This window comes from Equus quagga, chromosome 15 (assembly GCF_021613505.1).
Source record: "Equus quagga isolate Etosha38 chromosome 15, UCLA_HA_Equagga_1.0, whole genome shotgun sequence".
Taxonomy (NCBI): domain Eukaryota; kingdom Metazoa; phylum Chordata; class Mammalia; order Perissodactyla; family Equidae; genus Equus; species Equus quagga.
Genome location: NC_060281.1, coordinates 91,173,266 through 91,314,137, shown reverse-complemented (window position 1 = coordinate 91,314,137; position 140,872 = coordinate 91,173,266). Strand labels below are relative to the sequence as shown.

The window sequence follows — 140,872 nt, the reverse complement described above, 5'->3', positions numbered from 1 at the left end:
GTATTCAAAATACTGAAAGACAAAAACTTTCAGCCAAGAATACTCTATCCAGCGAAGCTTTCCTTCAGATACAATGGAGCAATAGAAGCTTTCTCAGATAAACAAAAGCTGAGGGAGGATATCACCACAGTACTTCCCTACAAGAAATAATTAAAGATGCCCTCATACTGGCAACAAAAAGGGAAAGGTCTACAAAGCTCTGAGCAAGGAGATAAATAAACGGACGTGATGAGAAACCTGCAGCTCTCCACCAGAATAGGGAGGCAAAGGCTCAATTACAACTTAAAGAGAAAGAGAAAGAAAGCATCAAAAGTAATGATGCACACTTCAACTCAGCCACACACTCAGGAAATTTCAAACAGAACAAGGTGTAACAGCAATGACTCAGAGGGGAGAGGAAAGGGAAGGAACCTGGTTAGGCTAATGGAGATAAGAGGCTATAAGAAAATGGACCATCTCATCTGCAATATCTTTCATACAATGCACATTGTAAACACTAAACAAAAAATCAGAGCAGAGCCACAATTCAAAAAAAAGAGAGAGAACTGAGAAACCCCTCTCAGAAAACCAACAAAATGAAATGGCAGTCAGAAATACAAAGGGGGAGCAGCCCCATGTCCATGTGGTTAAATTCACGTGCTCCACTTCTGTGGCCCAGGGTTTCACTCACTCAGATCCTGGGTGCAGACATGGCACCACTCATCAGGCCACGCTGAGGCCTCATCCCACATAGCACAACCAGAATGACCCACAACTAAAATATACAACTATGTGCTGGGGGTATTTGGGGAGCAAAAGCAGAAAAAAAAAAAAAACGATTGACAACAGTTGTTAGCTCAGCTGTCAATATTTTTAAAAAAGGAAATACAAAGGAAGAGAAAGAGTGGAAACATAGAACAACCAGAACACAAGAGATAAAATGGTAGCATTAAGCCCTCATACAACAATAATCTCTTGAAATGTAAGTGGATTGAACTCTCTACTCAAAAGACTGGATTTTGGATTAAAAAACAAGACCCAACAGGGGCTGGCCTGGTGGCACAGTGGTTAAGTTCCCATGTCCTGCTTTGGTGGCCTGGGGTTTGCCACTTCAGATCCTGGGTGCAGACATGGCACTGTTTGGCAAGCTATGCTGTGGTAGGCATCCCACATATAAAGTAGAGGAAGATGGGTCTGGATGTTAGCTCAGGGCCAGTCTTCCTCAGCAAAAAGAGGAGGATTGGTGGCAGATGTTAACTCAGGGCTAATCTTCCTCAAAAAAATAAAAAAAGACCCAACAATATTCTGTCTCCAGGAAATGCATCTCAGCTTCAAAGGCAAACATAGGCTTAGAGTGAAGGGATGGAAGACAATACTTCAAGCTAATGGCCAATGAAAGAAAGTAGATGTTGCCATACTTTTAACAGACAAAGCAGACTTTGTTTTAAAAAAGACAATGAGAAACAAAGAGGGGCAGTATATAATGATACAAAGGACATTCCACCAAGAGGACATAACACTTATTAATATATATGCACCTAATGCTGGGGCACCAAAGTACATAAAGCAATTATTAACAGACCTAAAGGGAGAAATCAACAGCAACACAATAATAGTAGGGGACCTCAACACCCCACTTACTTCAATGGACAGATCATCCAGACAAAAAGTCAACAAGGAAATAGATTTAAATGAAACACTTGACCTGATGGATTTAATAGACATATATAGAGCATTCCATCCAAAAACAGCAGAATAACATTCTTCTCAAGTGCCCATGGCACATTCTCAAAGATAGACCATATGTTGGGTAACAAGGTAAGCCTCAACAAATTCAAGAAGATTGAGATCATCCCAACTGTCTTTTCTGATCACAATACTCTGAAGCTAGAAATCAACCACAAGAATAAAACTGGGAAAGTCAGAAATATATAGAGATTAAACAACTTGCTATTGAGCAACAAATGGAAGAAATCAAAGAGGAAATTTAAAAATACTTGGAGACAAATGAAAATGAAAAAACAACATAACAACTCTTAGGGGATGCTGCAAAAGCGATCATAAGAGGGAAATTCATAGCAACACAGGCCCACCTCAACAAGCAAGAGAAACCTCAAATACGTAATCTTAAAATGCACCTAACACAGCTAGAAAAAGAAGAATAAACAAAGCCCAAAGTCAGCAGAAGGAGGGAAATAATAAAAATCAAAGCAGAAATACATGAAATAGAGACTGAAAAAACGGTAAAAAGGATCAATGAAACTAAGAGCTGGTTCATTGAGAAGATAAACAAAATTGACAAATTCTTAGCCAGACTTACCAAGAAAAAAAAGAGAAGTCTCAAATAAATGAAATTAGAAATGAAAGGGGAGAAATAACAACAGCTACTGCAGAAATACAAAGGATTATAAGAGAATACTATGAAAAGCTAATGCCCACAAATTCAGTAACCTAGAAAAAATGGATGAATTTCTAGACTCGTACAACCTCCCACAACTGAATCAATTAGAAACAGAGAATCTGAACAGACCAATCATGAGGACAGATATTGAAACAGTAATCAAAAACCTCTCAAAAAACAAAAGTCCAGGACCAGATGGCTTCTCTGGGGAATTCTACTAAACATTCAAAGAAGATTTAGTACCTATCCTTCTCAAACTATTCTGAAAAATTGAAGAGGATAGAGCACTTCCTAACACATTCTATGAGGCCAACATCACCCTGATACCAAAACCAGACAAGGAAAACACAAAGCTGGAAAACTACAGGCCAAGATCACTGATGAACTTAGATGCAAAAATCCTCCACAAAATATTGGCAAACTGAATACAGCAATGCTTTAAAAGAATTGTACACCACAATAAAGTGGGATTCATTCCAGGGGTGCAAGGATGATTCAAGATCTGCAAATCAACCAATGTGATACACCACATTAACAAAATGAGGAACAAAAATCACATGATCATCTCAATAGATGCAGAGAAAGCATTTGACAAGATCCAACATCCATTTATGATAAAAACTCTCAATAAAATGGGTATTGAAGGAAAGTGCCTCAACATAATAAAGGCCATATATGACAAAAGCACAGCCAACATCATATTTAATGGCAAAAAACTGAATCCCTCTGAGAACAGGAACAGGACAATTGTGCCCGCTATCGCCCCTCCTATTCAACATAGTACTGGAGGTATTGGCCAGAGCAATAAGGCAAGAAAAAGAAATAGAAGGAATCCAAATTGGAAAGGAAGAAGCAAAACTTTTGCTATTTGCTATTTGATATGATTCTCTATGTAGAAAACCCTGAAGAATCCACCAAAAAACTACTAGAAATAATCAACAACTATAGCAAAGTTGCAGGGTACAAAATCGCTTTTAAAAAATCAGTTGCATTCCTATACACTAACAATGAACTACCAGAAAAAAGAAAGCAAGAATACAATCCCACTTACAATCACAACAGAAAGAATAAAATACCTAGGAATAAATTTAACAAATGCAGTGAAAGACCTGTACACTGAAAACTATATGTCATTATTGAAAGAAATTGAGGAAGACAGAAAGAGATGGAAAGATATTTCATGCTCATGGATTGGAAAAATAAACATAGTCAAAATGTCCATACTACCTAAAACAATATATGGATTCAATGCAATCCCAATCATAAGCCCAATGGTGTTCTTCACAGAACTAGAACAAAGAATCCTAAAATTTACATGGAACAAAAAAAGACCCCAAATAGCCAAAGCAATTCTTAGAAAAAAGAACAAAGCTGGAGGCATCACACTCCTTGACTACAAAGCTATAGTGATCAAAACAGCATGGTTTTGGCACAAAAACAGACAAACAGATCAATGGACCAGAAGTGAAAGGCCAGAAGTAGAACCATACATCTATGGACAGTCTATCTTTGACAAACGAGCCAAGAACATACAACAGAGAAAAGAAAGTCTCTCCAATAAGTGATGTTGGGAAAACTGGACAGACACATGCATAAGAATGAAAGTAGAACACTATCTTGCACCATACACAAAAATTAACTCCAAATGGATTAAAGAGTTGAATGTAAGAACTGAAGCCATAAAACTCCTAGAAGAAAATATAGGCAATATACTCTTTGGCATTGGTCTTAGCCACATCTTTTTGAATACCATGTCTACTTGGGTAAGGGAAACAAAAGAAAAAGTTAACAAAAGGGATTACATCAGACTAAAAACCTTCTACAGAGCAAAGGAAACCATCAACAAAATGGAAATACAACCCACCAATATGGGAGAAGATATTTGCAAATCATTTATCAGACAAGGGGTTGATATCCAAAGTATATAAAGAACCCACACAACTCAGCAACAACAACAACAAAACAAACAGCCCGATTAAAAAATGGGCAAAGGATATGAACAGAAATTTCTCAAAGGAAGATATATGGATGGCCAACAGGCACATGAAAAGATGCTCAACATCACTAATCATTAGGGAAACGCAAATCAAAACTACAATGAGATATCACCCTACACCAGTGAGAATGTCTGTAATTACCAAGACCAAAAACAGCAAATGTTGGAGAGGATGTAGAGAAAAGGGAACCCTCTTACACTACTAGTGGGAATTCAAACTGGTGCAGCCACTATGGAAAACAGTATGGAGATTCCTCAAAAAACTAAAAACAGAATTACCATATGATCCAGCATCAGGCAGTCCATGCAGGGTCCACTGTGGATGTGCCCTGGACCTCCGCTGCAGAGAGTTCATGTCCCCTGGACACAGCCCATCTATGAAATTATAAACCTCTCCTGCCTCCATGGTCAGAAGATCCCACTAAATTTAGAGAGGACTTAGGAAGGTTAGTGGCTATTCATAACCCCACCCACGGAGATCGTGGCTGGCTGCTAAGGGGGTTCTTCCAGCCCAGGATTACACTGTAGTTATCAGACTGACCAGGGGACCCCTGGAGGAAACCCCCTCACAGGGGAAATAGAGGGCCAGACCCGCTCCCAGGCCCTCCTGCAAATGACCAGGAAGTGGCTCTGCTCGAGGATGACACTCAAGGGTTAATAAGAGCAATTTTAGAGGTGTTTCCTCCTAAAGGTAAATGACCAAAAATGGAATTATGCACTCAGAATGAGGGGAACATCCATAAGCCTTTGTTGAACACTTATATAAACTTTTCAAAGGCGCAGTGCATTAAACCCAGAAGCCCCAGAGCAGAAGAATCTCCTAATTCCTGCTTAGTAGGAAATTGTCTTCCTGATATCAAAAGCAAATTCCAAATAGTGTGGTTGGTGGGTCAGGGCAGCCATTAAGTATAATAATGGAGGCTGCTACACAGTTCTTTGAAAATAGTCGGCATGAAAGTAAAAGAATAAAATAATTATGAGCAACTCTTCTTGCTTTTCAACTTGAATCTCTAGAGAAGCGAAACTGTGACTGTGAGAGTCACTGAAGCCACTCAGAGGGCTCCCTATTCGCCTCCAGACACTTGCAGGTCTCGCAGGAAACCAGGGCATTGGAGAGAGAATGTCCTGCTCTGAAGAGAAGGGGAAGCTTAAAAATACCTCCCCGGCCTTGGCCCCAGTTCCCCCAGAAGTCTTGTATTTCTCCTCCTGAGGGGCATTTCTCCCTTAAACGATGGGGTCAGCTGATCCTCAGTCACTGCCCTGAGCCATCACTAAACTTAAAATAGAGGATCGGGAACTAGATTTCTTAAGTGACTCTGGTGTGACTTTCTCTAATCTCCCTTCAGAGGGTTTATCTCTACCCGTCTCCTCTGATTCTGTTCAAGCTGTTACAGTCTCTGGGCAACCTATTTCATGGCCCAGGTCCCAGCCACTCCCACAGCTTGAGCCCCTTAACACTCACCCTGCCTCTCTAGTCTCCCACTGTTCCCACCTTTTTGGCAGAGGTTTGTTACATAAATTTAATGCCACTAGAATTGTAATGACAAAGGCATTTTCACCTCCCTGCCCTGGGACCAAACCCCAAGTCTCCTACTTTCCTTGTTAGAAACTCATCCTGATTTAAATTCTTCTGAAGAGGATGAGTCTTTAAATATGTCCCCAAGAGTCTCTGGGCTACACATGCCAATGAAGTAGGATTGTTACCACGCACGTTACCTGGAAAAATGATGAACCATGTCCGTCAGTTGCCCATTACCCTCTCCATAGATTCAGAGTGAGGAATTGAACCTATAGTACACTCTTTTTCACATCAGGGTGTACTCAACTTACTTCCTCACCCTGTAATACTGATGCCTGCCCTGATATCAGTTCCCCTACATTAAAACCAGCATATATGTGGTTAAACCCAAAGCACTCTTGCCCTGCTCACTCCCTGGCTCCCTGGCTGCAGAATCCACTATCTGCCATGGAGACAAACAGCCAAGGACAGCCACCTGGATTCCATATCATCTCCTCCTCCTTCCTGCAAGCAGTGTCCCAAGGCTGAAGGCAGGCTGGTGGGAAAGCTCTGACCAGCAAGGCCACTGACTCCCCCCTGCCACAAGCAGCCACATTTCTCACAAACCTTTAAAGCCCCTGGCTCCCCATCTTTCAGGGAGATAAGATGAAATGAGACAAATTTGAGAGCTCACTCTCACCTCCCAGCTGATATCATCTGAAATAAAAACCTTTTCCTTGCCTGGTGTTCCAGTGTTTATTTGGCCCATCTTGTGTGGCAGGTAGGGAACCTATGTCTGCAGGAGCAAACAATACTGCAATCTTGACAGTGAAAAAAAGAAGACAAGTTTGACTCACATGGAACCAAATCTATAGATTTTTACAGACCTCAGAGCCATAAAGTCTTCTGTATTCCTTGGCATCCCTGGCCCCTGATCCAGCCGTCATCCTGATTCAGTTCCTGATGGTGCAGCCTGAGTGACAAGAGTTGGACCTTCCCCCACTCTCTTTTCAATCCCACTGCAGCCTCACAAGTTCCTTCTGCATTTACCTTTAAAGGGAGGCCATTCACATGGACTCGCCTACCTCAGGGATATTGAGTCTCCCTCAATATTTTCCCAAATCCTTGCAGTGGACTTGAATTCTGTAGCCTTCACTCAAGGCTCCACTCCTGTTCAGTATGTGGATGACCTTCTACTCTGTACTCAGAGTAAACAGGGAGCCCTTACAGACCCCTCACTCTCCTAAAGGCATGAGCTGCTGGAGGCCATAAAGATCTAAACCTCAGGGGGCGCAGACGACTGGGACCTACTCGGGACAGGAGCCATGTCAAGGCATTCAACAGCTCGCCCCAAATGCCTTGAGTCCGTTTTGTCCACCCCTCTCCCCCAAATGAAGAAACAGCTCCATAAACATCTAGGGACAACTGGTTACTGCCCCAGTGGATTCCTGATGCTGCAGCCCTTGTGTGCTCTTCTCCCAGACATCACCCCACAGCCTATTTCCTGCCCTTCAGACCCATTAAACTCCTGTGAAGCCTTAAAATTACCTTTTCCCCCGCCCCTGGTTCTCTGCTTACCTAATTTTGACAAAGCTTTCATCTATACTGTCATGAAAATAATGGAACTGCTGCACGCATTCTAGGACAGATAAGTCCTATGGCATGTTTCTCATGCCAACTAGACCCCGTGACATCAGGTATGCTCCCACGCTTATGTGCAGTGGCTGCAGCTGCCACCCTGACTGACAAAGCCAGTACTCTAACATTAGGCTCTGCCAGTCATCTCTATGTTCCCCAGGCTGTGTCTGCTCTTTTGTAAGTTCACAGGACACAACACCTCTCTACAAGGCCAGACAGAGCAGGCTCTTCTAAATAACCCTTCAATCATCTTACATCCTTGTAACACTGTGAATCCAGTGGCCTCATCGCCCTCCCTGAAGCTGTAGAGCCCCACTGCATTCCACAGTCTTCCCTTACATCCATAGAAATGGTCTCAAAGCCACGAGAGGGTCTCTTGGACATCCCTTTAGAAATCCCAGACTTACTTCTGTTTTGTGATGGCTCCTGTACATAGAGTTTCTGGGGAAACATAATAACTGGTTATGCCACAGTTTCCCCACATAAAATGCTCGAAGCTTGTTCCTTGCCCACTGTAAAATCACCCAAGCTGCTGGATCATAGCTCTCACTAGAGCCTGCACATGAGCACAAGGGAAAACTGCCACTCTGTACACAGACTTCAGATATGCTTTTGGAGTCTGCCATGCTGTGGGCACAGTTTGGAAATCCCGTGGAGTCTTAACTTCTGTAGGAACTCCCATTGCTAACGGACACTTAATTCTTGCCCTATTATAAGCTGTTCACCTCCCTTCTCAACATGCCATTGTTCCCTGTTCAGCGCACACTCAGGAGACTGATGTCAAATCTTCAGGAAACAACAGGCTGACAGAGCTGCTAAATGTGCAGCTCACCATGGACCCCCTTGTGCCTTCTCCACCCAATTTTTATACCTACCTGTAATCCCTGACTCATGTTATTAACTATCAGGCTAAAAAGACAATTGGATACAAAAGGGTGCCAAACAATGATCAGATGGAGTAGACACTGGGCCAAAGGCACGTCCTGTATCTTTTTTTCTTTGACTTTTTGGCTAGAACTTATTTTCCTCCAAGTGGGACATATGTGTAGATGGGGGATAGTTAAGGAACTAAAAGACAATTGGTTTTGCCCTGGCATCCACAACATCTCTGACCCAATTGTTTCCCATTGCACCACTTGCCAATCTCACCAAGTTTCTAGAGAAATCCATGTACCCCAGGAAGTCCTCCCAGGCCCACACTGCCCTGTGCGGCGCTCCAAATGTACTTTACAGACTTGCCCCAGCTTTAGGCTGTTCTCACTGTTTGGTGATCGTCTGCGTGGTTAGTGGATGCACTGAGTGCTATCCGACTAGACGTGCAGATGTCACAACAGTGGGACAGAAATTAACAACTGCAGTTGTCCCTTGTTCCGGCTTTCTTTACGGATTGAATCAGAATGAGGAGCTCATTTTACAGAAGAGATAAGCCACTTGCCTGCAGAAACTCTGGGGCACTCATTCAAATTTCATACCCCACATCATCCTCAATCATCAGGGCAAGTGGAACATAAAAATCCAGACATCAAAAGGACTTAGGAAAGGTCCGTCAAGGAATTGGGCTTAAATGGCCAGAACCTCTGCCCTTGGCCCTTAGAAAGATATGGAATACTCCAAATAGGAGACACAAAGTGACTCCTTTTGAAATAGTTTTTGAATGCCTGATGGCTGCTGGCACCTCTAAACTTTCCATTCTTGGGTTAAGAGAATATTATGGGTACTTAAGTGAACAATTTGATGCTATGACTAGCTATAGACAAAAATTAACTAGTCTACTTGAAGCATATGGTCAACAGGTAAAAGAGGCATGGCCTCCACCTGCTGACAAGCCTTGCCCTCCCTTTGGACAAGGAGACCGGGTGTAGATCCAGCCTTTAGAATAAAAAATTTGCTATCACATCACTGGGAAAGACATTATGAAGTCCTGCTGACCACCTACACTGCCTTCAAAATAAAGGAAAAATCTTCCAGGATCCTTGCATGCCACACCAAGATAGACCAAAAACATCACTCTCAGGACAGCTGGGAGATAGTCCCCACAAGTGACCTTAAACTAAGGATTTCCAGGGCCAATATCAGGTCCCAGAAGCAGCTGGCCTCACCAGGTAGACAGCTTTTCCCAAGATCATGGATCAAAGAACCTCACTTTTACCTATTTTCCCACCTTGCTTTTAAAACTCCCTAAATACACACACACATGCACACACACAACAACCATTTTCCTGTTAATGAGTATATATATTTCTTTTAATCACTTATCAGAAACCTGTCTGGAGAGCATTAGTCTCTATCTGTCCACTCCCCCTCTCTAAGTTTCCACTCTGAGTATTTTTCAATCTGTGTCTTGCTCTCACTAACCCTCTCTTTCTCACCAGGTCGAGCACAGACCAAACACCCCCATATGCCAGTTTACCAAACCCTGGCCATGCTAACTATCAACCTGACTGTTGGCTATGTCAACAGCTAGAGAGCACAGAAGAACCTGAACTGGCCTTTTCCTGCTGATGTGAACATCTGGTGGTGGACTAAGTATGGAAGATGGATGAACGACAGGGCATGGTGTCCATGACAAGGAAGACATCACTCTGCCTCTTCTCCTGGTGAGTCATGTGGACCCCAGAAAACCTCTATAGAAGCTCCAGGACTGTCCCTTGCCCAGATAAAGACAATAAGTGAAAATTGCTCTCTTTGCATCAAAAGTACACTGGACACTGTACCCTTCCTGGGTGACATAGGAAGTTAATATTGCAATCAAACTCTGCGGTTTGAGTCCACAGGTGGCATCCTCAAACCTCTCAAGGAAACTGTAATTGACTCTAACACCACTCCTTTTGGCACAAACATTTGCCAAATCACCAAATGTTCTGGATGGTTTATCAGTTATCCTTGTTCAACATGGGGTATTGCAGCTGCCCGCATGGTTAGCTGCCAATACCACAAAATATATGTGGGTGGATCCAAACTCTGGACTCACTTGGTCAGGTGACAGGACCAAGCTTTACAGCTGCCCGAATCAGGCTGCAGGCCTCCTGTACCAGCTATTCTGCATCCGTTCTGCTCTCCCAGATTGACAGGAGGGCATGGAAAATGGAGATGTTTACGCACCAACAGTACCAGTGGCAAAGGTCATGGAACACTCTGGACCCTGGAAACTACAGGTTCAGCTCTAACCTTGTCTGTAAACCACACTGGTCTTTTTATTTTATGTGACAACAAAGTATAGAAAGGGCTCCCAGCTAATTGGTCAGGACGATGTGGACTTGGACACCTGGCCCCTTCTGTCTCCAGATACTCCACCCTAAATGCCAGCCACATTGCAAACTTGGGCTCCTTTGTTCATAAGATTGTACCACGTGAATGTGCCAGTTGAGAAATCACAGAGAATCTGCTTATGTGTCACAACTCCAAGTTCTTTTCAGCATCGAGAGTCTTATTCCTCAGCTTTGGAAATTATCAGTTGGAAAAGGCGAACTTAAATCTCTCCATGGTGATGGAACAAGTGTTCAACCCCATCATGCAAACATTGGAAATACTCCAGTCAGCGATTAACAGCCTAGCCTCCAAAATCACCCTGTTCTGGACACAGTGACTACCCAGCAAAGAGGCGCTTGTGCAATCATTGGTGAAAAACGTTGCTTTTATGTGAACCAAACAGGGCAAGCAGTATCTAACTTCCATCTATAAAGAGAAGATTCACTCTTTCCATCAGATGAATGAAGCTCACCCATTCATTGGACTGACTCATTCCCAGGATTGAGAACTGGTTTAATGGCGTGTGAGGAGATGGGCTCCCATCCCTTCCTATCTGCTTGTTCATCCTCATTCTAATCCATGTTCTTTTCTCCCTTTGCTGATTTCTTACCACTCAGCTACTAACTCATTTTCTCTCTCCACAGTCACCAGCTGAGCTTTCAATATGTGAAACTTCCAGGGATGTTTCAGAGAGGGGAACTGATGGGGTTCAGGCCAGGCCACTCCAAGATGTGCCACTCTGCTATGTAGGTTATTTCAAGCTGAAGACAATCAAGACTCAGAAGACTCTGGAAGAACACTTGACGTTCCCCTAAATTGCCTAAAAGAATTTAAACTGGAAGGGCCGGTCCCAGGAGGAGCTCTTACACAGATACTCCTAGGTGTGGGGGACAGGAAGGCATCTGGCAAGGGCCATTTTTATATAATATCTCTTTCAGGTCCCCTTTTCAAAACATGGCCCAGCAAACATTTGTTTACCAAATTTACCAAATATGAACTCTTTTCATCTTTCTGTAAATGGCCTTCTGCCCCTTTGAAGACTCAGACCTTTATCTCCCTCTCCTTAGTCCAGAAAGACATGTATACTTAATTTTTCTGACTTTCCTTGGAGTTCTTCATGCTTACATGAATTCCCCATGTATGTGAAGTAAACTTTGATTTTCTCCAACTAACCTGTCTTATGTCATTTTAATTCTTTGACCTGCCTTAAGAACCAGAAGGGGAAAAAGGGGGAGAATTCTCCCTCTTCCTCCCTCTCCAATTTGTAAAAAATGCAATATCTGCAAAGTAAAATAAAATAAGGTATGCCTGTAATATGTGTTGCGACTTTGTCAAATGAACATTTGTTAAGTAGAGCCCGGGGGTATTGGATGGCAGCCTTGGTCCAATAAAAGACCACAAAGGAATTTAAAGAGAGGAGTTTCTCACTCACAGGTTCTGGAGAAGGTCCATGGGATACCTTGAGGGGCCACACCAGGAGGTTAAGGCAGAGGGCAGGCAGAGAGCAGGGTGGAACCTGGGGCATATGCCTTTATTGGGGTTCGCATTCAGAGGATTTGGGGTTCCCGGGCTAAGTCAATATTGGTCAATTCAAACCAAATGAGGTTTTGGTAAGCTTCACAGAGGTCTTACCTAAGGAGTGCACACAGGGGGAACGTCCTGGGAGAGGGGAGAATGCCTTTCACAAGGGCAGTGGCAGGAGTCAGATCAGGAACTGACATTTACTTTGACTCTCCCTATGGTTATCTAGGACGTACACTCTCAGGAGGGGCTAGTGTCACTTCAAGGCTGCTGCAGGCCACTTGGCCACACAAAATGGATGCCAAGGCAGCAATGCTATGGAGAAGTTTAGCTAAACTCCCAAAAAACTCTTAGAAGAAAACAGGATGAAATCTTCATGACCGTGGATTAGGCAATGGTTTCTTTCTTTTATTTCTTATTTTTATTGAGGTAACATTGGTTTATAACATGGTATAGGGTTCAGGTGTACATTATAATTCAGCATCTCTATACACTACAGTGTGCTCACCACCAAAAGTGTAGCTTCCAGCCATCACCATATAATTGACCCCTTTTACCCACTTGCCCTTCCCCCAATGGTTTCTTTAAATATGACACCGAAAGTTCAAGCAATCTAAGAAAAATATAAATTGGGCTTCATCAAAATTAAAAACTTGTGTGCTTCCGGGGATACCATCAGGGAAGAGAAAAGAAAATAATCCACAGAATGGGAAAAAATATTTGCAAATCATATATCTGATAAGGAGATTGTATCCAGAATATATAAAGAACTCTTACAACTCAACAATGAAAAGATATATAGCCCAATTTAAAAAAGGGCAAAGGATCTGAATAGACATTTCTCCAAAGAAAACACACAAATGTTCAATAAACATGTAAGTGGGCAAAAGTGAAGCCATCTTGTTTTGCTAAATGGCCCCAGCCCCTCCTCTGTGTGGCTACTCGCTGCTCTGCACACGCTTTAAAAAATTCACATGCTCTCCTGATTTATGGCCTCCACTTATGTATGTCCTCCCTGATATCTTGATAAATTAAAGCTTTGTTCTATGAGTTTCTCTCAAGGAACAGGCTGACCACAGTTGGGAAACACACCTGCAAGGTATCCATCACAGCCGACAGAAGAATAGAACAATGTGATGCCTGGAGCCCATCATAGCTGGAGACCAACATCCCTGGATCCCCTCCTCACCACCCATTTTCCCTGTATAATTGCCTCAAGATTCTATAATCCTTGAAGGTGGGTTTTTGAGACATTAGACACCCATCTTCCAATTATCCAGCTAATCTAATTAAACTTCCTTTCTTGATCTCTTAACTCATTGTGATTAATTGGCTCAGATGACGGTGAGCACAGTGAGCCCATTGCTCAGTATCAAGCATATGGAAAGATTCTTTTTTTTTAAATTTTTTTTGAAAAAGAAGATTAGCCCTGAGCTAACATCTGCCGCCAATCCCCCTCTTTTTGCTGAAGATGACTGGCCCTGAGCTAACATCCGTGCCCATCTTCCTCTACTTTATATGTGGGACGCCTACCACAGCATGGCTTGCCAAGCAGTGCCATGTCCACACCCAGGATCTGAACCGGCGAACCCCAGGCTGCCGAGAAGTGGAATGTGCAAACTTAACCACTGTGCCACTGGGCCGGCCCCCACATGGAAAGGCTCTTGACATCATTGATGCAGGGTCGGTGAGCCGAGGAGTCAAAAGAAAGATTTCTTAGACTCTCAAGATCTGGCAGTAGTGCTCTTTTATTTAGAGAATAGTATAGAATAGCATGGGGACAGGACCCATGGGCAGGCAGAGCTGGTGCGTGGGGACAAGACCCACGGGCAGTCAGAGCTCCTGCTGCTGCCCTGAGTTGAGGGTTAGGGCTAAATTTAAGGCATGGGTATGTGAGTCATCTCTTTACAAGACAAAGGGAAAAAAAAAGTTAAAATGGTACCAGTGCCGGTAGGGTCCGGCCATTGGGCGGTCCCACAACTTTTAGATAAGAATCAAACCGGATTGAGTAAATGGCAGAAGTCACCGGTCAAATATTATCTTCAACTAAAGACAAATGAGGATTTTGGGGTGGGGGGGTCAGTTACATGAGGTTGCCAGACAGTAAACAACTTAAGTTCTTGCCTTCCCCATTAAGAGTTTCCAGAAATAAGGCCATCCCCCCTTCCTCCTGGCGCAGAGAGGGAGGCATGGAGATTTCCGTCACAAATGCAATTGTCTCTGATCAAAGGGCAAGCAAATTCCACTCCTCAGAGCCTGGTTCTTATCTGCAGTTTTAAAAGTAACCAGCCTAAAAATCCTCGTCATAAACTGTTTTAAAATTAAGCAGCCTAAAAATCCTCATCAATCATTACTCATTAGGGAAATGCAAATCAAAACCGCAGTGTGATGCACCCCCAGGATGGCTACAGTCAAGTCAAAGAAGAGCAAGTGGTGAGGATGATGTGGAGTGACTGGAACCCTCAGACACTGCTGGTGGGAATGCAAGATGAAGCAGCTGATTTGGAAAACTATGGGACAGTTCCTAAATGCTAAATATGAAGTTACCATATGACCCAGCCATTCTGCCCCCAGGTATATACCACAGACATGAGAACAGGTGTCCATACAAAAACTTGTACTTGAATTTCATAGCTACTCATAGGAGCAATCCCAATGTCCACCCACTCCTGATACATAAATAAAAGGTGAAATATCCAGACAATGGAATATTATTCATCCATAAGAACAAATAAAGTGGTGACACAACATGGATGAATCTTGAGATCATTATGCTAAGTGAAAGAAGCCAGTTACAAAGACCATATATTGTGTGATTTCATTGATATGCAATGTCCAGAACAGGCAAATCCATAGAGGCAGGGAGTAGATCAGTGGTGGCCAGGGGATGGGGGAGAGGCGAATGGGAAGTGACTGCTAATGGGGACAGAGTTTCCTTTTGGGGCAATGAAAACATTCTGAAATTAGATAGAGGCGATGGCTGCACAATTCTGTGGCTATGCTACAACCCACTGAAGTGTAGGTTTTCAGTTGGTGAGTATTATGTATGTGAATAAAGTTGTTATCACAATAAAAGATAAAGGACAAAACTGTTTCCAAGAAAGAACTCCAGGGGCAGGAAGGGCAGGATGTCAGAGAGAGATGGAGCCTGGTAAACAGAGGAGCAGAGTAAGAAGTGGAGAGACCAGAGCTTCCCCCCAAGCTGGCCCCTTGTGTGTTACCTGATTGAGGTTGTGGAATGTTAAACAGTCACTCGTGTCTAAGGGCTTTAAAATGGAGCTGGGAAGCCATGAAGGAAATGGGTCTCACACACGTTGTTGACGAAAATAATCCATAACCAATCTATAAATGAAAATTTGGGTCAGTTCATTCTGAGCTAAAATGTGAGGACCACAGCCTGGGGCCTTTCTTTCTGAAGGAAGGAAGAGCACCAAAGAAGTGGGGTGTACAGAGTGGTTATATACCCCCAAAGAGGATGTTTTGCATATGTTTGAAATCTCCCTTTTACAATAGTCGCGAGACTGCTCTCTCAGCACAGTGATTGATGGACACAGCAGGAAGCAGGTCTGTTGTCTCGAGCTGGGTGGTCACAGGTGAGCTGGGTGGTCACAGGTGAGCACAGCAATCAGTTCCTAGCCTAAGGAGAGATGCTTATCCTTAAGGAAATGCCAATGTGGGGGGAAGTTGCCCCTTTATCTTAAGGCCATTTGTTCTTGCCATAGGAAATGTTTAAAGCAGATAAACAATGCGTGCTTGATGGCCACGTCAGGCCCTTTTGGAAAAAACAAAGTCAGACCGAATTGGGTTTACACCAAATGGCTTCCTCATAGACTCCAATATATCCTATTGCTTGCCATTTCAATTTGTCAACATCCTCGTCCACCAGGACATGAACATTTGGACTGAGTAATGCTGCAAGAAGCCTGCAGCCCCTCAATGTGGACTTTTGCTCCTCTCTAGCTGGACTTAGCAATCAATTAACTTTCACCAAGATCAGTTTTCTGCCCCCAACACCAATGAACATTCTTTGTAATGTAAACCCCCCTTCTGTGCCTTTAAAAGCCTCTGACTTTTCTCTCTAGTGGGACACTATTTGGGTTTCGACCTGAACCTGTGCTCCCAGAATTGCAGTGTCCTATCCCCAAGTAAACCCCTCTCTGCCTCTCATTATAGCTCTTTGGTTTTAGGCTAACTGTCATGGGGTCAGAAAGCAGGGCCTGAAGTGACCTTACTTGCATGGACCGGCCTCCCCTGGAAGCGGGCGTGGTTCCTATGATACCGAACCTCTTAATCGGAAGGTGTGCCTGATGTGTGCAATAAGCCTGTCACTGAGCCATTGGTGCTTGGACATGGACAAAGCTTTTTTTGAGTCACCAAAGATGGGTGACTAGAAGAAACTAGCAGGCAGGAGGAGAGTTTCTCTCAAATCCACCTTAACAAAAGAAGAAAGCAGGGGGTTTCAGAGAGCTAAGAGACTTGGGAGGAGGAGTTTCAGAGAAACAAAGGGAAATTCGGGTTTCTTCCAGTCCAGGTAAGTCCTTGGGCAGTCAGACTTCTGGGCATCAACTGCAGCCCAGGGCTGGTTATCCTGTCATCCAACTTCCTTGAAGGGGTTCTTTTTCTTCTCCAAAACCAGCTCATAAATCCAGTGACCCTTGAATCACCCTTCAAATTAAACAAGAAAACAGTAAATTCACAAGATTAACCTCTTTTGATTTGTGTCTGTGATAGGAACAGGGTGGAAGGGAAGCATGTTCTTCTTGAATGTTTACAGTAACCCTCAGGTGCCCGGCTTCACCTATGGGGGCCTCCTTGTGCTCTCCATTTCCATGGATCACTGACTCTCCTGATTGTGGGTCCTCTCAGGTTCTGACCTCCCTCCATTGGTCGAGGTCAGTGCCTTTTTTTGGGATCAGGGTGACTGCCCTGGAGATGACTGTCTGTGCCAGTGTGATGGCCATTGCCACAGGTGGGGATTCTCTCAGCAGGGTTTTCTCTGGTTAGTGAGAACTCTCACTGAATTGAGGGCTTTCTCTACTGTCATTCCCGTCTGTTAGCTTTTTTTTCACATGAGACTTTCATTTTGCAAAATTTCCCAAGAACTTTCTCCCTCAGGCACTCCAGCTGGTTTTCTGTTTAAGAACTAAGGTCCTTTGTCTTGTAAATTTCTATCTCAATGAACCAAAATTACTAAGGATGATTTAAAACCAGAGTGGCCAGGAAAGGGGACATTCTAATGAGATAAGATCATTTAAAAGGTGCACTTAAAATGAAAGGCTTCAAAATTCTAAAATGGCTTCATTGGAAGTTTTCATGCAAAAAGCTAATGAAAAATTAAATCTGTAAGAGATACCTAAAAGGAAAGACCACACAGCCATACACAGGAGGCCTTACTGACGCCCTCACATCCACTCTCGTAGCAGAACCCTGACAGGCTCCTCCAGAGTTGACCAGACTCTGAGGGTTTTCCTGGTAAACTGCTACATCATTCCCTTAAACAGCCCAGGAGTAATGGGGTTGTTTAACACTGGCAGAAATATTTACTCTTTCTCCCAGCTGAAAACTGATAAGATATTGAGAAGGATTTTTTTAAAAATAGGCTTTCTTGTGTAAGTTAAAATAAAACCATGTACCCAGAGAGAAAGAAGCAAATTAGGGATACTGTAATTGGATGGGTAAACCCACCTCTGTTGTCACTTAAGTTACAACCCAGTTTCTGAGGCACTGAGAGCAACTGTCCTCATCTCACAAATCTTTGCAAAACTGAAAATGCAGCTCCACAGGCAGCTCAGGTTCCACCATCCCCATCACTGATCCTGACACCTCCCCATCTGACTCAAAGCCTGGACCCTCGCCAGGAGCATCCTTATTTAGACTGTCCCCAATTCCTGAGACTGAGGGAAAAGTTTAAACCCCAATTACCCTGAAAGTCCTTGGAAAAAACTTGCATTTTTTTCCTCAGTGTCCTTTGAAGTTGTAAATGTTTCCCTGTCTTTAGCATGTAAACAGCCCAGGATATAACAGCCCACAGTCACCTGAGACTCAACCTGGCTCCTCAATCAGTGAAGCCTGAGGTTAGAGAAAAAAAGGGGAAAAGTTTCCTTTTAAATGCAGGCTGCTAGAGGGGCTCTCTCCCCAAATCTACTTCATAGCCTCCTTATCTAGAGCACAGATAAATCTTCAAAGGCTTCTCCACAAATACTAACAATAAAAAAAAAGACCTCTTAAGCAGGTGACCTTAACTTGTTCCATCTGCAGAGTTATTTATAAACTAGTGAGTTTTGTATTCTACCTGTTTCATAGCTAAAATTTTTAAAATAAATGCTGTAAGATCTCTGTGTTTTTACATTTACACATATATGTACATTATGTATGTGTGATATTTTTCTCCTTCCAGATAGTATTAACAAAGTTGATTTCTAAAAATGGTTCCATTTAATGAACTTAAAGTAAGAGCTTACATGAATTATTTCCAAATGTAACAGGAACTAACCCAAATGTTCTTCAAGCTACTATATTATAAAATAATCTTTGGTCAATAAAAGCTTGCTTAAGTTTGTTGGTTTAATTAAAATAGGCACATCTTCAGAGTTATCAGCATTGTACATAATGGACACATACAACTTTTTTTCTAACTGGGTTACTAATCAAGTAAGTTCCTGTTATCACTTATTTCTCAGCAAGAAAAATTAACTTAAAATGATAGGTAACTGCTTTGTCTCATGAAGTTTTCATGAACAATCTAAGTATGTGGTTAAGAACAAGCGAATTACATAGATGTTAATGAAGTAAGGATTTTTAAGTGCAATAACTATGTTTCATTGTCTATGTACTTTATAATAGCTTCCCCAAATCTTTTGGTCATTTGAAACCTCAGAGTTTTGCTAATTGAAAGTAAGTGATGGAAAAGTCACTGAATATCTAGATAGAATAAAACATCTCCAGATAAGATACAACAGAGAAATGTTAATTATTGTACAGGTGTTATCTATTTTGGCTTCTTATTGCAGAAAACCTAAAAGACGTTTGGGTCTATCAGCAAACACATCTTGTGCCACATTTAATAGATTATGCTACAAGGAAATGTATGTTTTCAGTAAAAGAAGATGTATGAAATGGAGATATTTTTGTTCAGGAACTAAATTTGTCCAAAGGAAAGTTGGTTATGGGAAGGAAGGTGAAATTCTGAATGTAAACAAGAAAGTTTTTAGAAGAGGAGCCCTGAGAAAAGACTCTTGCTCCTGGTCGAGCTGGCTAAGATCAGAATGAATTTAATTAAGTAAATGAGTTTTAATATCAAAAATAAGCTGGTGCAAAAGTAGAATTTGGTTTTCTTTCTGTGTTTGTTATAAGGACAAGGTTTCTCAGGCTTTTAATCTACTCCTGATAAAGAGATTATGCAAAGATTGTCTTTATGTTTGAGTAATCTTCATAAAAGGCAGAGATTTTATGTTTTATCAAAATAATTTCCTGTGCTTTATGTTAAAAGCTGAGTCTTTCCTATTACAAAGAGCTAAGGTTTTGCAGCTCTGTAACCTTTTATATTTGTCTTTGAAATCTTTTTGTCACCTTATTTAAATAGATAGTTAAATATTAAGTTTCATGATGACCTGTGATCCTATGTAGGCAAGTATTTTAAGACTTTCTTTGATATTTTTGACAAAGTTACCAAAATCTGATTCTAAATGATGTCTTTTTTTGACCTCTAGCCAACATTGGGATTTTTCAGAGGATCCTTGAAATATGTCAAGAGATTTTATTCTCCTTATAAAAAGAGAGATATTAAACTAATTAGGCTTATCTGATATGTTAAATAACATGGGAAGCCTTGTCAAATAAAAAATAACATTATGCCTTCTTTATGTTATGTCTTTATATGTATATGTTATGAGAGTTCCAGAAATTATGCGAAAATCCTGGGAGTCTAACATGTCCTGGAACAACAGGAAAGCTCCTTAAGTGATTTTCATGTGAAGACAGCAACCACAGAATCTACAGAGATGGTCATATGTGGATGAAGTCCATTCTGCCTCTGAAAAGAACAGTCCCTCACTGCCAGAGTTCTGCCATCCTGATGTCCTTATCACAGGGCAACAGTCTGCTCCTGAAGCAGGGAAATTAAGGTGGGTGAACAATGGCTGTAAATTCACCAAACAGTCAGGGCTATGGAAACCCCAAGATGGTCACTGGGCTCTTCCCAGCTCTCTGGCAAATCCCAATCCTCAGGTTTTTCTTTTTGGTGTGTTTTTTTTTTTTTTGGTGAAGAAGATTGACCCTGAGCTAACACTTGTTGCCAATTGTTCTCCTTTTGCTTGAGGAAGATTTGCCCTGAGATAAATCTGTGCCAATCCTCCTCTCTTTTGCATGTGGGTCCCTGCCACAACATGGCTTGATGAGTGGTGTAGGTCCATGCCAGGGACCTGAACCCATGAATCCCGGGCCCCCAAAGCAGAGTGTGCTGAACTTAACCACTATACCACTGTCTGGCCTCTATTTTTCAGTTGTTACATTCCTTTATCCACTATAGGCAAGACTATTCTGTCCCAGAGGCCTCAGAACTCCTCCCTTGGGGTCCTTTGAGCACCTGCAGCTGGACTTCATTCAGCTGCCACTTCCTATGGCTCATCAATATGTTCTTGTTGCTGTCTGTGTTTCCTGGATGCGTTAAAGCCTTTCCCTTGCCACAAAGCTGATGCCCTCACAATAGCAGAGAAACTGCTAGAACACGTGCTCCCACTTGGGATGTACCTTCCACAATCTCCAGTGATCGAGGCACCAACTTCACTGGGCAAATCATAGGAACCTTAATGAAAACTTCCAAACTTCTTAAGGGATTATCGCTGTCTGTATCACCATCAATCATCAGGCAAAATCAGGAAAACTAATGGAAAAATTGGATTCAAGCAGAACGAGTATTAATTTCCTGGGACTATGTGAACTGAGGAGGATGTTCTGATGATTTGTTTTTCCGAATTTAAAGAAAACTTTTCTCTTAAACTATCAACAATTTGGTAAGACATAACGTTGTGAACAAAGATGAAAGACTAACTTTTTCTCCCTACCTGATCCCTCCAGAATTGAGAAACTCTCAATGAGTATTCTTATTTTCACTTGTATAAATAATCAGGCCAAGTTTTTAATTTAAACAAATTAGTTTTACCATGATTATTTTTGGCAAAAGAAAAAAAAAGAAGGTAATTGTAGAGAGAAAAATTCTGTTTGCACCTTCTAGACATTAGATTCTAATCCTGCTAATTGCCTATGAGGTTCGTTACATACTGTGGACTGGACTCCCCTGGCCTAAGGTATTGCCTTTGGCCTTGCTGACTGTTGGCAGTGCCCTCTTTGGAGAACACGGACTAACTCCTCATGGACAGTCACCAGCAGATCAGTGTCTGTTGGTCCACAACCTTCTGCGGCTCCCCTGTTGTCTTACCTGAGTGTGACCAGCTGCTGTGAGTTTCCACTGTCTTATCCCCAGCCCACCACCAACAGGTTAAAGACACTTTCCTGGATCCCAATTTAAAGGATCCTGTTGGTCACAGTCTAGAGCCTGGTGACTGGGTGTTCTGGAAGCATCATCAGAAGACAGCCCTCGAGTTTCATGGAAAGGACCTTATCAAGTGCGCCTGACCACTGACACTGCTACAGAACTAGAAGGTACTGCAGACTATGTGCCCCTTCTGGGTACACCTTCCACCTAAGGGAACCGTGGGCTGATGGATGTCTAGACAGCTGGCATACAGCAGGACAATGCCTTCACAGTATTCCATTTCAAGTCCTTGTTAAAGGAGAAAGCCAACCACCATCTCAGAAGTCGATGCGAAGCTTGATGACCCCTTTTTACACCCCATCTACTCTCCATTGATCACCATTGCCAAAGATTCTGTCCTCGCATTGACGTTGTCCGTGATGAGCTGACTCCCTCCCTCCTCGAGCTTCCCAGCCACTTTCTCCCGGGACCCAGCACTGGTCCGCCCCGCATGCGCTTGCAGGAGTCCGGTGACACGTCTGCCCCTGACAGGCCCAGGCTTGAAGCTCCGTCCCAGCCCAGGACGCCGCCTCGGCGGTGAGAGGGCACGCTGACAGCCCTCCGCAGTGGCTGCGCTGCCGGCTGCAGAGCCTCTCACAGGCCCGGCCCTGTCCCTCCCTCGCGGGGAGCCCGCCTTTCACGGACGGACGGGACTCGGGCACCGAGAGCTGGCAGAGCGGCCTCCCCATCAGGGCTCCCCACGCCCCGCGGCCGCCAGCCCCACAGCTTCCCGCCCAAAGGGAAGACCAATCAAAAGAGCGATTTGGCCCGTTGGGAAAATGGCCGATGGCCATTGGGGGCCCGTCTAGGGCCTGCCCCCCGAAGCAATTGGAACCAATGGCCGTTGCGCGGGCGGCGAGCCAATCAGGACGCGGTGGGCTGCAGTCGGGGACGTGGCGTTGGATGGGAGCTGGTGGGAGCGCGCGTGCGGCCGGCGAGGGTCGCCCTGGCTCGGGGACCGCTGGGCTCCAGGGCCTTGTCCCTGACCGGCAGCGCCGGGACCGGGCGCCATCCAGGGCCGTGTCCCCACAGCTTGTGGGTCGGGGGTGGGCACCGGGCACACTGCGCGGGTGCGGTAGCCCTCTGCCCTCGCTCTTCCAGACTCTTCCTTCGGAAGCAGCACCGAGTGTTGCGCTCGAGCTCTCTCCTGCGCGTCTCTGCTGTGCTGGGAGCTCGCGAGGGCGCTTAAACGATGGGCAGTGTTTACAAGGTCTTGTAATAAGAACGATAGAAACCGACATATGCAGAAAAATCTTGCTTCCTCCATTAGATGGTTTTTCTTGGTTGTTTATACTGATAATTTTTTAAAGCAAACCAAGCAAACAGGAATAGATGTGCCGACATCCCCTCTTTCTTGTATCAAAGGTAGCACCCAGTATGCGCTCTGGCGCCTGTGGTTTCATTGTATGGAAAGTCTAGCTCCCTCCATCTCAGCTACAAGGATCTGCACGTCGTTTGTCCCGCACAGTGTCCAGAGCGTGGCTGTGGGTCAGTCGGCCTGTTCTGTGTCACGGAGACTCGGGTGTTTCCAGCCTTGACCCAGAACGCTGCCGCAAGCGTCCTCGTGTGCCGCTTCCTGCCGTGTGGGTGTGCAGGGGCTGCCAGGGGCGGAGGGCTGAGAGTCTGTAGACGTGGGCAGATGCCCTTCCGTCGGCGACATGTGAGGATTCCTGTTTTCCCACACACGGTGGGCTTCTGCCTTTAACTTGCTCATTTTTGTATCCTCAGCTAATAGGTGTCTCCCGGGTAGTTGTTGGATTAATATGTTAATAGTTTACATGTCGTTGGAACCCAACCATCACCTCTGTCATCCTGCGCTTCTAGAACAAGCAGTGCCCAGAGACAGCCTGATGTGGAGAGAGGCCGGAATGACCCTGGGACCGGACGTCACATGGTCCAGGTCAGGTTTAACTTGTTCCCAGGGAGCTGAGGCTGACGGCTAATCATCTCAGCCTCAGTTTCCCCTCCTGACCACTGTGGTAGATTCCAAACTTTATGAAAAGCATGTAATTATACAATAACTCACACCAACCTCTGTGTTCTCCTTTTGTAGAAGTTGGCGTTGAGGCTTCTGTTATTGGTCACTGCACAGCATGAAATCAAGCTGCTCACAAAAATATTTTATAGAGGTGAAGTATTCCAAGCATAAAGGAAAAGTGTCTTCTGTTACCTGACAGGTGAAATGAAGCTTCTGGATTAGAAGAAATTCTTGTATTTCATCATTTTTAGGAGCTGTTATTTTTAGCAAAACCTTTGTCTTAAAAAAGAAAAATACTGGGCCAGTCAGGTGGTGTAGCAGTTAAGTGTGGGTGCTCGGCTTCGGTGGCCTGGGGTTCGGCAGTTCAGATCCTGGGTGCAGATCTACACACTGCTTGTCAAGCCATGCTGTGGCAGGTGTCTCACATATAAAATAGAGGAAGATGGGCATAGATATTAGGTTATGGTCAATCTTCCTCAGCAAAAAAACAGAGGAGGATTGGCAGCTGATGTTAGCTCAGGGCTAATCTTCCTCAAAAAGAAAGAAAGAGAGAAAGAGAAAGAAAGAAAGGAAAGAAAAAGAAAGAAGAAAAATACTGTAATTAATACTTTCAGGAGAGCTATCCAGCCTTTTTTGGTATAATAGGGTCTTCTCAAGTTGAAATGCCTAAGTATGATTTTGAGAGTTCATAGTACTGACTTGAACCAACTAAATTGAGAAACTTCAGGTGAGGGGGAGGTGGTGATGAGTTAGTGTGAATTTAACCTAAAAGAACTTACACTGACCTTCTCTGAGACAGTGTTGCCCATTCCAGGTACTTTCCCTTTGTCTTAGAAGGGTTTTTGTCTCAAGATGAATTGAATGGAAATCCCAGCTGCAGAAATTTTGGTTAAAATCCTGCATTATGCATCCCAGAGCCTCCTCACAAAGTTGAGAACCTTCTGGAGAATTTGTCCCGCCTCTAAGGGCGATTTTTCTTCTGGCTCAGTATTGCAGTTTGATTGGAACCAGAATTAGCCTATTGGCTGTGAATTAGCCCCCTGTCTTTCACTGACTAAGGAGGAGGCCAGAAGCAGAATTTCTAGGCTTTCAGACCATCACTCTCACGAGCTAGGAGATTACAATGCTGGGTTAGGGAACCAGAAAGAACTTGAAGTGGTTTGAGGTTTCTGAATTGTAATGTTGGTACCAGCCCTAATATCAGTTCCCTGCATTGAACCCATCATATATTGGTTAAAACCACAGCACTCATCCCCTGTTTACTCCCTGGCTTCCTGGCTCCAGAATCCACTATCCAGCATGGAGACAAATGGCCAAGGACACCCTCCTGCAAATTCCCTTATGATCCTCCTTCCTGTAAGCAGCCTCCCAAGGCCAAATGCAGGCTGGTGGGAAAGCTCCGACCAGTAAGGTTACAGACTGTCCCCACCCCAAGCAGACACATTTCTTACAACCTTTACAACCCCTCACCTCCCAACTTTCAGGGAGACAAGACAAAATGACATGAATTTGAGGGCTCACTCTCATCTGCCAGCTGATGTCACTCAAAATAAAAACCCTTTCCTTGCCATAAGCCTGGTGTTCCAGTTTTCATTTGGCCCCTCTTGGGTGGCGGGTAAGGAACCTATGTTTGTAGCAGGTAACAATGTGATCATAATTGAATGATGGGGCAATAATACCCATGCTTAAAATGATCTGGGTCCTGATGTGACCATTTTGACTGCCTGTTTCATTTTTATTCTGGTTCTCTCTCCTTGAGCAAGCTCCAGTGGTAGGTGTAAGGAATTTGTCCGTTTCATCTGTGTTGTTTAATTTCTTAGTGCAGAGTCATTCATAATGTTCCTTTACTCTGTCAATATCTTAGTATCAGTAGTGCCATCCTCTTTTTCATCCTGAGATTGGTGATGTGAATCAGTTTGGCTAGTGGTTTATCAATGTGATTCTTCAGCTCCAAGAACCAGGTTTTTATGGAGCTGACCTGCTGGTGTAATGGTTAAGTTCGTATACTCCACATTGGAGGCCCAGGGTTCACAGGTTCTGATCCTGGGTGTGGACCTAGCACCAGTCATCAAGCCATGAGGTGGAGGCATCCCACATGAGATAGGGAAGATTGGCACAGATGTTAGCTCGGCAACAGTCTTCCTCAAAGAAAAAGAGGAAGATTGGCAACAGAAGTTAGTTCAGGGCCAATCTTCCTCACCAAACAAACAAACCAACCAACCAGATTTTGGTTTCATTGATTTTTCTTTTTTTTCCTTCTCTCTGTGTTGTGTTTATTTCTGCTCTTTAGTATTTCCTTTTTTCATGCATGATTTTGATATTTGCTCTTTTTCCAGTTTCTTAAGGTGAAAGCTTAGGTCATCGATTTTGAAACTTTTGCGTGACTTTCTGTGTCTGTGTTCATGAGGGTTACTGGTCTGTGTTTCCTTACACTGTGGTTGGTTTTGGTACCAGGGTGGTGCTGGCCTCATAGGGTGAGTTGGGAAGTGTTCCTTTATCTTCTGTTTTCTGGAAGAGGTTTATAGGTCATTGACTTGAGATCTTTCTAGCTTTTCCTGATATGAATGTTTTGTATATAAATTTCCCGCTAAGCACTGTTTCAACTGTATCCCACAAATGTTGGTATGTCATATTTTCCTTTCATTCCAGTCAAAATACCTTCTGTCCTCCCTTGTTATTAGTTTCCAACCACTTGGGGGATTTTTCAGATGGCTTTGTGTTACTGATTTCTAATTTACTCCCAACATTCAGAAAACATATTTTGTATTATTTGAATTTTTTATTAAGATCTTTATTAACAGGTACTTGCAGTTTGTTGAGTTTTTTGAAAATATCAAGTTGTAAACTTTCATCACAAATTAAAAATGAGGTTCTTAAAAATTTAACTTGACCTGGGGCTGGCCCCATGGCCGAGTGGTTAAGTTCGCGCGCTCCGCTGCAGGCGGCCCAGTGTTTCATTGGTTCGAATCCTGGGCGCGGACATGGCACTGCTCTTCAGACCACGCTGAGGCAGCGTCCCACATGCCACAACTAGAAGAACCCACAACGAAGAATACACAACTATGTACCGGGGGGCTTTGGGGAGAAAAAGGAAAAAATAAAATCTTAAAAAAAAAAAAAAATTTAACTTGACCAGATATGAAAGAATTTTCAAACCTTTAAGAGTATATTGAGAAAAATTAGTCTTCATACCAAAAAAAATACCTTAGTCATTGCCAAAAAGAGACATCTGTAGATAAAATAATGAATGTCCCATGCTGCGTAGATAATGCAGATGGTTCCAGTTATCTGGTCAAGAGGAAAAAGCAAGCCCTTAAGGTCTTCCGCTCCAATCTTCTGTTCATTTATCTGTGCTGGAATGTCGTCTTCATCTCTTCGTGTTGGATGACCATAGACGGTGGTGGAGGTGGGAAGCCTGCGTCTACTCACCCGCCCTGCTCAGCCCCGGGAGGGGGGTTCTCAGTTGGGGGGCAGCTGCTTTCGTCTCCTGGCCATCTTGTGGTCTAGGGATTTCTTGGCCTCTGTGTTGGTTGTTGAAGGTGCGGCGGTGCTGACGTTGAGGTGGCTGCTTACAGTAGGTCTCCTGTCCCTGATCTTCCTGATCTGCGTGGCCATCCTCTCTGGCTGTCTTTGGCGAGGAGGGCCCCTGCGGCACTGTGGTCTATACCCCGATACAGCTTCTGTCTACTGGTCTGCCTTGTTCTCCTGCACCTGGGTGTCAGTCCCCTCCATCACTTCTCCCTGCACAGGAGGGCTGGAGCACTGTGGTTGTCACTCAGGGGTCTCCGCAGGTAGTGAGGTGGGGACCGTGGCCTGTGTGCAGTTGGGCCGGCACTCTGGGGCCTGACCTTCGGGAGCTCTCTCTGATCTGCATTCTTTCCTGCTTGCACTATTCTGGTGGATCTGCTGGGGGTGTGTGGAGGCCTCTGCTACGTGAACAGCGGCTGTGCTGACCCCGGGCTGCTGTACGTTTACTGTGTGCACTGCAGCTCTGCCAGCCCTGTCACATTTGCTCCTCTGCCCGCTTCTCCCTCAGCAGCATCAGACTGCACAGTCTCCCCATCTCCTGCACCGTGAAGGTCTTCGCTGGGCTTCCTCCTCTGTGGCGGTCTGGGTACCAGTACATCTTCCCTGGTCCTTCCTGTGGATGAAACCATATCCACTTGTTACACTGAACCATATTACTGTTCCCAAGCCTGTGTCAAAATTACCCTCTTGTGCCTGCACTCCGCCCGTGGTGCTGGGCTTGGTGTCGGCACCATAGGGGGCAGGGGCAGCTGAGGGTTTTGGCCTTGCTGTTCAGGGTGTGGTGACAGTGGCTGGGCCAGCTCAACCCTCAAGGGTGCAGTGAAAGAGACTGGAGCTGGAGGCAGGGCTGCTCAGGGTGTGGTGACAGTGGCTAGGCCAGCTCAACCCTCAAGGGTGCAGTGACGGAGACTGGAACTGGAGGCTGGGCTGCTCAGGGTTCTCTGGGCTCCGCTCTTCCTCCCGCTACTGAGCAAACTCTTCTTTGGATTATTTGGGTTTATTGAGACTTGTCTCTGGTTGGTGGGGAATGTGGTCTCTTGGCAAATGTCCCCTGTGCACGTGAGAAGAGTGTGTCCTCTGCTGTGTTGGGGGCGTGTTCTGTAACGTCAGTTTATGCAGAGTGGTGACGGTGCCGTCCAGGGCTTCTGCATCCGTCCTCGTCTCTGTCTAGCTGCTCCATCAGTGATCGAACGAGTGTTGAAATCTCGGACTGTGGGCCGTCTGTTTCTCCTTTCAGTTCTGTGGGTTTTCTTTGTATATTTGAAGCTCTGGGTCTAGAAGCTATGAGTCTCCTGATACACAGCCATCGAGGACTGTGATGCCTTCCTGGTGAATGGCTCCTCTATTATTAGGAAATGACCCTCTTTCTCTGGGAAATTCTTTGCTTTGAAAGCAGCACTGTTGGTCCTGGCCTGTGCTCTCCCCGCTGGACCCCACGTGAGTGTGCTGCTCCCTGGGAGCTCCCTGTGGGCCAGGTGCTTTCTGGCGGGGCCTGTCCCCCACACCTGACCCAAGGCCATTGGGGGCATCAGAGAACTGAGAGACCCTGAGTTCCTGCTAGTCAGCCCACCCAGCTGCAGGTTCGAGCCCACTGTGGTGCTGTTGGAGAAGCATGAGATGAGTGGTGGAGTGGGAGGCCACAGCGTCACCACCTGGTCCCCGTGTGCTGGAGCAATGTCCTTGCTGCCCTTCTGTGTGCCCGTGCACCCCCCTGCCCCCTGCTGTCCCACCACAACCAGAGCGGAGTGTCCTCTACCCTTGCTTGGAGCATGCCTGGTGGGGCAGTCCATCCATGCCAACCTCTCCTCTCCCAGACCAAGACCCATCTGTGCTCAGCATGTGCTGCTGTCAGGAGAAAGCAGACGGCACAGAATGCACACCGAGCTGCCCCTGCAGCCACCCTCCTTTCCTGTGGTGGAGGCTCAGCCTGCCAGGTCTCTCTCCTCTCTCCTTTTCCCTGTCTCTAGGCTTCCTGCACTTAGTACAGAGTCAGGTCTGCTTTTTTCTCCCTCTGACAACCCGCCTTTATTAGGTAATTACATGGAATTTGTAAGGATGCTGATGTGACTATGGGCGCGGCTGGGTTTAGATCCACCAGGTTGCTGTTTGTTTGCTATTTATCCTGTTTTTTTTGGTCCCCACTTCCCTCTTTTTCTACCTTCTTTTTGGTTAATTATTGCTATGATTCCATCTTATCTCCTGTTTAGCTTCCTGGCTCAGCCCCTTCATTTCATGTTTTGTGGTTGCTTTGAGGATTCCTGCCTCCATCTCCTGTTTGTGCCAGTCTGCCTTCAGGTGACGCTGTCCACTTCACGACAGTCCACTTCCATGTCCCCTTCTTGGCCGTCTGCTATTGATTGTCATATTTTACTTTTATGTGAGTTATTAACCCCACAATCAATCATTATTTTTGCTTTAACATTCAACTGTGTTTCTAAAATATGGTGAAAGTCTTTGATATTTGCGCCATATGTAGCAGTCGTGGTGTCTGTGTTCCTTGCGTGGTCCCAGCTGTCCATCTAGGATTGTTCCCCTCTGCTGGAGGGGTTCCTTTCACATCACTTGTATCGTGCTCTGCTGATGATTAATTCTCTCAGTGTTTCAAAGTCTGAAAATGCTTTATCCTGCCTTTTTTTTTTTACAGTTTTATTGAGGTATAATTGACATAAAAATAGAGTACTCATTTAAAATGCATAATTTAACAAGGGTTAACAGTGATTAACATATTGATAACCCATGAAGCCATCACCTCCATTGAGATAATCAACATGTCCATCACCCCCAAGTACCCTCGTGCCCTTTTGTGAGCCCCCCTGTGCCCCTTGGCCCTCCCACCAATCTGCTTTCTGTATTTCCTATAGTTTTATGTCAATGGGATCACTGAGTTCAATTTTGTTGTGGTTTGGATTCTTTCACTATGACTGAGATTCATCCGTGTGGTTGCCCGTGTCGACGTGGCTCCTTTTATTGCTGAGAATCACCTTTTTTTGTGACAAAATACATGACACGAAATTTACCATTTAACCATTTTTCAGTGTACAATTCAGTAGCATTAAGTACATTCACGTGTTGTATAACCAGCACTACTGTCTATTTCCAGACATTTTCATCATCGTCAAATCTTGTCTTCTGTGGTATATAATCTGCTGTTAATACCTCCAGCGTGTTTTTCATTTCAAGCATTATCTTTTTTTATCATTAGCCATTTCATTTAGGTTTTTTAAATATCAAACATGTTCCCCTTATTATGCTAATCATTCCTCTACCTTCCTGAACATGTGGATATATAACAGTTATGTTAATGTCCTTGTCTACTAATTCTATCATCTGTGTCATCTCTGGCTCTGTTTTTATTGATTGCTTTTTCTCTTCATAGGGTCATATTTTTTGGACTTTTTTCATATACCTGGTAAGTTTAGATTGGACACCAGACATTATGAATTTCGCATTCTTGGGTGCTAGATTTTCTTGGTGTTCCTTTAGCTATTTGTAGGCTTTTTGGGGGGATGCTATCAATACATCTGGGAACAGTGTGACCCTTTGAAGCTTGCTTTTCAGCTTTCTTAGGTGGGTTCCGAACAGCCTGGAGTGTAGGCCTCACTGGGCCCCGCTTCTGAGGACCCCATGCAGTGTCTGTGAGGGAGAGGTCTTTCCAGCATGGCGGCTGTGAGCTCAGGAGTCCCCCACACATGTATGCTGAGATGGCTGCAGCTGTGGGCTCCGTGGGATCCCACGCTGGTCTGCAGAGAGCTCTTCCCTGCAGCTCTTTACCCCCCGTCTCGGCACCATGGTTTCCAGCTGCCTTGGCCTCCCTGAACCCCAAATCCTCTCTTCACAACTTGGGGGATCCCTGGGCTTCGGGTCTCCCTCCCTCTGCTGCAGCCGGGAAACTGCCCAGCAGGCTTCTGGGGCACGAACACGCTGACTTTGTTGCTCTGCTCTGAGCCATCACTGCCTCTGCTGCCTGTTGTCCAGTGACCCAAAACTGTTATTTCATATAATTTGTCTGATATTTTAAGCCATTGCTTAAAACAGGGTAGGAAATCCACCCTTAGGTGGAAGCAAAATTGCTTGACTGCTTATTCTATATTAATTTTTATATTACTTACTGATTGCTTGGAAGATGAGTTCATAATGGTAGTATTCCTGTTCATAGTTCAAGTGTGTGTCTATCCATGTTGTATGGCAGGTGTTCAGATATGAAATGATCATGGCAGGTCATGGGATGTGATGTCTGAGGAAACCTCCAGACACCAAAATGTTTTACAAACATTAATTTATGATGTCAGGTCCCATTTGCATGTCATAGAGGGATGACTGCCATGAAGATGAGGGTCTTACCTTTACATTCTGGTTGGAAGTGAGGGCATCTCTATCCACGTGGGGCAGGTGGGGATCCAGATGGGCTATGCCTGCTGGGAATGGTGCTGCCTTAAATGTGGAATTCACCTGATGGTCAGGTGCCAAGTGACAAAACCATTGGCCATGGGGATGACTCGTTCAACACATTCTTCAGCGAGAATGGGGCTGGCAAGCGTGTGCCCAGAGCAGTGTTTGTGGACCTGGAGCCCACCGTGTTGGTAGGTACATGGACACTCAGGGTGGCTGTCCTGGGAGGGTGGGAGACCCTTGCTAAAGCCCCCCACAGGCTCCTTGGATCCCCTTGCAGAAGGGATGGACGTACAAGTATATGCCCGTGGTCACGTTAGGTGACACACTGGAAGGTTAGTGCCTGAAATGTCTATGGGACTCAGGCTCCTAATTGAGAAAAACCTGCTGTGAGGTTGGCCGGCACTGAGATGGGCTGGGGGTGGAGTCACTTGTGGCCTCCTCGGCCTGGTCAGGTTGTTGTGTAGACCCTGTCTGCAGGGCATCCGGGCACTGGTCCCTCCTTAGTGCTGTGTGCTCCCTCAGGCTGGGGCAAGAGTCTTGACCTGCATCTTAGACACAGAAAGCTCACTATAGAATATTCATTGGGTTCCTCCAGATTAGAAGTCTGAGGTAGTTTCTGAGGAGAGCTGCAAAGAGAGCACCTTTCAGTGGCCACCAGGAGATGACAGAATGTCACCCTGAAGCCTGTGAGACCCAGGCCACATAGGGTGCCCTGATGGGACTGCCCAGCAACAGTCATGCTGGGGACTGTCTAACCTGTAAGGGATCTTTAAATTCCACCCTTGGCTGTAGCTACGGGGATGGAAGAAACACGCACGTGTAGAGTTGCCTGTGTGCGGGTGTGAGAGCTCTCCTCCCTTCTTGGGGAACTGGTCACACTGGCATTTGTCCCGCGAGTTGACTCCTCTCTCCTAGAGCCATTGGATGCAGTTGTGGTCTGTGTATTACACAGAGACGTTTCCTGTGAGACACTGATGATGCTGACCTACAAGGAACAGTGTGTTCTTGGTAGAAGGGGATGGTCCTGATCTGTCCACCCTGGTGAGTTAACAACAGGCCTTAGAGACTCGTGGCCCCTGTGTCCTCTTTGTAGATGAAGTGCATAGGGACCCACAGGCAGCCCTTCCACCCGGAGCAGCTGATCACTGGGAAGGAAGACGCAGCCAGTAATTACGCCAGAGGCCATTACACCATCAGCAAGGAGATCGTCGACCTGTCCTGGACCAGAAACTGGTGAGGAGAGAACTGAGAAGGCTTCATGTGGACACTGTCCTGGACAGAAGGGGAGGGCTTGGATTGCGACCCAGGTGATGTTTTGGCAAAACTGAGGCCTTAATCATGAGTCCACAGTCTTACCCTCCAACATGGCTGTGGTGCATCCATACGTCTTTACCATCTGTCTGCTTTGCCTCTCAGTGCCATGCATGTTCACTGTGGAGGGTGTGAATCTCGTGATCTTGCAGAGGAAGAGAAGTGACCGGGGCTGGTTGGAGGTTGCACTGTGCCTTCTGCCCGTGTTGCCTCCCGTCCTCTGCTTTCTCTCAGGCGGGTCTGTGCGTGGGGCTGCAGGGCTTCCTCATCTTCCACAGCTCCAGGGGTGGCCCCAGCTCTGGGTTTGCATCTCTGCTCACGAAGCGCCTCTCTGTGGACTATGGCAAGAGGTCCAAGCTCGAACCTGCCATTTCCCCAGTCCCCCAGGTTTCCACGGTCGTGGTGGAGGCCTTCAACTCCATCCTGACCACCCACATGACCCCAGAACATGCTGACTGTGCCTTCATGGTGGACTATGAAGCCATCTATGACATATGTCAGCACAACCTGGATATCGAGCTGCCCACATGCACCAACCTCAGTCATCTCATCAGGCAGATTGTGTCCTCCGTCACGGCCTCCCTCCAACTGTAAGGAAGAAAGCCCAGCATTTATTGAGCACCGACTGTGTGCAGCACGTTCTGGATGCTGGAGACACAGCAGCCAACAGAGACGCTGTCCCTCATGGTGGAGCCGAGGAGACAGGCAGTCAGAGGCCTGTGCTAACATGAGAGCTGGTGTAGACAGGACTGTGTGCTGATGGAATTAACAGCCATGTTGGGGTGCAGGATCTGGTAGTGGGCCCCATGCTAGATGGGCTGATCTGGGAAGACTCTGTGAAGAGGTGATGCTCAACTGCCCCTTTTATAAGATCCCTGTGGCTGCTGTGAGGATAGTAGGCAGCCAAAGGATCAGTGGGCAGGGGAGGCTGTGGCCTGCAGTGGCGGGCGTGTGACAGAGAGGGAGCGAATGGTCAGGAGACGGAAGGCACAGGCCTTAGTTCTGAGACCTGGGGAGGGCCGGGTTTGAGGGGGAGCCCACCTGTTGCTTTGAGACAAGTCGAGTTTGGGGTGCAGTGGGGATATGACCGCCTCAGGGAAGCCCTCCTTTGTTCCCCCAGCTCGGCCCTCCATGCTCCTTGTCCTCTGTGGCTCTGGTCCCACCCAGAGAAGGGCTGCCCCAGGCTCTCTCTGTCCCTGGGATATGCTGTGAGCTGGGCATGGGCAGGCCTTGGACCTGAACTCCGGGGCTGGCTTTGCCACCTCAGGGCTGGCAGTGGACCTGGCCCCTCCCCGACCCCTCCTGCTGGACCTCAGTGTCCCTGTCTGTGGGATGGGCCAGCCAGAAGTGTCTACCTGTAGGGTCTCCTCCAGCTTGAAGGCTGCACTCTGTTCTGTGAGGATGTCAGAGCTTCGGGGCAGGGGCCCCATCCTGTGATGGCCGTGGCTGACCCCCCTCCAAGGCCAGTCTCTGTTGAGTGAGTGCATGCCCAGGAGTGAGAATGTGCTCAGGAAGGACTCTCTCCCAGGCCTGTGTTTCCACCCAGTTCCTCCTGACCTGGGTTCTCAGGTGCCTGTGTCAGGAAGATCCATGGAGGCCTGAAGGGCATGGGAGGGAGGCAGTAGGGCCATCCCTGTACTACAGGAGCTCGTCCTCTGGCCACAGGAGACTGGGACACCCATGCTAAGTAGGGAGGGAAGCTTGACTGCTCAGTGGTCCAGGGACAAAGAGCCATGGGCCCTCTGAGGAGGGGCCACCAAGCAGGAGGACTCTTGACAAAGACAGTGGTGGGATGGAGAGGGGAGGGCACGCTAGGTGGGGAGAATGGCTTGAGCAAAGGTGCGGAGGTGGAAGGGACTCACGTCTCAGGAGGGAGGAAGACGCTGTGGATGGGGGCTCAGAGCCCAGGCTGGAGCTGGTTGCTCCACCAGCACCCCATCCTGGGAGGCCTTGTACAGCTCCACCTGAGCCCTCCCCTCCAGGGACTCCGGCCCTCCCTCAGCTGTTCCGTGCCACCCCTGTGCAGCTGCTACCTGCCATCCTCTGGATTCTGTCTTTTCTGGAATCCCATGTCTGGCCATGGAGCTATCAGGGACAGCCTTAGGCAGGGGCTGGAAGATAGGATCCCTCACCCCACCTCCTTCCCAGGTCACTGTGAACTAGTGGCACCAACAGGGAAATGAGGAAGGCAGCCACCTCCTGTAGGAGATTGAATGGGGACCCCCAAAAGATATGTCCCCGCAGCATGTCCCACAGGTCGTAGGTCTGGGGTCCAGTCTGGGTCCACCCAGGCCATGTTCCCCGTGGCGACACTTCTCACAGAAGGTCCTGTACTGGGCTGGGTGTCTGTAGTGCTGGGGGCCATGGAAGGTGACACAGAGGATGACAGGCCTGCTCAGTGAGCAGGGGCTGGAGTGCTGAAGTCAGCTGACTCACATACCACCTGCGTTTCGACCCTGGGGAGCCCCAGTCCCCAGGAAGGAACAGCCCTCTGGGCTTGGCCTCCTTCCCCAGAACTGAAAGTCTCCCGTGACCCCACTGCCTCAGTTTCCCTGGGTCCCCTCTTCCTCTGACCAGATTAAGAGAATCTGGAACCTTCTCCCCCACACCCACCCCATCATCTGGGGACTCCAAGAATCCCAACTAAAGACTCTGGGCAGCGTGTCCCGTGTTAACTGTCCAGAAGTCCGTCTGTGTGAGGGAGGGGAGGAGACGCACCACTCATCACCCTGTCATCCCGAGTCTGCAGGAGTTCCTGAACAGCAGCTTAATTCCAGTGAGTCCGCCCCACCTGGAGGACAGAGCCGTCATCCTGACGCCAAGTCCATTGGGGACGCTCTCTCCTGCCCCACGTGCTTCCTCCTGGGGATGCTTGGAGGTGGGAGACGGGCCTGTGTAGAGCTCCTGACATCTCCCACTGCCCTTGGCTCCCTTCTCCATTACCCAAGCCCTGCATCTGGCTGTGGCTTCTGCGAGGGCAGCCCAGGCCCTTGTCCTCATGGACCCATGGCCCAGCCAGGAGGCCCAGGGCCTGGGGATGAGTGCTCAGAGCAGGTGGCATGGGGCTGAGGTTGGCTCCGGACAAGGCCTTGTCCCTCTGGGGCAGGGAGGGAAGGTGCCAGTCTGTCCCCATGGTGGCACGAAGCCCCCACTGTGGGACCACCGGCCCGGCCGAAACGCAGCAGCAGGCTCTGCACCTGCCCGAGGAGGAGAGGTGCTGGAGCTCCTGGTGCCGGCCCTCCGCTCCGCTCTGATGCCTCAGGCAGGGAGGTAGGAAGGCGGGCCCCCGGCAGACAGCTGGGGGTGCTCATCTGGGCCCTGGTGTCGACCTCAGGTGGCCGGAACCCACGGAGATATGCCCTGCTTCTCCCTCCTCGCCCCACAGGCCCACAGGTTCCTCCCGTGGGACATCGGCAGGAAACACAGTAGACTGGGAGGACGCACACCGACTCTGGGGGCTTTTGTTTTCTTCTTTCTGCTTCTCCGCTCTTCTCAACATTTCTGTAAGGAGCACACATCGCAGGCTGAAAGCGACAGCAGCAGCCTCCTTTCTTTTACCAGTTCTTCTCTAGTGTGTGAGGGATCGTGGCACATGTCACACACTCAGACAGACCAGAAAGATGTCAGGTGAGAAGGAAAAGCCCTTCTGTGTCCTTGCAGCCCCGCCCAGACAGAAGCGCATCCACAACTGCCTGATGGACCTTTCAGGAAGCATCTGTGCACAGGCCTCAGTCCCCTCTGCACATAGGCCTCCTACCCGGCCTCGGTCTCTCAGATGGGGACACAGCACCTGCTCACCATAAGGTGATGTTGTGAGAGAACACATCACTGGAAGGGCCTGGGTACATCCAGGTTCATGGCAGCATGAGTCCAGCAGCCAAGAGGTGGATGCATCCCAGTGTCCACTGATGGATGAAAGGATAAGCAAATGTGATGTATGCACACGCTGGAGTACCATTCAGCCCGAGAAAGAATGGAGTACTGTCACGGGCTACAACATGGATGAACTGTGAGGACATTATGCTGAGTGAAATCACAGTCACAAAGGGACAAATACTGTATGATTCTGCTTCTGCGAGGGACCTAGAGTAGTGAGACTCACACACAGAAAGAATGGAGGGTCCGGGGTGCTGGGGAGGGGGCACGTGCGTTAGTGTCTAATGGGGACAGAGCTTCACTCTTGCATGATGAGCACGTTCTGGAGATGGATGGTGGTGATGGCTGCACAACAAGGTGAATGTACCTAATGCCACTGAACCATACTCTTAAAAATGCTTAAAATACCCAGAAATAAACCCACACATCTCTGGACAGCTAACCTTCAACAAAGGAACCAAGAACACACAATGGAGAAAGGAAAGCCTCCTCAATAGATTGTGTGGGAAAACTGGACAGATGCATGCAGAAGAATGAAAGTGGACCATTATCTTACACCAGACACAAAAATTAACTCTAAATGGATTAAAGACTTGAATGTAAGACGTGAAATCATGAAACTTCTAGAAGAAAACATGGGCAGTACTCTTTGACATCAGTCTTAGGATATTTTAAAGTACCATGTCCGGCCAGGCAAGGGCAACAATAGAAAAAATAAGCAAATAGGACTTCATCAAACTAAAAAGCTTCTGCACAGCAAAGGAAATCATCAACTAAATGAAAAGATGACCTAACAATTGGGAGAAGATATTTGCAAACCATATATCAGATAAGGGGTTAATATCCAAAATATACAAAGAACTCATACATCTCAATAACAATAAACCTAACAACCCAATTAAAAAATGGGCAAAAGATCTGAACAGATGTTTCTCCAAAAGAAGATAGACAGATGGCCAATAGGCACATGGAAGGATGCTCAACATCATTAACTATCAGGGAAATGCAAATCAAAACTCTAGTGAGGCATCACCTCCCTCTGGTCAGAATGGCTATAATTAAGAAGACAGGAAACAAGTGTTGGAGAGGATGTGGAGAGAAGGGCACCTTCATACACTGCTGGCGGGAGTGCAAACTGGCGCAGCCACCATGGAAAGCAGTATGGAGTATCCTCAAAAAATTAAGAATATATCTACCATATGATCCAGCTATTCCACTGCTGGGTATTTATCCAAAGAACTTAAAAACGCAAATGCATAAAGATACATGCACCCCTATGTTCATTGCAGCATTATTCACAATAGCCAAGACTTGGTAGCAACCTAGGTGCCCATCAAGGGACGAATGGATAAAGATGTGGTATATGTACACACTGCAATACTACCCAGCCATAAGAAAGGATGAAATCCGGCCATTTGTGACAACGTGGATGGACCTTGAGGGTACTATACTAAGTGAAATTAGTCAGAGGGAGAAAGTGAAATACTGTATGATCTCACTCATAAGTAGAAAATAAAAACAATAAACACATAGAAACAGAGATTGGATTGCTGGTTCTCAGAGGGGAAGGGGGAGGGAGGAGGGTGAAAGGGGTGATTACGCACATGTGTGGTGACAGATAGTAATTAGTCTTTGGGTGGTGAACATGATGTAATCTACACAGAAATCGAAATATAATGATGTACACCTGAAATTTATATAATGCTATAAACCAATGTCACATCAATAAATAAGTAAATAAATAAGTAAATGCTTAAAATGGTACATTTTACGTTATATATCTCTTAGCACAATAAAACCAGAGTAAGTGCCTTCAATGGCAGCTCTTATGGTGACTCGAGCTCCTGGGACATCATAACAGGAGTTAACAGAGGGAGGGCAAGTTCCAGGCACCCTGCTGTGTGCCATATGTAGAGAGCATTAACTTGGCTAATTCCGTGACAATCCCACGATGAGGTATTACTGTGACCCCATGTGACAGAGGAGGAGACCGTGGCGCACAGAGGTAAGTGACCTGCTCTCTGTCACACAAAGCGGTGGAGCAGGGCTCATGGGTGGATGGGCAGAGCCCCAGCCCACACTTGGACCACTTGGGTGGGGGTGGGGGGAGGTGGGGGCACCCCCGGGGAGACCAGGGAGGGGTCCCCTGCAGCAGAGGCATTGGGGCTCTCCCTCTCCCATGCCCTCCTCTGGCCTCCTGGACTGGGTGGATGAGCTGCTGGGAATAACCAGGGTCACCGGGGCATGGTGGACTTGAGGGGCAGTGTGGGATCCGAGGGTGCAGGCATCTCCGTTGGGGACCCCCATTCCACACCCACTGCATCCCCACTTGGGTGCCCACTGCCCTCAGCCTTGTTGGCCCAGCAGGCCATGGACCATTAACTGGTGTGGGGTCCCCACCCTTTGACCCCAGGGTTCAGAGCAAGAAGCTTCGGAGCTGGGGGCTGTTTTCTGCCTGGAGCAGGCTCCAGGGGCCCGGGTGAGGGGTGGTCTGGGGCCGGCTCTACATCCTGGATCCTAGAGGATGCTGTGCACCCTGAATTGATGCAGGAGAATCTGGCCTTCTCCCAGAAACGACTAGAATCCTTGGGGCCTCTTTAGGGTTGCGATGTCACAGGTGGGAGTTGGGTAAGACGTGGCCTCAGCATGGGAGACCCCCCTCCCATGCTGCCGTCCCCCTCAGTGGGTGGACTGGTGCGCACTTGGGAAGTCTCCAGGCCTCAGGGAGACAGTGCCCCACCCACTCCCCACCAGCCAGGTGAGGGTGCCCCCTGGACCCTGCTTGTCTCTGTGCTGCTCCCCGTTAAATTCCCTGGGGAGGAAAAAAAAGGAAACAAATTCTCTGGAGGAGAAACCCTGAGTCTAATGAACGTTTCAACTTCTCACTGAGAAAAACTTTACTGCATTCTTCCAGGCCAGCGCTGATGGAGGGAGAGAAGGCACCCAGGGTTTCGGCAGGGGGATTCGGGGAAAGCAGTGAGCAGGGTAGGGGACGGCCCACCTTGGTGGAGGCCCCTCTGCTTGTTGGCTTCCTTCAGACCAGCAAGGGGGCATTTAACCCATCTGGGTCAGACACCCTGGAGGGGAGACAGATTGTGCCTCTGCTGATGCCCTGGACCCCTGCCCTATTGCTGGGTTCTCTGAAGCTGGGACCCTGACTGCTGCTCTGTGTTGCCTCTTGCCCAGCGTGCCCTCTTCTGTGAAGGTGCTGGCTCAGGCCAGGCCCTCAGGAGCCTGTATAACCCGACCATCCCTCTGCTTCCCCCCTGTGGCCGTGCAGAAGAGGCTGCGCATCCTGGCCTGGCTGTCCCAGGACTCTGTGCTGTGGCTGAAGATGGACTTAATGGCCAGGTTCTAGGTGGGGGTCAAGGTCACTCCCCAGTCACCCACCTGTGCTGAGGGGCCTGACTCCTGCCCCAGATGACATGTCTGCCCTTGCTGCACACTGCATGCCACGCCCACAGCCTGACGCCACTCCAGGTCTCAACGCCCACCCAGAAGCTGAGGAGAAATGCACAGTATCCCCTCCAGACAGTGGGGCACCCAGGGCTCCAACCCCATGGGACCCAAGAATCCTTGGTTTACAATCTAGAGCATGTGACTGCCTTTGGGCAGACACATGTCCCTGTACCTGCTCCTGTCACCCTTGTCACACACAGGCACCGAGCTACTTCTAGATTGTGTGATGGGGCCAGCGGGATGGCTCACCGTGGCCTTAAGAATGCTTTCTCAGACTCACACACTCACACAGAGGCACACAGGCCTTTGTGCTCCCGCAGGTGGCACCCAGGTGGTACCAGATTGGTACGGGGAGAAAAGAGGTCCCCTGGTCACTGCAGGTCACACTCGTGGGTGATAGAGGGTGAGCGTTTACCCTGCCTGTGTGCGCTGGTGTGCCCAACATACCCAATGGATACACAGACCCCTGACTACACCAGGGACGCTGTGGGCGGGCCACCTGCCTCCTGGGGGCTCATCACTTTCTCTCCCCAACAGTCTGGCCTCTACTCTGCCTTCATGGGTGCTTCCTGTAGGTCTTCCTGGCACTTCCTGGGATGTGACTCTGGGCCCCATGGCCATCATGTCCCTCCTGGTCTCCTTCTATGCCTTCCATGAGCCCGCCAGTGCTGTGCTGCTGGCCTTCCCATGGGGCTCCTGGCCTTGGCTAAGACCCTCGGGCCTTCCTGTCATGGTGGGGGCTGTGGTTCTGCTCTTCCTGGGGCCCTGAGGCCCCTGCCTCCTGGGGCTGCCCTTGCCCTCAGCATGTCCTTCTTTGCATTCTGAGGTCTGTCCCTGTGTGTGTGTGTGTGTGTGTGTGTGTGTGGCGGTGGTGGGGTGGACGAGGGGGTGGAGGTGCCCTGGGCCCTCAGCCCTCCCCCATTCTGGTGAGAGGTCAGGACACTTGGAGATGTGCCCAGAGCCTCAGACCCCAGCCTCCCTCTCCTGCTCTCCAAACCAGCCCAAACAGGGTGTGTCACCACTGGCCCTTAGCCCCAGTCCCACCCATACCCCAACTCCCAGCCCGTGTCTGCCCATGTCCTCTGAGACCAGGCAGACCTGTGACCACTCAGTATTTCCTCCTGGCTGGCTGGGGTTCCTGCTGGAGGTCATCTCCTGCCCCATCACTCATTAAAGTTTTCACCTCCGCTGCTACCGTCACCATCGGCTTCGGGCAGATCAGGGTGGGCTCGCTGTTGGCACCAGGGCACCTGCTGGGTAGAGGACCAAGGCCGCCTGGTATGTGAGGGCCAATTGATGTCCTGCCGTTCCAGAGCTCGAAGCACACGGTGCTCATGTGGGTCTCCGTGAATAAAATGATCCCTTGGGGGAGACTTTGGGGGAGGGTCAGATTCTACCACAGGTCACTTGGGGACCGGTGATGACAGCCCCGCTCCGGGTGGAGTCTCCCCCCAGTGTGCTTGGCTCCCTCGCTGAGTGGTTCTGTTCTGCTGCCTCTGCTGCACACTCAGCCAGCAGCCGTCACACGTCCTGAACATCCTGTCAAACTTCCTCAAGCAATTTCCCCACACTCATTTAGCTAGATGGTTCATTTTATGTTTTGTTTTCCAGTTTCTGTTGACTGTGTGTCAAATGCCTTGCTTCTCTATGTTTCTATGTAAATCTCTACAAGAAGCACTAGGTCAGTGACCACTGGTTACCCGAGGCCGTCATTGGTCCTCACGTGGGTCTGGCGTTCCTGGGGGGCAGGAGCTGTCTTGCTCCCGACCGTGGCCACCCAGCGCTGTGCTTGGTACAAAGCAGGTCAGGACGCAGGTGGGTGTGCAGAGTGGACCTGAGCTGCTTGTACTAATGACGCCATGGGGCCCCTGCATCATGACCTGGTGTCCCCACCTGGGCCTCTCCAAGTCTTGGTCCCCACAGCCAGGCTTTGCCCCAGGCTGGCCCGGGACAGTCTTCCCTGATGGAGGGCAGTGAGCAGATCAAGGCCAGGAGGAGACGTGTGTGTGAGAATCAAGCAGCTGACACGTCTTCCCTCTTGCTCTGTGCTGGGGCTGGATTCACACTTTCCCTGTGCTCATTTCTCACCACACCCCTGGGGGCAGGTTTCTCATATCTCCACTTAGGGAGGAGGGAACCCCTTAGAAAGGTGGGGTGATTGCGATTTGTATATTATGTGCACACACATGTCAGGGGAAGCTTGGCAACTGCTGTTTCCTGGGATGGTCTGTCCTTTATTCTGGAAATGACATCCTTCCTTTTCAGTGTCAAGAACACTCCTTGATGTGATCATTGTGCACATAAAAGGCAGCTTCTTTACACATTCGTGCTTGGTGACCCCAGGCCTCCAAAGTCATTAAACCTTGACTGTGTCATGACAGTCATTAGAGAGCCCCTGGGCTGGGGTGGGTGGGGGGGTCCTCCTGACCTGCCAGGACACAACGGGGGAGGTGGAGGTTGGAGGTGTCATTGGCTAAGTAGCCGGGACTTCTGTGGCATCAGCACCTCAGGCACCTTGGCCCTGGTGAGTGGTGTGCATCCAGGGGAGTGTATTATGGCTGGTGATGGTCACATGAACTGAGGGGGGACAAAGATCGGCATCAAGAACAGGTGCACAGCTTTGTGACACATCCAGAACCACTTTGTGTTTGCTCACTCGTGGAAGGTACATTAAACCCTGATAGATTTTAAGAGACACGCGCCCTGCACCATCACTGCAAAGTACTGAATTTCCCATGATCCTCGTTTCTCTGCCTGCTGGCCGTGCTGACCCGCATTTGTGTCTGTTGTCTGATAGAGCATTTAGGGTTGGATTCAGGGTCAACAAAGAGCCCTTTGCAAACACTATGGATTCTTTTCAGTTGTATCCTGAGGCATCTGTCACGTCTGGAATCCACTCCAAGCATGAGGAGGAGAGTCCCTTCAGTGCCTGTGAAATGGACTCTTCACAAGTTTATAGTTTTAAAACTGGGAATCTGGAAGACTCAATTCTTCATGAGTCTAAAATGTTTATTTCTTAATATGTTGTTTTTTCACAAACTGATGCTTTCGAAAGAGATAGTTAATTGTCCTCTTTGACTTCTGAGGTCATCTCTGGGGGCGGAGCAGTGATGGGTGTGGGTCCACCTTCACATTCAGGGTGCAGATCTGTGTGACCCAAATACTGACACTTCTTTCCATTTGACGACTGCCCCGTGTCCCCTCCCCCTGAGTGATGATGATTCTTTCCAGACATTTATGAATATGAGTTTTTAAACCTTTGATGCCTTTTTCTGAAAATTAAAACATGGAAATCATCGTGAATATTTCAGGATTTCCTGCTACCCAGATCGTTAGCTAATAGAATTCCTCTGGGTTTCGTTGCCCTAGTTCATATCCTTTAAAGTGAGTGAACGAGATTCCGTACTCCCTTCTGGGGGTTAGGTTCTGTGTTGACGATGCACAATTCTGTCTTTTAATCACGGGAACAGCTTTAGTGAGATATGGTTCACATACAAGTCACACTTGAAGGCGTGCAATTCATGTTTTTTTAGTATATTCACAGAACTTTGCAACATCAGCACAGTCGATTCTGGAAGCTTTCCGTCATCCCTCTAAAGAAACACCTTCCTCGTTAGGAGACAGTCCCATTGCCCCCAGCCCCTAGGGCCTAGGCAAACACAAATCCACTTTCTGCTTCTACGGATCGGCCCGTTTTGAACATTCTGTATAAATGGAATCACACAGTGTGTGACCTTCTGTGTCCGGCTTCTTTCCCTCAGCGTAGTGGTTTCAGGGTCCATCCGTGTCGTGGCGTGTGTGACCCCTCATTGCTTTGACTGCTGAATAATATCCATTGTGTGGCTGTAGCACGATGTATTTCTCCTTTCCTCAGGTGATGGACATTTGGGTTGTGCCCACTTTGTGTCTCTTATGACTATGGTTGCAGTGAACATTCCGGCACAAGTTTCTGCATGGACATCTGCTTTCATTTCTTTTGGGCGCACACCTGGGAGCGGAACTGCTGGGTCAGATGATCACTCTCTGTGTCCCTGTTTGGATGACCGGAGGACCTTCTCCAAAGCGCCTGCACCGTTTCCCGTTCCTGCAGCAGCGTGTGAGGGTCCCAGTTCCTCCACATCCTCACCCACACTCACCGTCTGTCTTTGATTCTAGCCATGCTGTGGGTGTGAAACGGCTTCTCACTGTGGGCTTGATCGGTATTTCTCTGACGGCTGATGATATTGGGCATCTCTTCATGTGCTCAAGGGCCATTTGTGTGTCTTTGGAGAAACGTCTGTTCAGCTCATTGACCCATTTTAAAATTGGGTTATTTGTCTTTTTATAACTGAGTTGCTACTGTCCTTTATATATTCTAGGTATGTTTGTTATCAGATATAGGATTTGCAAAATTTTCTCTATATTGTGGATTGTCTTTCTCATTCTAAATGTTGTCCTTTGAATCCCACAACTTTTGCATTTTGCTGATGTCTAATTTATGCACGATAGAGTCTTACTAGATGGAAATGATTCAGACATTAACTCACATCCTCATCAATATTTTGGTTATCTAAGTTAGAAGCCAGCTGTCAAAGGGTCCGGGAGAGATTTGAATTAGTTCATTTCAAGATTCGCTATAGATCCAAAAGAACTCGTTGGGGAACATATCAAATGTCAAACATTCTTTATTATCCTTTTACTGCTCATGGGATCAGTAATCATAGCCCCTCTCTCATTTCTGAGATTAGGAATTTGTATTTCTCTGTGTTTTTCTGAGCTAGCCTGGCTTGAGGTTTATCCATTTTTTAAATCTTTTATAAGAGCTAGTTTTGGTTTTATTGATTTCTCTATTGATTTCCCTGTTCCAGTGTCATTAATTTCTTTCTTCTTTTTGAGGAAGATTACCCTGCGCTAACATCGGCTGCCAATCCTCCTCTTTGCCGAGGAAGACTGGCCCTGAGCTAACATCCGTGCCCATCTCCCTCTACTTTATATGTGGGATGCCTACCACAGCATGGCTTGATGAGTGGTGCCATGTCCACACCAGGGATCTGAACTGGTGACCCCCTGCCGAAGCAGAATGTGGAAACTTCACCACTAGGTCACTGGGCTGGCCCCTAAGTGTCATTAATTTCTGTTGTAATTTTTATTATTTCCTTTCTTCTGTTTGCTTTAGGCTTCCTTTGTTCTTCTTTCTCCCGCTTATTGTGTCAGATCTTTTTTTTTTTTTAAAGATTGACACCTTGAGCTAACATCTATTGCCGATCTTCTTCTTTTTCGATTTTTCCTTCTTCTCTCCAAAGCCCTCCAGTTCATAGTTGTAGATCCTAGTTGTGAGTGTTTTCACTTGTGGCATGTGGGTCAGCACCTCAGCATGGCCTGATGAGTGGTGCCATGTCCGCGCCCAGGATCCGAATCAGTGAAATTCTGGGCTGCCGAAGTGGAGTTTGTGAACTTACCCACTCGGCCACCAGGCTGGCCCCTTTTTTCCTAATATGTGCATTTACTGCCATAAATTCCCCTGCAGGTTCTGCTTTCACTGCATTCCACACATTTTGATTAGTTGTATATTCATTTTCATTTAGTGGAAACTATTTGCGTTTTCTCTTGAGACGTCTTTTTTTCATCCATGTGTTGTTTAATCTGCAAATATTTTGGGATTTTCCAGCTACCTTTCTGTTTTTGTTTCCTACTTTAACGTACTTTTTGGTCTGAGAACATACTTTATTTGCTTTCTATTGTTCATAGTGACATCTTTCATTAATTGAGCCCCACACTGAATCGCTTGCTGGGCTGGAGGGTAACTGTGTGGCCTCTGTGCCCTGAGTCCTTGTCGTTGGTCCCACCACAGTGGCTGGGGTGCCACATGTTCCAGTTGGTCTGTCCACAACAAGGTGAGGCACGTGCACAGAGCATGTGCTGACTTTCAGAAACACACATGACGTCCTTCCCTTTCTAAATGCTCAGAGACATGTAGTTGATGTTTGGTTTGTAGACTGTCCTGAAATTGTGCTGGGGTCACGGGTCTGCGTTTTCTGGAATCCGTGTGATCCTCTTTGTCCATGTCTTGGCTTCTGGCCCTTTCCTCGAAACTGCCAGGGCTGGGTAATCCATCAGATCCCACAAGCCGGCTTCCTGAGAATAGCGGAGTTCCTGCCAGCTCCTCTCAGGGGCCTGGTCATCTGGTCCCTCCCAGCACATACACTGTGTCCTTGTGGTGTCACAGCCTCCAGCGAACACATGCCGAGCCTGCCCTAGACCGGGCTTGCAAAACTCCACCGTCCCCACCTCACGGAGCTCCTGCACAGACAGCACAGCCAAGGTGACTGGTCCCACGATGGGGGCAGAAGCTACAGCTGGGAGACCCAGAGGCACGTCAGCCAACCCGGGGCCTCGGGAGGGGTTCCTGCAGGGTGTGAGGCTGGAGGGGGATCTTGAGGATGTCCAGGCAGAGGGGGCTGTGTGGGCAGAGGCCCTGAGCTGTGTGAATTGGGACCCTTCCAGGGCTCCCTGCACTGAGTGGGGTTGTCCCTAGTTTTGGACTGGGCCAGGAACGGGTCGCCCTGGATCACAGGGCCTGTGAGCCCGTCTCAGGAGCTGAAGTGGATCCAGCAGCAGCAGAGCCAGAGAGAGGCTCAGGGAAGGGGCGTGACCATCTGTGCATTGGGATGGGCCACGTGGGCTGCTGGAGGGAGGTGGATGAGGGCAGAGGCGGGGCCCATGCTGATCACCTTGGGGTCTGGTCAGAGGAGATGGTGGCCCAGTCCAGGTGGAGAGGAGGGGCAGACTCAGGACATAGGTAGGGACAGTGAGGCAGAGCAGGTGACCCCACTCTGTCCCATGCCACTTCTCACAGTTCCACCCCCACAAAGTCTGACCATTTCATTTGGCTTCTCCGAGTCCCCAACCCTTCCTGCCACCCTGGTGCTGTGTTCCTCCTGCTGCCCCTGAGCCAGGGGCCCTGGACAGCAGCATCCACCCTCCACCTGGCAGAGCCATGTCTGTCTCAGTGCCCGATGCTTGAGGCTGCTTCCTCTCTGGGGTCTGGGACTCCCAGAGACCTCGCCCCTGCTCCCTCCTGGCTGATGCCCAGAACTCTGTGACCCTGTGCAGGCACTGATGTCCCTGTTTGCAGCAGAACAGGCGAGAAGGGACTGGACTGTGGTCCCTTGGCCAGTGTGTGGAGTCCCACTTCCCTAGAGGCTCCTCTGAGGAGGGTCCCACCCTTTGAGTGCCACACCCAGCACCTCCACCCTGGCATGAACTCACCCTCCCAGAGTCCCTCCACCTTCCCTATTCTGTCATCTGAATTGGACTAGAGGAGCTGGGCCTTGAGGACTCACTTCTGCTCCCCTGGGGACAGAACTGTCAGGAGGGAAGGTATTGCTCTGTCTTGGGAGACAGCGCTGCACCCCTATCTGGCTGGGGGGCTGTTCACCCTCCCCCTCTGACCACCTCCTTTTATCTGCACCCTCCAGCTTTCCCATGTGCCCCAAACTCAGGGAACCTGGGGGCTAAGCAGCGGAGGGGCGTGTCACTGGGGACTGCAGGGCTGGGTCACGCAGGGGAGACACCTCCTGGGCATGGACAGCTCTGCTCTCTCACCACCTCAGCCCTCTCCATCCACTGGAGACCTGCTGGGCTGACGAGGACTGTCCTGAAGGGGAGACGGGGATGCACAGCCATGGTCACTGTGGGCCCTGTCTTCCAGCGCCTCCACTGGGATGGGGTTCAGGGGGCTGGGCTGGGACCCTGGGTGGCTCCCCCCAGCAGGCCCGGTGGTGGCTCTGTGTCTCTTCTTTCTGCCAGCAGCCCCCTGCTCACTCCCTTCCCAGGCCCTGTGGGGATTGGAGGCCTGGAGTTTGTCTTGTGTTTTCAAGGCATCAAAACGGGCCAATGTGTGATATTCAATGGGACCCACAGGACCTGTGAGATCTGGGACTGGTGCCAGGTGGAGAATGACACTGTGCCTGTGTAAGTGTCCCCGACGCCCAGGGCAGGGTCCCAGGACCAGCACAGCCTGCCCCTTACCTCCCCCCACCTGCAGGAAGCCCGTGCTGGTCCAGGCTGAGAACTTCACCCTGTTCATCAAAATCACTGTCACCTTCAGCAAGTTCAACTCACCAAGTGAGCATAGTGGGTCCTGGCTGGCCCCAGATCCTCCTTGTCCCCTGCTATTCATGATCCTCCCCCATCCCCAACCCAGTGCCTTGGAGACCTGGGATGCCACCTATTTCAAGCACTGCCTCTACGACCCACGCTTCAGCCCCTACTGCCCTGTGTTCCACATCGGGGACCTTGTTGCCATGGCTGGTGGGGTCTTTGAGGACCTGGCATTGCAGTGGGTCCATAGGGGCAGGTTTCTTGGGGGACCGGGGGAGAAGCTCCTGGGTCCATGTGCTGGGGGAGCAGTGATGTGCTGTGTGCAGGGCGGTGCTGTGGCATCCACGTCTGCTGAGATGGTGACCTGGATACGGGGGGCCCCGACTGCCAATCTCACTACTCCTTCCAGCTGCGGGAGTGGAGCTCCAACTTCAGGTGCGGCCCCACTGCCCGCCTGCTGCTCCTCAGCCAGGTCCTCCCAGACCTGTCCTCCTGTGGTGCCCGGGACAGACCACAGCCTGGCCCATCCCTCTGGATGCTCTTCTGTGTGTGTGAGGGGGTCCCAGGGCAGGAGGGGGTCTCTCAGCTCCAGGTCCCCCAGCACAGGCTCTGTCCAGCCTCCCTCCTGAGCCCTTTGGCCACCACCCCATCTGTCCCACACCCTGCTGCAGCTGGGGCCCCTCATCCCAGCCCCTCCTCCACTCCACCCTGCCTCCAGCACCTCCCTCCATGGCACAGGGGCTTTCTTTTTACTTTTCCCTTATGGTTTTATCTGAAAATGTACAAGAATCTCTAGAAAACCTCAAAGATTAGTGCCGTGAAAACTCATATAGCCTTCATCTGGGTTCATCATGATTATTTTTATTTATTTTTTTCACCATTCTGTCCCATTTGTTTTCTCTCTCCCTCTCTAGAGAGAGCTGGATATATTTAGATGGATTTCAAAGAAAACCGTTGGAAAGTAAGTGGCAGATATCTGGACACTCACCCCTCTCAACGCTGTCCTGAGAATGAGGACCTTCCCCAGGTGACCGCTGTCCTCTTGTCACACTCAGGAAATTTAACATTGGCAGATAAATCTAATATTTAAATTTCCCCAGCTGTGCCAATAATCCTAAATCTTTTATTTTCCAACCCGAGGTGCACTCAAGGCTCTTGCATTGCATGAATTGTCGTGTCTTTAAGTCTCCTAAGCAGACCTGTCCCATCCTTCTGACCCCTCATCATCCTCATGCAGACATGCACACAGCCACCAGGCCTGGAGGTGATGCCCATGACACTGCCCTCTGGGCCCTCCTGGCCTGGCTTCACTGGCCTCCCAGCTCTATGCAACCATGTGGGGCTGGACCTGCCCACGCCCTGTTCCCCTCCCTCTGGGCTCTCCCCACCCTTGTATCTCCTTAGAGCTCCTCCCTGAGCCCTGGGAATCCAGCCTGAGGGTCTCCCGGCAGGAAGTCTTCCCTGGCTCCCAGGGGAGAGCACATGCTCCTCTCTGGACCCCACAGCCCCAGGCTTCCCCACCTCCCCCACCCCCACTGCCTGTGTCTGTTTAGGGAGCCTTCTGTCCCCATCCCCTCAGCAGGCAGGGAGCTTCTGGGAGGCAGGTCCCAGCTTCCTTGTCCCCTGTGTCCTCAGCAATGACACAGGGCTGAGACCCAGGACTTGGGCTGGGGTGGATGGAGTCAGTGGATGAGTAAGATGAGGCCTGTGAGGGCCAGGCCTCCCAGGAGTGGGCAGAGCAGCCACTGGACTCTCTCCTGCCCCAGGACAGCCACTCACCAGGGGGAGGCCTCAGGCGTGGAGGCCCGGAGCCTGCTCAGCTCTACGGGATCTGCTCAACATCCTCATCAGTAGACGGGTAGGGGTCAGGCCAGGACAGGTGTGGGCAGGCAGGGGTGAGGGTTGGGAGGGAGTGACAGCCACAGGCAGAGAGGCTCAGCCCAGGTCTCTCTCAGGCAGGGAAGTTCGGGCTCATCCCCACAACCCTCACTCTGGGCACTGGAGCAGCCCGGCTGGGTGTGGTGAGTCTGGCCATTGTGGGTCCCTCTGGCTGCTGGTAAGCATGTGCCCCCCGAAAGCCCCCCAGAGCCCCCTGTGCTGACATTGAGTCTCGGGATGAGGGCTGTGGAGGTGGTGGGATGGTAGGTTGGGGTCAGGCCGTGGGTCTGCCCTGCCTCTCCCAGATCACCTTCTTCTGTGACCTGTTGCTGTTGTACGTGGATGGAGAAGCCCATTTCTACTGCAGGACCAAGCATGAGGAGGGGGCTGCGGGCCTGCCTGACCCTGGGCGACACTTTGGAGGGTGGTGGATGGAGCCCTGCCCTGCTGTCCTCATCTGCAGGCAAAGGCCCCGAAGGGAACTGCCAACCCTGAGCAGACAGGCGGCTTCCCCAACATCCGGCTGCCCAGGTGCCTTAGAGGGGGCCCAGCACCTGTCCCCACTGCTGCTGCTGGGAGCTGGACACAGTCACCGGGGGCCTGGCACCCACTTGCTGGCCCATTCCTGAGGCCTGTAGCCTTTCTCTGCTCGTTGGGTGTTGGGGGCTGGGAAGGGTCAGTGCCCCACCTTGGGGACTCACAGCTGAAGCCCTGGCAGGACCAGGGCAGGGGTGGGGGAGAATTCCACCCTTCAGCTCCCAGGCAGCCTGTCCCTCCCCCAGCTCCAGCCTTGGCAGGGGCCCACAGAAGCCAGTTTCGTGTACAGACTGCAGGGAACAGATGCAGGGCCCTGGTCCAGTGGGGCTCTGGCTGGGGCTGGGGCTGGAGATGCTCTCCCAGGCTCCGTCTCCAGTGTTCCCAGCAGCTCCCCACTCTCCAGCTGTCCACCACACTGGCTGTGGTCGCCTTGGCCCTGCCTGGCTCCCAGCCCTCCTCCCCCTGCTGGCACCCCCCTCACAGGGAGAGGCCCTGCCCTCTCAGCTGCCCCGCAGTGGTGTCTGTGCAGCCAGAGTCCAAGGCCAGGGAGAAGGCAGCCTGGCAGGAGGAGCTGTGGCAGCTGCTTTGTGCTGGGTTCCCAGGGCATGGCCCCTCCCAGCTCTGGGCCTCATCCATGGAGTGAGGAGTGTGGTGGCAGATGCTCTGACCCCCTAGTACCCCAAGCAAAGGTACAGGCACCTCTTGGGCCCATACCTGCTCAGCTGATGAGCACCAGCACCTTCCTGGTGGCAGCCCTTTGGCTGTGGATGGCTGGGATGGGGAGCTGGGTAGAGGGGTTGTTGGTGGGCATGGGGTCCTTTGGGACCCTCTGTCTGTCTCCTTGGTGACACCAGCCCAATGCCCTGGAATCTGCTCACCAGGCTTCCTGGGATTCATAGGGTGGGGAGGCTGTATATCTGCACACATGTCACTGCTGCCCAAGGTCACACCTGAGAATACATCTGAACAGCTGCTACCCCAGCCTGAGGCAACTGCCCGAGGACCATGCTCTGACCAAGTGCCCCAGGTGGAGCCCAGGGGCTGGTGGGAATGTTCTTAACAGAGGACATGGAAACCTCAGCAGGCTGGCCTGGTTCTGGCTCTGGAATCCTCCAGGGGCCTGAGTCCTGCCTGCTGGAGAATTTCCCTATGTCCTGGGCCTATGGTCAGGAGTGGGGAGGGACGGGGCTGCAGGAGCCAAGCCCTCTCAGGGGCCTGGGGACCCCCAAAGATGGGGCTCCATCACCACCAGGTGAGCTGAAGGTCCCTGGAGCAGGTCCAGGTGCTTGTGCACCCACCTCCCCGTGTGTGTCCCATCCCGAGCCTTTGTCACAAAGCCCTGAGGGGGCAGCAGGGAGAGAGGCCGCTGGAAGCTGCGGGCAGCCCTGGGCTGGGAAACAGCTGCTGTCTTAGTCTGCACGCCCATGTAGGGGACTGTGTGCACATGTGGGCCTGTGCCTGAGAGATGCATGTGCCCGGGCAGGGGGTCTCTCCATCCGGGGCAGGGATCAGGACATGCCCTGCTTTCTGGGAGCCCTGGGAAACCGAGGGAGCCCAGAACTGCCCTGCCCTTTCTAAGTGGCCTCCTTGGGGTCCAGGCTCTGCTTTCTATATCTGCCCCCAAGGGACATGTGGGGAGCCTTGGAGGGAGCCTGGTCCCACCCTGTGCCTGGTGTGTGTAGCTCCCCCCTGTGCTGGGCAGAGGGCACTGGCCTGAGGGCGGAATCCCCGGACCCAGGTCTGGCCATGTCCCTGACTCAGGGCTGTCCCAGGGCTGGCACCCTCACCTTACAGAACCTCGGCAAATGTGCTATAGGTTGGAGATAATCATCTACTTCCTGGGGACAGGTAAGGACTCAGGATCACAAAGACCCCCACAGTGGACAAAGCAGCAGGCCACATGGCTGGCCGACCTGTTATTATTGTGGGTCCCTGGGGCTCAGGCCTCTTCCCTGCCCGCCCTACTCCACCTGCCCAGGTAGCTGGACTTGGTCATAAACTGGATGGCGCTGGGCAGAGTCCACCACACCAGCAGTGGCCATGGCCCACTCCCACAGGCTCAAAGCTCAGCACCTGGGCTGATGTTCTGAGGACCCCCCGGCATGGCAAGGTGTGAAAACCCGAGCTGCCCCAGATAGAGGGACTGCCAGTTCTTTTGGCCTCCTGAGAAGGTGGGGGAGGGCAGAGAAGCCCGAGTGGTCCTCATGGACTGGTTGGCTCCTCCATGTGGCCCGGCTTTTGGGCCGGTGCCTGGCTGGGGGGCTGCAGGGCTGGCACCATCTTCAGGCTGCTGTGTGTGGCCATCAACCTGGGCCGCTCCTGCTGGTTCTCCTTGCTGTGCCTGATGCCGTAGCCAAAATATACCACGAGTCCTGCAAGGGTGGCACAAGCATGAGGGGCAAGTCGCAGCCCTGCTCACCTGCTTTCCTTCCTCCTGCGGCCCCCCAGGGTCCCAGCCTGGTCCCCACTCACCGATCAACAACCAGATGGAGAAGCCCAGCCAGGTCACGTAGCTCAGGTGCAGCATGAGGAAGATGTTGAGGAGGATGCTCAGGGCAGGGGTCAGGGGCACCATGGGAACCTGAGGGGACAAGGGCAGGGCTGGGCTGGGCTGCAGGGAAGGGCTGCTGGCACAGGGCCTGATTTCTTGGGAGTCCACAAATCCTTTCTCTGCCTCTGGAGATTCTGGAGACAAGGGCCCACCCGCCATGCAGACAGAGGGGTGTGGGGCACTGGCCTCCCCCGCCCTGTGGCCCTGGTGCATCCTGCCATGGCAGAGGAGGAAGAGGCGAAGGGAGCTGGCTGGGCTGAGTGTGGTGGGCACTGGCTCGAGGAAGTACCTGAAAGGTGTCCTGCCGGCGCTGCTGCTGGTGGGCCCCCAGGATGAGGAGACTGAGCAGAAACGTGGCAGAGCTGAGCAGGAGCAGCAGGGTGTAGCCCCAGGGCGGGAGGTGCAGGGCCGAGTCCCCGAAGACCAGCATGCAGTCCAGGGTGATGGCCGAGGCCACCAGGACACCGAGGGACCAAGCCACGGTGGCTCCAGGTCTGCACCCACCCAGGAAGCGGAGGTAGGGCCTCATGGCTGCTCGCAGCTGCCCAGGCTCAGGGGCTGAGGCCTGCTCAGTGCCCACAGGGCTGCCTGGGCCCTGAGAACTGGATGGAGGGGACTTTCGGAAGCGTAGAATGATAATGCTGGTGGTCAGGACAGTGAGTTCCAGCATTATTCCGATGGACAGGAACTGGACCAGTGCCTCGAGGTCCAGCAGCAGTGCCAGGAAAGCCATGAGGACCCCAAATACCAGGATGCCCACCACAGGCACTTGAGTCCGGGGGTGCACGCGGGCAAAAACCTGGAAGAAGAGCCCATCGGCAGACATGGCACAGACCATGCGTGGCACGAACAAGAGGATGTTGAGCAGGAGAGTGATTATGGCTGTGACAGAGGGTGGGAGACTGGTCAGCATGATGCACAGACCCACAGGGGCTTCTGCTGGGGCCAGGGCATGGGTGGTCCCTTGGGCACATGGGCATGAGTTTCTCTGGGCTCTGAGAACAAGTGTGAATGTATGTGGGGTGCAGGATTGCTCCCCCTCACCACCCAGGAATGGGACATCCCAGTTTAGGTGACAGGCCCACTGGAGAATCTGATGAGGGCTGAGTCCTTCCGCCTGGAAGGATCTGGAAGCACATCCCCAGAACTAACGTGCTGTGTACAACTGGGAGGGGTGGTGAGTAGGTCCCTCCCAACAAGCCCGGGTGGATAGTCTAATCATTAGCACCTTCTGGGCCCAGGATGCAATTGGGAGCACAGGCCCAGATGGGGAGATGTGTCCCCTGGAGGCCCCTCTGCCCTGTTCCCTCCCACCTTGTCCGGATGGGCCCCTTACCACAGATTGCACCAGCCACCACGATGAAGGCTGCCCAGCTATGGCCCTGCTGATGGAAGGCATCAGCGAGTGCTGAGTCAGGGTCCAGGTTGTGCCAGGGCACCATGAGGGTGAGGACTGTGGAGACGAGGATGTAGGCGCCAGCCACTACACCAACTGAGATGGCAAGGGCCATAGGCACTGTTCGCTTTGGGTTCCGGGCCTCAACACTGGAGGCAGCAATGGCACCAAAGCCTGCAAAGGCATAGAAGCAGGTGGCGGCGCCACTCATGATGCCGGAGAAGCCGAAGGGTGCAAAGCCGCCCTCCTCACCACTCCAGTTGTGTGGGTGGGCCAGGACAAACCCCAGGATGATGATGAAGAGGATGACGATGAGACTGATGGCAGAGAAGATGTGGTTGACCCAGGAAGAGACACGACCTCCACAGGAGACGAAAGCCAAGAACAAAAGTATGATGCCAGCAGCCAAGAAGTCTGGGTACCGGGCCAGAAAGGGCACCTGCCAGATGCCCACATGGGCCTCGGTGAAGCTGCGGATGCGGTGGCTAAAGATGACGTCCAGGTAGCTGCTCCAGACGCGGGCCATGGCAGCTACACCAATGAGCCACTGGATGAGCACGATCCAGCCAACGAGGAAGGCCCACAGCTCGCCCGTGAACACATAGGTGAACAGGTAGGAAGAGCCCCTGCAGGGCACACGCACTACAAACTCTGCATAGCATAGGGCTGTGAGCAGGGAGGCCACGGCAGCCACGCTGAAGGACACAAGCACTGCAGGGCCAGCCATCCACTTGGCCACAGTGCCTGTGAGGATGTAGAGGCCTAAGCCAACCATACCACCCACACCTTGAAGGGTCAGGTCCAGTGTAGTAAGGTGGCGCCTCAGTGACGTCTCCGTGGTGGGCTCCTCTAGTGTCTTCACCCGGTTCAGTTTCTGGCAGAAGCGTGCCAGGCTGGCGGTGCTGGGCAGCCCCCGGGCCATGGTGGGCAGCTGAGATGAGCACCAAGTCAGCTGCCGGCACCTATGAGGGTGAGAGAGGAGTGACAGGCTGCCAAGCCAGGTGCTGACCAGCCTTCAGTCCTTGCTCTGACCCTGCCCTGAGGACCCAAGCCTGGAACCACTGGCAGCTGCAGGGCTGGATGAGGCAGGCTCAGGGCCTGGCAGCAGGGTGGGCAGGAGGCCACAGGGAAGCATGGGGATCACTTTGCCCTGCCTAGAGGGTGTGTTTTAGAGGGGCCCTGGGAGTGGGGAATGGGCAGCCCCAGGGAGCCCAGCTAGGAACCCCTCCCGTGGTCTGGGATCCCAGAGCATGCTGGAAATCCAAGGCTTCCCAAGAACTGGGCCAGGCTCCCAGGACCCAGGATTGGAGTGACTCTGTGGCCCTGGGCTTTGCCCAGGTGGCCACCTGACGATGTTCATGCCCCATCCCCTGCCTTGCCAGTTTGGTCTATCATTTCACCCCACTGGGAGTGGGGGGCACCCTGGGCCCTGCACCCAATGACAAGGCCCTGATTCCCTCCCCTGCACCTCAACACACTGCTGCCTCATCAGTGCCAGAGTCATTTTTGCCACACCCCTGTCCCTAGGTACCCTAGGTTTTATGACCTCTCTGGCTGAGTTCAACAACACAGGACTTGCTCTCACTGCCCTGATGTCCCCATTGCTGCCCCTCAGTGCACAGGGCCCACCCCACCCCTGGGCGCCAGATCCAGCACTGGACCCTGCCTCACAATCCTACATGCACTCAGATCACCCTACCCACAACTCACACAGTCAAGGCCAGAGCTGCCCAGGTTCTGGGGAAGCCCTATGACTATGCCCAGTTCACAGATGAGGAAGCTCAGGCCTCCAGGAAACTGACTAGCCCAGGTCACCGGGGTGGCCTCAGGAGGTGGGTGGAGGCTAAGGTCCAGGTCTGGGAGGGATCTGGATCCCACCCAGTTAACACTGCTGCTGACACCCTACATGATTCCTCATCCTAACACACAGACCCCATCAGCTGGGCACCATCCAGGCCCCTGGACCTTGGGAGGTGTGGGGGCTGCAGGAGTCAGGCAAGACGCTGGTAAGATGAGGGTCTGAATGTGGCTGAGAGGCCCTGGGCAGTCCCTGACCTCTGGCACAATGGGATGGCAGTAAGCCACCCTCACCCACTGACGAGGGAGTGCCCGGCTGTGGGGAGTGTTCTGTGAATTGGCAGAGCTCTTGCTGGCTGTTCTGAGCTTCCAGCTACAGACAGTGTCCTGAAAGGAGGCAAGCAGACCCCTGGGGATGACCTCTAGCCCTCCAGCTTGGGGTACCCCTAGGGCCCCTCAGACACCAATGGCAGCCCCTCCTAGCCCAGGAGTAATTGTCAAGCCTGGGGGAACTGAATGATGGCTCCCCACTTGTGGATATCCTTGAGAGGTGTCGTGGACTAAGCATCTGCTCCATGCCAGTCCCTGCATCATGGGGACACATCACGTGTCTCACCACGTGACCAACAAAAACCCCTCAGGCTTATTTATTTCTGGGACTGAGGGGTCTGTGTCCTTCTGCTCTTCCCACTCCTATGAAAGTGGAAAGGTTGGTGTCACAGGGTGTGAACTTGTTTACAGCAAAATGAGGACAATCCATCCAAGGAAAGCAAAACCCAAACAGTCATCCTCTTCCCCCAGAACTCTCTCCATGTTGTCAGGTTTCTATGTGGTTTGTGGAATAGGACGTTAGGGGCACCTGCAGGCTGTATGGCTCAGTGGGCTGGTGACAGGGTGGTGGACTCCCAGGCAAGATGGTGCAACGTGGAGCACTCTGCCTTAGCCAGCCCCTTGCTCCCTGGTATTTGGCTGACGTTGTCTTGAGGAGCTTCTCAGATGGGCTCCCACTTCAATTACAAAACTGCCCAGCCCTCTTGGTTGGAAATGCATTTTTCTGGGTTTCTGTGAAGGCGTTTCAGAACAAGGAATGTCTGCTGTTATGTTTAGGCCACACAGGAGGGAGGTGCAGAAGGAGTCAGCCCTGGAAGCAGATGTTCCTTGTTCTGAAACGCCTTCACAGAAACCCAGAAAAATGCATTTCCAACCAAGAGGCCAGGGCAGTTGTGTAACAGGAGCTCCCCCAAGGCCTGACTGACGGCCACCTGAGAGCTGGTGTGCAGGGTTTCAGAGCACTGACTTTTCATCTCCCCAGAGAGGGGCTCTCACCACACCCCCCTTCACAGGGGCCAACATCCAGTGGATACTCATGGTCAAGCATGGTAGATGCAGTAAATGGTAAGCTTTGAGGGACACAGCTGGGCCAAGTGCTGGACCCCACTGAGCAAGGCAGTTACACAGAGCAACACATGGAGATGCAGTGAAGAGAAAGCACCAAAAATACCAGAAGAAGAGAGAACACTCCCCACCTCATCCTACACAGCCAGGAGCACCCTGACACCAAACCCAACAAAGACATCACAAGGAAATAAAACTAGAGACCAACGTGGATACAGATGCAGAATTGCTCAAGTGAATATTAGCAAATTGAATCCAGCAACATATAAAAAGGACCAAGGGGGGATTTATCCCAGGAATGCAAGATTAACATATGAAAATCAGTCAATGTAGTATGCCAATCTAATACAATAAAGGACAAAAACCTCATGATTGTCTCAAAGGACACCAAAAAAACCAGTGAACAAACCTGGAATAGAAGGGACCACCCTCAAACTGATGAAGACCATCCACGAAAACCCCTTGGCTGCTGTGCTCAGTGGAGAGAGACTGAAGGCTTTCCCTTTGCTCAGGAGCAGCCTCAGGAGGTCCTCTCACCACTTGTACCCAACATTTTACTATGGGCTCTGGTCATGGCCATTAGGTGAGAACATGAAATAAAAGGAATCCAGATTGGAAAAGAAGATGCAAAACTATCTCTAACCTCAGATGACATTTTCTTATGTAGAGAAAAACCTAAGGAATCCACAGAAAAAGTATTAGAACTAATAAACAATTTTAGCAAAGGTGCAGGATACAATATCAATATACAAAAATCATTGCAGGGGCCAGCCTGGTGGCATAGTGGTTAAGTTCCTTTACTCCACTTTGATGGCCCAAGGTTCGCAGGTTCAGATCCTGGGTGTGGACATAGCACCACTCATCAAGCCACACTGTGGTGGCATCCTACAGAAAATAGAGGAAGAGTGACATCAGCAACACGGCAGAGTGAGCAGTTTTCTTTGTCTCTCCCTCTTCGAATCTATAACTAATTGGACGTTCATCAGTCAACAAAGGATATCCACACAGCATCTCAGGACGCCTGAGAGACCCATGCTGCTATACATCGGAAGGTGAATGGACTTCCCCCCAGGAGGAGGTGGAGATAGGTGAAAACTCTCCGACCCCTAACCCCTGGACAGCCTAGTTCCTATAAGTGACTTGCTTCCAGCAGACACACTCATAGCATTGCCAGGCACCAAGGGCAGGTGTGTGCATGCACTGGTGGAGCGATGGTGGAAACAGGTGACTACAGCCCTACCTAAGCCCCCTGAAATTGCCCCTAAGCCCAGTGGGAAAATCCATCGTCCCACAGCAGTTGTGGGGAAAGCCTGTACTTGGCATTAGTGGAGAGGCCCCGCCCAGCATTCAGAATGCTGGGAGGCTCTGGGACAGGAGGATCCTGGGCAGAGCAGCAGCACACCTGCCGCCTCTGACTCACAGACTCTGGCAGTGTCCCGGGGGGGCAAGGGACACCCACTTAGCCTGTGTGAGTGGGCAGGGGCAGGCTGGAGCCCCAGCGGCCCTCCTCCACAGTCCAGGGGGAAAATCCATGGTCCCACAGCAGCCACAGCGAAAGCCTCTGCACATCGTTAGTGGAGAGGCCCCACCCAGCAATCATAAGGCTCGAAGGCCCTGAGGCAAAAGTAGCACAGCTGGGTGAGCTAACCACAGACTGCAGTAGATGCCCATAGCTCTGCTGTGGCCCATAGTGGACAAGTGAGATCTTGCAGGCCCTGACAGTGACAGAGATGCGAATCTAGGTGAACCTGCTCCTGGCCGCTGTGAAAGTCCATAACACCACTGCAGACCCTAGGGAGGGAGCACGTCTAGGTGGTCTGTGAAAGTAGGCAGCAGCAACCTGACGCCCCCTTGGGATTGTCCCCACAACTGATGAGAGACCCCACAGGACCACTGTGACTATGAGGAGGGGCCCAGGTCTGGTCAGCAACAGGTGACAGGGATCCTGGTTGGTACAGATTAAACAGCTGCTCCCCCCCACACACTCCAGTAGAAGCAAGTGGAAGCAGTAACTAAACTCTATCTCTATGCGGAGGCACAAATCCATGCCATCAAGCAGTATTAAAAAATATATTAAATCTCCAGAACAGAAGGAAAATGACAAGTACCCAGAAAACAATCCCAAAGACAATGAAATCTATAACCTGAATGACAATGAATTCAAAACAGCCACCATTAAAAAACTCAATGAGTTAAAAAAGAATACAGATAGACAACTCAACGAGTTCAGGAGCTATGTTACAAAAGAGCTTGATACTATAAAGCAGAACCAATCAGAAATATTGGAGATGAAGAACACAATGGAGGAGATTAAGAAAAATCTGGACTCTCTGAACAGTGGGGTCAATAATATGGAGGACAGAATTAGCTATTTGGAGGATAGAAATACAGAAATGCTGCAGGCAGAGGAGGAGAGAGAACTAAGAATAAAAAGAAATGAAGAAACTCTCCGAGAATTATCCAACTCAATTAGGAAATGCAACATAAAGATTATAGGTATCCCAGAGGGAGAAGAGAAGGAGAAGGGGGCAGAAAGCCTGTTCAAAGAAATAATGGCTTGGAACTTTCCAAACCTGGGGAGAGAGATGGGACTCCATGTGACAGAAGCCAATAGATCTCCAAACTTTATCAACATAAAAGACCAACCCCAAGGCATATAGTAGTGAAGCCTGCAAAAGTCAATGACAAAGAGAAAATACTAAGGGCAGCAAGGCAGAAGAAAACAACCTACAAAGGAGCCCCATAAGGCTGTCAGCAGATTTCTCAGCAAATACCTTACAGGCTAGAAGAGAGTGGAATGATATATTCAAAACTCTGAAGGACAGAACCTTGCAGCCAAGAATACTCCATCCAGCAAAAATATCCTTCAAATATGATGGAGAAATAAAAAAAACTTTCCCAGATAAACAAAAGTTAAGGAACTTTATTGCCACCAGACCTCCCCTACAAGAAATGCTCAGGAAGACTCTCATACCTGAAAAATCAAAAAAAGGAATGGGGTTACAAAACCCAGAGCAAAGGAGATAAGTAGAAAGGCAAAGTGATAAAGTTGCAGCTCTCCATCAGAATAGGTTAGCAAAGCCTAAGTACAACATTAAAGATAAAAGGAAGGGAAACACCAAGAATAAATATAATCTTGTCATTTTAACCACAAACTCACAACAGAAGAAAGAAGAGGAAAAAAAAGTGACAATAACAACCTAGAAGGGGAAGAGAAAAGGGATGGAACGTCTTAATCTAAGGAAATACAAGGCTATCAGAAAATGGACTAACTCATCTATGAGATGTTTTATACAAACCACTTGGTAACCACTAAACAACAAGAATAAAGACACAAATTACAAACAAGAAGAAAGCCAATATAGCAATCTACCTACCTGAATCAGTAGTCCAAAAATCACGGGACAAGAAACAAAGGAAATGCAAGAGAACTGGAAAACAAGTGATAAAATGGCAGTGTTAGGCTGCCACATTTCAATAATCACTCTAAATGTAAATGGATTGAACTCTCCAATCAAAAGACACAGAGTGGCAGGATGGATTAAAGACCCAACAAAATGCTGCCTCCAAAAACACACCTCAGCCCCAAAGACAAACACAGACTCAGAGTGAAGGGATGGAAGACAATACTCCAAGCTAATAATGAACATAAGAAAGCAGGTGTTGCCATACTTATATCAGAAAAAAATAGATTTCAAAGCAAAACAGATAAAGAAAGACAAAGAGGGGCAGTATATAATGATAAAAGGGACACTCCACCAAGATGACATAACACTTATAAATATATACGCACCCAACACAGGAGCACCAAAATTTGTAAAGCAACTATTAACGAAACTAAAATGAGACATCAACAACAATACAATAATAGTAGGGGACCTCAACACCCCATTAATACCGATGGATAGATCATCCAGACAGAAACTCAACAAGGAAATTATAGAATAAAATGAAAAGTTAGACCAGATGGACTTAATAGATATATATAGAACTCTCCATCCAAAAACAGCAGGTTACACATTCTTCTCAAGTGTGCATGGAACATTCTCAAGGATAGACCATATCTTGGGAAAGAAAGCAAGCATCAATAAATTCAAGAGGGGTGAAATAATATCAAGCATCTTTTCTGATCATAATGTGATGAAACTAGAAATCAACTACAAAAATAAAGCTGGGAAAGGGGCAAAAATGTGGAGACTAAACAACACGCTACTGAACAATGGATTATTGAAGAAATTAAAGAAGAAATCAAATATTATCTGGAGACAAATGAAAATGAAAACACACCACGCCAACTCATTTGGGACACAGCAAAAGCAGTCCTAAGAGGAAAATTCATTGCAATACAGGCTCACCTCAATAAACAAGAAAAATCTCAGATAAGCAATCTCAAACGACACCTAACAGAATTAGAAAAAGAAGAACAAACAAAGCCCAAAGTCAGTAGAAGGAGGGAAATAATAAAAATTGGAGCAGAAATAAATGATATTGAAACAAAAAAGACAGTAGAAAGGATCAATGAAACAAAGAGTTGGTTCTTCGAAAAAATTAACACAATTGACAAACCCTTAGCCAGACTCACTAAGAAAAAAAGAGAGAAGACTCAAATAAATAAAATTAGACATGAGAGAGGAGAAATCACAACAGATACCACAGAAATACAAAGGATCATAAGAGAATACTATGAAAAACTATATGCCAACAAATTGGACAACCTAGAAGGAATGGATAAATTCTTAGACTCTTACAACCTCCCTAAACTGAAGCAGGAAGAAATAGAGAATCTGAATAGACCAATCACAAGTAAAGAAATTGAAACAGTAATCAAAAACCTCCCCCAAAATAAAAGTCCAGGACCAGACGGCTTCTCTGGAGAATTCTACCAAACATTCAAAGAAGATTTAATACCTATCCTTCTCAAACTATTCCAGAAAATTGAGGAAGATGGAGCACTCCCTAACACATTCTATGAAGCCAACATCACCCTGATCCCAAAACCTGACAAGGACAACACAAAGAAGGAAAACTACAGGCCAATACCACTGATGAACATAGATGCAAAAATCCTCAACAAAATTTTGGCAAACCGAATACAACAATACATTAAAAAGATTATACACCATGATCAAGTGGGATTTATACCATGGACGCAGGGATGGTTCAATATCTGCAAGTCAATCAACATGATACACTACATTAACAAAATGAGAAAGAAAAACCACATGATCACCTCAATAGATGCAGAGAAAGCATTTGACAAGATCCAACATCCATTTATGATAAAAACTCTCAATAAAATGGGTATAAAAGGGAAGTACCTCAACATAATAAAGGCCATATATGACAAACCCACAGCCAACATCATACTCAATGGGCAAAAATTGAAAGCCATCCCTCTGAGAACAGGAACAAGACAAGGGTGCCCACTCTCACCACTCTTATTCAACATAGTACTGGAGGTGTTGGCCAGAGCAATTCGGCAGGAAAAAGAAATAAAAGGAATCCAAATAGGCAATGAAGAAGTGAAACTCTTGCTGTTTGCAGACGACATGATCTTATATATAGAAAATCCCAAAGAATCCATAGGAAAACTATTAGAATTAATCAACAGCTACAGCAAATTTGCAGGGTATAAAATCAACATACATAAATCAGTAGCATTTCTATACTCTAACAACGGACTAACAGAAAAAGAACTCAAGAACTCAATCCCATTCACAATCTCAACAAAAAGAATAGAATACCTTGGGGTAAATTTAACCAAGGAAGTGAAAGACCTATACAACAAAAACTACAAGGCTTGCCTGAAAGAAATGGATGATGACATAAAGAGATGGAAAGACCTTCCATGCACATGGATTGGAAGAATAAACATAGTTAAAATGTCCATTCTACCTAAAGCAATCTACAGATTCAACGCTATCCCAATCAGAATCCCAATGACATTCTTTACAGAAATTGAACAAAGAATCCTAAAATTCATCTGGGGCAACAAAACCCCCAATTGCCAAAGCAATCCTGAGAAAGAAGAACAAAGCTGTAGGTATCACAATCCCTGACTTCAAAGCATACTACAAAGCTACAGTAATCAAAACAGCATGGTCCTGGTACAAAAACAGGTGCACAGATCAATGGAACAGAATTGAAAGCCCAGAAATAAAACCACACATCTATGGACAGCTTGTCTTCAACAAAGGAGCTGAGGGCATACAATAGAGGAAAGAAAGTCTCTTCAACAAATGGTGCTGGAAAACTGGAAAGCTACATGTAAAAGAATGAAAATTAACCATTCTTTTTCACCACTCACGAAAATAAACTCAAAATGGATCAAAGATGCCGGATGCCATCCTGCAACCACTGCAGCCCAGTGACACAGTCGGGGCACACAAAGCACGGGAGTTACAAAGCAAACCCAGCAGGAATGGCTGAGGGCCCTCCTTGCTCAAACTGCTGTCACTAGTTGCTGTATTGGCTCTCTTCATGACGCTTGTGCTTGCCCAGGGGAATCTGCTGGGAAAGGTGAATCCCACTGTAATAGACAAGAAAGACCCTCTTCTGACTAACACTCCTTCAACATCCCCAGGGCCCTGCTGAGGAAAGAGGGTTAAAGGGTCAGATGTCTCAGTGTGGAAGTCATATAGGAGGATGTGGGGACCTGTATGTGCCTGGTCTAGACGTACCTTGGCTCACCTTTGCCCCAGGGCTTGTTCCGTCCTCCAGCATAACCCGAGTCTCGTCCCCTGCAAAGAATACTGTAGAGATCTATAAATATTAACTGTACTTACCCAGAAAATGAAAAGAACAGCTCTTTCCCAAGACTGAATAAGGGAAGTAACCTTTAGAAATTGCTGATGACCCAAATAAATTAGGGAAGTAAAATGATATCATGGGGAAAAACCAAGCTACTTCAGGAGAGAAAATAGATGTACCCCACACGCTTATATAATCCTCAAAGTATATATAAATGCACGCTTGAAAATAAAGACTTCAGACTTGCTTTCACCAACTTGGTGTGCAGTCTCATTCCCTTTGCCAACGCAATTCATCCCTCAGGAACCTGGACTCTGCTGGAGCTGGACTCCGGCACAAAGATCTAAAGATTAGACCTGAAACAATAAGTCTTCTAGAAGAGAATATAGGTGGTACACTCTTTGACATCAGTATCAAAAGGATCTTTTCGGACACCATAACTCCTCAGACGAGGGAAACAATAGAAAGAATAAACAAATGGGACTTCATCAGACTAAAGAGCTTCTTCAAGGCAAGGGAAAACAGGATTGAAACAAAAAAAAACACATTAGTTGGGAAAAAATATTTACAAATTACTTATCCGACAAAGGGTTAATCTCCATAATATGTAAAGAATTCACACACCTCCACAACAAAAAATCAAATCTGATCAAAAAATGGGCTGGGGACATGAACTCCAAAGAAGATATACGGATGGCCAGTAGACACATGAAGAGATGCTCATCATCACTAATCATCAGGGAAATGCAAATCAAAACTACACTAAGATATCACCTTACACCCATTAGAATGACAAAAATATCCAAAACAAAAAGTGACAAATGTTGGAGAGGTTGTGGAGAAAAAGGAACCCTCATACACTGTTGGTGGGAATGCAAATTGGTGCAGCCACTATGGAAAACAGTATGGAGATTTCTCAAAAAATTAAAACTAGAAATACCTTATGACCCAGCCATCCCACTACTGGGTATCTATCCAAAGAGCTTGAAGTCAGCAATTCCAAAAGTCCCATGCACCCCTATGCTCATTGCAGCATTATTTACAATAGCCAAGACACGGAAGCAACCTAAGTGCCCATTAACAGATGATTGGATAAAGATATGGTATATATATATAGAATGGAATACTACTCAGCCATAAAAAAGGATAAAATCATCCCATTCACAACAACATGGATGGACCTTGAGGGAATTATGTTAAGCGAAATAAGCCAGATAGAGAAAGACGAAATCTGTATGACTCCACTCATATGAGGAATTTAAACATGTGGACAAAGAGAACAGATTAGTGGCTACCAGGGGAAAGGGGGGCGGGGGAGTGAGCACAAAGGGTGAAGGGTTGCACTTACAACACGACTGACAGACACTAATGCACAACTGAAATTTCACAAGATTGTAACCGATCATTAACTCAATAAAAAATTTTAAAAAAAGGCTCATTGCATTGAGTTGCTATTGGAATAAATATACAAATGGAGATCATCCTCATCAATGGTCCGATGATGGATGCTTTGAATTGGAAAAAAGTCTATATTTGAAAACTATTTGAGAGCGCTCTCCTCACAAGCAGCTGACACTGATATTTATGGGAAGATCAAATTGAAAAGAAAACCCACCAAAATATAACGGCTAGCCTTAGGGAATCCCTTAATAAAATGAGAGAACAGAAGTCACACTTAGAACAAAGATTAAAAAGCAAATTTAAGGGAAATTCCCCTTCTCCTCCCTCGTGTGCTCCCCTGTACCCCCAGCTCCCTGTCCCTGAGCCCCTAGAAGATCTGGGGGGTCTCTGGGTCCCTGGTTTCAACTCCCCCTCTCAAGACTTAGCTCCTCAGTCAGTTCCCTTAGATCCTAAAACCCCAACTCCTCCAGACAGCATCCAGCTGCCCATCTTCACTGCCCTCTCTTTAGGAGACTCACAGGGGGCCCTCAGGCCTGACCCCCAAGCTAGGGGCACACAGGTCACTGGTGTAAATGCTGAAGCCAGGAAGTGAATTCAGTGGAAGCAGCCAGGAAAGGCAGGAAGGCTGATTTGCTGCCCCTTCCAAGTCCTCCTGCTTTCCAGGGCTCTGTCATCAGGCTCTGCTGGCATCAGGCAGTCCACGCAGGGTCCCCTGTGGATGTGCCCTGGACCTCCGCTGCAGACAGTTCATGTCCCCTGGACACAGCCCATCTATGAAATTATAAACCTCTCCTGCCTCCATGGTCAGAAGATCCCACTAAATTTAGAGAGGACTTAGAAAGGTCAGTGGCTGTTCATAATCCCACCCACGGAGATCGTGGCTGGCTGCTAAGGGGGTTCTTCCAGCCCAGGATTACACTGTAGTTATCAGACAGGCCAGGGGGCCCACTGGAGGAAACCCCCTCACAGGGGAAATAGAGGGCCAGACCCTCTCCCAGGCCCTCCTGCAAATGACCAGGAAGTGGCTCTGCTCGAGGATGACACTCAAGGGTGAATAGGAGCCATTTTAGAGCTGTTTCCTCCTAAAGTTAATTGGCCAAAAATGGAATCATGCACTCAGAATGAGGAACATCCAAAGGCCTTTGTGGAACATTTCATACAAACTTTTCAAAGCCGCAGTGCATTGAACCCGGAAGCCCCAAACACAGGAATTGCCCAATTTCTGCTTTAGTAGGAAATTTTCTTCCTGATATAAAAAAACAAACTCAATAGTGTGGTTGGTGGGTCAGGGCAGCCATTATGCATAATAATGGAGGCTGCTACACAGTTCTTTGAAAATAGTCAGCAGGAAAGCAGAAGAAAAAAAAGAATTAACAGCAACTCTTCTAGCTTTACAACTCGAATCTTTAGAGAAGGAGAAATGTAACTGTGAGAGGAAACTGAAGCCCACTCAGAGGGCTCCCTATTCACCTCCAGACACTTGCAGGTCTTGCAGGAAACCAGGGCATTGGAGAGAGACTGTCCTGCTCCTTTTTTTTTTTTTTTTTGAGGAAGATTAGCCCTGAGCTAATTGCTGCTAATCCTCCTCTTTTTGCTTAGGAAGACTGGCCCTGAGCTAACATCTGTGCCCATCTTCCTCTACTTTATATATGGGACGCCTACCACAGCATGGCTTGACAAGTGGTGCCATGTCTGCACCCGGGATCTGAACCAGCGAACCCTGGGCCGCTGAGAAGCAGAACGTGCAAACTTAACTGCTGCACCACCCTGCCAGCCCCAGAGAATGAGTCTTTAAATGATGTCCCCGTTAGTCTCTGTGCCACAGATGCAAATGAAGTAGGATTGTTACCATGCACATTACTAAGACAAACAATGAACTGTGTATATCAGTAGTCCAATACGTGCTCTGCAGAGACACAGAGTGAGGAACTGAACCTATAAGAGACCCCTTGTGCAACAGGGTGGACTAGTTCTTACTTCCTTCCCCTGTAACACTCCAATCTTGTGACAAACAAATGACAAACAATAGGATATATGGAGTATATGAGGAAGCCATTTTGGTTAAAACTAACTCAGCCTGGCCTTTTTTTCCTAATAGGGTCTGATGTGGCCTGTTGAGCATGGACTATAAATCTGCTTTAAGTATTTACTACGTCCCAAAGAAAAGAACAATGCCCTTAAAGATAAGGATGTAACTTGCCCATCAGCATTTCCTTAAGTATGAGCATCTCTCCCTACACCTAGGATTGATCGCTGACCTGCTGCGCTCACCGTGTGACCACCCACTTTGCAACCACAGACCTGCTGTGTTCACCGAATTGCTGTGCCAGCAAAGCAATCTCATGGCTATTGGAAAAGGCACGTTCCATTCACGTGTGCTGCACACTCTTTGACAGTATATAACCACTCTGTACACCCCCACTTCTTCGGAGTGTTCCCTTCCTTTGTGAAAGGGCTCTTCTGAGCTATATGGTCCTTAGGGCTGGCTCATAATAAACCCACTCCAATTTTCATATCTAGATTGGTTATGGATTATTTGCGTCGAGAATTGCCAGTGAAAAAAGAAGGCAAGTTTCACTCAGATGGGAACCAAGTCTATAGATTTGTTCTAGGCTTCAGACATAAAGTCTTGTAATTCCTGTCATCCTGACCTCAATTCCTGCTGGTACGGCCTGGGTGACAGGAGTTGACCTCTGCTCAGCATTCTTTTCAATTCCTTTGCACCCCGACTCACAAGTTCTTCTTGCATTTATGCTTAAAGGGAGGGAATTAACATGGACTTGCCTTCCTCAGGGATATTATGAGTCCCCCTCATATTTTCCCCAATCCTACAGCCCACCTGGATTCTGTAGCCTTCACTCAAGGTTCCACTCCTGTTCAGTATGTGGACGACCTTCTACTCTGTAATCAGAGTAAACAGGGAGCCCTTACAGACCCCTCAATCTCCTGAAGTCATGAGCTGCTTGAGGCCATAAAGCCTCCAGATCTGAACCTCAGTGGGTGCAGACGACTGGGACCTACTCGGGACAGGAGCCATGTCAAGGCATTCAACAGCTCACCCCAAATGCCTTGAGTCCATTTTTTCCACCCTTCTCCCCACAATGAAGAAACAGCTATGTAACCATCTAGGGGCAGCTGGTCACTGCCCCAGTGGATTCCTGATTCTGCAGCCTTTGCTAACCCTCCGTGTGCTCTTCTCCCAGATATCACCCCACAGCCTATTTCCTGGCCTTCAGAGCCATGAAACTCCTGTGAAGCCTTAAAATCAGCTTTGTCCACAGCCCCGGCTCTTGGCTTACCAAATTTTGACAAACCTTTTCATCTATACTGCCATGAAAATAATGGAACTGCTGCCCGCATTCTAGGACAGTCTTTTGCCTCTCAGACACGTCCTATAGCATATTTTTATGCCAGCTAGACCCTGTGGCATCATGTATGCCTCATGCTTATGTGTGGTGGCCACAGCTGCTACGCAGATTGACAAAGCCAGTACTCTAACATTAGGCTCTCCCAGTCATCTCTATGTTCCCCAGGCTGTGTCTGCTCTTTTCCAAGTTCACAGGACACAACACCTCTCTACAGATCCATACACCACCTGTAAGTGTGCTCTTCACTAACCCTTCCATCATCTTACATTGTCATGACACTTTGAGTCCAGCTTCGTTATTACCCCTCTCTGATGATGGAGAGCCCCACTCCATCCCACATGATTGCCCTGCAACATAGAAATGGCCTCAAAGCCATGAGAGGATCTCTCAGACACCCTTTTAGACAACCCAGACTGACGTCTGTTTTGTGATGGCTCCTGTAACTGGAATTTCCAGGGAAACATAACTGGTTATGCCTTAGTTTCCCCACATGAAATGCTTGAAGCTTGTTCCTTGCCCACTGTAAAATCACCCAAACTGCTGGATCATGGCTGTCACTAGAGCCTGCACATGAGCAAAAGGGAAAACTGCCACTCTGTACATGGACTCCACATATGCTTTTGGAGTCTGCCATGCTGTGGGCACAGTTTGGAAATCCCCCAGATTCTCAACTTCCGCAGGAACTGCCATTGCTAACGGTCACTTAATTCCTGCCTATTTCAAACAGTGATCACATGGGTTAGACAGTGGGCCCAAGGGACTTCCTGTAGCTCCTTTTCCTTTGAGTTTTTAGGTTGCACTTACCTCCCTCCAAATGGGACATATGTGCAGATAGGGGATAGTTAAGGAACCAAAAGACAATTGGTATTCCCTGGCATCCACAAAATTTCTGACCCAATTATTTCTCAGTGCACCACTTGCCAACCTTATCAAGATTCTAGGAGATGACATGGTGCCCCAGGAAGTCCTCCCAGGCCCGCACTGCCCTGTGTGGCACTCCAAATGGACTTTACAGACTTGCCCCAGCTGTAGGCCGTTCTCACCGTTTGGTTATGTGGGGGACTGGAATTGGCCACCCCAAATACATCTCTTTGGCAGGAGGATTATTTTGAGCTGGTTACTTTTAAAAACTGCAGACATGAAAGAAACTCTGAAAAGCAGGAGTTACCCTTTGTTAAGAGACATTTACATTTGTAAAGGAAATCTCCATCTGTAAAGGTGTCTCCTTCTCTGTACCAGGAAGAAGGGAGGGTGACCTTATCTCTAGAAACTCTTAACAATGTAGAAAGAGAGGGCTTAAATCTGCATAATAACCTTACTCTTGTTTACTGTGCTTTTCTGGTAATCTCCCCTAACTGACTCCCCCACCCCCAACATCCACCTTTGCCTTTAGCTGAGGAGGGTATTTAAGATGAGAACCTCTGCCATTTTGGCGAGTTGCTCAGTTTGCCTGAGTCTTTCCCACATATACACGTTACAAGGCTTTGTTCAATTTTCTCCTGTTATTCTGTCTCACGTGAATTTAATTCGTTGCCTGTCCAGAAGGACCCAGAGTGGGTAGAGGAAGTGTCTTCCTCCCCTACAGTTATCATCTGCATGGTTAGTGGATGTACCGAATGCTATCTGACTAGACGTGCAGAGGCCACTACAGTGGGACAGAAATTAACAACTGCAGTTGTTCCCTGTTCTGGCTTCCTCTACAGATTGAATCAGACCATGGAGCTCATTTACAGCAGAAGTAAACCACTTGCTTGAAGAAACTCTGGGGTACTCATTGAAATTTCATTCCCTGTATCATTCTCAGTCATCAGGGCAAGTGGAATGCAAAATTATAGATGTCAAAAGGACTTTAAGAAAAGTCTGGCAAGAAACCGGGCTTAAATGCAGAGAAGCTCTGCCCTTGGTTCTTATAAAGACCCAGAAAACTCCAAATAGGAGACATGGATTGATTCCTTTTGAAATAATTTTTGTATGCCCAATGACTACTGGCATCTCTAAACCTTCCATTCCTGGGTTAAATGATTATAAGAATTTCAGTAAACAATTTGATGCTATGACTAGCTATAGACAAAAATTCAGTAGTCTACTTGAAGCATATGATCAACAGGTAAAAGAGGTGTGGCCTCCACCTGCTGATAAGCCTTGCCATCCCTTTAGACCAGGAGATCGTGTGTCTATCCAGGACTTTAGAAGAAAAAAATGTGCTGTCACCTTACTGGGAAAAACATTTTGAAGTCCTACTGACCACCTACACTGCCTTCAAAATAAAGGAAAAATCTTCCTGGACCCTTGCAAGCCACGCCAAAATAGACCCAGAACATCACTCTCAAGACAACTGGGAGACAGTCCCCACAGGTGACCTTAAACTAAGGATTTCCAGGGCCAATTCCAGGATCCCAGAAGCAGCTGGCCTCATGGAGTAGACAGCTTTTCCCAAGATCATGGATCAAGAAACCTAGCTTTCAACTACATGTCCTCGTTGCTTTTATTTTTATTTATTTATTTGTGAGGAAGATTGGCCCTGAGCTAACACCTGCTGCCAATCCTCCTCTTTTTGCTTGAGGAAGATTGTTGTTGAGCTAACATATGTGCTAATATTCCTCTATTGTATGTGGGATGCCACCACAGCATGGCTTGACGAGCAGTGCTAGGTCTGTGCCTGGAATCCAAACCTGTGAACCCTGGGTAGCCAAAGCGGAGTGCATGAATTTAACCACTACACCACTAGGCCAGCCCCCGTTTTGCTTTTTAAACTCCCAATGCACACACACCTTTTCCTATTAACAAGTATATATATTCCTTTTAGTCATTTATTTAGAAAGCCGACTGGAGAGCGCTGGTCTCTATCTGTCCACTCCCCCTCTCTAAGTTTCCACTCTGGGCTCTTTCCCAATCTCTGTCTTGCTCTTACTAACTCTCTGTTTCTCACCAGGTTGAGCAGAGACCAAACACCCGCCTATGCCAGTTTGCCAAACCCTGGCCATGCTAACTAATCTGACTGTTGGCTATGTCAACAGCTAGAGAGCACAGAAGAACCTGAAGTGGTCTCTGTTCCTGCTGATGTGAACACCTGGTGGACTAAGCACAGAAGATGGATGAACGACAGGGCATGGTGTCCACGACAAGGAAGACGTCACTCTGCCTCTTCTCCTGGTGAGTGATGTGGGCCCCAGAAAGCCTATACAGGACTGTCCCTTGCCAAGATAAAGATAATTGGTGAAAAGTTCTCTCTTTGCATTTAAAGTAAACATGACAATGGACTCTTCCTTGGTGACATATCAGGACAGTATTACAATTGAATTCTGTGGTTTGAGTCCACAGGTGGCGTCTTCAAACTTCTCAAGGAAACTGTGACACTAACACTATTCCCTTTGGACAAATATTTGCCAAATCACCAAAGGGTCTGGATGGCTTATGAGCCTCCTTTGTATAACTTGGGGTATTGCAGTGGCCCGCATGGTTAAGGTGCCCAATACCACAAACAATATATTGGTGGACCCAAACTCTGGACTCATTTGGTCAGGTGACAGGACCAAGCTTTACAGCTGCCCAAATCAGGCTGCAGGCCTCCTGTACCAGCTATTCTGCATCTGTTCTTCTCTCCCAGATTGACAGGAGGGCATGGAAATGGAGACGTTTATGTACCAACAGTACCAGTGGCAAAGGTCATGGAACACTCTGGACCCTGGAAACTACAGGCTCAGCTCTAACCTTGTCTGTAAAACACACTGGTCTTTTTATTTTATGTGACAACAACGTATTGAAAGGGTTCCCAGCTAATTGGTCAGGACGATGTGGACTTGGATACCTGGCCCCTTCTGTCACCAGATACTCCACCCTAAATGCCAGCCACATTGGAAACTTGGGCTCCTTTGTTCATAAAATTGTGCCACATGAACGTGCCAGTTGAGAAGTCATAGGCAACCTACTTGTCTATCACAACTCTTGAGTTATTTTCAGTAACAAAAATCTTATTCCCCAGCTTTGGAAATTATGAGTTAGAAAAGGCCATCTTCAATCTCTCCATGGTGATGGAGAAAATACTTCAGTCAGAGATTAACAGCCTAGCCTCTGTGGTCTCCCACAATTGACCTGCTCTGGACACACTGATGGCTCAGCAGTGAGGAGCTTGTGCAATCATTGGTGAAAAATGTTGCTTTTATTTGAACCAAATAGGGCAAGTAGTATCTAACTTCCATCTATAAAGAGAAGATTCGCATTTTCCATCAGACAAATGAAGCTCACCCATTTCATTGGACTGACTCATTCCCAGGATCCGGAACTGGTTTAATGGCGTGGAGCAGATGGGCTCCCATCCCTTCCTATCTGCTTGTTCATCCTCATTCTAATCTATGTTCTTTTCTCCCTTTGCAGATTCCTGACCACTCAGCTACTAACTCATTTTCTCTCTTCACAGTCACCAGCTCAGCATTCAATATGTGAAACCAATACCAGCTCAACACAAGGTTGACATAAGGGAAGCCATATTGTACAAAAGAAACCATATTGTAACTCGGAATGACCTTTGATTAGCCCAGAAATGCTCTGTAGATTTTATGGCCCCTTCCAGCTGCTGTAAGTTGATAACTTTGTTTTTCTGAGTTCCTTAGGAATGTGACAACCCTGGAGCAGAGAGCCTATGCTGATAGCCATCATCAATGGCAACTGAAAGATCAGGGTATGGGACATTGCTCCATTTTCTGACCCATATCCAGTAAAATAAAAGACTATGAGAAACCGAGACCAGATGCCTGCCCCACCCACAGATCAGATGAAGGCCCCACCAGAGACCCGCCCCCTGTATAACTGGCCTGTAGTCTTTGTTCTGTAAGACCGTTCTTTGGGACATGAGTTGGCCATCTTCCCTCTTGCTAGCAAACTGTAATAAAAAGTCCTCTCTCTCCTACCTCTTTGCCTCCTGACTATTGGCATGCCTTGCGGGGGGCAGAGGAACCCACCACCCCACCTTGGGTGGTAAGAAAACTTCCAGGGAAGTTTCAGAGAAGGGAACAGATGGGGCTCAGGGCAGGCTGATGAGGATTATTTTAGGCTGGTTACTTTTAAAAACTGCAGATGAGAAGGAGGCTCTGAGGAGTGGAATTTGCTTGCCCTTTGATGAGAGATATTTGCATTTGTGAAGGAAGTCTCCATCTGTGGGGGGTGTCTCCCTCTCTGCACCAGGAGGAAGGGGGGATGGCCTTATCTCTGGAAACTCTTAATGGAGAAGGCAAGGACTTAAGTTGTTTACTGTCTGGTAACCTCATGTGACTGACCGCCCCCCCCCCCCAACATCTTCCTTTGTCTTTAGCTGAAGATAATATTTAAGGTGGTGGTTTTTGCCATTTACTTAATCCAGTGTGATTCTTATCTAAAAGTTCAGGACCACCCAATAACCAGACCCCACCTGCACGGATACCATTTTAACAACTTGTTTTTACCTATTCTTTCCTTTGTCTCGTAAAGAGATAACTCACATGCCTATGCCTTAAATTTAGCCCTACGCTCAACCCATGTTTGCAGCAGTTCCTCCTGCCCATGGGTCCTGTCCCCATGCTATTCCACACTATTCTCTAAATAAAAGAGCACTACTGCCAGACCTTGAGAGTCCAAGAAATCTTTCTTTTGACTCCTCAGCTCACTGAGCCCACATCAAGGACACCCCAAAATGTGCCACTGTGGCATGTGGTGAGGATCAAGGTTGCCCCAGGGAGAAAAGCACAAGGCGTCTGGCCCTACGTGCAGATCTATATCCTCCTCTGGGAAATACAGGACCTCCTGACCTGATTCTATCCGAAGTTATAGCACCACCTGCTAACAGACCCCACCTGCACTGATAACATTTTTTTTGCATGATCTTTCCTTTGTCTTTTAAAGAAATAACTCACATACCTATGCTTTATAAATTTCAATCCATTGCAGCTCTTCACTGCCCATGGGTCCTGTCCCCATGCTATTCTCTGAATAAAGGAGCACTACTACCAGACCCTGAGAGTTCAAGAAATTTCTTTCAACTCCTTGGCTCAGTGAGCCTGCATCGGTATGCAGAGTATTTTGAGCTGAAGACAATCAAGGCTCAGAAGACTCTGGAGGAACATCTGACCTTCCTCCAAACTGCCTAAAAGAATTTAAGCTGGAAGGGCCTGTCCCAGGAGGAGCTCTGACCATGGATAATTCTAGGTGTGGGGGGCAGGAAGGCATCTAGCAAGGGCCATTTTATCAAAAGATCTCTTTCGGGTCCCATTGTCTATAGATGGAACAACACAAACATTTGTTTACCAAATATGAACTCTTTTCATCTTCCTGTAAATTTTCTTCTCCCCCTTTGAAGTCTCAGGTCTCTGTCTCCCTCTCCTTAGTCCAGGAGGATATATATACCTCATTTTGCCTGACTGTCTTGGTAAAAAACACAATATCTGCAAAGCACAATAAAATTAGGTATGCCCGTGACACGTGTTGTGACTTTGTCAAATTAACGTTTGTTGAGTAGAGCCCTGGGGGCATTGGATGGTGAGCCTGGGTTCAACAACAGACTGCAAAAGAATTGAAATAGAGAAGTTTGTGACTCACAGGTCCTGGAGAAGGTCCATAGCACAGCTAGAGGGGACACACCTGGAGGTGCAGGCAGAGGGCAGGGTGGAACCTGGGGCATATGCCTTTATTGGGGTCCACAGGCAGAGTGCTTTGGGGTTCCCAGGCTAGGTATGGATTGGTCAATTCAAACCAAAGGAGGTTTTGGTAAGGTTTGCAGGGATCTTATCCAAGGAGTGCACAGGAGGAAGGCCCTGGGAGACAGGGAGAATGCCTCTCACAGGGAAGTTGCAGGAGTCATATTAGGAACTGATATTTACTGGTGACTCAGTTACCTGGCCCCCCAACTCCATAGGACATTAACCACAACCCTGCTCAGAACAAGCCTAACATATTATGTTGAGCATACAGGAAACCACAGAGAGAGGAAGAAGAAGATGGCTGAGACACATGGTCAAAAACAGTTAAAACCGGTTAAAGGCAACATGACAGTCTGACTTGACCTAACACAGACCCTGCAGCTCATTATATGCTCATTGGAAAACATCATCACGCTACATAACACACATACCTGCAGCCATGGCAGGAAATTCAGGCCAAATAAGGGAAGAAAAGGGGTGGCAGGCCATTCCCCAGAAAACCCTGCCCGTTGCCTGTATTGCTATGAATATTCCTCCCCTTCATTATCTTGACCCCTTATAACAGCTGCTTAATCCTCCCAGAGCTGAGAAGCTGATTTGTCAAATTTGCTCAGGCTTTTCTATTCTTTGGCCATTAAATAAAGTGTGTGCTAGTGAATGCTCAGCTTCAGTCTCGTTTTAACTCTACAAGACTGAACAGGAAAGAACCCTCCAAGGAAGAGCTGGGCACTGTGGGCTCGAGTCCCACCCGTGGATTCTTCCTCGGGTCCCCTCTGATTGTGGGTTCAAGGACCAGCAGAGGGAGGCTAAATTGGTAACAGAATTGGCATCCAGTTGGGAATTCAAGTCCCACAGAAGTGAAACTGGTAACAACTTTGCCAGTGGTTGTCTAGGGCGTGTACTCCCGGGAGGGGCTACTGTCACTTCAAGGCCCCTGCAGGCTGCTTGTCCACACAAAATGGATGCCGAGGCAGCAACGCTATGAAGTAGGGTAGCTAAACTCCCAATAAATTCTTAGAAGAAAACATAGCAGTAAATCTTCATGACTGTGGGTTACCCAACGGCTTCTTTCTTTCTTTTAGTTTTTATTTTTATTGAGGTAACATTGGTTTATAACATGGTATAGGTTTCAGGTGTACAACATTAGAATTGGACATCTGTATACACTACAACATGCTCACCACCAGAGGTGTAGGTTCCACCCATCACCATATAATTGACCCCCTTTACCCATTTTTCCTTCTCCCAATGGTTTCTTTAACCATGACAGCAAAAGTTCAAGCAACCTAAGAAAAAAAAATAAATTGGACTTCATCAAAATTAAAAACCCGTGTGCTTTAAAGGATACGTCAAGAAAGTGATGCCACAGAATGGCAGAAAATATTTGAAATCATCTATCTGATAAGGGGATTATATCCAGCACAGAGAAAGAACTCTTACAACTCAACAATAAAAAGATAAGTAGCCCAATTTAAAAATGGACAAAGGATCTGAATAGACATTTCTCCAAAGGTACACAAATGTCCAATGAGCACATGGAAAGACTCTTGACATCATTAGTCATTAGGGAAATGCAAATCAAAACCACAGTGTGATGCTCCCCCAGGATGGCTACAGTCAAAAGTCAGAGAAGAACAAATGCTGAAGATGATGTGCAGTGAGTGGAACCCTCACACACTGCTGGTGGGAATGCAAGATGGCGCAGGTGATTTGGAAAACCATTGGGCAGTTCCTTAAAAGGCCAAACATGAGGTTACTGTATGATCCAGAAATTCCAGCCCTAGCTATGTACCCAAGACATGAAAACATGTGTTGACACAAAAACTTGTACATGGACTTTCATAGCAGCATTACTCATAGTGGCTGAAAGGCAGAAGGAATCCAATTGTCCATCAACTCATGACAGAAAAATAAAATGTGAAATATCTATACAATGGAATATTTGTCTATAAGAATGAAAAAAGTAGTGATACAACATGGATGAATCTTGAGAACATCATGCTAAGTGAAAGAAGTCAGCTACAAAGACCATATATAGTATGATTTCATTGCTATGAAATGTCCAGAATAGCCAAATTCATAAAGACAGGGAGTAGATTAGTGGTGGCCACGAGATGGGGGAGAGGGGAATGGGAAGTGACTGCCATTGGGACAGAGTTTCCTTTTGGGGTGATGAAACTGTTCTGAAATTAGATAGTGGTCATGGTTGCACAATTCTGTGGATTTACTGAAAACCACCGATGTGTACATTTTCAGTTGGTGAGTATTATGGTATGTGAATAAAATTATCAAAATCAAAGCTAAAACACCAAACTGTTTCCAAGAACTCCAGGGGCAGGAAGGGCTGGGTGCCAGACAGAGATGGAGCCTGGTAAACAGAGGAGCAGAGTAAGAAGTGGGGAGACAGGTGCTTCTCCTAAGCTGGCCCCTTGTGTGTTACCTGATTGAGGTTGTGGAATGTGAAACAGTCACTCATGTCTAAGGGCTTTAAAATGGAGCTGAGAAGCCATGAAGGAAATGTGGTTCCTATACACATCCTCAGGGAGCAGAACATGACCTTCTGAACTGAGTAACCTGCAAGAAACCTGCAGCCCCTCACAGTGATGGGCTTTTGCCTCCCTCTGGCTAGCCTTAGTAATCAATTATTTGTAGCCAAGATTACCTTTCTGCCCCCAAACCAATTAACATTGTTAGTATGCATACTTCCTTTCCGGTGCCTTTAAAAGCCTCTGACTTTTACTCCCTAGGGTACACTATTCGGGTTTGTAACTGAATCTGTGCTCCCTGAATAGCAATTCTCTGATCGCACAATAAATGCCTCTCTGCCTCTCATTTTCGTTCTTCACTTGTAGGTTAATCAGGCCAGTGGTGCGTGTCTGACTCCTGCCCAGCACTTGGGTTTCTGTTTTGACTCGAGCCAGAATATCAGCAAAAGCTGCAAAGCGAATATGCTCCTGATCTTTTCGATTTGTTCTGTCTTCTAGGCTTAGCCTGAAAGCTGACTCTGTAAACGCGCCCTTTTCTCAGCGCTGCCAAGACTTGGTTAAAGTCACTGAGGAGTTTCCTGCAAAGGTACTGCTCTGCTAGCGTCTCTGCGGCGTGTCTCATACACTCCTTGCCAAATGTTTTACTGATCCCCACCTCTGAGCACTGGCCTACGGAGGCCTGACCTGCACCGTAACTATCACATTCACAAACACAGAGAAACACGTGGACATGCAGGCCAGGATCGCGCCAGGCGTCCCCGCGGCCGCTCTGCTCCCGCTCCGGCTCACTGGCGTCCTGTGAGGTGAGCATGGGGGCCCCTCCTACAGATGGGGAAACTGAGGCTCGGAGAACTCGAGCCACGCGGGGAGGAGGGCTCGAGGGCCACACCGCTGGCTGACCCGAGGCTCCACTTTAATCGGAGCTCCCTTCCTCCAGCCCGTTCACCGCGCGGTAACCGAGCACCGCCGGGGCGGGCGCGGGAGGCGGCGGGAAGGTGGCAGGAGGGCGCCGCCGGGCCGGCCCGGGGCTCGCGGAGGAGCGGAGACGGCTCCGGTGGAGGTTCGGGGAGGCCGCTAGGACGGGGACCGTCCCGCGCGCGGCTCCCGCCACTCACCTGTGGGGTCCACAGCGTCGCACGCCTCAGGCACTGAGGCCGCCACTGGGCTTCCGGGCGCCGAGATGTTGCTATCAAGATGCGCCAGGAGCCACGCCCCCTGGCCGAGCTAGAAACGCTCCCCAAGCTTCGCGCGCTAACTCAAAAAGCCCGTGAGCAGAACGATGTCTGCCGGGTGTGTGGATTCCACCTCTGAATACGCGTGCGTAGTCGGGGTAGCTGCGCCTCTTGGGCCTGAGCTCACGCGCTGTATCCACGGCAAGGACTGCGTGTGTGCGATGCGAGGCCATTTATTGCGGCCATGGAGGCTTGTGCCCTAGTGGGGAGCCCGCGGAGAGCAATTACATTGATGGTCCTTTCTCCGACAACTATTTATTGAGCGTCCACTGTATGCCAGACACTGCACTGGGTGCTGCTACCTAAGCGAGAATGACCGAAACAGCCCAGCAGGGAAGGCCTGATCGCCAAGGAGCGGGTCTCTGAGGTCTCCACGTTTCCCCCCGCACCTAACACACCGGCCGGCACGGAGATGTCTGTGGACCGAACCGCCGAGGGGAGACGCGCCGTCGCTGCCCTCCGGGATCGGGCTGCGGGAGACCAGGCGGCAGCGCTGCCGGGAAGGGAACCGACGACGGGGCCGGTAGACCGCGCTCTGGACGCCCCCGGTGGGGCGGGGTCGGCGGCGCCAGGGCTGGGGCCATGGGCTGGGGGCCAGGGGCCAGGGGCCAGGGGCCGGGCGGGGCGCGCACCTTCCCACGGCCGCTCAGATGGTGGCGCCTGGGGGTGGAGGGGACCCTGCAGAAGCTCGCGCTGCGCCGGAAGAAGGCGCTGAACGCCCAGGAGATGGAGCCGGACTGGCTGCGCAGGCGGCTGGGGGCGCCATCGACCCCGCCGTGTTCAAAGATCCGGCGTGGGCGGGGCTGCGAGCTCGATGACCCCAAACACTTTGCTTTCCTCCCCCTGCCCTTGTTGGAGTCCAGGAGGCCCAGGGCAGAGTTAGGTCTTGAGGGAGGCGACCACGCCCGCCCGCTGTCGCTGAGCCGCCTGGCCTGGGCAAGGAGGGCTCCCTGCGCACGGCGTCTGTCTCTGCAGGATCCCAGTGGCCCTGCTGATGCTGCACGTGGCGCCCCTCGCCGGCCTCCAGATGCTCCGTCCGTGTGCCGAGCAGAGGCTGCCGATCGTGCCCCAGGCCCCTGCGGCCGTGTCTGCCCCCATCGAGCCTGCCTGAGTCAAGAGGTCAGAGTTGGGCCCGGTGCTCCCCGCCCGCCCCTGTGGCCGGGGCAGCTAGGTAGCAGGGGTAGGGAGGGGGCAGCGCCGGGCACGGGGTGGCCTTGGCCCTCAGTGGACAGGCCTTTCCGTCCGTCTTGTCCCAGGGCCCGCTGGGCCATCCAAGGGCTGGCCCCTTGGGCTCCAGTTGCCAGCTTCGGCCTGGCTGCGCCCTGGAGAGAGAACCTGCGGATCGGGTGGACGCAGAGCGGGTGCCCCCGGGAGGCCGAGTAGGCTGGGCCTCATCTGGGACATTTGCTGCCCCAGCCTCTCCTCCCATCTGCACTCCTGCCTTCGTTCCACAAACCCGAGAATAAGACTGCTTTGGTGCCTGTGCTCATAGTTTATCTGGCCTCAGGGAGCTGGGCAGGCAGAGGCCTTCCTGCCACCCCCTCACCTGTACTCCACTGGCCCCAAGTCCTGCTCTGGAGTCTGGCCAGATGAGCTTCCCTCCTCGGGTGGTGGGGTGTGGTATGGGAGTGAGCGTGGCAGCCCCTGGCTGCCCTGGACACTCAGGGTTCAGAGGCCGGAGTGGAAGAGCACTGGGCTCAGGTGTGAGGGGCCTCCTCACTCTCGAGGGCCATGACTGGGGCATGAACAGATGCTGGTGACAAGGTGTCATGGTGCAGCTCCAACTGCCTCCTCCCCATGTGTCCCTTCTGCTCCCAGGTGCTATCAGAAACCCTCTGACTTGCAGCCAAACCCCCTGGCTGGCTGCTTGGCCAGAAGCATGGGGCTCTCTCAGACACCCGGAGAAGGGCTGACCTGTGGGTGGAGGACAGGCTGGGCCGCTGTGGGTGGGAGAGCCAGGGCCCTGGGTCCCCACGTCCCCTGTCCTGTGTGGCCCTGGGTACTCGAGTGCAGGCCTCCTCACTGACCCACGCTCTGTCTGCTCTCTCTGTGTCTCTCTGACCTCCAGGGCCTCTTTCTGCCAAGAACTGGAGCCTCCGCAGGCCCCTCCTTTTCCTGGGCCCCAGGCCTGCAGCCTCTGTGGTTCTGCTCCACGGCCCCACTGCCCTGCACTTGCCTCTCTCCTGGGCCCCTGGGTCCCTCCAGTTCTCTTGCTGCCCGTTCTCTCCTTTTACAGGTTGTGTTTATTGGTTTATCTCTGGGGGTTGGTGCCCTCTCTTGTTTCCATGGAAACTGCTGTGGTCCCCAGAAAACCAGAGCAGCTTCGAGCAGCAAGGGCAGGACCCTGTGGGCCATCCCTGCCATCAGCTTAGAGACCGAGGACAGAATTTCAGGGCTCGCTTTATTAGAGACAACCTGCAGTCCTTCTGGAACAGGATCAACACCCGTGCCCCCTGGAGGCTAACTCAGCTGGGTGAGACTCGGCTCTGTAGAGGTGTCCCCAGCCCAGAGGAGGACAGCTGACTGAGGGGCAGGGAAGGGGCAGCATGGTGTGCTGTGCAGAACAAAGCCCTGGGTGTGGGAAACACCTCGGCCTCTGAGATGTTGTTGGCCACGTGGGTGGGCAGCCTGAGCACAAACCGTGACTCTTTTCTGCCTGGTTCCTGAGCTGAGAGTACATTCCAGGTGTTTCCAGGGATGTGTGAGGGAGGGCTGAGATCCCACCTGTGCTCTGGCTTCACCCTCCTTCCCGCCCCTCCCCATGTCGCCCACCTGGAACTTCCAGGTGCCATCTGGAGCTCGGGCCAGGGAGGAGTGGGGCAGGGCCAGGGGGCAGGTCAGGGGAGGGGTGGGTGGACTAGCGGCTGAGCTGAGGAATCGATGGGTGAGTTTCCAGAAGGAAGGAGAAACCGGGAACAGAGCCCTCCTCCCTCGAGGGGTGTTGGCGCTCACTCACTGAGGATTCTGGGTGCCAGGCCAGCTCTAGCACTGGGGGCACAGTGGGACTGTGAGGTGGACATGCTCTTGGTCCAGGGAGGGAGATGGCTAGACAAACCGACAGTAACAGATGGGAGGAGGCCAGTGCAGCTGGCCTTGCTGGAGCAGTAAAGGTTGAGTAGGCTGGGGGGCCCTGGGTGCCAGCTGCAGTGTCCTTGCCCTGCAGCCCTGCAGGCAGGAGGTGGGGAGGTGGCTGCGAGAGGAAGGGCAGGCGGGGAGGCAGGGCAGAGCATGGATCCAGTGGATCCAGACCATTGGTGGCAGTGGGGCCTGAGCTGGGGGTGCGGGAAGAGGGAGAGAGTGGAGAGTCAGGAGGGGTGCCGTGGGAATGGCGCTGGGAGCACTGGCATAGAGGGGTTGGTAGGTCAGAGGGGGCTCTGAGAGAGGTAGGGAGGAAACCCCGATCAGGGGCACAAGAGTGGAGTGCTGGGCTCCACAGGGTCCTTTTCTGCTCAAGTGCTCAGGCCTTGGGTCCTGCTGGGCTGGGTGGCCAGTGGCCAGGATACCAGGACACGGGGGCCCTGGGGAGATGCCTGGTCAGGTAGAGGGCAGCCTGGGGAGGGGTTTGATGGGGAGGAGGGGGAGGGGAGTATCAGATGAGGGGCCATGCCAGGAATGCACTGTGGCCAAGAGGCCGAGGCCAGCAGACAAGACAGATCTCTGAGGCCCCTGTCGCAGCGTCTATGCACAGAGACCTTCCAGCTGTCTCATTGATGGCAGGATCTGAGGTGGAGAAAATAAAGAGTTGTCAGAGTGGCCCAACTGTGGGGACTGTGGTGGCCTAGGAGGACAAGGGGTTTGGGGCTGTGGGCACTCACTGGCCTTAGGTTTCCCACAGAATCAGGGTGTGCACCTGCTCCAGGCCGTGGGCTGGAGCCCACTGAGGAGCTTGGCTCTGGGTTCCTGACCCCTGGCCATCGAGGTGGCCCGTGGGGAATGTCACAGACCAGCTCTCTCTTTTCTGCATTTTCCCGCAGAAAAGGGGGAAGCAGAAGACCCCGGAAGCACCGAGGGGGAATGCTTGTCATGGGGGGACGTGGGTCACTGAGGAAAGAAATTCAGTGGAGTGCTCCCTGTTGAAGTTCAGGAAACTACGTCTTAAAAGATGTCCCTCCAGGACGTGGGGGATGAACGTGGTGCGCGGAAGCCATGGGCTTCTCATGCAGCTTCGCTGTGCGATGCAGGAGCCACAGGCCCCAGGCTGGTATGGTGAGAGGCGCTGGGCATGTGGGCACCCGCCATGTGCCTGGGTGCAGAGGGCTGGGCGCAGAGGGAACATCACACCTCACGCGTGATTCTTATACTGATCCCATGTTGAAGTGATAATATGTTGGATATTTGGGGTTAATTAAAACAGATTATTTAAATTAATTTCCTGTTTCTTGTTACTTTTTGATGTGGCTACTAAAAAATTTAAAATTACGCGTGAGCCCTCCTGTGCTGCTGGCGGCCAGGGCCGGACTGCGTGCGCTCCCCAGGGCAGGAGTCAACAGGCCGAGTTTCCCTTCCCCAAAATTGACCTCCAGAACTTTCCCCATGGCTCCTGGCATGGCCTCTGTCCTCGGAAGGGCTCCTGCACTCAGCCAAGCACTCCTCTTGGAGGTGCTGTCTGTCCAAGAGACAGGCCAGGCTCAGCCTCAGGACTCAGGGCTGCCATAGGGTCCCCACTGAAAGGACCGTGACAGAAATGTACTTGACGTAAATGTTGCTCAGTGAACACAAACACAGCAGGTGCGCGGTGACTGTGCAGCTTGCCCTGGTTCCTGATGACACTGTCCCTTGTCTGCTCAGAGAGAAACAAAGGCAGCAGTGCTCTCGGTGGAGGCCAGGCAGTGGCAGAATGCGGCGGCCGGGAAGGATCCGGCCAGAGGATGTCCTGCCAGCCCATTGCTGCCAGGCTGCTGGTGGGGGGGATGGGGAAGAGCCCCCCTCGGAGGGGCCCCTGAGAGGGGCAGAGATGCCTCCCACCGCCCTGCTGTGGGCTCCCCTGCCCCTCGCAGGGGCTCTGTGTGCCTTCCTCCAGTTGGTAATAAAGGTTTGTGAAAACCTGAGGGTCCGTTCATGATGTTCTCTATCGCCTTCTGAAGATGTTAAGGCACAAAGATTTAGAATTCGTTCTGTGTCCTGGTCCTGGTTATGCTACAGCTGAACTAACCAAGTGACTGAGACCAGTGACCTCCCCCTCGGCGACCTCAGGTTCGGGTCTGAGACAAAATACCCATGTTACTGGGTCTTTTATAAACACTTCAGCACGTTTTGCTTAAAGTGAAACTTATAATGCTTTTACTGAGACTGCGGACAGTGAGGACAAGGATGAATTGTGTTGTCACCTACAGCTTCTGACCTGTGGGTCGTAAATGCTGTGGAGAATCCAATAAAACTCTTTTCCCCCCCAAAAGGTCCTGACCTTACATATTTGACTGACAGTTTCAGGGATTTTTGTGGATACCCCTCCTTCCACAGACCTCAGGTTTTAAAGTTCTAGTTCTAAGCTTTTATGCTTTAGTCCACATGTCCCATCAATGGAGGAGCCTGAAAAATGCAAATTCAATTGAAAAGTGTAACTCAGTTTTCCTAGAATTTAGTAAATCTTTGTTCTTTGAAACCTTGCATTGGAAACACTATTTTGCCCTGGGTCGTGTCACGTGCCAGTGGCTCCTCACAGAAGCGGGTGGCGGTGTGCCCACTCCAGCTGCGCAGCCCTGTGCAGCCCGGACCAGCCTTCCATGTGGCCCATCCAGCTCTGGGGTCCCACCCACTCCTTTGCACAGATGAGTGTGTCCCAGCCGAGCACCACGACAGACAGAGGTTGAACACAGCCACTTTAACAGGGAAGCATGTCCTGTAATGCTACAGTGGGGGGAGGACACAGGGAGGGCTGCCAGCCGCACTCCCACTCAGTGCTCTTCCTCTGCTTTGGCCTCAGCTTCCATGGAGTCCATACCCACCTCTTTGTAGTCTTTCTCCAGAGCTGCCAGGTCCTCCCGGGCCTCAGAGAGCTCTCCTTCCTCCATGCCTTCCCCACGTCCCAGTGCACAAAGGCTCACTGTGCGTACGTGAGACCGAACTTACGGTCCAGGCGGGCCCAGGCCTTGGTGATGGTGGCGGAGTTGCTCCGCATGCACATGGCCTGCTGCACCGTGGCCAGGTCTCCCCTGGGACGACAGTGAGGAGCTGGTAGTTGATGCCCACCTGCCAGAGAAGGGGAAGAAAGTGCTCTGTGAAGCTTCTGTCAAACCCAGAAATGGTGGAAGCATCACGGGAACAGAAGGCATAGGTCCCCTCTGGCGACCCGGGAGAAGACTCGGTTCACCCTGCAGTCCCTGAGACTTCTTGGTACCAGGCAAGGAGCCAGGAGAGCAGGGAGCTGGTCCCCAGACAAGAAAAACAGGGACAGAGGAGCCCCGGAGTCAGCCACCCTGACTGGGTCCCAAGCTGCCTGAAGGGCTGTGTCCCAGCAACTGAGACATGTGACAGGAGCCCAGGTGACAGGACTGTCTTCTTTCTGAAAAGTACACTGCCCCGGATTCTTCATACGCTATTATCTCCACAGGCATCAACAGGATGGCGATTATTTTCTGTGGCTGAAACCTCTTCCACCCTGACAGACTTAGAGAACACAACTGTGGCTATATCACGAGGGAAGATCGTTTCCCACCAACTGCTTTCCCACCAACGAGCCAGGCTGTGCAGAGCAGGACGACAGGACACTGTCAGAGGTCCTAGGACTGCTGCTCCCACTGCACCAGGAGGTGGCCTACGTGTGTTCCAAGTAGGAGGAAGGAGGTGACATTCCAGGGCTGGGACAAAGGGGAGGCATTCCAAGTTTCAGACCAAGGGATAACGTGACCAGAGGTTTTGGCAGCAGCACACGGGGTCAGCTGGGGCCCAGGTCAGCAAACATTGTCTGGAGAGGGCGAGACACTACATGGTCTAGGCTGGGTAGGCCACGTGGTCTCTGTTGCAGCCCCTCAGTTCTGTCCTTGCAGCAAAAGCAGCCACAGCAATCCTCCCATGAGCAGCTGTGCTGTGTCCACAGAAAACGCATTTACAGAACCAGGTGGCTGGGCCACCCACCATGCTGACCCTGAACCAGAGGAGGCCCAGAGGAGGAAGGCCCAGTGCAGAACCCCCGCAGCGGGCCCAGCAGAAGCAGGGAGGGTCTGAGCAGGCAGAGGAGGCATGAAAAGATTCAGGGAGGCACAGTCCCGAGGGAGAGGATCCCCAGGGTTCGGTGACCGAGGGTGGACAAAGCTGGAGAGCGACGGCAGGGTTTCCATCCCGTGTCCAACGGAAGGGGGGAAACTGTGGTCTGAGGCAAACTCGGGCCAGAATTTCTAGGCTTACCAAGATGGAAATAAAGATGTTGCCATTTTCCTCACAGAAAGGTCCATGATAGTTTTTCTTTAAATCCAAGACTGCAGAGAACATTTAAGTTGGATGTAGTTTCTACACAGTTATGGAATGAAGTAAGATTTAGGGACAGTAGTCGGTTTATAGTAATTCCCCCATTTCAGATATCTGCACGAATTACCAAAATGCCGGGAAAACGCCTCCATTTCTCAGTCCAACCTACATTTCCCACACTGATTCTACCAGCCAAAAAAGGAACAAAAATCCTCTAAAATTTTTCTATTCTGTTAACTAAGAATACTCTCCCCACAGATCTCTAGTGTGACGACTCAGGAGGGAAGTTAAAGATGCCCCTGAATAGACGATCACGCTGGGTCCCTAAATAACAGCCAAGAGCCGAGCTGCAAGGAACAGGGGATTCTCTGAAAGGGGCCGCATTCCATGGCAGGGTCTGCTGCTTGCTAACGGGTCGGCCCACTCCCCATCACCCACTCCTACCTTAGCTCCAATTGGGCCTCAATCTACAAACTGGATGGTGCGCTTGGTCTTAATGGTGGCGATGGCCGTGTTGACGCCTTTTGGGACCACGTCCCCCCCTGTAAAACATGCGGCAGGTCATGTACTTGCCATGGTGAGTGTCACACTTGACCCTCTGGCTGGCTGGCTTGAAGCAGGCATTGGTGATCTTGGCCACGGACAGCTGCTCATAGTAGACCCTCTCAGCTGAGATGACCGGGGTGCAGGTGGCCAGGGGAAGTGATGAGGGGGTACAGGAGCAGCTTGGTCTGGAATTCTGTCAAGTCCCTGTTCAGGGCCCTGTCAAATTACAAGGAAGCTGTGATGGAGGACCCGATCTGCCTGATCAGATGACTGAGGCTGGTGTACAGCAGCAGCTTGATATACAGGTTGTGATGACATATGTTGTAGATGACCTCGTTGTCCACCATGAAGGCACAATCAACATCTTCCAGGGTCGTGCAGGTGGCCAGCATGGAGTTGGAGGGCTCCACCACGGCCATGGAAACCCGGGGGGTTGGGGAAATGGCAAGTCTGAGCTTGGACCTCTTGCCATAGTCCACCGAGAGGTGCTCTGTGAGCAGAGATGCAAACCCAGAGCCGGGACTGCCCATGGAGCTGTGGAAGATGAGGAAGCCCTGCAGTCCTGCACAGACCCACCTGAGAGAAAGCAGAGAACAGGGCCAGCGTGGGCAGAAGACACAGTGCAACCTCCAACCAGCCCTGGTCACTTCTCTTCCTCTGCAAGATCACGAGATTCACACCCTCCACAGTGAACATGCATGGCACTTAGAGGCAAAGCAGACAGACGGTAAAGATGTATGGATGCACCGCAGCCACACTGGAGGGTAAGACTGTGGACTTGTGATTCTGGCCTCAGTTTTGCCAAAATATCCTCCTCGTCACAATCTAAGGCCTACACTCCTGTCCAGGACAGCGTCCATAGGAGGCCTTCTTGGCACTCTTACCAGTTTGTAGACCCAGTCCAGGACCAGGTCGATGATCTCCTTGCTGATGGGGCAATGGCCTCAGGGGTAATTATTGGCTGTGTCTTCCTTCCCAGTGATCAGCTGCTCCGGGTGGAAGAGCTGCCTGTGGGTCCCTGTGCACACTTCATCTACAAAGAGGACACAGGTGTCGTGAGTCTTTAAGGCCTGTTGTTAACTCACCAGGGTGGACAGATTCGGGACTGTCCCCTTCTACCAAGCACATGTTGTTCCTTGTAGGTCAGCAGCATCGGTGTCTCACAGGAAACGTCTCTGTGTAATACACAGACCACAACTGCACCCGATGGCTCTAGGAAAGAGGAGTCAACTTGCAGGACAAATGCCAGTGTGACCGGGTCCCCAAGAAGGGAGGAGAGCCTCACACCCACACACAGACAACTCTACACATGCCTGTTTCTTCCATCCCCAAAGCTACAGCCAAGGGTGGAATTTAAAGATCCCTTACACGCTAGACAGTCCCAGGCATGACTGTTGCTGGGCAGTCCCATCAGCCACCCTATGTGGCCTGGGTCTCACAGGCTTCAGGGTGACATTTTGTCATCCCCTGGTGGCCACCGAAAGGTGCTTTCTTTACAGCTTTCCTTGGAAACTACCTCAGACTTCTAATCTGGAGGAACCCAATGAATATTCTACACTGAGCTTTCTATGTCTAAGATTCAGGTCAAGACTAGTGCCCCAGCCTGAGGGAGCGCACAGCACTAAGGAGGGACCGGTGCCCGGGTGCCCTACAGACAGGGTCTACACAACCACCTGACCGGGCCAAGGAGGCCACAAGTGACTCCACCCCCAGCCCATCACAGTGCCGGCCAACCTCACAGCAGGTTTTTCTGAATTAGGTGCCTGAGTCCCACGGACATTTCAGGCACTAACCTTCCAGTGTGTCACCTAACGTGACCATGGGCATACACTTGTACATCCGTCCCTTCTGCAGGGGGATCCAATGGAAAACATGGGGGGCTTCAGCAAGGCTCTCCCACACTCCCATGACAGCCGCCCCGAGTGTCCATGTACCTACCGACACGGTGGGCTCCAGGTCCACAAACACTGCTCTGGGCACACGCTTGCCAGCCCCAGTCTCGCTGAAGAACATGTTGAACGAGTCATCCCCACTGCTGATGGTTTTGTCACTTGGCATCTGACCATCAGATGAATTCCAAGATCAAGGCAGTACCATTCCCAGCAGGCATCTCCGATCTGGACCCCTGCCTGCCCCACGTGGATAGAGATGCACTCACACTTCGAACCAGAACATAAATGTGAGACCCTCGTCTTCAAGGCAGTCGTCCCTCTATGGCATGCAAAACATACATATGTGCTTCAGAATGTCTACGGTTTTCTCAAACCTTATTTCACACAAGGCTTATGTGACCATTGTATGTGAAACTGACATGCTCTAACCCACCCAGCTACTAAGCACCTGAGTCAGCCCAGGACCTAAGTGTTTGCCACTATAGGAAAGTTAGGTTATTTTGTAACTTGGAAGCCATGTCATGTCAACTAAACTTCACATTATGGCTAGTCACATAATTCTCTGAAGACTACAGCAGTTTTGATTGTGTCCTGACCAGGGAACAAGGTAAACGGTGATCGAGTCGGGGAAGGAAAGTGGACTAGGACACAGGTCACTGTGGCCCAGGTGCTGGCGGCCCCTGTGTGTCTGTCTCCCAGCTCCCTCTACGTCTCCCCTCTGTGCTTCTCCATCCAGTCTGGGCCCCCAGGGGCTGCCCCAAGTGGACTGCCTCAAAGGGCTTCCTTGCCCTCCGACGTCCGGGTGCTTTAGCCAGGGGCAGAGAAAATGCGGGCAGGGTGCCCCCTCCCGGGCTGCCTCCCTGCCCACCTGCCATGGGTTGCCGGGGGCCGCTTATCAAGGAGCAACTTTCAGCAGGCAGCGCTCCTCCTAAAGCGACCCTGTCCACTTCCAGTGACCACTCCCTCCCCTCACCCCTTCACGCCTAGGAGGTGATGTCTCCCAGACATCTCAAATGCTGGGATACTGCGCTGCCCTTTGGTGGTTTCCTGAAATTCTGCCCATTCCTTTCTAAATGGTACCTTTTAAAGGTTCTCCTCAATGTACCTATTCTGAATGTACCATCTCTCTCCTCCTGGGAACCTAAGTGTACAGACACGAACCACTTGTTCACTTGTAGACACAGCATCCTTACAAATACAGAGAGGAAAGCAAATGAAACTGGAGGTGTGCCGCCCACCCTAAATTCTAATGCACAGTCCCCAGAACTTGAAGTCCTGTGGTCTGTTATACAAGCAGCAAATCTCAGAGTCATCAGGGCATCAAAGATGGACACAATGCAGCAATCCCCCCACAGCATCCCAGAAGGAAGCATTCAGTTCCAGAAAGAACTTCTCCAATGACAAGGAGCTCACTCCTCCAGAGGAAAAGTTCATCAACACCCTGGGAAGACCTTTGGGATCCAGCCAACCACACATTTTCAAATGCATATTATTCATTTTGCCTTTCTTAAATCCAGACACCCTGTAGTTCACAGAATGTGTTTCCCAGGAGGCCTGATGTGGCCTTCGACTCTGTCACCCCTGTGGGATCAGCGTCAGCTCTGTGACCTGGGAAATCCCCCAATTTCTGCATTTACAAAATGGGGGCCTGGGAGCCAGGTGGTCTGCAAGGCCACTGCCATCTCATGATCTAACCAGGATGCTAACCAGAGATATCGGGAAAATCATTCCTAGCTTTCAACAGAAAGCCTTAATTATAAATTCACCACCAGCCTCACCTGGATCATTCACATTTACATTTCTTTAGTCAGCTGTATCTGCTCTCTGAAAAAATTACTTGAAACTTCCTCTGTTCAACTCCAGACCAACTCCTCTCTTCACATTCTTGGAAGACGACCTTGTTCCCTTCCTACCCGGAAGATTCACCTTCCTGCCCCCAAACCTGCAAGCAGACCGTCGCTCTCCTCCTTCCTTCCTTTACAGTGAAGCTGAGCTCCCTCCTGGGAACGACCCCGTTTCTCCTGAGCCCCTACCCAGCCCCGGTCCTCAGAGTGACCACAGTGGAGTCCCCAGGCGCTGGGGGTCCACAGACCTCTCCAGGGCGCGTGGAGGGACAAGCGTTTCATAGCAGGACTGGGCGGTTCCTAGTCCCTTCACTGCGCTGACGTTCGCACTGACGGTGCACAATCAAAGGTGGACACGACTGCTGGCGCCTGAGCCCAGATCACAGTAGTGGCACCAGACTGTACCTGTGGTCACCGGACTCCTCACCCTCAGCGCTCAGAGTGAACAGAAGAAAGAAACGGCCAGTTTCACTTACGCACGTCCTTGATGAGGCAGGAAAGATCGTCAGCATGTCCCGTCCCTCCCTGGAGACAGAGCTGGACAGACGGAGGCGCAGACGGAGCCCCGTGCGCAGCTGGAAGCTGCTGTCGGGAAGCGCGGGGCGGGTGTGGAGTCGCCGCTGGACCCGCTGCTTTTCCGTGGGACGCGCCTTCACTTGAAGGAACCGCCGGCGGAGGATTCAGACTCCATGCGCTATTTATGTTCACGTGTCGCTTGAAAGTGCGCGTCTGCGAAGCGTCTCAGTCTGAATTTCTACGTGACCAATCCCCTTAGACGTGACCCCACACACAGCTCCCGGAGCTTCGAGAACGTTCCGTCGCGCACCGGGCCTCCCGCGCTCTCCGGCCCCGCTCCCCGCCTACGCCCTGCGGCCCCGGCCCGACACTCCCAGGCCTGTCCCCGCTGCCCCAAGAAGCGGCTCCGTCCCCTCCCGCCTGGGCGTCCCCAGGGAACAGGGCCCTGGGTCCCCATCGCACCGGCCCCACAAGGGCGCGCTCGGAGATATGCGCCTGCTGCCCCGCGGCCATTGGTCCAGAGCGCGGAATCCCGCTTTCCATTGGCTGTTGCTCGACCCGCGGAGTGTGGCGCTTTCTGATTGGATGTGGGTTTGGCGGGAAGGCTGGGGGTCGCACAAGGTGAGGGGGGCCTTGGGCGTTCCGTGCGTTCTGGAAGCTTTGGTTGCAGCGGCCGCAGCGCCCCCTGGGTGGCGCACAGGACGTTACCGAGCACCTAAGCCCCGACCTTGTGCTGCTCTTTCCTGGTGCAGGAGAGCCTTTCCCACCCAGCGCCCGGAACCGGCGCGATCTGATTGCCTTTTGAAGGAGGGCTGGGATTCCAGGGACGGGGAGAGGGTGCCCCGCAGCCGTGCCACCCCCAAGAGCTGGGTGTCCCTGTTGGAGGACTTTGGAACAATCCCCCATGCCTCCGTTCCGTCGAGATGGACTGAAGCTGCCTCAGGATCCAGTGTGTGGATCCTTCCGGAAAAAGCAGGGGAGGGGATCCAGGCGGAGCCCGCTCAGCGCCTGAGCGCAGCGCCCGGTGCTGCGACTCCGCAGTGGGTGTTCACGCGGACCCTTAACTTCTCCTCCGCCCTAAGGACAGTGGGGACCGACCCCTGCACGGGGACACAGCAGGCGGGCCTTGGGGAGCCTCTGGACGGTGCCGCCAGGTCTGCCGTAGAAAGACGGCTTTGGCGGCGGGAAGCAGGGGACGGAGGAGGTCAGCAGAGACCCGGGGACACGGGAGAAACCCTCCCTGCCCGTGTGCAGGGAGAGTGGGTCCTTCCTCTCAGTCAGCTTGGCTGCCATGACGAAATGACACGGACCCGGTGGCCTAAACACCAGAAGTTTATTTTCTCTGTGGACAAAATGGAGTCACATCTGTCAAGGCTGCTAATGTGGAGTTGGGCGGCCATTAAGGAAACGGGGCTCATGCAGGCACGCCACTCTCTACCAGAGGGAATGTCACTTTTTTTTTTTTGGTGAGATAGATTGGCCCTGAGCTAACATCTGTTGCCGATCTTCCTCTATTTTGTTCGTGAGCACCGCCACAGTGTGCCTTGATGAGCCGTGTGTGGGTTCATGTCCAAGATCCGGTGTGGTGAACCTGGGCAGCAGAGCAGAGTGCATGAACTTAACCACTATACCACCTGACCAGCCCCAGGAATATAACTTTTGCACTGTGTTTCACTGTTGTCATCTTGACCTTGTTCCTAGAAATGTGCTGACTCCTATAGATAAGAACTTTCTGCCTTAGAAATGGCCTTGGCAACTGATCACGTATGGCCAGGAAGTAACAGTTGTTGCCAGCTCCAATCACAGATTTTCAAAACGACCTGTGTAATTTTTCTCTTTTTGCCTTTACAAACCCTTGCCTCCTTTGTCTTCCTTGGAACACATTTTGGGTTTCTGCCTGAATCTGTGTCTCCCAAATTGTAATTCTAATTGCCCAAATAAATATCTGCTATTTGAATGTAGTGAATTTTTCCTCAGTTGATATTTTTTGGTGTAGTCGGCAGATCCAGAGCAACTGAGCGTGGACCCTGGTGCTGGCATGGACACGTGGAAGGCACCTCCAAGACAGCCTTGTTCTCTCGTGTTTCCGTTGGTGAGCCTCAGAGCTCCAGCAGTAAGTTCTCCGGGATCCGAAGCTCCTATTTTCGGTTGATGTTCAGAGCAGATTTTATTTGGGAGGACTAACTGGTTCTGTGCTTTGGAGGGAGGATTCCGTCCTCACCTTAACTAGGCGGAGAATTCAGGTGTAAGGACATTTCTTGGTGAGTGTTATTGGAGCTCTAGTAGATTTTCATTTTATTCAAGCAGCCACATTCTCTTACAATTCAAAATTCAGCTGTTCTTCATAACCAACGCAGACCTCGTAGTTTCTCCTCTTGTCCAAATGGGGGTCCTCCTACTCCGAAGGTAAGACACATTGCTCCTTCCGACCCTTTTTGGGTTGTTTCTCAGTAACTGGAAATCCAGCAGAAGTGTTGGGACTCTGTCCATGATGTGCAGTGATCTCACAGGGCCTTGCAATGAAGAACACACCCTGTTTCGGGTCAGAGGAACTTGATAAGCTTATCCTGAAGGCACAGATGAAGGATTGGTCATCCTAGGACCTTGAGCAACCTGCCACCACTTGCTGCTCAGGAATCTCTGAGACACGTAAAAGAGAGACCAACAGCCCATTGGTGACACCCTGGGAAGTGGTCCTCACAGGCAGCACACACCTGACCCAAGACATAGACCCTCCTGCCTTGGTCATCTGAGAATAGCCCCCTCTAAATTATGGGGAACAATTGTTCTAGAACAGCCATAAATAGTCAACTTCCTTTGGGAACCCCAGCTGGATTTATGTTTAAAGAATATGGTCCCTCTTCTTGTAAATTTTTACCTCAATGGACCCATTTTGCCCAAGGATGATTTAAAACTTTCTTTGCCCTAATGGGGCTCATTTGAAATACTTGAATTAGTTCATTTGCATGCACGGTTAGAAAATAAGAGATCTAAAACTAAGCAAGTGGAAATGGGTGAACTTCTGGGATAATTTGGAATGGTAATGGCTGCTCTGGGGAAGCTTTGTTTCAGATCCGTCCACCTTAAGGGTCCCCCTTGAAAGAGAGGATTCCAACCCCTCAGAGAGAATGGAATGTGCACTTTGGTTGCTATGCAGGAGCTTCCAAAAGACAAAAGGACTTCAACACAGCTCTCAAAAGTATCCTCACAACATGCAAAAAAAAGAGAAATCTTTAGTAAAAACCTTTGGCTACCTGGGCAGGTAACCTTAATTTAGTCCCTCTGCCAGAAACACAATTTGGATCCAAGTCTTCTTTTCAGTTTTGTATCTGAGACGTGGCTAACATCTTTAAAGATCTCTGTGTGTCTATGTGTGTGTCTACGTATGTCTGTCTGTCTCTCTCTATATATGAGAGTTTTCTACCTCTGGATGGTATTGCCAAAATTAAACATTTATATAAATTAAGCATTCCTAAAACTCTCAGAAATATAGAAACTAACCCAAATGTTTTTCAAGTTCAAGTGGTCTGAGATAATCCATGATGAAAAATTGTTCAAGTTTGTTGGTTTCGTAGAAACAGACATGTCCTCAGAGTCATCAGTATTGAATATAAAGCAAATGTACAACTTTTCTCCCTGGGTCCACTGGCTGAGTGGGCTCTTGCTGTTTCTGCTGCAGAATTTGTCTGCAGGAGGAATGACTTGGGGTGATGGTTAACTATTTACTGCCTAATCCAAACATATATTAAAAACAAGCATTGAAAGAAATGTAAATAAGAGAAAAGTTTATAGTAAGTTAAATGAAATAGATATTCATTGAGTGTCTAAACCATTTCGGGTAGGACGGTATGCTGAGACTGATTGCCAAACATAAGTTTGTCTAGTTTTGGCTTTCTAACTTTTCTTTAGAGACACAATTGCCTCTCTGTCTATTTGGGTTATCAATAGACATGTTTTGTGCCACATTGAAAAGTTTGCTGTAATGAGACATATGCTCCTGGAAATTATGAAACGTGTCTGTGGGTTTGCTAATCTACTACAGATGCTACTATGTGATAGACAGGTCACAGTTGCCTGCCTCCTAGTTTTTGATGGAAAGCAAAAATTATAAATAGTTTTAAAACAATTTGGAGGAAGAGCTGGGAATACAAATGAACCAGAGAAAAGGCCAGAAAACTTAGAGTAATGAGTGTAAATTAACTCTCTGCACACTGTGCGCATTGATGCTGAGAGAATGCGGGCAGAGCAGCGGGTGCCCCTTAGTCAGATGAGAAGCAGTGGAACTTTCTCCTACTGTGCAAGGATTCACTGTCACTTCTCATCTTTCAAACTGTGGTCACAGACCATTGGTAAATTAACATTTACTTAAAAAATTTGCATGATGTCTACATTTACCAAAATAGATAAATGGATAACGTTTATCTTCAATTTTTATGTATTATACGTATTTTATGTGTTATATATATTTCAATATCAATAATACATAGACCAATGTATTTATTCTATATAAATAAAAGAAAATAGTTTCATAAAATGAAAAATAGAATACATGTATGGTATATACCGAAAATAGGAAATACATGTCAGTTATTAAATTATTTCAGTTACATATATGGCTTTATTTATGTAAGTGTGTGCTGGACCATGATATACACTGATCCTTCTTGCTATGGGATGCTCTGAAAGCCACTGCTCTTAAACCACAGTAAACTGAGCAACAGAAGGGTCCATGTGCCAGATGGAGAGGCCCACACGAGATCACCCACCCTTTCTGTCCTGCACACGCACAGCGATGACTCCTCAATGACAGGCTGGAATCTCTCTCTGACAGCCTCCCACCTTGTTGCCTTGTCTTTTTAGATTGACAGCCAGGCAGCATCTGTATTTAAAAGAACTTCCCCCATTTCTTAGAACTGCATGTGAGACTGAGAATTCGGGTGGTGGCTTCCGAGATATTTATAGCTCTGCCATCAGCTTAGAAGTTGTTCCATCTTTCAAATCTTTCTTCTGCCTGCTCAACCTAGAGCAACACTTTTCAGCAGGAATGTGGGGATCTTGTGGCCTCTGCCTTTTCTGTCATTCCCAGTCTAGCAGAGCAATGTCAGCATGAACCTGTGGCCACGAGTGAGTCTCACCCTGTAATTTCCAGGAAGGGTATGGTTTATATCATGTGGAAGGAGTTTATACTCACTTAATGTGGTGCGTAGGCAATTATGCTATCCTCTAAGAGTAAGATCTGTAATTTTTCTCTAACAACTGCCTTGCATCATTTTTTTTAAGATAAACTTTGTAAGTTTTTGAAATTAAGAAAATTACTATATATGAAGAGTAGACAAGGAAAGTAGGGTATGTGTTTTCAGTAAGAGAAGGTATGAAGAATGAAGATGCATTTTTGTTAAAGGAAAATTAGAAAGTGATTTTTTCCTAAAATAAATGATTGTTCAAAAATAAGAAAGAAAAAGAACAAAACCTGCATAGACATAGAAAGCTGCAGAAGGTTTATGAAAAAGGAATCTTTAAGAAGAAATTGTGTTGTGTGATCAAGCTGGGTAAGATTAAAAAGAATTTATTTAAAAATGAATTTTAATATCAAAAGTACACTGGTACAAAGTTAGAATTTGGTTTTTCTCTTTATTAAGGGACAAAGTCTTCTCAGATTATTGGTCTGCTCTTAATAAGAAATTGTAAACAACGTTTCTTTATCTTTAATGTAATCTACCTAGGTAACAGAAATTCTGTGTTTTATCTTTATCAAGTCTTTCATTACATAGAAAAGCTGGGTTTTGCTCAGAACTATGTAACTTTCTCTGTTGCCCTTTAAAATCTCTTTGTCACTTTGGTTAAATAGATAATGAAGTATTGTTTCATAAAAATCTGTGATTTTTTTGATCAAATGTTTTAAAACGTTTTTGATATTTTTCGACAAAGTTCCCCCAAATCAAATTCTAAATAAAGTCTTTTTTTGACCTGAGAGATAGTAAACTAATTAGACTTATTTGACATGTTAAATTACATGGGAAGCATTGTCAAAAAAGGAATAACAGCCTTTTTTATGTTATGTCTTTATAAGTACAAGTTATAAGTGTTCCAGAAATTATGTGAAATTCCTAGAAGTCTACTGTGTCCTGGAATAAAATGCTGTCTGTCATGAAAATTGAGGCTCACAGTAAATATCAGGAAAGCACCGTAGCTGACTTTCCTGCAAAGGCAGCAACAACAGAGTCTATAAAGGTTGTGACACATGTGGATGAAGTCCATTCTGCTTGTTTTGCAAAAAAAAAATTGGCCTCTCACTGCCAGACTTTTGCCATCCTGATGTCCTTGTAACACAGCAACAGTCTGCTCCTGACTCAGGGAAATTAAGGAGGGTGAACAATGGCTGTAAATTCAACAAACAGTCAGGACAATGGAAAACCCAAGACGGCTGCTGGCTCTTGCCAGTTCTCTGGAAAAACCCATTTTTCAGTGTTTACGTTCCTTCACCAACATTAGGAAAAACTATTCTGTCCCAGAGGCCTCAGAACTTCTTCCTCGGGGTCCTTTGAGCACCTGCAGCTGGACTTCACTCAGCTGCCACTTCCTGTGGCTCATCAATATGTTCTTGTTGCTGTCTGTGGTTTCAGGATGGGTTAAAGCCTTTCCCTTGCCACAAAGCTGATGCCCTCACAATGGCAGACAAACTGCTAGAACACATGCTTCCCACTTTGGAGGTACCTTCCACAATCCCCAGTGATCGCGGCACCTGCTTCACTGGGCAAATCATACGAACCTTAATGCAAACCTTTCAAACTTGGAATTTCACTGTTCTGATCATCCTCAGTCATCAGGCAAAGTCGAGAAAACTAATGGAAAAACTGGATTTAAGCAGAAGAAATAGTAAATTACCTGGGACTACATGAGCTGAGAAAGATGGTCTAATGTTTTATTTTTCCAGATTTAAAGAAATCTTTTCTCTTAAGCCATCGACAGTTTGGTAGGACATGCCTTTGTGAACAAAGATGAAACATTTATCTTTTCTCCCTGTCTGATCCCTCCAGAATTCAGAAACTCTCAGTGAGTATTCTTATTTTCACTAGTATAAATAATCAGGCCAAGTTTTAATATAAACAAGTTAGTTTTACTGTGATTATCTTTGACCAAAAAAAATTTGAGGATATTTGTAGAGAGGAAAATTCTGTTTGCATCCTTGTAAACATTAGATTCTGGTCTTGTTAATTATCTTGAGGTTCAGTATATACTGTGGACTGGACTCCCCTGGCCTAAGGTATTGCCTTCGAGCTTGCTGACTGTTGGCAGTCCCCTCTTTGGAAAACATGGAATAACTCCACATGCGACAGTCACCAGCAGATCAGTGTCTGTTGCTGTACAACCTTCTGCTGCTCCCCTGTTGTCTTATGTGAGTGTGACCAGCTGCTGTGAGTCTCTACTGTCTTATTCTCAGCCCATCACCAACAGGTTAAAGATGCTTTCCTGGATCCCAATTTAAAGGATCCTGTTGGTCACAGTCTAGAGCCTGGTGACTGGGTATTCTGGAAGCATCATCAGAGGACAGCCCTCAGCCCCATTGGAAAGGACCTTACCAAGTGCCCCTGACCACTGACATTGCCACAGAACTAGAAGACATTGTATTCTAGGTGTCCCCTTTTGGGCACACCTTCCACCTACAGAGAACCATGGGCTTTTGAATGTCTAGACAGCTGGCATACGGCAGGATAATTCCTTTAGGATATCATAATATTCCTTTTCAAGTTCTTGTTAAAGGAGAAACCCAACCATAATCTTGTATGTCTAGGTGAGACTTAGAGACCACATTTTACACCCCATCTACTCTCCATTGATTACCATTGCCAAAGGCTTTGTCCCTTGCGTTGATGTTGTCCATGGTGACAAGTTGATAAAAAGTTTATCCCTAAAACCATAGCTACACTGGCAAATTCTACCACTTGAGCCTTAGTTCAACAACAACAATTCCTGATCCCCTAGTCAGGGTCATATTAGGTAATTGAATGGCATTCAGTTATCTCCTTGCAGAACAGAGTGGCATCTGTGTTGTAGCCAACACCCCCTTTTGTACCTGCATCAACTCTTCTGGTGACATTGAGTTAGAACTTGGAAAAATAATAAAAATAGCACAGGGTGTCTCCAGTTCAATGTCTTTTAATGACACCCACTTGTTCCCTGTCGATGTTTTCATCTGGCCTCTTGGTGTAGGTGCTTGGATGAGATAGGGACTTCAGATATTGTTTATGATGATTATTAGAATTGTGCTATGTGTGCTTGTATTTAAGCTTCTTATGCTACTACTGCCTCAGATCTGCTCCAAGTTATACTAATGATTATCGTCCTGATTTGTATGATCTTTGTCACCTTCATGCTATGAATGACTTGCATTTCTCAATGCTGTGTGTCTGTCTCTACCTCCAGAATAATGATTGCTCAGCAATTTGAAATGATCAACCAATCTTCCAACTCCGAAGGACTTGATGCTTTTCCAGATAGAGACCGTGCCTAAGACTCATTCCTCACCACCTCCTTGTTGCTCAGATGTGGCCAGAGCCTCTGACTGTGTTACTCCTATGATGATTGAGCACGTGGCTTCCCCCAACAAGTGACATGACTTCCCAGAAAAGAACATTTCTAGCAATGAGGGCAATATCATTATATCAAACAGTTGGTCTGAGATGCTTTCTGCTGCAAGATCTTGATCAGAAGGGGAAATGTGGACAGTGAGAACAAAATGGAGTAACATACACCAAGGATTCTAAAATGGAGCTGGGAGGCCATTAAGGAAATGGGGCTCAGACAGGCATGCCACATCTCTACCAGAGGGAAGGTAACTTTTGAGCTGTGCTTCTCTGTTGTCATCTTGACCTTCTTTCAAGAAATACGCTCACTCTCAAAGATAAGATCTTCCTGCCTTAGAGATGGCCTTAGCAAGTGATCACATATAGCTAAGATGTAATAGTTGTTGCGAGCGCCAATCACAAATTTTGCAAAATGACCTGTGTAATTTTTCTCTTTTTGCCTTTATAAACCCTTATGTCCTTGTTTTCCTCAGAACACGTTTTGGGTTTCTGCCTGAATCTGTGTCCCCTGAGTTACAATTCTAACTGCTCAGATAAATATCTGCTATTTGAAATGTGGATTTTTCCTCAGTTGATATCTCATACTTCTGGAGGCCAGGAGTCCCAGATCCAGGTCTGGGAAGACTGATTTCTGGTGAGGCCTCTCCTCCTGGCCCACAGAGGGCTGCCTTCTTGCTGTGCTCACATGGGCGAGGGGAAGAGAGCAAGCTTTCTGGTGTTTCTTCTGATAAGGATACTAATCTTCTTGGGTCAGGGCCCACCCTCATGACCTCATTTAAACTTAATTACTTCCTGTATCCAAATAGAGTCACATTGGGGTAGGGCTTCAAGATATGAATTTTCTGGGGATAAAATTCAGTCTGTAGCACCCTCCTTCCTCAGGGCTCCAACCACGCCATACACATGACTGAATTGTAGCCTGTATCACGTTGTGTTGTTAAGTACTATTTATTTTTCTGATTCTAAAATAATACATACTTAGTGTAGAAAGTGTGGAAAATGCAGAAAAATAGGAAGAAAATAAAATATATAAACACAATCTAGAGATAAATATTAATACGCTGGGGGATTTTTGGTCTTTTTTCTGTGGATATACATTCATATACTTTTTTGACTGAATTTGGATAAAAAAATATGGGTTCTTTTTGGTAACAGCTTTAGATATAATTCACATACCATACAATTCACCCATGAGTGAATTCACCAAATGAGAGAGAGCAGAGGATGGCCCAGGTTAGTGCAGGGACCATGGGGGCTGAGGAGGGTACAGGTGTCTGTGTCATCATGAAGGCCAGCTCCCTAGGACTACACCCAGTTGACACGGGGACTCAGTACACACTCAGATGGTAACAAGGCACAGTGAGGTCCAGAACCTTCCATGTGGAAGTTGAAGTGGCCGATGGAAGATGAGGAAGCCACACTCCACAGTCATTTAGGGACAGACGCTGGTGGGGACGGGCTGAAGGCTGGCAGCAACTCTGTTCTGTGATCCACTCTGTGGGCAGCAGTCTTTATGCAAAGCCCTGGAAGAGTGACCTTCACTGAGCTGGCGAGGTCATCAAACTCTCTGCTCACCTGGACATCCTCAGGAGAGACCCAGGACCAGGCGGCACATTGTCACTTTCTGAGAACTTGACTTCTTTTACTAACACAGGGTGTCGAAGAAGCTCCTTAGGACAGCTTCTCTCCTCTGGATGACAATGTCATTACTCCACAAACTATTAAAAGAGAGAAGGGCAGGGGCTCAGGGGGCTTCTGGAGACTGGTTACATAGGTCTGTGCACTTTGTGAAAATTCACCAGGCTCTGCCCTTAATCCATGTGCACTTTGCAGCATAAATGTTGTTCCTCAACAGGAAATGAAAACCACAGAGGTTGGGGAAAGAGAACCAGCACTGAGTCTATCTCTGCACAGGCCCTTTCTGTGGGTCTGTCATCTCATCCTGTCTCACAGTGACCCTGGCTGGAAGGTACTAGCCCCATTTCACACAGACACAAGGCTGAGTCCTGGGAAGGGTTTTACGTGAACCGTACATCGTATTGAACAAGCATGTACTGTTGCAGGACAATTTCACGTATTCCGTTTGTGTTAGACTGATGGAGTCCAGTGCTGAGCGGCCTTCTCAGAGCAGAGGGACGTGGTCAAGGCAAGCTCATCTCTGGCTGTGGAGCCGCAGAGATGAGGCAGGGAGAAGGGAGAAGGAAATGAGGACGTTCGATACCAGGTGTCCCGAGCCTGAGGGTTGGAGCTGTGAAGACAGGTCTCTGGAGAGGCTTTGACTCAGGTCTGGATTGAAGTGAATCAGGGTTGGAATAAGCAGTGATTTGGGACTAGACTTTCTTTTAATAATTCGTATTTGGAGATTCTCTCCTCAGTGTTTAACTGCCTTGGAAAAGAATGACATTTTTCTACATTAAAAAGGCAAAGTTGAGTGACAGGGGTCCTGATCTCCCTCACAGCCACACAGTGACTCTTCCAGGACCAGGATCCCCCTGCAGGCAGTGCGGGTAGAGGAGGGGCGGTCTTGCGAGTGCTGGACCTGCAAATCCAAACATCAGTGAACAGAGAGCATCGTGCCCCTGAGCCAGCTATTCTCTCTCAGCCAGCGAAGAACCCAGGCAGGGGTCCGAGGAGAGGCCAGAGCGGCACCCCAGTCAGAGCAGGAGTGGGGCCAGAGGGGCGTCAGGACCCACATTCAGGCCTGGGCTGGAACGCGGACTCGGCCACACCACACATCTGGGCAGGACACTCTAGGTGTCCAATCCCCACTCCCTCCCTTAAATGATGCCTCACAGGGCTGCTGGGAGGACCGAGGTGGGGTTTAGGAAAAGCTCTCACAGCAGTTCCTGGGCAGACACTGGGTCCCCCTGCACAGACTGGAGGACACCAAAGCAGACACCTGAGAAACACATGCATGATGCTGAGAGCAGCTGAGCCTAGGGAGGCCGGGAGAGCAGCGTGAGAGGGAAGCAGGGATTCCTCATCTCTGCTGACATGGCCGAGGACGGCCCCACCGCCTCCACTCAGAAGTGTCTCCATGGGACAGAATGCCCTGGGTGAGGCTGCAGGGCCAGGAGAGAGGAAGGGGGTGGATGCTGGCTGAGGCCCACCCAATGCCTGGTTCTGTACAGGGAACAGAGACCGAGACACACAAGACACACTCCTGCCCATAAAGGGATCACCCATTGTGGGGAGGAGAGGAAAAGGAACATCACAAAAATGCAGTGTGATGCGTGCAAGGAGAGAGTGTGCACCAGCTCTCCTGGGGGTAAAGGTCACATGGGGATAGAGCCCCTGAGCTGAGCCTCTCAGGTGAGGTGAGCAGAGCTGGGCATTTCAGCAAGAAGAGCAGCAGGAGCAAGGCAGAGGGAGAAACTGCCCCGTGTGCACGGAGACTTCCAGGCAGCTTGGAGGGAGAGGATGGATTTCAGAGCGGGAGGGAAAAGGGAGGCTGGCAGAGCCCAGATCCTGAGGGCGTGCTGTGAATGACACACTGCTAAGCCTGGATTCATCCAGAGGGGCGCTGCTGACGGGTTTAAAGCAGGAGGGACATGGGCACGTTTCTGGGGTAGAAAGATCACCTGGGAGCAGGTGGGCAGGAAGCGCCAGAGAGGAGGAGGTAGCAGGAGCACAGGCCTAGAGGAGGGGAGTGAGAAGGAGGAGCAGGCAGCCTGAGCTCTCTGCAGGAGGTGCGGTGGAGGAGGGAGATGTGGGAAAGAGGGGGACAAGCGCTGGGCCCAGCTTCTGATGGGAAAGAGGCCCCCCTGCCATGAGGCAGCCCTTAGAGGGAGATGATGCCTCCAGGTCAGACTCTCAGAATCCCATGTCCCTGTGGGCCATGTCGGGGGCCGTCTAGCAGGTTGCTAGAAATGGGGATCCAGAGCTTAAGAGAGAGGCCTGGGTTCCAGCGAACGGCAGCAGAGGGGTGAGCCTCAGGCTGGGGACGGGGTGCTGCAGGGGGCGCCTCTGCCTGTTGAGGGACCTGAGAACCAGACAGGGCTGGATCCCCTGGAGCTGGTTGTAGTGTCCTCTGAGCACATGCTGTTGGCACAGTGGTCCTTGTGGACCTGCTCCACCCTCCATTGCACCCTCCCTTCTCTGTCTCCTGCTCAGCCCTGCTAAGCCCCTCCTCCCCCAGTGGAGACCCTGGAGGAAGGAACCCCTGCTCTGCACACAAGGGCTCAGGTAGGTCTGAACCTGGGTCCAGCAGGGCCAGAGGAAGAGCAGGGGAGAAGGTAAAGGGGAAGCGAGGGTGCCCTGGCCATCAAGCAGAGCTTGCAGCCCCTGCCCTGGTTCCCTGCTGAGACCTAGGACCCTGCTTTGGCCTGGAGGAGCAGCCCACACACAGCAGGCCCCCAGCAGCCATGAGCTGAGCAGAGCATGTGAGCACCCGCCCTGCACCAGGTTCTCTGCTTCACACACACGTGTGCAATTCCCAGCCCCCACCTGTGCAGTGGAAATCACGAGCCCCAATGTTCAAATGATGAACTCGAGCGAGAAGGACGGAGCTGGGCGCTCTCAGATTGTGGCTCAGGCCCCATCATAGGTAGACCGAGGTAAGTTTGGGACTTAAAGTAGTGAACAGCAGCAAGATTACAGAGCCCCTGGTCCTGGGGTGGCTATGGTCCCAGAGACTGTGACATGGAGGACACCCCATGCCCCTCACCTCATGCTGAGTTCCTCCAACACGTTGTTGATTTTAAGTGCCTCACTCACCTCGGAGGCTCCAGAATGTCCAAGTCCATTGAAGGAGCTGTCCAGGACTCTCAGGAAGATGTTTGCCTGGAACGCAAAAGAAAGAAGCCATGGGACCACATGTGATGGTGGAGAAAGTCAGGGGCCACAGTCTCAGAACCCAGGAGACCCGAGGTCCAAAGACTATGTACCATGTGTTGAAGGACAGAGTCCAGGTTAGTCTGTGGCTTGGATGGTGGTGACCATAGAGCTGCACCCCTGGAAGCCCAGCAGACAGAGAGGCATAGATGTGAATGACCCTTAGGCCTGGGGGCTGACTCACAGCAGCAGGCCCCAGAGACACAGTGATCAAGCCCCAAACCCACTTTGGGGCCTCTCAAGGGCAGGGACTCTGAGGCATGCAGCAGCCCAGGGGCCCAGGGCGGCTCCAGTGATGGGCTGTGGGAGCTATGATGGGGAGAAGGGTGGAGCTAGGGGATGTTCTGGGAAGACAGAGCCTGACCTGCCACCTTGTGGGCAGGAGCCCAGGTCAGCCCCTGTCACAGGGCAAGGCAGCGGCTGCCCTTCCTTGAGGAGGACCACACAGGGAGCTGGCACCAGGTGCACTTCAGGCATCTCGTGCCACCCTGACAGGGGCTGGAGCCACCCGTTCCCAAGGACTACAAGCCACCACATCCAAGGGAGTAAGTGGGCTGTTTGAGAGTGTGCTGGGACCCAAGGGTGCCAGGGCATCATCTCGGGAAGCATCTGCGTATGCCCAACAGTGAGCATGTGTCACCAGACTGCACCATGTCCCCACCAGCCAAGTGTCTGTGATGTCTGGGGAAGGTGTGTGACAGTCAGCTTTGCACCCCTCAGTAAGTGATGAGAGAGTGGGCACAGGGGGAGAGGACATTGTTGTCATCAAGTGGAGCTGTCATTAAGTGGAACATAAGTCACTTAAAGAAATATTCTTGAAGCTCTGCTTAAAAGATCCAAGGTTCACTTCTGAAGTGCTGCAAAGATGGGGACTGGCACCTGGGAGACCTGCTCCCAAAAGACAGGCCAGAGGGGCTGAGGGGTGGGGCCTCATACCTCCAGTCCCCTGGCAAAGGCCGTGGCTCCTGGGCCTCGAACATGACTCCAGCTCATTTCTAGCTCAGTGAGTCCTGTGTTTTCTGCCAGGGCTGGTCCAAGTGCCCACCCTTCAGAAACACCAAGAGAGACCTTCTTATTCACTGTTTACTCCTTCAGAAAATGATGCTGATGCCCGCTGTGTGCCAGGGTCTCTGCTGGGAATGAGGGTCATGGAGTTGAACCCAACATGGGCCTGCCATGCCCTGAAGGATTTCACATTTAATGGAGGAGATATAAATACAAAGTAGTGGGATGTGAGCTATTCTAGACTTCAAAGAGGGAGGCATGGGAACAGAGTGGGGGCTAACCCTGCCTGGGGGGTCAGGAAAGTGAGGACAGAGGAGATAACCTTGAAGACTGAGAGAGTCCTTATGCATGAGTGCATGTAGAGTGGAGAGAAGGCACAGGAAAGAGCAAGTGTGTGGAGGCCGAGGGAGCACAGGGCACTTGTGGAAATGCAGGTGGCAGGTGGGGGGAAGCCAGTGAAATGAGGGAGGAGCGATGGGAACTTGAAAGATGCTGAGAACATTGAATGCTAGGATAAGGGCCTTGGGCAGCACCCTATCAGTGGTGAGGAGACAGAGAGGGCTTTAAGAAATGACAAGACTGGACTCCTTAGCGGTGGGAGTAGAGGATGGAGTAGGTTGGGCAGGAACAGAAACAAGAGGCCAGGGGACTGTTGGGAGGCTTTTGCTCTAGCCTATAGTCAAGAAGTGACAAGGCCAGTGCAGCTGTGGTGGAGAGGAGGCAGGGGTGGTAGAGAAAGGAAAGTGGGGGCCATGTGAGGTTAAGAAACCCTGGGAGATATCCAGCATGTAAAATGGGCAGAAGCCCCACCCACCCACCCACACTGCTCCCCACTCTGTCAGCACTCAACCAGTCTGCCCTGCATCCAGTTCTCAAAAGTGCCGGAAACAACATGCCCCCAGGTTGTTTCCGTGTGTGGAACTGTTGACCCCTTTCTTCACCTGGCTAACAGCTCCTCATGCTTCTCACCTGGGGTCACAGTGTCAGGAAGCCTTGCCCGCCTGGCTGGTCTGGGCAGCGTCGGGTCCCATGCCCACTGTGCTTCCCTCTTCCCAGTCTCTGGCCATCAGACCTCTCTGCCTGGCCAGTCTCTCCCATCAGCCCAGGGGCCCTCAGGGACCTGAATTTCACCCCCTCCATTCCATGGTTCCCGCACCCAGCACAGGTCTGGGAAGGCTGGTCTGAAGAAACGCACAGAGGAAAAGAGATGCGCTGACTGGGCAGAGCGCTCAGCCAGCCCGCGGGGCCTGACGCGCCTGGGCGGGCACTTTCAGCACCGCGGAGAGCTCCCTGCAGGAGGCGCGGCCTCCCTGAGAACAGCGCGCAGACTCCAGGCCCAGAGCCGGGTCTGAGCCCCAGGCTCCCAGATGCGCGGACTTCCCCTTCCTCAGACCCTTCCAGGCTGGGAGGAGAGGACAGTGGTCTCCCACTGTGTAGGGAAGCCCCTTCCTTGCTGAGCAGCTGGAGGGTGAGAAAGTTCTTCTACAGGCAGGAGTCGGCCTTCTGTGGTTCCCAGGCTTGGTCTTGGTGACCCCTGCAGCCACCTTATGTGGCAGGTGCCACAATCGCCATGGAGTCAGGTGGGGAGACTGGACCCAAGCTGTTTCACCTCCAGGAGTCGGGCCCACCCACAGAGCCCCACCTGGGGAAACAAAATGGCCCTGCGGAGTCTGTCCTTCTCCAGCCTGAAGACTGCCCCTCCCGTATTTGTGCAGGCTTCACAGGCCTCAGCCTCCAGCCCCTCCCTCCTGGCCGCCTCTCTGGTGCCTGCCCTCTGACCACGCAGCCCACAGGGACACCTGGACTTGGTTTGTGGAAAGTCTGAAATGAGCTTCTCTCGTAATTTCACTGACTTCCCACGGCAACTTTCTTAGAAGGTAAACTGGCTCTCTGGCAGTCAGATCCTAGGGCTGATTCCCACAGGCCAAAGCTGGTGCCACCCTACATGCTCTAAGCATTTTGAGACAGAGCAGAGACTCCCAGACTTTCTCAATCAGACAAATCTCCTGGGATACCTGCTAAAATGCGGGTGCATGGGCATCCCCCCGAGTCTATACTCCTAACCCATGGTCCCAGGTGATTTTTATATTTGACTGGAGTTGTTGAGGACAGGCAGGTAGACAGTATGTACCTTGCAAAGCAGACAGCCCATGCAAAGGCCCTGGGGCATGAAACTGGTGAAATCAAGGAATCCTACTGATGTCTTCCACAGACTCAGAATAAAATCTTCATGCCTTTTGCCATGATTTGTGGCCCTGCAGCCCCCTGTGGCCTCTCCACCCCACAGCCTGGCCACTCTCCCCTGGCCCGATAGCCCAGTCACACTGGTGTCCGTCAGTCTGAGAAACAGGCCTGTGTGTTCACTGTTCCTCTGCTTGAAATGCACTCCCTCTGGCCCTCCTATGGCTGATTCCTCCCCAACCTGCACATTTCAGCTTCAATGTCACCTCCTCACAGAGGCCACCCTGGCCACCCCTCTAAGCAGGGATCCCCATTCTTCTCTGGAATCATGTCCTGTTTGTCCCTTGTAGCACCAATAATTATGGAGAATGACCTTGTTAGTGTGTGTTCCCTGAGGCCAGGCCTCTGTTTTGTTCATGCTGGGTGCCTAGTGGCTAAGTCAGCCCCCAGCACAGGCAGCGGTGGGCAATGACACATCCAGGGAGGAGTAAGAGTTCTGTGTGGAAGGAGTGGGCAAGGGGCAGGCTGAGGTGGGACGTGGGGAGAGGGGCCAGAGCACGGATGCTCAGAGTGGTCCTGCCAACCTCCACCCACTCCTGCCCCAGGAAGACGGGCCCCACTGTGGCCCAGGCCAGATGGAACCTGATTGGTCACTCAGCTGGCTGTAGCTCAGGTCCAGGGGTTTCAGGCCCATGTGGGCCAGCAGGAGTTCAGCAAGGTACTGGGCCGCCTGCTCCTCCAGGCCGTTCCCTGCCAGCTGTACCCTCTGCATGGCCGGGGTCACTGTGAGGGCAGCACACACAGCCTGGGCACCCACCACTCCCGGCTGGTTCTCCGACAGGTCCACATCTGGGGGCTGGCACCACTCCCCAGTCAGTGGGACCCAAGTCAGACACTGCCCTCCTCCACCTTCCTCCAGCCCCCAAACTGTAGGCCTGAGGCAGTGGGAGGGGCTTTGCAGGGGGACTGTCCTGGGGTTGCATGGCCATTCTGCTACCCATCGGCTGGATACCTCACCCCACCCCGTGTGTCCACGAGCTTCTTTGTCAAGGGGTTAAGGCCACCTCCTTTGTGGTGCCGTGGAGGATGCTGGGATGGAGGTGCAGCCACCCTGTTGATGGCTCGTGCCTGGCAGCAATATAACCCCCACCGGAGTCCCCACTGCCACATCTCTGGGGACTGGCAGTGACAGCCCAAGGGGCCATGCATGGAGCACGTACACGGGCAGACACTCTGCTGAGCATTTAATGCTCATCACAACCCCAAGGGCTAAGTGGCATTGTTGGGTCCGTTTCACAGATTGGAGACTGAGGCTCGGCAAGGTTGAGCTGCTTGCCCAGGGTCACACTGCTCTTCTGTGGCAGAGATGGCATTTGGATCCAGTCCCACCAACTCCCACCCAGCCCTCCCTCCTCTCACACTGCCAGCCCCATCTCTCTGTGTGGAAGGACCCTCCCACCCTGCATTCAGGCACTGGGAGGCCACCACATGCAGGAGGCACTGGCCAGCAGAGGAGGGGGCTGGAGGGGTGGGGTGGGTGAAGGAGGGAGTGTCATCCAGCATTGGTTGCAGCACAGAGAGTCTAACTCCACCCCCCCATCCTGTGCTGAGGCCCCTCCCTCAGCAACCCCAGCAGGTCCAGGGGGAGAAGGCCTGGCTGTGGGGGTCCCACACCCCGCAGGAAAGGGAGGACTCAAGTCTGCCTACCTGTCCCAGGCTGGGCACCTCCTACAGATGCTGCTGCTTCTGCTCAGGACACATGCTAGGACCTGTGCACCAGCCCCGCACAGCCCAGTGTCCGAAAGCTCCAGCCACTTGACACAGCGATTGGAGGTCAGCATGGAAGCCAGAGCCCGGGCCCCCTTGGACAGAGAGGGGCCTGAGGGCCTGATCCTCCCCAGGGCTGAGGGTCCCGCACATAGCTGCTGACTACCCTGGCTCCTGTTCCCAGGGCTCCGCCCACTTGATGCCCTCCACCTGGAAGGCCCTCCCCTTCCTACAGGCCCAGGGGATGCCTGCTTCTCCATCTAGGCTCCACCAGACCTCCTGGAGCCTTCCCTGACACCCCAGTGCATTAGGGGGGCTCCCCAACCCCTAGAGTGATCTCCGTCACAGCCTGGATCCCATCTGCCACCCAGATGTGAGGGATGGGACATACCCGGCACAGAGCAAGGCTGGGGAATGTGTGGGATGGGCTCAGGGAGGGCCACTCCCATGGCTGCTGCCTCCCAGGTCCTATGCTCCAAGCCTGGCCCAGTGTCCCTCCAGGGGTAGCTGGGGCCCCAGGCCATGGTGCCACAGGTTCAGCTCTGGGGCACTTCCCTGGCACAGAAACCAGGAGGCAGGCATGACGCTGTGGGCCTGGGGAGACCTCAGGGAGAGGGTGTCCTTGAGGAGCACTCCAAGCCTGCGGTGCCTGATAGGAGACAGGGGCTAAGTGTGGCTGCCTCCCCAGGCACCGCCGCCTGCCTCCTCCCCTGCATCTGTCACTCCCCAGCCTGTTTCCCCTCTAGAGGCATTTCTTCCTGTGCCAGTAGCCACTCCTGCCCCATATACAGATGGGGACACCGAGGCTCAGAGAAAGCAAGTCCTTTCCTCAAAGTCACACAGCTAGAAGTAGCTGATCCCAGCAGAGCCAGACTTAGGACCTGCCTGTCTGACAGCAAAGTGCACATTATGTCTTTTCTACTGCATTGCAGACCACGTATGTTTCATGAACATTTTATAGGGCACAACACTGAAATAATTCTAAGTTCTATGCAATCATTAGTTTACTTTCTCCCATGCGTTCTGAAAACCCAGCCGCAATCCTATTTCAGGAAGGGGTGGTGCACCCTTCCTTAGACTGTTTGGCTGGATTTTTGCATTTTAACCTCATTCTGGAAGTGTGTTCTGATGGTGGAACAACTGATGCTGCCAAGAGCATTTCCGGGAGGGCACGGGGCCGGAGTGGCCGCCGGCTGCCCTGCAGGTGTCCCACGGAGGGATGTACTCTCTGCTGGACATGCATCCCCTGCCCCCTCCACAAGTGCCTAGAAGCCCCCAAGGTGAGAGACAGACCTGAACCCCTTGACCGGGCACCTGCTGTCTGAAGGTTGGAGTCCAAACCCGGGTCCAAAGTCTCCTCAGCCACCAGGATCCCTTCTTCCTGAAGCTTTCCTTGGCCCCTCCTCTGGGCTCTGCCATCACCATGGCACCCTCTCAAAGTACCTATAACCCTGTCACCCCTGAGGAAGTGAGGCAAAAGGGCAGGGGAGAGGGGCTGCTCCTGTCTGTGCCCCAGGGCCGAGCAGAGGGAGGTTGGGAAGGAAGGGAGGCCCAGGGCAACTGGGGGTTGAGGCTGAGCCCAGGGCTGGGGTGGGGCTGGATCCTGCCCCCAGTGGAAGTGTCCTTTTAATGGCTGCTGGCCTGGCCTGGGACCCTGCTTTGCCTCCTATTCAGCTGAGGCTGCAGCTGCTGTGCTGACTCCTGCTCCCAGCAGCCAGCAGGAGCTGAGAGCAGGGGCTCCCCACGGACCAGGACAGGCTGGGGTCTTCTGGATTACAAAATTGAGAAGTAAGGAATGACCAGGAAGTGGCAGGTGGATGCCCTGCAGAGGCTGCTGCAGCTCGGGGTCCTGGTCTGCATGGTGGGTGAGAGAATGGCTCCTAGGTGGGTTGGCTGGAGGGACCCTGACTGGTCCTGCTGGGCTGAGGGTTGGGGGTCTGACTCTTCAGGGGCCGGGCTGGTGGTGGTGGAGGGGGCATGTTGGAACAGGGGAGGGGCAGAAGGAAGGCTCTCTGTCTCTCTAGAGGCCAGCAGGGACAAGAGCGAGCCATATGCTTGTGTCCCCCTGTGTGGCCACTTACCTCCTTTCCTGGGCCTTGTCCCCAGCCACGTGTTGGGCTCTGGGTGCAGAGCAGGATGGTCTTGCCCTGCCCAGGAGGCCCCGGAAGGGCAGGAGGTAGTCCCTGACCCCTGTGAGAGCTGCAGCCCTGAGGTCCCTGAGAAAGGCCACCAGCTGTGCCAGGTCAGGGGAGCCTTTGAGGAGGAGATGGTGTGGCTGGGGCAGGGGAGGGGGACGGCTGGTGAGGGAGGAGGTGGGCAGCTCAGTCTGAGCACATGGCTCTCCGATGTGTGGCTGCAATGTCTGGTCTGTGCAGGGTGTTTGGGTGGAAATGAGGCTGGAGAAGAGGCAGGGCCTGAAGGCTGTGCTGGGAGCCTATAGGATGTGTAGGGGCTGAGTGGGTGGGGCCAGCTCTACTGCTGGTCACCCTGTGCAGTGGATGTGCCACACTGCCCATCGCCTCCTCCCAAGGTGGGCCCTCCTTGCCAAAAAAGGCTACCAGAAGCACTCCCTGGATCCTCAGGTTTCTGTCATCATGAAACTCAAAGGGGTTTCTGTGACCCAGAAAAGGAACTGGGACATGATGACTTCGTGAAGCCACCACAAGTGGGTGTGTGGGTGCTGCTGCCAGGCGCTCACACCTCTGACCCCACCCCTGCAGCGAGTGTGTGCAAGAGGGGATGTGATGCCAGAGGGGGTGCTGGCGCTGTCACAGGGCCAGGCTCAGGAAGGGCCTGAACGAGGAGTGGCCCTGGACAGGTTTTCAGGGATGTGTAAGAGGTTTCCAGGTGGACAGGGGGAGGAGTCAGGGAGCCGGGCCAGAGGGACTGCATTTACAAAGGGGAATCTGGAAGAATGGAGGGTCTGAGGGCTCCAGCCTTGAGCTAGAGGGAGGGGTGGGGGCAGGGGGCAGGGCCTGGAGCTCCTGAATGCTCCCTCCCTGCCCTTTGTCCTGTGGGCTGGCTTCCCCTCTGCTCACCCCACGCTGCCTTCCGGGCCTCCTCCCTCCACGCAGATCTTCCACAGCCCCCATTTCCTCTGTTCTGCTGATGCCCACACTGTACCCCAGGGACACCTGCCCCAGCATAGCCACCTCCTGGTGCACACCCGCCTTGTCCAAAGGAACCCTCTCCCTCTCCCCAGGGGGTCCTCTTTTCATCCAGTGAGGCCATGATGTCCCCAGGGCCAACGCTGGACCTGGCTTGACACCTCCCCCTCCCTCCCTCCCATCCATTCCATCTGTGACAGTTTCCCTGCTGCCTCCGTTGTCCCCGTGGTCTTCCTGTGGGTCCCAGGTGAGCTCATGCAGCAGCCAGGCTGAACTTTCACAGGTGACACCATCAGACCTGCCAGCCATTGCTTGCCACCCTTGGAGGCTCCCTTCCGTGATGGTGGCCACCTAGTCCCTGCAGATCCTGACCGTTGCCCCCAGCTGCCCTCTGCCCAGCCCTCCCCTCCCTTCCTGCATGTGCGTCCCCCTACACGTGCAGAGCTGTCATGGGCAGCACATGGTGCCAACCACCCTTCCCCACAGCCCCTGCCTTTTCCCAGGCAGAGCTCACCACCTGCTCCCCTGGCCCCCAGTCATGCATGCAATGAGGGGTCCACCTCCCCACTAGCCTGGGTGGGCACCCGGCCCCATTTAGCTCTGGATCCTCAGTGCCTAGAGCAGTAGGTTCATGGAGAATTCTGGTTGAGCAAATGAGAGTAATAAAGAAAAATACTTGCCCCAAAGAGGCAGACAGGGGCTCAGAAATGGCTGGAAACCCAGCCAGCCTCCTGTCTCAGCCTCAACTTGCCTCACTGGAGGCACAGGGTTGTCCTGGGGCACAGGATCAATGACTCGATGGGACAGGACCCCTTCCCTCCCAAACCCAGATGCCAGCCTCTGGCCTCTCCCATCGAGGAACCAAGCAGGGCCAACCTTGACCCCTGCCTTCCAGGGAGAGAATGTGCTCTTCTTGGTGACCAATTTCCTTGTGACGCCAGAACGAGCTCAGAGCAGATGCCCAGAGGTCAGGCTGCCTGGGAGCCTCTCAGTGGGTCCCTGCTTCCTCCACCAGCCCTGGGTCACAGCCGTGTCCCCCCTTCTCCTTCCCAGGTGCTTGAGGCTCAGCATGTGCTGCTGTAGCCCAGGCTCTGAGCTGAGACCTTTGCTGAGTCATTTCATTTCATCTCACAAGCTCCCTGCCTGGCAGGAATTACTGCAGGCCCCATTTAAGAGGAGAAGACTGAGGCTCAGCTAGGCTGAGTCACTGACCCAAGGCCTCCAGTGTGTGGGGGTCGGGAGTCTGCACCTCAGAGCAGTCTGCTTCCAGATCCTTCCACTGCTATTCTCTGTGTGTTTCCAGGCCCCTCCCACCCTGGCCCCTCCTCTGGGCACTCTCCAGGTTGTCAGTGTAACCCCCAGAACTGGGCACAATGCTTAGGTGGGCTCTGTTAGCAAGAGCCAAGCTGGAAGATCACCTCCCCTTCTCTATGCCTAGCCTCTGTTAATGTGTCCCAGGGCAGCTTCCATTTTTTTTTGGCAAACATAGCACATTCCTTATGCGGAGCACAGGGTCACTTATGATCTCTGGATATTTTTCTCGACAAGTGTGGTCAAGCTAGAGTGGGCCACCCTCTTCTTGCTTGTTCATGTGGAAACGCAGACTCTTCCTCCAAATCCCACGTTTTCCTCTCACCTGGGGACGTCCCAGGTGCCTAGTGACTCTCACAGATCACACTCGCTGTCCTCCCCAGCTGTGGATATTTTTCCCAATATTTTTATTTCCATAAAATATGTGTAATGTAAAATTTACCATCTTAACCACTTTTACATGCCCAGTTGCCCAGTTGTGGATTTTGTGTGAACAGTTGGGACCCAGACCCAGCCCTGGAAGCCTACTTCCACAGCGATATCTTTCTGACCAACACTGAATCACTTGCTGGGCTGGAGGGTAACTGTGTGGCCCCTGTCCCCTGAGGCCTGGTCATTGGTCCCACCACAGTGGCTGGGGTGCCACATGTGACTGGTTGGCCCCGTCCACAATGAGGTGAGGCACGTGCACAGAGCATGTGCTGACGTTCAGAAACACACACGATGTCCTTCCCTTTCTAAATGTTCAGAGACGTCTGGTTAATGTTCGGTTTGTAGACTGTCCTGAAATTGTGCTGGGGCCATGGCTGTGTGTTTTCTGGAATCCGTGTGATCCTCTTTGCTCCTCTCCGGGCTTCTGGCCCTTCCCTCAAAACTGCTGGGGCTGGGTAATCCACCAGATCTGACAAGCCGGCTTCCTGAGAATAGCAGAGTTCCTGCCAGCTCCTCTCAGGGGCCTGGTCGTCTGGTCCCTCCCAGCACATGCACTGTGTCCTTGTAGTGTCACAGCCTCCAGCGAACACCTGTCAAACCTTTCCCAGACCAGGCTTGCAAAACTCCACTGTCCCCACCTCACAGAGCTCCTGCATTGACAGCGCAGCTAAGGCGGCCGGTCCTACGATGGGGACAGAAGCTACAGCTGGGAGACCCAGGGAGGCACGTCAGGTGACCCGGGGCATTGGGAAGGGTTTCCTGCAGGGTGTGAGGCTGGAGGGGGATCTTGAGGATGTCCAGGCAGAGGGGGCTACGTGGACAAAGGCCCTGAGCTGTGTGAGATGAGGCCCCTTGGAGGCTCCCTGCACTGAGTGGGGTTGTCCCTAGGTTTGGACTGGACCAGGAAGGGTGTCCTCCTGGATCACAGGGCCTGTGAACTCATCTCAGGAGCTGAAGTGGATCCAGCAGCAGCGGAGCCACAGACGGGCCCAGGGGAGGGGCGGGCGACCATCTGTGCATTGGGATGGACCACGTGGGCTGCTGGAGGGAGGTGGATGGGGGCAGAGGTGGGGCCCGTGCTGGTCACCATGGGGTCTGATTGGAGGAGATGGTGGCCCAGCCCGGGTGGAGAGGAGGAGCAGACTCAGGACATAGGTAGGGACAGCAAGGCAGAGAAGGTGGCCCCATGCTGTCCCTGCCCACTTCTCACAGTCCCACCCCCACAAAGTCCCAGCATCTCCTTTGGCTTCTCCCCAGCCCTTCCTGCCACCCTGGTGCTGTGTTCCTCCTGCTGCCCCTGAGCCAGGGGCCCTGGACAGCGGCATCCACCCACCGCCTGGCAGAGCCATATCTGTGCCAGTGCCCAATGCTTGAGGGCACTTCCTCTCCGGGGTCTGGGACTCCCAGAGAACTCAGCCCCGCCCCCTTCTGGCTGATGCCCAGAACTCTGTGACCCTGTGCAGGCACTGACGTCCCTATTTACAGTGGAACAAGCCAGGAAGTGACTGGCCTGTGGTCCTTTGGCCAGTGTGTGGGGTCCCACTTCCCTAGAGGCTCTGAGGAGGGTCCCGCCCTTTGTGTGCCACACCCAGCACATCCACCCTGGCCTGGCTCACCCTCCCAGAGTCCCACCACCTTCCCTATTCTGTCGTCTGAATTGGACCAGAGGAGCTGGGCCTGGAGGAGTCACTTCTGCTCCCCCAGGGACAGAGCTGTCAGGAGGGAAAGAGTCTCGCTCTGCCTTGGGAGACAGCGCTGCATCCCTATCTGGCTGGGGGGCTGTTCGCCCTCCCCCTCTGACCACCTCCTTTTATCTGCACCCTCCAGGTTTCCCATGTGCCCCAAACTCAGGGATCTTGGGGGCTAAGCAGGGGAGGGTCGTGTCCCCGTGGACTGCAGGGCTGGGTCACTCAGGGGAGACACCTCCTGGGCATGGACAGCTCTGCTCTCTCACCACCTCAGCCCCTCCATCTCACTGGGGACCTGCTGGGTGACAAGGACTGTCCTGAAGGGGAGACGGGGATGCACAGCCATGGTCACTGTGGGCCTGTCTTCCAGCGCCTCCACTGGGATGGGGGTTCAGGGGGCTGGGCTGGGACCCTGGGTGGCTCCCTCATCCAGGCCTGGCGGTGCCTCTGCATCTCTTCTTTCTGCCAGCAGCCCCCTGTCCACTCCCGTCCCAGGCCCTGTGGGGATTGCAGGCCTGGACTTTGTCTTGCATTTTCAAGGCACAAAAATGTGCCAGTGTGTGATCTTCAATGGGACCCACAGGACGTGAAATCTGGAGCTGGTGCCCCATGGAGAGTGAAACTGAGTCTGTGTAAGTGTCGGACACCCAGGACAGGGTCGCAGGACCAGCAGAGCCTGCCCTTACCTCCCCCACCTGCAGGAAGCCCCTGCTGGTCCAGGCTGAGTCCTTCACGCTGTTCATCAAAAACACTGTCACCTTCAGCAAGTTCAACTTCTCCAAGTGAGCATGGTGGGTCCTGGCTGGCCCCAGATCCTCCTTGTCCCCTCCTGGCCTGACTCCTCAGCCCCACCCCCTCTCAGGTCCACTGCCTTGGAGACCTGGGACACCACCTATTTCAACTGCTACCACTACAACCCACGCTTCAGCCTCTGCTGTCCTGTATTCTGCATCAGGGACCTCGTGGCCACAGGTGGAGGGGTCTTTGAGGACCTGGCATTGCTGGTGGGCTCATGGGGGTCAGGGTTCTCAGAGGGCTCAAGGGCTCGCGTGCTGGCAGAGCAGTGATGCGCTGTGTGCAGGGCGGTGCTGTGGCATCCACGTCCGCTGGGATTGTGACCTGGATGTCGGGGGCTCAGACTCCCAGCCCCATGACTCCTTCCAGCTGCAGGAGAGGAGCTCCAACTTCAGGTGTGGCCCCACTGCCCACCCGCTGCTCCTCAGCCAGGTCCTCCCCAACCTGTCCTCCTGTGGCAGCCGGGACAGACCACAGCCTGACCCATCCCTCTGGACACTCTGCTGTGTGTGTGAGGGGGTCCCAGGGCAGGAGGGGTCTCAGCTCCAGGTCCCCCATCACAGGCTCCATCCAGCCTCCCTCCTGAGCCCTTTGGCCTCCACCCCATCTGTCCCCACACCCTGCTGCAGCTGGGACCCCTCACCCCAGCCCCTCCTCCACTCCGCCCTGCCTCCAGCACCTCCCTCCACGGCACCAGGGCTTTCTTTTTACTTTTCCCTTAAGGTTTTATCCAAAAATCACAAGAATCTCCAGAAAACTTCAAGGATCAGTACCGTGAAAACCCATTATAGCCTTCATCTGGGTTCTCCAGGTTTTTTGTTTTGTTTTTTTGTTTTTTAACATTCTGCCCTGTTTCCTTTCTCTCTCCCTCTGTAAAGAACCGGGTATGTTTAGATGGATTTCACAGCAAACTGTTGGAAAGTAAGTGGCAGATATCTGGACACTCACCCCTCTCAACGCTGTCTTGAGAATGAGGACCTTCCCTGGGTGATCGCTGTCCTCTTGTTACACTCAGGGAATGTAACATTGGCAGATAAATTGAATGTTTAGATTTCCCCAGCTGTGCCAATAATAGTTCTCAGTCTTTTTATTTTCCAATCCAGGATTCACTCAAGGCACTTACATTGTAAGTACTGTCATGTCTTTGTCTCCTAAGCAGACCTGTCTCATCCTTCTGCCACTTTGTGTCACCTTGTCACCCTCATGCATACATGCACACAGCCACCAGGCATGGAGGTGATGTCCTGTGACACTGGCCGCTGGACCCTCCTGGCCTTGCTTCACTGGCCTCCCCAGTCCTTTGCAACCATCTGGGGCTGGACCCGCCCACGCCCTACTCCCCTCACCTCTGCGCTCTCCCCGCCCTCTGTCTCTGCCTAGAGCTCCTTCCTGAGCCCTGGGAATCCAGCCTGAGGGGCTCCCAGCAAGAAGTCTTCCCTGGTTCCTGGGGGAGAGTGAGTGCCCCTCTCTGGACACCACAGGCCTGGGCCTGCCCCACCTCCCCCCCACACTGCCAGTGTCTGTTTAGGGACCCTTCTGTCCCCATCCCCAGCAGGCAGGGAGCTTGTGAGAGGCAAGTCCCAGCTTGCTTGTCCCCTGTGTCCTCAGCACTGATAAAGGGCTGAGACCCAGGACTCAGGCTGGGGTGGATGGAGTCAGTGGATGAGTAAGATGAGGCCTGTGAGGGCCAGGCCACCCAGGTGTGGGCAGAGCAGCCACTGGACTCTCTCCTGCCCCAGGACAGCCGGTCACTGGTGGGAGATTTCAGGGATGGAGGCCCAGAGCCTGCTCAGCTCTACGGGATCCGCTTCAACATCCTCATCACTGGGCAGGTAGGGGTCAGGCTGGGGTAGGTGGGGGCAGGCAGTGGTGAGGGGCAGGAGAGGGGGACAGCCACAGGCAGACAGGCTCAGCCTAGGTCTCTCTCAGGCAGGGAAGTTCGGGCTCATCCCCACAACCCTCACTCTGGGGTCTGGAGAGGCTGGGTTGGGTGTGGTGAGTCTGGCCAACATGGCTCCCTCTGGCTGCAGGCAAGCACGTGCCCCTCGGGTGACCACCAGAGCCCTTTGTGCTGACAGTGAGTCTCTGGGTGAGGGTTGGGGAGGCAGTGGGATGGCAGGTTGGGACCAGGCCATGGGTCTGCCCTGCCTCTCCCAGATCACCCCCTTCTGTGACCTGCTGCTGTTGTACGTGGATGGAGAAGCCCATTTCTACTGGAGGACCAAGCATGAGGAGGGGGCTGCGGGCCTGCCTGACCCTGGGCTACACTTTGGAGAATGGTGGCTGGAGCCCCATCCTGCTGTCCTCATCTGCAGGTAAAATCCTGAAAGGGGACTGCCAGCCCTGAGCAGACAGGTGGCTTCCCCACCCCCACGTGCAGCTGCCCAAGGGCCTTAGAGGGGGCCCAGCACCTGTCCCCACTGCTGCTGCTGGGAGATGGACACCATCACCAGACGGGCCTGGCACCACTCGCTGGCCCATTCCTGAGACCTGTAGCCTTTCTCTGCTGGTTGGTGGTTGAGGGATGGGGATTGGGGGCTAGCAAGAGTGGGGACCCAAACTTGGGGCTTCATGGATGAAGCCATGGTAGGACCAGGGCAGGGGTGGGGGCAGAATTCCACCCTTCAGTTCCCAGGCAGACTGTCCTTCCCCCAGCTCCAGCCTCGGCAGGTGCTACCTGGGGACCACAGAAGCCAGTTTCGTGTACAGACTGAAAGGAACAGATGCAGGGCCCTGGTCCAGTGGGGCTCCGGCTGGGGTTGGAGCTGGAGACGCTCTCCCAGACTCCATCTCCAGCATTCCCAGCAGCTCCCTGCTCTCCAGTTGTCCACCACACTGGCTGTGGTCACCTCCGGCCCTGCCTGGCTACCAGCCCTCCTCCCCCTGCCGGCACCCCCCTCACAGGGAGAGCCCCTGCCCTCTCAGCTGCCCTGCACTGGGGTCTGTGCAGCCAGATTCCAAGGCCAGAGAGAAGGCAGCCTGGCAGGAGGAGCTGTGGCAGCTGCTCTGTGCTGGGTTCCCAGGGCAGGGCCCTTCCCAGCTCTAAGCCTCATCCATGGAGTGAGGAGTGTGGGGGGAAGATGATCTGACCCCCTAGGAACCCAGGCAAGGGCATGGGCATGTCTTGGGCCCCTACCTGCTCAGCTGATGAGCATCAGCCCCTTCCTGGTTGCAGCCCTGGGGCTGTGGAGGGGTGGGATGGGGAAGGGGAGAGGCTGAGCAGGTGGGTATGGGGTCCTTTGGGACCTTCCATCTGTCTCCTTGGTGACACCAGCCCAATGCCCTGGAATATGCCTACCAGGCTTCCTGGGAGCCATGGGGTTGGGTCTGTATATTTGGACACATGTCACGGCTGCCCAAAGTCACAGCTAAGAACATGTCTGGGCAGCTGCCCACTCAGCCTGAGGCAACTGTATGAGGACCATGCTCTGACCTAGACCCCAGGTGGAGTTCAGGGGCTGGAGAGAATGTCCCTAACAGAGGACATGGAGCCCCCAGCAGGCTGGCCTGGTTCAGGCTCTGGAATCCTCCTGGGAGCCTGAGGCCTTCCTGCTGGAGAATTTCCCCGTGTCCCGGTCCCACGGTCAGGAGGGGAGGGATGGGGCTGCAGGAGCCAAGCCCTCTCTGGGTCCCAGGGAGGGGCAGGGTTTGGTGTACCTACCCCAGGGAGACAAGGGGCTGCCTCCTCATGGGTCCCTGGTGAGCTTGGCCATGCTGGCAGCTTGCTGTTGGAGTGACTTGGGCCAGGCTGGGTGGGGGAGGCCTGGGGCTCATGCTGGGCAGCATCTGGAATCATCTGGCACCTGGAGCCTCAGCAAAGCCTTGGGGTCCCTGCTGCCTCTCACCCCCAGGGCAGTGTCCATGGAGGTGGGTTCAGAAGGGCTAGGGTGAGAGATCATGGCCCTGAGGCCTTGTTCTTGGAGTGGGGTCATGTGTCCCTGGTTGTCCTTGGGGCCCAGACAAAGTGATGTTGAGGCTGCAGAGAGTTGATGAGTAAAGCTGCCAAAGCCAGCAGCTTCCTGTGTGGTCCTCACAGACAGGAACCAGGAGGGGGAGGCATCTATGGTAAACAGAGCATGGCCTTGGGGAGACCACGGCGGGTGCAGGGTGGGCCTGGGGACCCCCAAGCCTGGGGCTCCACAGCCACCAGGTGGGCTGGAGGTCCCTGGAGCAGGTCCAGGTGCCTGTGCACCAACTTGCCTGCGTGTGTCCCATCCTAAGCCTTTGTCACAAAGCCCTGAGGGGGCGGCAGGGAGAGAGGCTGCTGGAAGCTGTGGGCAGCCCTGGGCTGGGAAACAGCTGCTGCCTCAGTCTGCACATGGGTGCACACCCAGGGAACCATGTGGGCCATGTGGGCATGTGCCTGAGAGATGCGTGTGCCCGGGCAGGGGGGCCTCTCCATCCCGGGCAGGCAGACATGCCCTGGTCTCTGGGAGCCCTGGGAAACTGAGGGAAACCCGGAACTGCACTGCCCTTTCTAGGCGGCCTCCTTGGAGTCCAGGCTCTGCTCTCTGGACGTGACCCTGAGGGGACATGAGGGGAGCCTGGGAGGGAGCCTGGCCCTGCCCTGTCAGGGACCCCTCTAAGCCTGGTGTGTATAGCTCCCCTCTGAGCTGAGCAGAGGGCACTGGCCTGAGTGCAGGACCCCAGGACCTAGGCCTGGATGTGTCCCTGACTCAGGACTGTCCCAGTGCTGGTGCCTCCCCCTTACACAACCTCAGCCACTTTGCTCTGGATTGGGAAAAATCATCTGGTTCCTGGGGGGCAGGTGAGGACTCTGTGCCAAAAGGAACACCACAGTGGACATGCCAGCAGGCCACTTGGCTGCCTGAGCAGTTATTACTGTGGGTCCCTGGGACTCAAGTCTCCTCCCTGCCCGCCCTACTTCACCTGCCCAGGTAGCTGGAGTTGGTCATAAACCGGAAGGTGCTAAGCAGAGTCTACCACACCAGCGCTGGCCATGGCCCACTCCCGAAGACTCAAAGCTCGGCACCTGGGCTGAGGACCCCCCGGCATGGGCAGGTATGCAAACCCAAGCTGCTCTGGACAAATGGGGCTGCCAGACCCTCTGGCTTCCCGAGGAGGTGTGGGAGGGTGGGCAGGTCCCCAGTCATCCTCATAGACTGGTGGGCTGCTCCGTGTGGCTTGGCTTCTGGGCCGATGCCCGGCTGGGGGGATGCAGGGCTGGCACCGTCTCCTCCAGGCTGCCGCGTGGGACAGTCAACCCCGGCCGTTCCCGCTGGTTCTCCTTGCTGTGCCAGATGCCGTAGCCAAAATACACCGTGAGTCCTGCAAGGGTGGCACAAGCCTGAGGGACAGTTCCCAGCCCTGCTTCCCTGCTTGCCCTCCTCCTGCAGCCCCCCAGGGTCGCAGCCTGGCCCCCACTCACCGATCAGCAGCCAGATGGAAAAGACCAACCAGATCACATAGCTCAGGTGCAGCATGAGGAAGATGTTGAGGAGGATGCTCAGGGCGGGAGTCAGGGGCACCATGGGAACCTGAGGGGACAAGTGCTGGGCTGGGCTGGGCTGCAAGGAAGGTCTGCTGGCCCAGGGCCTGATTTCTCGGGAGTCCACAGAACCTTTCTCTGCCTCTGGAGATTCCGGAGACCAGGGCCCACCCGCCATGCAGAGAGAGGGGTGTGGGGCACTGGCCTCCCCCGCCCTGCAGCCCTGGTGCATCCTGCCATGGCAGAGGAGGAAGGGGCGAAGGGAGCCGGCTGGGCAGAGCACGGTGGGTGCTGGCTGGAGGAAGTACCTGAAAGTGTCCTGCCGGCGCTGCTGCTGGTGGGCCCCCAGGACGAGGAGACTGAGCAGAAAGGTGGCGGAGCTGAGCAGGAGCAGCAGGGTGTAGCCCCAGGGAGGAAGGTGCAGGGCCGAGTCCCCAAAGACCAGCACGCAGTCCAGGGTGATGGCCGAGGCCACCAGGACACCGAGGGACCAAGCCACGGCGGCTCCAGGTCTGCACCCACCCAGGAAGCGGAGATAGGGCCTCAGGGCTGCTCGCAGTTGCCTGGGCTCAGGGGCTGAGTCCTGCTCTGTGCCCACAGGGCTGCCTGGGTGCTGAGAAGTGGATGGAGGGGACTTTCGGAAGCGTAGAATGATGATGCTGGTGGGCACGAAGGTGTAGTCCAGCAGTGCACCAATGGAATGGAACTGGACCAGTGCCTGGAGGTCCAGCAGCAGAGCCAGGAAAGCCATGAGGACCCCGAACACCAGGAGGCTCACCACAGGCACCTGTGTCCGGGGGTGCACGCGGGCAAACCCCTGGAAGAAGAGCCCGTCAGCGGCTATGGCAGAGACCATGCGTGGCAGGAAGAAGATGTACCTGAGCAGGACAGTGGTCATGGCTGTGACAGAGGGTGGGAGACTGGTCAGTGTGGTGGACAGGCCCTGGGGCAACTGCTGGGAGCAAGGGCATGGGTGGCCCCTTGAGAACAGAGGCGTGAGTTTAGGCTCTGAGAGTGAGCCTGAGTGTATGTGGGTGCTGGATTGTTCCCCCTCACCACCCAGGAATTGGGCATCCCAGTTTAGGTGACAGGCCCACCGGAGAATCTGATGAGGGCTGAGTCTCTCTGCCTGGAAGGATCTGGAAGCACATCCCAAGAACTGACATTCTGTGTAGAACTGGGAGGGATGGTGAGTAGGTCCCTTCCCACAAGCCTGGGTGGAGAGTCTAATCATTAGCACCTTCCTGGGCCCAGGATGTGACTGGGAGCACAGGCCCAGATGGAGATGTGTGCCCTGGAGGCTTAGGGCAGGGCCCCACCACTCTGTTCCCTCCCACCTTGCCCAGATGGGCCCCTTACCACAGATTGCACCAGCTGCCACGATGAAGCCCTCCCAGCTATAGCCTCTCTGGTGGAAGGCGTCAGCGAGTGCCCAGTCAGGGTCCAGGCTGTGCCATGGCACCATGAGGGTAAGGACTGTGGAGACGAGGATGTAGGCACCAGCCGCCAGGCCAAGCGAGATGATGATGGCCATAGGCACTGCTCGCTTCGGGTTCCGGGCCTCCTCACTGTAGTTAGCAACGACATGAAAGCCCATGAAGGCATAGAAGCAGGTGGCGGCACCGGCCATGATGCCAGAGAAGCCAAAGGGTGCAAAGCCGCCCTCCTCAGTGCTCCAGTTGTGCGGATGGGCCAGGACAAACCCCAGGATGATGATGAAGAGGATGACAACCATGGTGATAACAGAGAAGGTGCGGGTAAGCCAGGAAGAGACACGGGCTCCACAGAAGATGAATGTAGAAGCCAAAAGAGGGATGACAGCAGCCAAGAAGTCTGGGTACTGGCTGAGGAAGGGCACCTGCCAGATGCCCACATGGGCCTCAGTGAAGCTGCGGATGCGGTGGCTAAAGATGGAGTCCAGGTAGCTGCTCCAGGCACGGGCCACAGCAGCGCCAGTAATGAGGCACCTGAGGAGCACGTTCCAGCCGACGAGGAAGGCCCACAGCTCACCCATGGACACGTAGGTGAACAGGTAGGCAGAACCTCTGCGGGGCACATGCACCCCTAACTCCGTGTAGCATAGGGCTACCAGCAGGGAGGCGACGGCAGCCACGCCAAGGGACACGACCACTGCAGGGCCTGCCATCCCCTTGGCCACGGTGCCCATGAGCATGTACAGCCCCAAGCCCACTGTGCCACCCACACCCAGCAGGATCAGGTCCAGTGTGGTCAGGCGGCGCTGCAGCAATGTCTCCTTGGTGGGCTCCTCCAGTGTCTTCACCCGGTTCAGCTTCTGGCAGATGCACACCAGGCTGGCGGTGCTGGGCAGCCCCCAGGCCATGGTGGATGGTTGAGATGAGCACCAAGCCAGATGTCCACACCTACAAAAGCCAGAGGGAAGTGACAGTCTGCCCTGGGTCCTGACCAGCCTTCAGTCCATGTTCTGACCCTGCCCTGGGGACCCAAGCCTGGAACCACTGGCAGCTGCAGGGCTGGATGAGGCAGGCTCAGGGCCTGGCAGCAGGTGGGCAGGAGGCCACAGGGAAGCATGGGGATCCCTTTGAACTGCCTCCTGGGCAAGGGAGCTCAGGTGAATCAGGACCTGAGCATGTATGGGAGGGGCTCTGAGGTGGGAGGAAGCAGCCCCAGGACCCCTGCACACAGATGTGCTACCACCCAGCCATTACAAGAGCTCATTTCACCACACTCCTCTCCTCAGGTACCCAAGCCTTCACCTCCTCTCCAGCCTGAGTCCATCCCCACAGGACTTGCTGCGACTCACCTGCTTTGCCTCAGTGGCCCTCATAGTTCTGCACCTACACCTACCCATGGGTGTCAGATCCAGCACTGGGCCCTGCCTCGTGGTCACACACACACCCTGCCCACACCTCACATGGTCAAGACCAGAGCTCCCCAGGTTCTGGGGAAGCCCTATGACTGCCCGCTTCACAGATGAGGAAGCCCAGGCCACCAGGCAAGTGACTAGCCCAGGTCACCAGGGTGGCCTTGGGAGGCAGGTGGAGGCTAAGGTCCAGGTCTGGGTGGGGTCTGGAGCCCACCTGCTTTCCACTGCTGCAGATGCCCTCCTTGATCCCTCATCCCAACACACGGACTCCACCAGCTGGGCACCATCCAGGCCCCTCGACCCTGGGAGGTGTGGGGGCTGCGGGTCTCAGGCAAGATGCTGGTAAGATGAGGGTCTGAATGCGGCTGAGAGGCCCTGGGCAGTCCCTGACCTCTGGCACAATGGGATGGCAGTAAGCCACTTCATCCACTGAAGAGGGAGTGCCCGGCTGTGGGGAGTGTTCTGTGAATTGGCAGAGCTCATTGTGGCTGTTCTGAGCTTCTACCTACAGACAGTGTCCTGAAAGGAGGCAAGCAGACCCCTGGGGATGACCTCCAGCCCTCCAGCTTGGGGCACCCGTAGGGAGCCTCAGATACCGATGGCAGCTCCTCCCAGCTCAGGAGCACCTGTCAAGCCTGGAGGACCCTCGGGGACCCTAACAGCAGCTCCCACTTATTGATATCCATGAGAGATGTCATGGACTGAACATCTGCTCCATACCAGTCCCTGCATCACGGGGACACATCACGTGTCTCATCACACGACCATCACACACCCCCTCAGCCTTCTTTATTCCTCGGGCTGAGGGGTCTTTGTCCTTCTGCTCTTCCCACTCCTTTGAAAGTGGAAAGGCTGGTGTGACAGGGTGTGAACTTGTTTACAGCAAAATGAGGACAACCCATCCAAGCAAAGCAAAACCAAATGAGATGTCCTTTTCCCTCAGAACTTTCTCCAGGTTTTTGGGTTTATATTTCATTTGCAGAATAGAGCTTTAGCAGGCTGTCTGGCTCAGCGGGCTGGTGACAGGGTGGTGGACTCCCAGAACAGATGGTGCCACCTGGAGCACTCTACCTTAGCCAGCCCCTTGCTCCCTTCTGGTATTTGGCTGATGTTGTCTTGAGGAGCTTCTCAGATGAGCTCCGACTTCCTGCAGGGGTGACCCCTCCCGCACCTCGCTCCTTGTGGCCTAAACATAACTGAGCAGAGTTCCTTGTTCTGAAACGCCTTCACAGAAACCCAGAAAAATGCATTTCCAACCAAGAGGCCTGGGCAGTTGTGTAACAGGAGCTCCCCCAGGGCCTGACCGACGGCCACCTGAGAGCTGGTGTGCAGGGTTTCAGAGCACTGACTTTTCATCTACCCAGAGAAGGGCTCTCATCACATCCCTTTCACAGGGGCGAACATCCAGTGGATACTCGTGGCCAAGCGTGGTTGACACAGTAAACTGTAAACTTCCAGTGACATGGCTGGGCCAAGTGCTGGACCCCACTGAGCAAGGCAGTTACACTGAGCAACACATGGAGATGCAGTGAAGAGAAAGCACCAAAAATATAAGCAGAAGAAGAGAGAACACTTCCCACCTCATCCTACACAGCCAGGAGCACCCTGACACCAAACCCAACAAAGACATCACAAGGAAAGAAACCACAGGCCAACATCTTTTATGAATATAGATGCAGGATTGCTCAACTGAGTACCAGCAAATCGAATCCAGCAACATATAAAAAGGGCCAAGCGGGATTTATCCCAGGAATGCAAGACTGATTTAACATCTGAAAGTCAATCAATGGAATATGTCATACTAACAGAATAAAGGGCAAAAACCACATGATTGTCTCAACAGACACAGAAAAAAACAGTCAACAAACCTGGACTAGAAGGGACCGCCCTCAAACTGACGAAGACCATCCACAAAAACCCCTCGGCTGCTGTGCTCAGTGGAGAGACACTGAAAGCTTTCCCTTTGCTCAGGAACAACATTGGGAGATCCTCTCTCCACTTGTATTCAACACTTTACTGGGGGCTCTGGCCATGGCAATTAGGTGAGAACATGAGATAAAAGGAATCCAGATTGGAAAGGGAGGAGTAAAACTATCTCTAGCCTCAGATGACATGATCTTATGTTAGAGAAAACCCTAAGGAATGCACACAAAAAAATATTAGAACAGATAAACCAGTTCAGCAAAGGTGCAGGACACAAGATTAATATACAAAAATCAATTGTATTTCTATACATTAGAAATGAAATACCCAGAAACGAAATTATGAAAACAATTCACCCCACATAGCAACAAAAAGAATAAATTTACTTATAAACATACTTAGAATAAATTTAACAAAAAAATGCAAAACGTGTACTCTTAAAACTACTAAACATCACTGAAAAAATTTAAAGAAGACCTAAATAAGTGGAAAGACATCCCACGTACATGAACTGGAAAATTTAATATTGTCAAGATGGCAATACTCCCAAATTGGTCTGCAGATCCAGTGCAACTCCTATCAAAACCCCAACTGCCTAATTTTCAGAAATTATCAAGTTGATCCTAAAATTCATGTGGAGATGCAAGGAACCCAGAAGAGCCAAAACCATTTTGAAAAAGAACAAAGTTGGAGGACTTACATGCTCTGATTTCTAAACTGACTACAAAGCTACAGGAATCAACACTGTGTGTTACTGACATAAGGAGAGACATAGATCAATGGAATAGAGCTGAGAGCCCAAAAATATGGGCAATTGATTTTTAAAAGTTTATTGCCAATTTAAATTCATGACCAATGATTGTTTTAAAAATAGACTTAACTTTTTACAGCAGTTTTGGGTTCACAACAAAACTGAGCAGAAGGTGGAGTTCCCACATACCCCCAGCCCCTACACAGGCATAGCCTCCCCCACCTTCAGCATCCCCCAGCAGATTGGTAAAGTTGTTACAACTGAGGAACCTGCATTGACACATTATTATCACCTACAGTCCATGGTTTACATTAGGGCTCACTCTTAGTGTTGTACACTCTTGCTGTTTTGACAAATGTATAATGACGTGTACACACTATTACAGTAAGCCCTAAAAATCCTCTGTGCTTCACCCATCCATCCCTCCCTCCCCACTAACCCCCGGCAACCACTGATCTTCTCACTGCCTCCACAGTTCGGCCTTTCCAGAAGGTCATATAGTGGGAATCGAATCACACACCATGTAGCCTTTTCAGGTTGGCCTTTTTCGCTTAGTAATATGCATTCAAGGTTGTCTCATGTCTTTTCTTGGCTTGATAGCTCCTTTTTTTTTAGTGGTGAGTAATATTTCTTGTCTGGATGTACCATGCTTTATTTATCCATTCACCTACTGAAGGACATCTTGGTTGCTTCCAAGTTTTGGCGATTATGAATGAAGCTGCTGTAAACACCCATGTGCAGGTTTTTGTGTGGATATAAGTTTTCAACTCAACTGAGTAAATACCACGCAGTGTGGTTGCTGATTCATATGGTAAAAGTATAATTAATTTTGTAAGAAACTGCCAAGCTGTCTTCCAAACTTGCTGGGCCATATTGCATTCCCACTAGCAATGAATGAGGGTCCCTGTTGCTCTGCATCCTCGGCAACATTTGCTGTTGTCAGTGTATTGGATTTCTACCATTCTAACAGACGTGTACTGGCATCTCGTTGTTTCAATGTGCAGTTCCCTAATGACACAGGATGTGGAGCATCTTGTCATAGGCTTACTTTCCAACTGTCTATCTTCTTTGGTGAGTTGTCCAGATCTTTTGCCCATTTTCAGTTGGGTTGTTGGTTTTCTTACTGTCGATTTTTAAGAGTTCTTTGTATATTTTGGATAATAATCCTCTATCAGACATGTCTTTTACAAATGTTTTCTTCTAGTTTATGCCTTGTTTCCTCATTCTGTTGATGGTCAATTGATTTTTGACAAGAGAGCCAAAACAAATCAATAGGGGAAAGAAGAATCTTTTCAATGCACTGTGCTGCAGCAACTGGATATCCACAAGCAAATGAATGAAGTCAGACTCTTAACTCACACTGCATACAAAAACTAACTCAAAAATCAATCAAAACCTAAATCTAAGAGCTGAAACTATACAGGCATAACTTGGAGGTATTGTGGGTTCAATTCCAGACCACCACAATAAAATGATTATCACAATACAGTGAGTCACACAAATTTTTGGTTTCCCAGTGCATATGCAACGCATGTTTACACTATACTGTAGCCTATCAAGTGTGCAAATTATTATGTATAAAAAAGAATGTACTTTAAATGTAACTTAAAAATACTTTATTGCTAAAAAATGCTAACCATCATCTGATCCTTCAGTGAGTCATAATCTTTTGCTAGTGGAGGGTCTTGCCTCGATGTTGATGGCTGCTGACTGATCAGGGTGGTGATTGCTGAAGGTTGGGGTGGCTTTGGCAATCTCTTAAAATATGCCAACAAGGAAGTTTTCACTTTGATTGACTCCTCCTTCCATGAAAAATTTCTCTGTAGCATGTGATGCTGTTTGATAGCATTTTACCCATGCTAGAACTTCTTTCAAAATTGGAGTCAATCCTCTCAAAATCTGCCACTGCTTTACCAACTAAGCTTATGTAATATGCTAAATCTGTTGTCATTTCAACAACCTTTATAGCTTCTTCACCAGGAGTAGATTCCATTTCAAGAAACCACTTTCTTTGCTCATCCATAAAAGCAAATCCTCATCCATTAAAGTCTTATCATGAAATTGCAGCAATTCAGTCACATCTTCAGGCTCGATTTCTAATTCTAGTTCTCATGCTATTTCTACCATATGTGCAGTTACTTCCTCCACTGAAGTCTCGAACCCCTCAACGTCATCTATGAGACTTGGATCAGCTTCTTCCAAACTTCTGTTAATGTTGATACTTTGACCTCTTCCCATGAATCATGAATGTTCTTAATGGTGTGTAGAATGGTGAATCTTTTCCAGAAAGTTTTCAAATTACCTTGCCCAGGTCTATCAGAAGAATCACTTTATATGGCAGCTATAGCCTTATGAAACATATTTCTTAAATAATAAGACTTCAAAGTCAAAATTACTCCTTGATTCATGATCAAAATGGCTGCCTAGATCCTGCAGAATGGATATGGTGTTAGCAGGCATGAAAACAACATCAATCCCATTGTTTATCTCCATCAAAGCTCTTGGGTGACCAAGTTCATTGTCAACGAGCAATAACATTTTGAAAGGAATTTTTCTTTCTGAGTGGTAGGTCTCAACAGTGGGCTTAAAATATTAAGTAAATCAGTGCCAGTCTGGTTGCTGAGTGGTTGAGTTTGCATGCTCTGCTTCATTGGCCAGGGGTTTTGCTGGTTCAGATCCTGGGCACGGACCTAGCACCACTTGTCCAGCCATGCTGAGGTGGCGTCCCACATAGCTCAACTAGAAGGACATACAACTAGAATATACAACTACGTACTGGGGGGCTTCGGGGAGAAGAAAGAAAAAAAGAAGAAGAATGGCAGCAGATGTTAGTCCAGGTGCCAGTCTTTAAAAAAAAAATCAGTAAATGGTGTTGTAAACAGATATTCTGTCATCCAGGCTTTGTTTTTCCATTTGTGGAGCACAGGCAGAGTAGATTCAGCACAATTCTTAAGGGCCCTAGCATTTTCAGAACGGTAAATGAGCATTGGCTTCAACTTAAAGTCACCAGCTGCATTAGCCCCTAACAAGAGAGTCAGCCTGTCCTTTGAAGCTTTGAAGCCAGGCATTGACTTCTCCTCTCTAGCGACAAAAGTTCTAGATAGCACCTTCTTCCAATATAAGGCTGTTTCATCTACATTCAAAATCTGTTTTTTAGTGTAGTCACCTTCATTAATGATCTTAGCTGGATCTTCTGGAGAACTTGTTGCATCTTCTGCATCAGCACTTGCTGCTTCCCCTTGCACTTTTATGTTATGAAGACAGCTTCTTTCCTTAAACTCATGAACCAGCCTTCGCTAGATTCAACCTTTCCTTCTGCACCTTCCTCACCTCCCTCAGCCTTCCTAGAATTGAAGAGAGTTAGCGCCTTGCTCTGGATTAGGCTTTGGCTTATGGTAATGTTGCAGCTGGTTTGATCTTCTATCCAGACCGCTAAGACTTTCTCCATATCGGTGATAAGGCTGTTTCACTTTCTTATCATTCATGTATTCACTGGAGCAGCACTTTTAATTTCCTTCCAGAACTTTTCCTTTGTATTCACAGCTTGGCTAACTGTTTAGTGCAAGAGGCCCAGCTTTTGGTCTATCTAGGATTTTGACATGTCTTCCTCACTAAGCTTAATCATTTCTAGCTTTTGATTTAAAGTAAGAGATGGGTGGCTCTTTCTCTCTCTTGAACACTGAGAGGCCACTGTAGGGTTATCAATCGGCCTAACATCAATATTGCCCTGTCTCTGGCAATAGGGGACCTGAGGACAGGGAGAGGGATGGGGGAACAGCTGGTTAGTGGAGCAATCAGAATACACACAACATTTATCAACTGAGGTTACTGTCTTATATGGGTGTAGCTTGTGGCAACCCAAAACAATTACAACAGTAACATCAAAGATCATTGATCACAGATCACCATAACAAATTAGTGATAATGAAAAAGTTTGAAACATTACTAGATTTACTAAAATGTGACATAATGACATGAGTGAGCAAATGCTGTTGGGAAAATGGCACCAATAGACTTCCTTGATGCGAGGTTGCCACAAACTTTTGATGTAGTGCAGGACAGACTGCCCCAAGGGGTGGGGTATGCCACTCTGGTATGCAGATTATTTCAAGCTGAAGACAATCAACTCTCAAGAGACTCTGGAAGAACACTTGGTCTTCCCTCAAATTTTTTAAAACAATTCAAGATAGAAGGGCCTGTCCCAGGAGGAGCTCTTACCACGGATAATTCTAGGTGTGGCAGGTAAGAGGGCATCTAGCAAGGGCCATTTTACCAAAAGATCTCTTTTAGGTCCCATTGTCTATAGACGGGACAATGCAAACATTTGTTTACCAAATATGAACTCTTCTCATCTTCCCATAAATTGCCTTCTCCCCCTTTGATGTCTCAGACCTTTAGCTCCCTCTCCTTAGTCCAAAAGGACATATATACCTCATTTTTCCTGACTGTCTTTGGAATTCTTCATGCTTTTGTGAATTCCCTGTATACAAGTATTAAAATTTGTCTGATTTTTTTCCTGCTAACCTGCCTCATGCCATTTTTAAATCTTTGACCAGTCATGAGAATCATAAGAAAAAAGGTGGGGAATTCTCCCTCTTTCTGTATAGTTTTGGCATAGCAAGCAGAATTCCCACTGGCTGGCAAGCTGCTCTCTCTGGCTGGAAGGACTGCTTTCTCCCTAGGACAACTGCAGATGAGGAGATCTGGGTCACCTGATGAACGCCTAGAAGAGGGAAGATTTGTTACCACGTTAGTTTCCTGGAATCTCTATCTGCGGGGTCCAGTGGAAGTAAGCGGCAAGAATCTTTTTCTCTCTTTCTAAATTTGGATTGGCAGGAGAAAATCTTTGGGAAATTAAGTTTTGTGCTTTTTAATGACTCTGGTAAATTAGGTAGAGTACTCTTGACTTTTATTCTTTTCCTCCCAGAGGTGGCCACTGTTTTTTCACTTTTTTGTTTCTGTCTTTTGTGTCATATGTCATAAGCAGGAAATACCATAGGGTGGGACACAGGCATAGGCCCTATAAGCCTGTTGTCTGGTCCAACCCCACAGGCTGGTGAGTTTGTGGTCTCACCAGACTGGCTTCTATTTAGGCAAACTTTGCTGTGGGTTCACATGCACATAAGGTGAAAGCTGTTGCCAAGGGACACCTTCAAAGCCAAGAGGCCACAATATTAGCGGTAAAGGGTCAATCAGTTAAGAGCCATCAAGGTGCTCACTACCTTTAGAAGACCCCTGTGATAGGATAGGTTGGTCACAGAATGGGGTAGATGACAGCAGGTCCCCCATCAACCTCAAGAAAATTTCGGTGCAGTGAGGTACTCTGTAAAACACACACAATCCCCGACACCACAGCACATCCCTCAGAGGTGTTAGTTTGCCTCCATGAGACCCAAGGCATAGCTAAAGCTGCTATTGTGCATATAAGAAACAAAAGAAAACAACTCGATGAGGTTTTTCCTTCCTTTCCTTCCATCTTGTTCTATGTCCTGAGAACTTGGCTTTTTGATCAGTGAGAAGATTCTCCTTGGTCTCCACCATCTGGAAGAGGTGCATTTACTGGGGTGAACTTGGTGGCCAATCAAATAGACTGGGGTTCCAGGCTCCCTCTGTCTGGCTGCACCAAGCATTCAGGGGAGTTTGTCATAAAGGGTCCAGTCCATAAAGGCCTTTGTGGTCTCAACCTTTGTTACTGGTTAGTGCTGGAAAAAATCCCATACCTGTGGCTCCTTCCTGGTGTCACAGATTAGCAGGTCTGTGACTGGAGGCATCCCATGCTCTTGTGGGAGACTGGAGACACCATTTTCACTACACCATCCTTACTGCCTGACCAATGAAGCTCTTTACTGTCTCTGACTATTTTGACAAGTGAACTTTTGGCATCATAGGGGCTACATGATCTGCGCCCTCCTAAGGACATCTCTTGCATCGGTGGTAAAGGTTTTTTCTAATTCTGGAAAGTTACCTCCAGGTATTTCCTTAAAAAGCCTCATTTGATTGAGTCAGTATTGGAATAAGTATACAAATATATATCTTTATATTTGATGAGATTCTACTCTTCAATGGCTGGATGATGTATCTTTTGAATTGAAAAAACTTCTATATTTGAAAACTATTTTAGAGAGTTCTTATCACAAGGAGCTGCCTTATTAGTATTTTTGGGAAGATCAAATTGAAAAGAAGCCCCTCTCCCCCCAAATATAATGGCTAGGCTTAGGGAATCTCTTAATGAAATGAAAGAACAGAAGTCAGACTTAGAACAAAAATTTTAAAACAAATTTAAGGAAAATTCCCCTTTACCTTCCTATACTCCCCTATATCTCCAGCTCTCTGTCCCTGACTCTCCAGAAGATCTTTGCATCTCTGGTACTCTGGCTTAAACCACCCCTCAAGACTAACTCCTCTGCTAGTTCCTCAGCCATATCTTTCTCTATCCAATTTTTAAACCTGTGTTTATCCCTGACTGATGTTATTAACTATCAGGCAATGGCCCCACCATCTGAAAAAGACAATTGGATACAAAATGGTGTCAAACAATGATCAGATGGATTATACACTGGGCCAAATGACTTCCTGTAGCTCCTTTTCCTTTGAGTTTTTGGCTTGCACTTATCTCCCACCAAATGGGACATATGTGCAGATGGGGGACAGTTAAGGAACTGAAAGGCAATTGGTTTTGCCCTGGTAGCCACAAAATTTTTGACCAAGTTATTTCCCAGTGCACTACTTGCCAACATCACCAAGTTTCTGGGAGACATCAGTGTACCCCAGGAAGTCCCCCCGGGCTCACACTGCCCTGTGTGGTGCTGTAAATGGACTTTACGGCCTTGCCCCAGCTTTAGGCTATTCTCACTGTTTGGTTACTGTCTGCATGGTTAGTGGATGCACTGATTTCTACCTGACTAGATGTGCAGATGCCACAACAGTGGGAAAGAAATTAATGACTGAAGTTATTCTTTGTTCTGGCATTCCTTAATGGATTGAATCAGAGTGAGGAGCTCATTTTACAGTAGAGATAAATGACTTGCTTGCAGAAAATCTGGGGTACTCATTAAAATTTGATACCCCATATCATCCTCAATCATCAGGGCAAGTGGAACACAAAAAATCTAGACATCAAAAGGACTTTAGGAAGGTCTGTCAAGAAACTTGGCTTAAATAGCCAGAAGCTCTGCCCTTGGTCCTAATAAAGATCTGAAATTCTCCAAATAGGAGACATCTATTGACTCTTTTAGAAATAGTTTTGGACACCCAATGCCTATTGGCCTCTCTAAACCTTCCATTCCTGGATTAAGAGAATATTATGGGAACTTAAGTGAACAATTGATGCTATGACTAGCTATAGAAAAAAATTAACTAGTCTACTTGAAGCTTATCATCAACAGGTAAAAGAGCCACCTTCTGACAAGCTTTGCCATCCCTTTGGACTAGGAGTTCAGGTGTCCATCCAGGACTTTAGAAGAAAAAATGCACTGTCACTTCGCTGGGAAGGACCTTATGAAGTCCTACTAAGCACCCACACTGCCATCAAAATAAAGGAAAAATCTTCCTGGATCCATGGAAGCCACACCAAAATAGACCCAAAACATTGCTCTCAAGACAACTGGGAGACAGTCCCCACAGGTGACCTTAAGCTAAGGATTTCCAGGGCCAATTCCCAGGCCCCAGATGTAGCTGACCTCGTGGAGTAGACAGCTTTTCATAAGATCACTGTTCACCTCACTTTCACCTAATTCCCTCCATGCTTTTAAAACTCCCCCCCCCCCCCACCCGACCCCTTTCCTATTAATGAATATATATATAATATATTTAATTATATATATATATATATTCCTTTTAATCATTTGCTAGCCGACTGGAGAATGCTGGTCTCTGTCTATCCACTTCCCCTCTGTAAGTTTCCACTCTGGGCTCTTTTCCAACCTGTGTCTTGCTCTTACTAGCTCTCTCCCTCATCAGGTCGAGCACAGACCAAACACCCACCTATGCAAGTTTACCAAACCCTGGCCACGCTAACTAATCAACCTGACTGTTGGCTATGTCAACAGCTAGAGAACACAGAAGAACCTGAACTGGTCTCTGTTCCTGCTGATGTTAACACCTGGTGGACTAAGAATGGAAGATGGACGAACGACAGGGAATGGTGTCCACGACAAAGAAGATGTCACTCTGCCTCTTCTCCTGGTGAGTCACATGGGCCCCAGAAAACCTCTATAAAAGCTCCATGACTTCCTTGCTCAGATAAAGACAAAAGGTGAAAATTTTTCCCACTGTATTGAAAGTAAACATGACCCTGGACCCTTCTTAGGTGATTTGGATGGATTTTTTGGACACTCCCTGGTTTAACAAGTGAATCTAGGAAGCAAATTTCATAGGCTTTAAGTCAGTACAATAGCATCCATGCTGGGCTGTGAAGCAGTCATGCAGGCCATCTTCAGCCTGTGTCGAAATGACCTTGCAGCCCCACACCTCATGACTGAAGACGCCAGCTGGACGGATCCACAGCAGGAAGAGGTACAGGTTTCACTCTCATGTTTCCCAGCTGCATTTCTTAGAGATTGAGGGAATAATTAATGGCTGTGGCACTTGCCTCCCTCCACACATAGATAATTGTTTGGTGTATAACCAAGGAATTCTTGTTTATGTTACCTTCAATGTAGAATCTAGAGAAAAGACCAGGTATAATATATGCCCCCTTTTTTGACATACGTGAACTCTAATTGTAAGGTTTTTTCTTTTCCACTTCCTTGCACGTACACTGTTTGTGAAAGAGCTGCAAGCTGTGCTTAAACTCACATACCTCAGAGCACTCTGTTGAACTGTTTTCCCAGTGTTTGAACTCCTCATGCTGATTAATAAATAAATGCCTTCACTAATATCACCAAGACTCTTTATTTCAGGCAACAGTGACATACCAGGACAGTATTGCAATTAAACTCTGTGGTTTGCGTTCACAGGTGGCATTTTCAAACCTCTCAAGGAAATTGTAAGTGACTCCAACACTATTCCCTTTGGCACAAACATTTGCCGAATCACCAACTGTTCTGGATGGTTTATGAGTCACCCTTGTACAACTTGGGGTATTGCAGCTGCCCATATAGTTAAGCTGTCCAATACCACAAACTATATATGGGCGGATGTGAACTCACTTGGTCAGGTGACAGGACCAGGCTTTATAGCTGTCCAAATCAGACTGCAGGCCTCCTGTACCAGCTATCCTGTGATCTGTTCTGCTCTCCTAGTTGACAGAAGTGCATGGAAAGTAGAGATGTTTAGGCACTAACAGTACCAGTGGCAAAGGTCATGGAATATTCCAGACCCTGGGAACTTTAGGTTCAGTTCTAACCTTGTCTGTAAACCACACTGGTCTTTTTATTTTATGTGGCAACAAAGTATAGAAAGGATAGTAGGCACTGGCACCATGGCTGAGTGGTTCAGTTCACATGCTCCACTACGGCAGCCCAGTGTTCTCTAGTTTGGATCCTGGGCATGGACCTACACACTGCTCATCAAGCCATGCTGTGGCAGCATCTCACATAGAAGAACTAGAATGACTTACAACTAGGATATACAACTATATACTGGGACTTTGGGGAGGAAAATAAAGGAGGAAGATTGGCAACAGATGTTAGCTCAGGGCCAATCTTCCTCACCAAAATGCATACTGTTAGAAAAAATGGGAGAGTGTTCCAACCTAATTGGCCAGGAAGTTGTGGATTTGAATACCTGGCCCCTTCTCTCACCAGGTACTCCACCCTAAATGGCAGCCAAATTGCAAATGTAGGTTCCTTTATTCAAAAGGGTGTGCCACATAAATGTGCAACTTGATAAATCATAGAGTATATGCTTGTGTATCACAACTCCAAGATCTTCTCAGCATCAAGTCTTATTCCCTAGATTAGGAAATTATGAGTTGGAAAAGGTGATGTTTAAATCTCTCCATGGTAGTAGAACAGGAGTTCAACACCGCTCTGGTGGAGCAGAATTGGCCACCCCCAAATGTCTCTCTTTGGCTTGATTATTTTTAATGACAAAAGACTCTGAAAGAATCTTTGACCTCCCCCACAACTGCCTAAAAGAATTTAAAATGGAAGGCCTGTCTCCAAGACAGGCCATCACCATAGATGACCCTGGGTATAAAAGACTGGGGGATCCTTGCTAAGCCCAATGTTATCAAATTTCTCCCTCTCTTTTTCTGGTCACATTGTCTATAGCTGGCCCAGGAAACACTTGTTTATCAAGCATTTGCTTTTCCATCTCCATATAAATTGCCTTCCCCCGCTTTGAAGTCCCAAACCATTACCCCCAACATCTTCTTTTGTCTTTAGCTGAATATGGTATTTAAGGTCATGGCTTCCACCATCTTGGTGAGTTTCTCAGTTTTGCTGGGTTTATCCCATGTATACATGTTATTAAACTTTGACTTTCTCCAGTTATTCTGTCTCATGTCAATTTAATTTTTAGACCAGCCAGAAGGACCTAGAGGGTAGAGGAATAGTTCTTCTTCTCCTACAGCATGGTGACCACAAAGGGACAAAACTTCACTGGCTGGACACTGCTCACTCATGGACTACTGCAGCTGATATATCCTGGACCCCTGACAAGAGCCAGCAGGAGGTAAGAGCTCTTATCACCTCAATCTCCTGCATCTCTGCTTGCAAGGTTCAGTGGAAGTAAGAGTGTTAAGGTTTCTTTTTTCTTTTCTAAATTTAGATTAGCAGGAGAAAATATTGATGAAGCCAGCTTCTTGGACTCAGTGACTATGGGAAATATGGTTTGAATACTCTTCATTTATCGATTCTTCTCCTCCCAGAGAAGATGGCTATTTTTTCCTTGTCTCTGTATTTTGTGTCACTTGTTATAAAAAGGAAAAGCTATAGGGCAAGGCACAGGCATCTCCATAATCCTGTTTTCTAGGAATATGAGCATGAAGTGAAAGCTGTTGCTAAGGGCATCTTGGAAGCCAAAGAGGCCAAAAATTTGGTGGGCATGGGTCAAACAGTTAAGAGCCATTAGGGTGCTTGCCACCTCAGGAAGACTCCTGTGATAGAATAAGTTGGTCACAGAACAGGGTAGATGACAACAGATCACCCGCCAACCTCAAGAAATTTTTGATGCGGTGAGGCACTCTGTAAAACACACGCAATGCTAAACCCCACAACTTCTCCCTCCTACATATTAGTTTGTCTCCAAGAGACCTAAGGCTTAGCTAAAGGTGTTAATGTGCATGTACAATGAGATTTTTTCTTTTATCCTGAGAATTTGCCTTTGTGAACTTTCTGGTCTGCCATTGGGAGGATGCACGTACTGGCATGCATCTTGGTGGCCAGTCAAGTAGACTGGTATTCTGAGATGCACTCTGTTTGTCCAGCTGTATCAGGGGAGTTTGTCATAATTGGTCTCAGTTGCTTTCATAAGGAGTCTTTGTCCTTTCAACCTTCATTGTTCATTAATGCTGGCACCTTACTGCTTGTGCAATGAAGGCCTTTGCTTTCTTAGACTATTTTTTTGGGGTGAACTTTCTGGATCTTGTGAGGACTGATTCTTTTACACTCACTTTTGGGGATGCCTCTTGTGTCCATGGTTAAGACATAAAAGGCTTATTGGTTGGAGTTTCTATTAAGATCCTCCTTGTCAATGACCAGATAATGGATCATTTAAATTGGGAAAACTTCTAAATTGGAAAAAATTTTAGAGAGCTTTCATCATAATTGTTTTATTGGTACCAAAGACCAAATTAAAAAGGAAATACAGGGGCTGGCTGCATGGTCAAGTTGTTAAGTCCGTGCGCTCCACTTTATTGGCTTAGGGATTCACTGGTTCCGATCCTGGGTGTGAACATGGAACCGCTCATCAGGCCATGCTGAGGTGGTGTCCCGCATAGCACAATCAGAGGCACTAACAACTAGAATATACAACTGTGTACTAGGGGGATTTGGGGAGAAGAAGAAGAAAAAAAGAAGATTGGCAACAATGTTAGCTCAGGTGTCAATCTTAAAAAAAAAAGGAAATACAAAGAAATAACGACTAGCCTTAAGAACTTAATCAAATTTGGAATCTACTTAAACTCTATTGGTAGGACCCTGACTCAGGATACAA

General features: G+C 50.1%; 5 protein-coding genes and 3 pseudogenes across 10 annotated transcripts; 4 read left to right on the top strand and 4 right to left on the bottom strand.

Annotated features, from left to right (window-relative positions):
• The first annotated feature begins 30,088 nt into the window (after positions 1–30,088).
• LOC124227220 (tubulin alpha-3 chain-like) lies at positions 30,089–33,617 on the top strand (annotated as a pseudogene).
• A 2,537-nt stretch (positions 33,618–36,154) lies between these two features.
• Positions 36,155–52,731, top strand: LOC124227219 (P2X purinoceptor 6-like). The gene is given in 10 exon segments (XM_046641066.1): positions 36,155–36,237; positions 40,086–40,250; positions 47,951–48,024; positions 48,218–48,311; positions 48,385–48,468; positions 48,544–48,678; positions 48,750–48,875; positions 50,207–50,273; positions 50,372–50,461; positions 50,624–52,731. Coding segments are annotated over 10 exon segments (1,242 nt in total). The 3' UTR covers positions 50,948–52,731.
• A 38-nt stretch (positions 52,732–52,769) lies between these two features.
• On the bottom strand, positions 52,770–64,719 carry LOC124226887 (cationic amino acid transporter 4-like). Of its 2 annotated transcripts, none has more exons than XM_046640676.1 (5): positions 64,675–64,719; positions 54,743–55,764; positions 53,696–54,288; positions 53,328–53,436; positions 52,770–53,227 (listed from the first exon to the last, which is right to left on the bottom strand). In XM_046640676.1, exons 2-5 carry the CDS (start codon positions 55,722–55,724, stop codon positions 53,058–53,060), a joined length of 1,854 nt encoding a protein of 617 aa, XP_046496632.1. In that variant the 5' UTR covers positions 55,725–55,764; positions 64,675–64,719; the 3' UTR covers positions 52,770–53,057. The 2 variants fall into 2 exon arrangements, with proteins under 2 accessions (XP_046496632.1, XP_046496633.1); XM_046640677.1 differs by lacking the exon at positions 64,675–64,719 and adding an exon at positions 64,302–64,403.
• A 14,664-nt stretch (positions 64,720–79,383) lies between these two features.
• On the top strand, positions 79,384–84,245 carry LOC124226918 (uncharacterized). 5 transcript variants are annotated; one of them, XM_046640731.1, is made up of 4 exons: positions 79,384–79,470; positions 80,180–81,018; positions 81,968–82,135; positions 83,874–84,245. In XM_046640731.1, the coding sequence occupies exons 2-4, from the start codon at positions 80,482–80,484 to the stop codon at positions 84,189–84,191; spliced, it is 1,023 nt and encodes a 340-aa protein (XP_046496687.1). In that variant the 5' UTR covers positions 79,384–79,470; positions 80,180–80,481; the 3' UTR covers positions 84,192–84,245. The 5 variants fall into 5 exon arrangements, with proteins under 5 accessions (XP_046496687.1, XP_046496691.1, XP_046496690.1 ...); XM_046640735.1 differs by lacking the exon at positions 79,384–79,470 and having other exon boundaries at positions 79,585–80,422; positions 80,875–81,018; XM_046640734.1 differs by lacking the exons at positions 79,384–79,470; positions 81,968–82,135 and adding an exon at positions 82,136–82,372 and having other exon boundaries at positions 79,585–81,018.
• A 1,548-nt stretch (positions 84,246–85,793) lies between these two features.
• Positions 85,794–89,907, bottom strand: LOC124226917 (tubulin alpha-3 chain-like; annotated as a pseudogene).
• A 15,441-nt stretch (positions 89,908–105,348) lies between these two features.
• On the bottom strand, positions 105,349–111,897 carry LOC124227218 (leucine-rich repeat-containing protein 74B-like). Its single transcript, XM_046641065.1, has 6 exons — positions 111,839–111,897; positions 110,982–111,121; positions 110,438–110,569; positions 109,348–109,554; positions 106,456–106,565; positions 105,349–105,468 (listed from the first exon to the last, which is right to left on the bottom strand). The coding sequence occupies exons 1-6, from the start codon at positions 111,895–111,897 to the stop codon at positions 105,349–105,351; spliced, it is 768 nt and encodes a 255-aa protein (XP_046497021.1).
• On the top strand, positions 111,896–120,124 carry LOC124227217 (P2X purinoceptor 6-like; annotated as a pseudogene).
• A 2,797-nt stretch (positions 120,125–122,921) lies between these two features.
• Positions 122,922–125,595, bottom strand: LOC124227216 (cationic amino acid transporter 4-like). The gene is made up of 4 exons (XM_046641063.1): positions 124,614–125,595; positions 123,563–124,154; positions 123,195–123,328; positions 122,922–123,094 (listed from the first exon to the last, which is right to left on the bottom strand). Exons 1-4 carry the CDS (start codon positions 125,593–125,595, stop codon positions 122,922–122,924), a joined length of 1,881 nt encoding a protein of 626 aa, XP_046497019.1.
• Between the last annotated feature and the right edge of the window lie 15,277 nt (positions 125,596–140,872).

What these genes read in the sequence shown, in the direction of transcription:
- LOC124226887 (XM_046640676.1), bottom strand. Translation starts at nt 55,724, where the DNA reads ATGGCCCGGGGGCTGCCCAGCACCGCCAGCCTGGCACGCTTCTGCCAG. An exon ending in GGTGGCTGGTGCAATCTGTG is followed by an intron (nt 54,289 to 54,742) that starts GTAAGGGGCCCA and finishes CCTCTGTCACAG; the next exon opens with CCATAATCACTCTCCTGCTC. An exon ending in GCCGGCAGGACACCTTTCAG is followed by an intron (nt 53,437 to 53,695) that starts GTACTTCCTCGA and finishes TTGTCCCCTCAG; the next exon opens with GTTCCCATGGTGCCCCTGAC.
- LOC124226918 (XM_046640731.1), top strand. Translation starts at nt 80,482, where the DNA reads ATGGGCTGGGGGCCAGGGGCCAGGGGCCAGGGGCCGGGCGGGGCGCGC. An exon ending in GAGCCTGCCTGAGTCAAGAG is followed by an intron (nt 81,019 to 81,967) that starts GTCAGAGTTGGG and finishes TCTGACCTCCAG; the next exon opens with GGCCTCTTTCTGCCAAGAAC. An exon ending in CCCGTTCTCTCCTTTTACAG is followed by an intron (nt 82,136 to 83,873) that starts GTTGTGTTTATT and finishes ATTTTCCCGCAG; the next exon opens with AAAAGGGGGAAGCAGAAGAC.
- LOC124227218 (XM_046641065.1), bottom strand. Translation starts at nt 111,897, where the DNA reads ATGGTGATGGCAGAGCCCAGAGGAGGGGCCAAGGAAAGCTTCAGGAAG. An exon ending in TTCAGGAAGAAGGGATCCTG is followed by an intron (nt 111,122 to 111,838) that starts GTGGCTGAGGAG and finishes GTCTCCTATCAG; the next exon opens with GCACCGCAGGCTTGGAGTGC. An exon ending in GAGCAGAAGCAGCAGCATCT is followed by an intron (nt 109,555 to 110,437) that starts GTAGGAGGTGCC and finishes GCCAGCCCCCAG; the next exon opens with ATGTGGACCTGTCGGAGAAC.
- LOC124227216 (XM_046641063.1), bottom strand. Translation starts at nt 125,595, where the DNA reads ATGGCCTGGGGGCTGCCCAGCACCGCCAGCCTGGTGTGCATCTGCCAG. An exon ending in CGCCGGCAGGACACTTTCAG is followed by an intron (nt 123,329 to 123,562) that starts GTACTTCCTCCA and finishes CTTGCAGCCCAG; the next exon opens with CCCAGCCCAGCACTTGTCCC. An exon ending in TTCCATCTGGCTGCTGATCG is followed by an intron (nt 123,095 to 123,194) that starts GTGAGTGGGGGC and finishes CCACCCTTGCAG; the next exon opens with GACTCACGGTGTATTTTGGC.